General features: G+C 52.6%; 9 protein-coding genes, 2 long non-coding RNA genes and 1 pseudogene across 12 annotated transcripts; 9 read left to right on the top strand and 3 right to left on the bottom strand.

Moving 5' to 3' along the window:
* Nucleotides 1–14,408: 14,408 nt before the first annotated feature.
* HOXC13 (homeobox C13) lies at nt 14,409–21,722 on the top strand. The gene is made up of 2 exons (XM_087813901.1): nt 14,409–15,216; nt 20,605–21,722. Exons 1-2 carry the CDS (start codon nt 14,484–14,486, stop codon nt 20,859–20,861), a joined length of 990 nt encoding a protein of 329 aa, XP_087670027.1. The 5' UTR covers nt 14,409–14,483; the 3' UTR covers nt 20,862–21,722.
* Nucleotides 21,723–30,188: 8,466 nt separating this feature from the next.
* Nucleotides 30,189–32,591, top strand: HOXC12 (homeobox C12). The gene is made up of 2 exons (XM_087813900.1): nt 30,189–30,807; nt 31,527–32,591. Exons 1-2 carry the CDS (start codon nt 30,198–30,200, stop codon nt 31,763–31,765), a joined length of 849 nt encoding a protein of 282 aa, XP_087670026.1. The 5' UTR covers nt 30,189–30,197; the 3' UTR covers nt 31,766–32,591.
* Nucleotides 32,592–37,331: 4,740 nt separating this feature from the next.
* Nucleotides 37,332–41,307, bottom strand: LOC107528189 (uncharacterized). Its single transcript, XR_001602336.2, has 3 exons — nt 41,163–41,307; nt 39,125–39,319; nt 37,332–38,248 (listed from the first exon to the last, which is right to left on the bottom strand). It is a non-coding gene; the product is annotated as an uncharacterized LOC107528189 (long non-coding RNA).
* A 5,415-nt stretch (nt 41,308–46,722) lies between these two features.
* On the bottom strand, nt 46,723–48,728 carry LOC107528318 (uncharacterized). The gene is made up of 4 exons (XR_001602353.2): nt 48,188–48,728; nt 47,840–47,956; nt 47,666–47,734; nt 46,723–46,943 (listed from the first exon to the last, which is right to left on the bottom strand). It is a non-coding gene; the product is annotated as an uncharacterized LOC107528318 (long non-coding RNA).
* On the top strand, nt 48,065–51,249 carry HOXC11 (homeobox C11). Its single transcript, XM_016201377.2, has 2 exons — nt 48,065–49,054; nt 50,289–51,249. Exons 1-2 carry the CDS (start codon nt 48,373–48,375, stop codon nt 50,519–50,521), a joined length of 915 nt encoding a protein of 304 aa, XP_016056863.1. The 5' UTR covers nt 48,065–48,372; the 3' UTR covers nt 50,522–51,249.
* Nucleotides 51,250–59,483: 8,234 nt separating this feature from the next.
* Nucleotides 59,484–65,620, top strand: HOXC10 (homeobox C10). Its single transcript, XM_016201128.2, has 2 exons — nt 59,484–61,090; nt 64,207–65,620. The coding sequence occupies exons 1-2, from the start codon at nt 60,340–60,342 to the stop codon at nt 64,482–64,484; spliced, it is 1,029 nt and encodes a 342-aa protein (XP_016056614.1). The 5' UTR covers nt 59,484–60,339; the 3' UTR covers nt 64,485–65,620.
* A 3,522-nt stretch (nt 65,621–69,142) lies between these two features.
* On the bottom strand, nt 69,143–71,980 carry LOC148093847 (uncharacterized; annotated as a pseudogene).
* Nucleotides 71,981–75,151: 3,171 nt separating this feature from the next.
* HOXC9 (homeobox C9) lies at nt 75,152–78,538 on the top strand. The gene is made up of 2 exons (XM_016217991.2): nt 75,152–75,763; nt 77,497–78,538. The coding sequence occupies exons 1-2, from the start codon at nt 75,226–75,228 to the stop codon at nt 77,739–77,741; spliced, it is 783 nt and encodes a 260-aa protein (XP_016073477.1). The 5' UTR covers nt 75,152–75,225; the 3' UTR covers nt 77,742–78,538.
* A 5,691-nt stretch (nt 78,539–84,229) lies between these two features.
* On the top strand, nt 84,230–86,805 carry HOXC8 (homeobox C8). The gene is made up of 2 exons (XM_016217992.2): nt 84,230–84,665; nt 86,008–86,805. The coding sequence occupies exons 1-2, from the start codon at nt 84,230–84,232 to the stop codon at nt 86,298–86,300; spliced, it is 729 nt and encodes a 242-aa protein (XP_016073478.1). The 3' UTR covers nt 86,301–86,805.
* Nucleotides 86,806–91,344: 4,539 nt separating this feature from the next.
* Nucleotides 91,345–129,607, top strand: HOXC4 (homeobox C4). Of its 2 annotated transcripts, XM_087813899.1 has the most exons (3): nt 91,345–92,107; nt 126,678–127,895; nt 128,411–129,607. In XM_087813899.1, the coding sequence occupies exons 2-3, from the start codon at nt 127,457–127,459 to the stop codon at nt 128,764–128,766; spliced, it is 795 nt and encodes a 264-aa protein (XP_087670025.1). In that variant the 5' UTR covers nt 91,345–92,107; nt 126,678–127,456; the 3' UTR covers nt 128,767–129,607. The 2 variants fall into 2 exon arrangements, with proteins under 2 accessions (XP_087670025.1, XP_087670024.1); XM_087813898.1 differs by lacking the exon at nt 91,345–92,107 and having other exon boundaries at nt 126,634–127,895.
* HOXC6 (homeobox C6) lies at nt 102,806–105,298 on the top strand. Its single transcript, XM_016218004.2, has 2 exons — nt 102,806–103,407; nt 104,140–105,298. Exons 1-2 carry the CDS (start codon nt 103,008–103,010, stop codon nt 104,445–104,447), a joined length of 708 nt encoding a protein of 235 aa, XP_016073490.1. The 5' UTR covers nt 102,806–103,007; the 3' UTR covers nt 104,448–105,298.
* HOXC5 (homeobox C5) lies at nt 107,576–109,052 on the top strand. The gene is made up of 2 exons (XM_016218008.1): nt 107,576–108,123; nt 108,815–109,052. The coding sequence occupies exons 1-2, from the start codon at nt 107,670–107,672 to the stop codon at nt 109,027–109,029; spliced, it is 669 nt and encodes a 222-aa protein (XP_016073494.1). The 5' UTR covers nt 107,576–107,669; the 3' UTR covers nt 109,030–109,052.
* Nucleotides 129,608–136,974: the final 7,367 nt, after the last annotated feature.

Here is a 136,974-nt window from a genome sequence, read left to right as displayed (position 1 = left end):
CTAGTGGCTTGGCACTGATTATAAAAAGAGATGGCAGTGTCTCAAAAGTGCCAGAGTCTGGCAGGAGTCCTGACTATTAGACAGCTGCTGTATTTCCGTGACAGAAGAAGCAGAATATAAAACAGAACTGCAGGAATGAGCCAGCCCAGTTCCTAGTGTTGGAAGGTTCAAAAAAAGAGGAACTAATTTCCTGAAAGTGACTCTAGTCTGTATATCCAGGGAAGAGGATGGGGTGGGGGTGAGGTGGGGGAGAATTTGGATGAACTGATTCAAAACAATGTATCCTCACCATCTTTGGAGAAAATGCTGTCATACCAGCCACCTTTTGAAAGGACAGATTAGGGCTGTTTCTATACAGTCTAGTGAAATATACGGTGATTCTTTTCTTAGATCTAGAAATATATCAAACCAAATAATTCAGATAATCTACATAAAATCTTAAAATGCCCAGATCTACAGTCTCTTGTCTATGTATCAAATTAAGTAACTAATTGACAAAGTTCTGCTTCATTTGGTGATAGGTAGTTTCCACTACAATAGCCCTGATCTAGTATCTCCACAACTCAAAATCATTAAAACATTGTTCAAGCCAATCCCCACTCTCTCCATCTCTTAAATCACTAGCAGGACTGAAACAGCACTGAGGATAGTGGGAGGAAGAGAAACATAAGGTTAAGAAATAGAGAACCCCAAATTAGCTCCCTCTTTCCCTATATAGGCATCTAAGATGAAGCAATCCAGAGTTAGAGAAAAATTCATATAAAATCAAACTCAGTCTTGAAAATACATTGGGCTGGACATTCTAACTACAGATTTGAAATTGTGCATATGACTGGAAGCTGTTATAGGACTGTCTGTTACCTAAGAGTGGGCAGAAGAGTCTTAGGACTCTTTTTAATCCAAGGGCCAAGAAGGATTACCTAATATTCATTGACATTTGTAAGGAGTGATGGAAGACAAAAATTAAGCTGCATTTTGTCTTTTAAAGAAAGAATATCAGTAAGAATGGATTGGATGACAACAATAAATTCCAAAATGTGCAGAGGCTCAGACATACAGTGGTACCTCGGTTTTTTAATGTAATCCGTTCCTGAAGACCGTTCGAGATCTGAAACGTTTGAAAACCGAGGTATCAACAGCTGACAGTAGGCCTCAGGATCTTGCCCTCAGCGGAAGCCATGTGGCACGTTGGACTTCTGAGGCTTATTCAAAAAACAAAGCATTTACTTCTGGGTTTAGAGTTCGTAAAGCGAAATGTTCGTCAATGGAGATGTTCGAAAACCGAGGTACCACTGTAATAGAATGTTATTTCTCCCTCAGGTAAAGTCCTAGGCAAATGATTCTTGTCAGTGGACAGCTCTCCTCTAACATGTAATTCTGGGATCCAGGCTCTTCCCATTTGTGTCTCCAGTGTTCCCTAGGACCTCATAGTCAGCATCCAAACGCAGAAGGCATGGGAGAATGAGCATGAGGGCTTATCACTTGTTAAAGTCTTTGGCCAGGAAATGGCATGTACATTCCATTGACTAGAAAGCAGTCACATGGCCACATCAAACTGCAAAGGAAGCTGGGAAATGTAGTCCAGATGTGGGTCCAAGAGAAGAGCTACCAGATTTGGGGGGAAGAGTTGCTATAGAGGCCAACCTGGAAGATCCACATGGAGTTCCAGTGATTCAACCACTAGAGAGCATGCTTGTGATAGTACATTTTTATTCCCCCCCAAAAATATATATATATCATCACTCTCCAAAGAGACTGTTCTCCAGATGGTGTGTGTTGATGAATGGGGGAGAAAAGGAGAGGACTCCAGTGAATGAACAGGAGCAGAGGTGACAACAATCAGGTGGCCATGAAGATGAACATGTCTCCTATAACTTGACTACTCAGACCTTCCACTTGCAAGAGACTGATTTCCCCACCCCCACCCCCCACCCCATCCCCTTTCTCCAGCTTCTGGCCTCTTATGTAATGAAGATGTGCCTGGAACACCTAGGTCTTGGGAAGCCTAGAAGTGGATGCAACCCTAAAACAAAAACAAAACAAAACACTTTTTTGCTACTGAAAGAATCTGGTAAAAATTGCCGTGGACACAGAAGCCAGTAAAATCTAGTGAAGGAAGGAAGTGCCAGGTCCTTCAACCCTAAAAAAAAAATAATAATTTTACATTAGATGAATTCCCAAACTGGATTTAATTTTTTTTTAAGTGCCTCATTTTGGTAGGATCAGAAGACTCATCTGGTAGGGATGAGGTCATTACAAGAAGAATTTGAGTATTTACACACACCCAAAGCACACACCACTCTTTCTCTGAGAGTCTCACTCGTGGTGGAGCAAACAGCTTTGCAGGACCGGCACTGAAAGCAGTTTCCAGCAACTCGATCCCTTCTGTTACCTATATTCTGGGCCTTAACCTTGCTAATAAAAGGGAGTCTCCATTCCCCCCCAGAGGTACCGTTCTGCAGCACACTCACTACCGTATTCATGCATGTGTGCAGTGAGCATGTTCCTGGCCTACTTTCACTGGACTTTTATATTAAGCACCCTCCCTGCCTGGTTTCTTGAGATGAGCTGGAACACACGCTGGAAAAACCAAACGCGGCTGGGAGGTGGGGCGAGGAAGGGAGGGTCTATCAAACCCCAAAGCTATGAGTAACTAAGGCTTCCTAAGTAAATAAATGAAAAGGACTTTGGAAAAAAAGTCACCCGTTAGTGTAGACACTTAGGGGTTGAGATTACTCCCCTGTCCCTCCAATGCTACAATTAAGAAGGACCCTGTTGGCCCCTTTTGGCGTGAGCAGCTCTGAGGGTTAGAAAACTGCAAAGTGAGGTTTTGGAGACTTCGAAAGTCAGGACTCCCTCACTTCCCTCCCGCCTCTCCTCTCCCCGGCCACGCGAAAGCCGGGTGCGATAGCTTCAAAGATCTGGGGACCAGTGCTCGGCCGGGCTGCGGAGACCAGTGGCTTCGGCCGCGTCCCCTCGCCACCGCCCGCCGCTCCGACGCTGCCGGGAGAGGGGGCCGCCCCTCTGGTAAACCGGCTTTTGGGGGCGACCGGTCACGGGAGGGCGAATGCGGGGAAGTGACGTGGTCCCCTACGGTGGAGACCTTGCAGCAGGAGCCAGCTCCCGGGAAGGGCGCGGAGGCGCTGAGCCGCTGCCCGGCGCGAGTGCGGCGCCAACGCACTCGAGTCCCGCTAGGAAAGTTTGAAAATACAAATCTGCCCCATTCGGCCCCTCCCCCGCCCCCTTTAAATCTATTCCCTTAAAAAACAACACCAACAAAGACTTGACGGGCGGGCGCCACCGGGTCTGGGTCCTGAGGTCTTGACGGGGGCAGATTTCGTTTGGTTCAGGTTGAGAAAATAAGGGTGTCCCGGTCCCAGGCAGGAGCTGGGGACCCGGTCTCGGAACTGTGTAAACAGTCTGGAGGCCCCCGGAGAGGAGGGCTCTCCCCAGCTGCCCCAAGCCTGCGGGAGGTCCTGTGGAGGCCGCGTCCGCACCGCCCGACCCTGGACCACCGTGGGGGTGACCAGAGAGAAAGCTCTGAGCACACGGCCGCGCACCCCTCGAAGTCGCAGGCCCCAAAGCGCTGGCTGAACGCACGCGGCTGAGGCGCGGGAAGGAAAAGACCGGCGCCCGGCTCAGAGCGCGGCAGTTCCCTCCGCCCGATTTCCGCGGCAGGAGGCCGTCGGTTTTCGAAGGCAGAATACAAAGCCGCTGGAATCAGACAGAAAGGCAATATTCCTGGGCTCCCTGAACAGCCCTGGGAAAGAAAAATAATGTGACCGCTCTCTAGAGTAAAGACCTGAAGCGAGATTATGGCCCCACTGCCTTTTCCGATGAGCCCCCTTTCGCACACCACAGTCGTCGTCCCCCCCCCCACACACACCTGCAGGTTGAGCTGGCTCTGTCTCCGAGGGCACAAAAAGGTACCTTGGGAAAGGGGACCTTGCTCAGCAGCTTTCAGTACTTGAAACGGAAGCTATCAAGTAAAGGTTGAGGAAATGGTGGACGGGGGGTGCTTAGGGGGTTCTTCATTGTTCTGGGGGTTTGTGACCAAGGAAGACTCTGAAGTCACTACAGACATGCGCCCTGTTCAAGCAGCGTGGGCCTCCTTCTCCAGGTCCCGTGTGGGTGGGTCCCAGCTGCAAAGCTCTCCACGGAAGTGGGGGGACAATAGCACAGCGTTCTCAACAACATCATCACAGCGAGATCGTCTGAAAAAGTCGGACAGCTCTTCCTTTCACTTACCTTTTGATTATTTGAGTAATTGGGGAAAAGGTGAGTTCTGATTGCTTGTGGAGAGTCATCATGGCTGGAGAGGAAAAAGAGAAAAAAAAAGGGGAATTAATGGAGCCAGGTGCAGTGTGCTCTGCATGCGGGTGGACTGGGTCCTCTGTGCATTTTTTCCTGGTGGTACAAGGACAGCCTGCCTTTCTGGGCGCTCAGTTCCTCGAGGGATATTGTTTCTGTTATGATAAAAGGCATAAAGCTAGATAAGGTTATCAAAATGCAGAGAGAGAGAGAGAGGGAGAGAGAGAGAGAACAGGTTTTCTACTTATGTTGATAGAAAGTATGTATCTTGGTAGGAATATTTGGGCTCTAGTTTTTTTTCCAGGATGATCAAAGCTGGGTAGGACCAGCCCCCTCCACATAATCTTTAGGTTGAACATGCACTTGCAGAGTGAATTTGGGCATCACCCCACTCGACTCGAACTGGCAGCTTCAGATCCATATTCCAAGCCGGGCAGAGCATCTGAGAAATCCCTACTGGGTCAAGGCCCTAAGGAGTGAGCCCTGAGAGGCCAGTGTGGAGACGGAAGGGGTGTCCCTGGACCTAGCAAGGAGCGTTCCTCTAATGGCTGCACTCAAAGGGCCAGACCGCTGGACCCAGCGAGCAGTCATCTTGCAGGGAGGGTTCGGGATTGGGCTTTCTTCTTCCCAAGATAAATCACATTTGGGAAACTTTTTTTCAAGGGTAGGGCTAAACTTTGAAAGGTAATGAGCGGGAATTTCTTCCTGGCAACGTTTGAAAAGATAAATTCACCACTGTTTATGATCCTGTCCCTACTACTTAAAGTACAGTATTCTAAAGAAAAGATTTAATAAAAGTGTGGGGCAAAAGTAAGTTTACAGTTGTGCGTACTCAAAACACAGTTTATTCTTGTATTATTATTTATTAATTACTGCATTATTTTCCCTAGGAACAACTGTAAACCTACGTTTGCCCCATCCTGGAGAGGAAATCTGTAGACCCACAGGGCACCAAGGTTAAAGTACATTTGAAACATGTTTAACTGTATGGGGATACTGTCATGGAGCGTTTGCACATAAAACACGACCTGCCACTTCACATGTATTATATGCAGCAAATGGCAACAAATAAATAGGTACGCAGAACTTAATACTGAGATTCCTAGCATCTGAATGATTTGCTCTCCCCCTTTACCCTTATGCCAATTAAGACTTACCCAGCTTTGCAGAAGTCTTTTCTCATGGCTTCTCTGCCTCTGGCCTCCAACCCTTCCCATCCACCCATTCACTCTCTCCTCCCCCTTTTTTTAAACCAGGGATTCTCTCAACCTTTTTTTTTGAAAAACATTTGTAGGTGTATGATTTCTCTTTTACCACTTCCATATTTCAAGGCTAGACATTTTTTAAAAAGAAAATAAGGTGTGTGTTTTTTCCTCTTGGGAGGTGTCCTTTCCATAAGAGCGGGCAGAGAGAAGGAAGGGACAGCTGGCTGACTCTTGGTCTTGGCGGTGGTGATCGCTAACAGAAGTTCGCGGTTAAGAAGTGTCCCTGTAGGTAAGCGCAGGAACCCCGGAGGCACAGGGACCTAACTCCCCAAACCTCCAAATCGGTTCACACGAGCACGTCCCCGAAAGCCCAGCTCCAGTGAGCTTGAGCCTCCCCACACATCCAAGCTCTCAGGGATCTCATTAGAGTCAGCTCACCCCACAAACAAAAATACCCACCTGTGTGCTCAGCTATAGGCGCCCAGAGAGCGCACACAAGTGCGTCAGTCAGGACTGCAGGCAGGAGTGCGCCGGGCTCACGCGCCGGGCTCTGCGCGCCCGCAGTGGAGCGCGCGCTTCCCGGTGCGGGCACTGAGCCCGCCGTGCTCCGTGTCGGCCATTTATTGGCCTGTGTGAAGGCGGCTTTCACCAAACTTAAGCTCTGTGGGAGTTATTGAAATCAAATACTAAATCATTACTACACATTAAAAAAAAAACACTAAAAAATGTATCAGCCCATTAAAATAAATAACGAACTCTGGCAGTCTGGGGAGCAAACCGGAGAGAACAGAGAAAGGAGTCAGCTGCCGGCGCCTTGTTCCTCGCGGAGAAAGCCGTGGTGACTGCTGCAACTGAGGGGACTCATCATTCGGGCTCCGGAAGTGACCCAAATCTATTAAAATCCTTACAGAGAAAAAAAAAATGTGCTGGAAGAGCAGGCTCAAAGCAAAGATTCCGCCAGTTTGAGATGGCAACTTTGTTTCTGGCAGGCACGAATTTCCCCTAAGATGGCTGGGGAAATGGATCCGAAAATTACATACTGCAAAGTTGCTCCTGGATATCCTCAGACTTGGTGTTTTTATTGTCTCTTAAAAATAACATTTAAAAAAAGCATTTCTACCTTACATATGCCTGAATACCATTTCCGCTTAATTGCTAACTGCATCAGAGAAAACACTAGAGGAGGTCGATTTAAAAATATCTGTGCTCACATATATCCTTACTCACAAAGCTGTAGGTCCACCAACCTCTCCTCCCACATCTTAGCGTCAGTATAAAGACAATTAAATACTTAACAATTTTTAAATTCAACATGACTATGTTGTCATATTCAAGGGGAATGTTTTAAAATTTTTTACAAAGATTACCTAATTATATGGATATGGGCATCCATGGGCATATATCATATGTTGCTATTTATCTAAAGTTCCCTTAACACCTAACAAAGCATATATTATATACTTATTTGTCTAGAGATGATAGGTCTATAAGAGATGGAAGAAAAGTAAATCTCTATTATTTCTTTGGAGGGAAATTCAGTAATAAACCAAGCACTGAAAAAAGGAGTTACGTAGGAGTGCTTTAAATCACAAATGCAGGTTCTAGCAGAAAAGGGTTTTCCTAAAGCCTCGGAGTAGGAGAGGCAAGGTTCCCTTCCTCCCCATGCCTTAAGAACTGCATCTCTGAAAAACTGGAGGATGGCCTTTTCTCCCACCCATTTTCTTATATAGTAGCTCAGCCAAAGGAGAGGAGGCCATCTCCAGAGAGAGCTGGAGTTGGTGGATTCACGGGGGTCTTCTTCAAGTTCACATCCTGACTGTGCCCTTTCCTTTACCTCTGCCCTATCAGCCTGCCCCAACCAGCACACTTGCCACCATTGATTGACCTGGAAAATGTCTCCATGCTATACAAGTACAAGGTATATCCATTGCAACACATGTGCCCCGGCATGTGCAATACCCAGTAATGTCCAAACACCCTGACTCGACAATCATTCTCCCCAGAAATGGGGGGCTCTCTATTCCTTGAAAGATACTTCTTATCTGAGTTAAATTTTCTCTGACTTTGCAAGCAAGTGCAGTAATCTTTGGGAAGAGAGACCATGACTGTCCCCATCCTCCTTTCTAGTTCTTCAGATTTCATTGACTTTGCTGCATGTACAAGGCAACACCACAACTAAGAGAAAAAAGTTCCTGTAATCTTCCTTAGAGACAAGGAAGTTTGGGTGAGAGAGAGAAGGCAGTAAGGGAGGGAAAGTCTGACAGCCTTCTCCCCAAGGATAGCATAGGGATAATTTCCCTCCAGTCACTAACCTGCACGAAATATATTTTCTTAGGAAGATTGAATTAATCACCACCAGCAGGAATATTGTGCCAAGTACCCTCCTGCCTTTTGCTGCATAGACCCCAAGCAACGCTGGCCATTTTAGCAAAGAGGGATTTCTTTTCCCCACTCTAGTTGAGTCTTGGGTGTTCATGCCCCCCCCTTTTTGAAAATGATGAAATTAAATTTTGTTTCTTTTAATAATGCATCTTCTAAAGGCCCTTTAATTTCTTGTGTTCTGTGTAATGATTTTCACATTTGAGTGATTAGAATATATCTTCTGCTGTGACGTCTGAGGGTGTCTGGTCATGAGGAAAACTAGGCTGTGATCTATTTAGGGTACAACTTTCCCTCTTTCCCATGTTGAAATACACATACATACTCCAGCATCTGCCTCTTAGGACCTTACCAAACTCCAGTTCCCAGCATCATGGTGGAATTAACGGGGTCTCTCACCTAATTAGAGCTGAAATGTCCAGCCCTCAGCTATGCCTTTTATATTTGGTCATTCTTTGGGACAGGTTAAACAGTCCACTTTAAGCAGAAGAATGCTGTATTGGGGTCCATAGCCCCTCCTTGCCCTGAGGGGGGAGAGAGGAAATGTTATTTTTCCATATCCTCTTTTAAAATAACTGGAAATCTGAGAGAAAGAGAAAGAGAGAGAGAGAGAGAGAGAGAGAGAGAGAAAGAGAAGAGAAGAGAGAGAAGAGAAGAGAAGAGAAGAGAAGAGAAGAGAAGAGAAGAGAAGAGAAGAGAAGAGAAGAGAGAGAAGAGAAGAGAGAGAAGAGAAGAGAAGAGAAGAGAAGAGAAGAGAAGAGAAGAGAAGAGAAGAGAAGAGAAGAGAAGAGAAGAGAAGAGAAGAGAAGAGAAGAGAAGAGAAGAGAAGAGAAGAGAAGAGAAGAGAAGAGAGACTGGTCTACTTCCTTTCTTAGGAGCCCCAAATCTAAACTTTAAAAGATGGAGGAAATGATCGAAAGTGATAAATACCTTTTCCAAGCATTCAGTTTGTTGGCTTTCTGACCAAAAGGGGCCTTTGTTAGATCTCTGCAAGGAAGCCAAATCCAGCCCCCAGCCAACACTTCTCCACCTCTTCCCCAACCCCCCTCAGCTCTCCTGTCTAACTTGAAAATGAACTTGGACTTCCCTCTCAGACAGGCCCTAAAACCAGGAGAGATTTTATTTGTCTGTTTCTGAAGGGCTTCCTAAAAGGGGGAGGTGTTTGGGGGGGAGAGGAAGGGGACAGAGGGCTCTCTCTCCCACAGCAGAGGATGGGGTGGGGGTAGGAGCTCTGGGGAGATGAGAAGGGGGAGGAGATACTTTGTTAATTTCTTAACTCTGTGTTTATACCCTGAACTTCTTTTGTTAATAGGGGGTGAGGGGAGGCCTAGTGACTGGCTGAGATGCTGCGGAAAAAGAAAAGGGAGTGGGAGGGCTGAGGTTTACGAAAGAAGTGGGCTACGGACAGAGAGAATGAGGCGGGTTGGGAAGTGGCTCTGTGATGAGCTTGGCAGGGGCTGCGAAGCAGTGGAAGAAAGAGGGCTGGGGTGGGGACCATGGAGGCCAAGGGGGGGCATTCCTGAGGGTTCTCCATGGAAGGGGCCACCTGATCGCCCTACCCAAACCCAGTTCACCACCAGGCAGGGTCTGCTATTGGGGGCAGGTTGGAGAAGGATCCAAGAAAGGACGTGACAACAGCCTAAACCAGGACCCCTCTGAAGGTCCTTGCAGAACCAGAAAGGACAGTTTGGTGTGGCTCCCAAACTACAGGCCCTAAGTGGGTAGCAGAAGAGAGTGGATTTCTTTGATGCCTAAAAGAGGGAAGTGAATAGGGCCTGGAGGAAGGCAAGGTTGGGTTTGAGAGCAGAAAACACTGAAACTAGAAGGAAAGCTATGCCTCAGCTGTCCTGGTCCCATCTCACCTCAAATGGGGGGGGGGGAAGCAGGGGGAGACAGGAGGGGGAACAATAAATGGGGAAGATGCCATGATGGCAGCCACTGTTCAGGAGGTGAGTTCCCAGATCGGGAGGAGAGGGCTGGGTGGCTCTTTTCTGAGGCCAGGCTCTGGGGGTGGAGACTTAAAGTAGAGCAGGTTCCAGAGGGACCCAGGAACCTGGGAGGTGACACCTGCATCTGCATGTTCCTTGGGCTGCCCCCAACCTTCCAGAGTCCACAGAGGTGGAGGGAAAGAGGCCAGAAGGGGACTGGGCAGGGCCAGGGAGCCCCAGCCAGGATCAGCCACTTTTCTTTCCTTCTCCAACAATAACACCCTTTGCAAACCACCAGGAATTTTCTCTGATTATGTGGAAGGCTCTTCCCACTCAGACACACACTCAGGGGTGCTTTCCCTGGATCCCCAACCCATTCCTGTAAGTGGCCTCTCCATCTCAAACATTCTTTTCTTTCCTGGATAGTTCCAAGTCCATGGTCCTCTCTCCTCCACGAATTTCCTCTTCTATCATGTAGCCAGAACCCTGGACAGGAAAGGGACCCCTAAATCCTTGCCCGCCCACCAAAGCCCCAAGTCTGGGCCAGAATCCAGACCCCATGGTGGTGAAGCTCTTTGTTTTCCTGCAGCCTCAACCCACCTCCTCTTTTTAACTGGACTTTCTCCCATAAAGGGGGGGGGGGCAGGAGCTTCAGAGCTTCAAGCTCTTTTTTTCTCAGGAATATGGAGGAAACAGAAAGGGGTAAGAAATCAACTAATGCTTAATTTCTAGAGAGGGCAAACTGGGTATTGAATGAGGGGCACAGCAACCTTGTTTCTCTCATCCTTCCACCTAGCCTGGTATTGCCAGCTACACCAGCCCCCAAGCGCGCGCCTCAGCCGGCACCCTCTTGCTGCAAATGCTGTGAACTTACACCTCTGGCTCTGTCTTTAATACAGTGAGCCAGGAATTCCACCCCTCAGCTTCAGCAAGACTGGCATCTGCCTCTTCACTTGCCCTAGTATTTTCTTTTGGGACGTCTAAGCAGAGGGTGAGCATGTAAAGTAAGTGTGTATGCAGAGAGACAAACAGATCAGCAGAGATCTTTATTTGCAATAGAGGATTTCAGCGCAGGGGTGGGTATCTTTATAAACACATTTGGGCTGTGTCCACAGGGCATGTGCTGGAACAGTGCGTGCACCCTGCACAGCCTGAGACCCACAGCCAAAAGCGCTCACCTACGTGAGAAGGCACGGTGAGTATCTCCTTTATACGTGGGAACCTCTGAGAAAAAGAATTTCAGAGTCGAACCTAGCTGGGACCTCAGTCCGTAGAGGAAGCTGAGGGCAAAGTGGCTCGCGACGCCTTGCCCTTGCAAAAGTAAAAATAGCCTAGAGCAGAGCCCGGGCTTTCCTACTGGGCTGCTGGGCCATTTGCCATTTTCCTTTGGTATAATGAAATGCTGTCTTTCCCCCATGCGAGCAGCACGTCTAGAGACTGAGCAGCCACTTTCCTTTTCATTTGTCTTGATTTTCTGTAAACTCTATTGGTAGTCAAGCGCCGTCGCGCGGCCGGTGCACCCCGGTGGGGCGCGGTGTGGACGGGGGGCGGGGAGCGCGGAGCCGAGGGTTTGAGCACCGGCTTTCTAGGGCGGGATCGCCTCTGAGATGTAATTACTATGTTTCCAGTGGTGCCTATTCTCCTGGAGTGTTTAATTTGGTTTTATTTGTGTCTCAGCGAGATCCACATTTTTTTCGGAGGAGGAGGGAGAAGCGACCCCAGGCTTAAAGTTAATTAACCAACAACGCTTTACTTTCCGCCGCCCGCCGCGGGCTCTGGCACCGCCGCCTGCCTCCCTCCCGGCCCGGCGCGCCCCAGCCGCGGCGCTGGCAGTTTCAGGCGCGGAAGGTCTTGGGGAATCAAACGAAAGAGCGTGTGGACACTTCACCAGCCACGTTTAACGCCCTTAGCCCTGAACTTTCCCCTTCAGCCTTCTCCCCAAGTCTCTTGGGGGACCTACATCTTCTTAGACTGGTCTTCTTGACGAAGGGGACTGTGGTTCAAGCTCTTTCCTCCTGTCGCTAAATTTTTGCCGCATAGTGCCCCTAATAAATGGAATTGTAAAATTGCCGGGTTAATTAAATCTATATCTCATTGCAATAGGAATAGTTAATGTCCTTATATAAACTTGGAAAAGAACATACTATTAATTTTATTTATTGCTGGGCAGTCCTGCACCCAGTTCCTTCTCCGAGGTTCTGCCCCCTACTTCCAGAAGCTGGGGGTCGTGTATTTGGGTTCTGGTCGGAGAAATTCGCCTCTAGCATTGGGCTAGAGCATTCCTGTACCAGAGAGGGAGCCTCAGGATTGAAGTGGGCATTTCAGGCCCTTTGTTTCTCCTCCTGGCCCCACAGAGCCTGGTCCACGTTGCCCCGGTTCTCCACTCCGTAGGATCCTGCACATCACCAGAGGGGAAGCCAGGGCCTCTGCACCACTTCTCTCCTCTGGCTGGAAGCCCGCAGACCTCTCCACCCACCTACCCCCACCAGCCAGGCCGAAGGCAGACAAGGGGGCCAAGGTCACAAGACCCAGTCTAGACTGGCCAGACGGTGTTTGCTCTCCTCGTGTCCCCTTGACCTTGGACTCTGGAGGCAGGGAAGCCAGTTTCCCAGCCAAGAGCGGCTCCCAGCGAGACCCACCTTCCTCTCGGCTCATCTTCCGTCCTTCCACCATCATCCCCCATAACACACACTGGTGCTAGCCTGCTTCTGTTTCAAACCTTTCTGTTGTATTTTCTTCTTACTGCCAGCCCAGCCTGAAGCCCGATTTCTGAAACCTAAGGTGACCCTTTGGGATATCGGTCACACCGATAAGGATTAGTTTCTTATCCTAATTCACCCTTGCCAGGTCGCTCTCCATCCTCAAACACCACCCTCCCCCTACAGGAAGAATGGAGGCTGCGTGGGCTGGATCTCAGTATAGATCTGGCCATTTGCTCTGGGGGCTAGAGGGGTCCAGTGGGTCCTCCGGCTTAGCCCTAGGTTACTGTGTGGCCACTGCTCCAGTGCTGTATGGACAGGAGCACCCCAAAAAGGTGTAAACTATGTGGGAGAGGGAGAAAAGAGGGAGATGCTGCAGCCTCTCTCCCCTCTTTTTTCTCTCTTTACTACCTCTTCTTTTCAGGGAGGCCCTATGATGAAAGGGAATTTGGCTCAGTTCCACGGAGATGTGCCCTGGAAAGGGCTGACCCTTTTAAGGCACCAAATTGGGCATAGGAAACCCCACAAGTCGGGACATTGGGAGTGAAGAAGAGGGGGACTTGACCCGTACGTTGGTGTTAATTTGTCCTTTGAAATATGGGACAATTTTAAAGCATGAAAATAATTCACACTAAAAGGGAGTGACCCCAAGAAAGCCCTGGGAGCTAAAACTGGGGTTGTCCAAATGGAAACTGCATTAATTCCAGCTCTGCTCGGCCCCTTTGCCCTCATGGGCATAACGGCCCAGGGCCTACCATGGGGCTGAGGTCTGGCCTCTTGGGTCCTCCCAGACTTGCGCCTGGGAAAGATCCCTCCAAAGGGGTAGTGGGGACTCTCCCTCACTTCGCGTTTCCTTCAGTACACTGATATGAGAGCGCCAGTGTTCTTGTTCACAGCCAGGGCTTTTTTAGCTTTCCTAGACCGAATCCTCCCCTCCCCTGCCCCCGCCCCCTTTTCTTTGAAAAAGAAATTCTCACTCCGAGGCTTTTAATTTCTATTGTATATTGAAATATCAGCCTATTCTATTGCCCCCCACTTCCTATTTCCCTCCTTTTATTTCACTGAGTATCCCTCCTCTGTGCGATGATGTGAGTGGGGCTATCGCATCCTTCCAGCGCTCTCTGCTCCGCTTGAGAAAGATTTACGGGCGAGAAGTCCCTCTCAGGAAACTGGGGCTTTGGGGTAAGTGGCTGAAAGTAGAAAATGGAAACGCCATCCCGTCATCAAAGTCTCTCTTTCTGCGCGGCATCGGGGCCTTGCCAGCCTTGAGCTTCAGGGGAGTCAGCCTGGGCCACAGCGGGGCTCCCCACGCCCCGCTCGCGCGCGCTTCCGCCTGCTTTCTAGAAAAAAAATCCAGTTTCTCCCTCACCCTTAGCTCTAAGCCCCAATCCACTCACAGCTATCTTTTTTTTTGAGGGTGGGGGAGGTTTGGGATCTGTCTCCCCCATACACACTCTAAGCCTACGGGGACCCTCCCAGGAATAGCCCTAGTCTCTCCAGATCCCTTTACGTCGGCCAAATTCAGCCACCTCCTCCTCCCTCTCACTCCCCGGGGCCTGCCAGGGGGCGTTGCCCTGTCCCTTTAAATCTCCCAGCTCCCTCCTCTTTGCCCCTCCTGACAGCCAATCAACAGAGACCTTTTCCACTTTGCCCCGCCCCACCTGGAGGGGTGGGAACCCCTGGAGACTGGACCGGTTGTCAAAAGCTCACGCCGAGTCACGTGGGCGCGGGAGGGGTGCGGAGGGGAGGCGGGCGTCAGCGGGCGGATTTCTTAATGAAGTGTCCCCGCATGCGTAGAAGGAAGGGGGGGGGAGAAGGTGGAAACACCGCGAGGAGGAGGGGAGGGGAGGGGTGTGGAGGGAAAGGAGGAGGGATGGGGGAGGGGAAATGAGAGCGAGGTGTCTCCCTAGCTCGCTGCCTCTGGCAAGTGGAGTTTTTAAAAAGCTCGAGCAGATCATGTCATGACGACTTCGCTGCTCCTGCATCCGCGCTGGCCGGAGAGCCTTATGTACGTCTATGAGGACAGCGCGGCGGAGAGCGGCAGCGGCGGCGGCGGCGGGGGAGGCAGCAGCGCGGGTGGAGCGGGGGGCGGCTGCAGCGGAGCGAGCCCCGGCAAAGCCCCGAGCATGGACGGGCTGGGCAGCAGCTGCCCGGCCAGCCACTGCCGTGACCTGCTTCCACACCCCGTGCTGGGCCGCCCGCCGGCTCCCCTGGGCGCCCCTCAGGGCGCCGTCTACACGGACATCCCGGCCCCGGAGGCAGCGCGCCAGTGCGCCCCGCCGCCGGCGCCCCCCACCTCGTCCAGCGCCACCCTGGGCTACGGCTACCCGTTTGGTGGCAGCTACTACGGCTGCCGCCTGTCGCACAACGTGAACCTGCAGCAAAAGCCTTGCGCCTACCATCCGGGCGAGAAGTACCCGGAGCCGTCGGGCGCCCTGCCCGGTGACGACCTGTCCTCCAGAGCCAAGGAGTTCGCCTTCTATCCCAGCTTCGCCAGCTCCTACCAGGCGATGCCCAGCTACCTGGACGTGTCGGTGGTGCCTGGGATCAGCGGGCACCCGGAGCCGCGTCACGATGCGCTCATCCCCGTCGAAGGCTACCAGCACTGGGCTCTCTCCAACGGCTGGGACAGTCAGGTGTACTGCTCTAAGGAGCAGTCGCAGTCCGCCCACCTCTGGAAGTCTCCCTTTCCAGGTAAGGAAGGGGCCCGAGCGCCGCGGCAGCCACTAGGGACCCCTCCCCGCCCCGCCTGCCCCGGGGCTCCGCGCCCCAGCCACCCCCGCCGTCTGGCCCCAGCGCGCCGGCTTTGCTGTGCTGCCGATGGAGCTGGCCGGGCGAGCTGCGCTGAGGAATGCTCCGGGGAAGAAATCTGCTCCGACACGTTCCCCGAAGCTGCCTGGCTGAGAGTGAAGCAATCATAGGCGCCCGAGCGCCGGGCCGCCGGCTGGGCTTGAGTCGGTAGCTCGCCTCCTCCTCCCCCAGCCGGCTCCAGTCTCACGCGTGGCTCCCGGCGAAGCCCGCTTCCGGCTGGGAATGGGGGTGGGGTGGGCCTCGAGTGCCTTGGAATCCACAACCACCAGCCCCAAACCCTCAACCCACCGAATAACTGAGGGGAAAAATAAGAACCTCCAAACATTTTCTTTGCCAGAATTCCCAAGATCGTTCAGGCGCTAGACAGTTTATTTTTTTTAAATAGTAGTCTGATTTGCCAGGGTCTACAGAAATGTAGGATACTTCCTTTTTTCTTTTCTTTTTTCCTTGATGTATTTTTAAAATTTGGTCATGAATTTCCCGATTGTTAAAGGAGCAAAGAGCTAAAGTCTCTTTCGGGAGAGTGTGTAGAGAAGGGAGTTTGCATCCCTCTCCTGGAATATAAATTTTATTTTCCTCTCTGGTATACTGAGCTCAAATCCTGTGGATATTTCCACTGCTAATTCCCCCAAATGTGGGAGGAAAAGAGTTATCCACGCCTCAGACACAGGAAGAAGGGGGTAAGGATGAGAGATATGGGTGAGGAATACCTGTTTTGGAAGGATCTGGGTTCCAGGCCTAGGGTGGGAACCCCTCAGTTTTGTCTGGCTATGTGTGGGGGCTAAGGGATGGAATTCACTATTGTCCCATTCCTTCTCCAACTGAGGCTCTCTCTAAACAGGAGGGGATGTTGCAACCCACCCCAAGGGGGAAAGACTAGTCCCAGGTTCCTAAAAACCATACCAGGAGCTTTGAATTCAGCATTGCACTGAGAAATCAGGATTTGGGGTCTAATAAATCCAGAGCTTCAGTCTCCTCTGGCTGTAAGTAGAGCTCAGTGGGAGAGGGATGATTGGCTCTCTTCTGGTGTCCACAGGGGTCCTGTGGGGCCCAGAGCAGCCACAGATGTCTCCCCATACTGCCCGGAGGGTCCCCCAGCTCTGCATATGGACCCAAGGACATTTTCATTGGGAAGTATAGAACTGAAGACCTCTTAAGGGTGGGCCTGAAATTCCTCTGCATCCAGGACTGGGGCAAGGGCAGATAGTGAAAATATCACTGAATGATGTTAGAAAGTGTAGCAAATAACATTCTTGTAAATATTATGAGAATACTCAATATAACACAACTGAATATCAGGTGGGAGCCACCCTAGGCACCCCATTTCTGGCTGCAAGGAGATTTAAGGATGATATAACTTTAGTGCATGGTATCATGCATTACCTATTTGGCATTGCCTATGATATTTTTATATAATATGATTTCTGTTATTAACCACCTAATATAAAACACACAATAATACATTTCTAGAATATAGGTGATTCACATGTAGGGAGATGGCCCTGTAAGTCCCCATTTCACCCCAACAGAAAGCTACTTACAAGTTGAGTATTTAGCAGGAATTCTTGGAGCAGGGGGAGCCAATAGGCCATCCTAAAGGGCCAAAAGCAGAGGAGCATATGCCCACCAGGTCTACTGTGGGCAGAGATGCAGGTCCAGAGCAATGGGCGATGGATTTAATGTGAAGAAGTGAAAAGAGAAAGCTGCTCTGGCATCCCTGTGTATGCATGTGGAGTGGAGTAGGGGTGAAGGGTTAGCGAGAAGCTCAGAAACATCTTTAAACAAAATACACATTTTGAAGATTCCTAGGCGCACACACATGCGCGCGCACACACACACACACGCTAAAAATAATCACTTTGTAATCACAGCCTCCTAGAGAAAAATAGCTTTGAAATAAAAAAAATAGATAGCCCAGCTGAGATTTAACACACTTGCAAATTATGGCATGCAAATTACGGCATGGAAATGGATATAAAACCCAGTGTGTCTCAGCTCAAAACACTCCCTGTGTGGAAATAGAATCAGGCTGGTGTATCATAGTGAGTGCAGAAGTCCAGGCAAAAGGCAGATGAAAAAGAAATGATCTTCAGACACCCTCCATCTTTCTGCCCACACAGAGATCTTTTAGAAGTAGTGAGATTTCCAGATAACTCTGTCTATGCAATTGTGGTTTGTTCGGCAGCATCTAGGCATAAACACTACTGTCTCTCTTCAGCGCCTCTGGCTCTGACAAACCTCATCTATGGCAGTCTGGGCTGGTGTGGGAGACGGAGCAATTGTTCAGAAAGATCCAAATAATTAGGGCCAAGATGTGTTGTGGCTTCTTCCTTCCCCCAATTATACAGACCCTTGCCTCATTGCTCTTTTTTTTCTTCCAATGGTAAGTGTAGACTTTTTTTTTTTGACAGAGAGAGGCAGAAATTCCAAAAGAAAATCTGCAAAGAAAGGGGCGGGGAGAGACAGAGAGAGACAGAGACAAACAGACAGAAACAGATAGGATTAGGGGAGAGAGCCAAAGAGAAAAACATTTAGTGGGTCCTTTGGACCGTACTGAAAGTACCTACTGAGGAGCCTTTGGATTTTGGTTGAGGAGAGCAGCTAGGATTTCCAGCCGGGCAAGGTCCTCTTCAGAGCCCTGTTGTGGCAGTGGGTGGGCAAGAGCGAGGGAACAGAGGGAGCAGTAGGAACCTGTACACGGAGCCCCAAGAGAAAGCTATGGCTGAGCATTGATCTGATTTTTATTTGCTCCTCAAAGGTGTCTATTAGGTTCCCAGGTATGAAGTGGTTTGGGTGTGTGTATGCTCTGGAGGGAGATTAGGGAAGGGTTGATTGTAAAATTAATTAGCCAACTCCCCTACTTACTTTAGGCAGTATAGACACGACTGCAGGTCTAAGCTCCCAGATATTTCCACATCTGTAGATCCCACTTCCTTTTCAGACAAGACAACAGACAATGAAGTGGAGCGTCTGTTGGAAGGCAAGACTGAAGATATTTCCCCAGGAGGCCTTAAAAAAACACAGCAGTTTGGTCTGACCCATGAAAAACTTGGCCAAATCAATCCTTGGTACTCCACAAAGAAAAATAGTCAGTTTAGATCAATTGTGTTTTCAAAATGATATTTTTAGGGTTGCATTGATTAAACATCATTGGAAAATTAGAGTTGGGGCTTAGGGGACCCAAAATTGGGTAGGTAATTGTGAGCATTTACAGAAAGTGAGGCAAAAAACAAAGGACAATTATTTGGTTAATTCAGGAATCAAATCCCACTTTTATTCTATTTTGCTCTCCAGGGAAATGGAGGTATTTTAAAGCTGGATTGTGCCAGGTGGCCTATTTCCACTTGAGAACCTCCTGTGTTGTTATGTTGAGTCCAAAAACCTGGGTTTAAAATCTGGCTCTGCCACTTAAGTTATTTTACCCACTCAGAGCCTCAAATTCTCATCTTGTAAATGGGTTTAATAAAATAAGCCTGCAAAATGTTCTGAGGATTAAAACAAACAAAAAGAAAACTTCACTGTGTCTTCATATCATTACTTACCTTCTCTATTTTATTCTTGTCCCAGAATCATCACTTTCCTGAATCATAGTTACATCTGTAAGAGTAAAACAAATTTGAGAACTCAGAGGTTTTTGTTTTTTAATTATTTTTAACCTAAAATATCTGCTCTGTTAAAGTGAAGTTGTTTTGTTTTTCAGATTTTTATAAAACCTTGGCCTATTCATACATAGGCAGAGAAAAGTGACAAGTCCAACAATTTTCCTGAGAAATTGCCATCATGAAGACAGCCAAACCAGGCCATTGGAACCCCTCTCTCCCATATTCTTCCTGAGCACTTTATTTCCTCCCTGCATTGGATTGCAACCTCTTCTCCCCCCTTCCTGTATAGATAGGGTCTCCGAGAGAGCAGACCCAGCAGGAATGGGTGTAGGGAAGGTGTTTTATGAGGGCGGGGTGAGAACAGCATTTCAGGCAGAGCTTTGTGTCTTCATTCTGGACTGTGTCTACACTTTCAAAGGGCAGAGAATGAAGGGGAAACCCCAAATATTGTCTTCTTCATTAGCTTCTGCCTGAAGAAGTCTAATGATTACATTTTAAAAATCGAGGGATCACTTATTTTATATAATCTCCCTAGTTTCCCACTTCCCCTTGAAAGTGTGCTATGACCTTTTTATTGACAGAGACAAGGGTGGAGTGAAAGAGGGATATAAGTGACATTTATTGTTTTTAGTTTCTGTGAATTTTTCAGAATATAAAGAAATTGGACTACTAGTAGTTAGAATGAAAAAGTTAGAATGACAGTGTTCGTTGGCTTTGGAAGAATGGAGAGGAGAGGGGGTTGGAGCAGAGCAGAATTTGCTCTGTTTTTTGGGGGGAGGGGGCATTCAGCTCTTTTTATAGACTTATGTGAATAGCTAGTTTTACCCCCAAGAAGGGCTCTCCTGGTACCTTCTCTGGTGGACAGACCCTGGAGCACGGACCCTTTACTTCCAAGGACCAACTCTAGTCTCAGGGCCAGGGCCTCCTACCATGGATGTGGTTAAGCACCTCCCAACATTGGACTCCTAGAGTGATGGGCTCCCGCACAGGCTGGCTTCACTTGGACACTTTTCTTCTGTCTATTGGTGCAGGCCTCAGGGTCCTAGTACAGAGCTGGTGACCAAAGGCGTGAGCACCCACTTGGTGGTCTGTGCCCCCTGACGCTATCTCCCTGCATGCCATGTCCTCCCTCAAACCTACAGCAGAACACCTTCCTCTCATCCTGGAGCAGGGTATAATCTGCTGGCTGCCCGAATGATTTAACTGCAGGAAGGCCTGCAGACCAGAGTGAAATTTGAAGGGAGCCCTCTAAGGGCACAAGATTCTAGTGACGTGTTGTGCCGAGCCACAGTGAAGCCCAAGGCAAAAGGAAAAATCAGTAATACTGTCCCCGTGGTTATTTAAAAAATTGATATTTTGTTCATCGTGGATTTTTTGCATTCATTTTGATTTTTTAAAACATTATATTCAAGTATTATTTATCTGGATTACTGAGTTTTTGGCGTCCCCTCCTTTAAAGTTTGAACCAGAGGAAACACCCCAGTGGCTCACCTTAGTCGCGGCCTTGCTAATAATGGGGATGCAAAGGATTTGGCGGCCGCCGGCGGGGCCCCTTTGAGTCGCTGCGAGAACCTTGCGCCTCCGCCGCGGCGCAGCCTCGGTGCCCGCAGCGCGGTGCGGGGTCCCGCCGCGACTCACTTGCCGCCCACCTGCCCTCTCTCCCCCCCAGACGTGGTTCCCCTACAGCCCGAGGTGAGCAGCTACCGGCGCGGGCGCAAGAAACGCGTGCCCTACACCAAGGTGCAGCTGAAGGAGTTAGAGAAGGAGTACGCGGCCAGCAAGTTCATCACCAAAGAGAAGCGCCGGCGCATCTCCGCCACCACGAACCTCTCCGAGCGCCAGGTCACCATCTGGTTCCAGAACCGGCGAGTCAAAGAGAAGAAGGTGGTCAGCAAATCGAAAGCGCCTCATCTCCACTCCACCTGACCGCCTACCCGGCCACCTTCCCCCTCTATTTATGTCGCCGCTTTGTACCATAACCGAACCCACCGAAGGACCCTTCGCCGGTGCAGACGAATATTTAATGCTAACAAGAGAGAGGGACCGCGGCGGGGAGGCAGAGAGTGTCGGGGGCGGGGCGCTCTGCCGCCTCCTGCTCCCCACCCTATCCTCACCCCCCACCCCCATCCAGATGGGACCTGCTGGGTCTCAGCGGCTTTGGAGGTGGGTCCTGGAGGGCTGTGGGAAGCAAGCTGCTGGCCCCCCACTCCCCCTCATCCCTCTCCTTGCCAGAAAGCCCAGTGGCAGCGAAGAGCCCGGTCATTCCAACCAAAGCAGGGTTGGAGAACCCCCAGTAACCCCATTCTTGCCTCTTCCTTTGCCGAGCAGGTAGACGACCCCCCTGAGGGTGCGATCTCGGTACAGGACCTGGTGAGCTTATAATTTCCTCCCAGTTCCTCCCCCTACTCCCTGTCCCTACTACACTCCTTAGTTAGGTAAGAATTCCCATGTAAGATTTTCTGTGCACATTTTAAAAGTCGCGTTAATATTAACGATAATTATTAGGGATCTGGCACCGTGATTGGAATGCAGGCAGCGCATAGGTTTTCTTTCTTTTCTCTCTGTTTCAACCAAAGCTGGAATTGGCCTGAGAGACACCTACACGCGCCCCCCCCCCCCATCTCAACCAAGAAACTGAATTTCTCAGGAGCCGCCTTTGCCCCCCGCTGCTTCCTCTGTTCTGCTGTCCCAGTCATCACACAGGAATCCGAGGACGGAAACTCAGCCAGCCTTCTAAGTATTTTTCTTCTCTCCTCCTCTCCCTTCTCCTGCCCCCTCTCCCCTTCCCTCCCTCCCTCCCTCCCTCCCTCCCTCCCTCCCTCTCTCTCTCTCTCTCTCTCTCTCTCTCTCTCTCTCTCTCTCTCTCTCTCTCTCTCTCTCTCCTCCAGTCAGTTCTCCATCATGGCAATAGCAGAGGACAGAGGCCTCACACTCTCACCTTTACTGATTGTCCAGCGGAAAGCAGTTTCCTTCCAGGGCCCCCACGAAGCCAGCTAATGTAGACGTAGACGCTGCCTAACATTTCGCTGCCTAACATTTCCCTCGGGGGCCAGCTTGGTGCTGGGGGCCCCCACCTTCTCCCACTGGCGCGTTACGAAACAGTGTTCTTTTAAAATGTTCATCAGAAATAGGCTTTTAAAAAGTGTTGTGTATCTGTATATAGTGTTGTGAGGTCTGAATGACAATGTATTGAATTGAATGCAAAAAGAAAAACCCACAAACCTGTTTTTAAAATAAAATCTCTTTTTTTGGGGGGGCCTTGATTTTATTGCTCATAGTTTTTCTGAGGCCTCTTCTGTCAACTGGCTCTTCAGAGAAGTTCCTGCTGCCCTGACTCAGTCAGAATGGGCAGTGGAAGAGTGTAGCCATCACCACCAGCTGGGAAGATCTCTGACTCATATTTTGTTCCACTTAAGTTTTTTTTAAACTTTGAGTGGTTAAAATATTTAGGAGAAAAGCCCTTCCCATCCTGATGGAGAAAAGGAATGTAAATCAGCAACTGAAAAGGCCTGGGAGCAGGTGAGTGAAAACAGTACATTCACTTCAGTTAGTAGTTGGGGTTCAGAGCAGGATTTGGGTGCTGGAGTTGAATGCTGTAGTGTTAGTGGTGGTGGCAGTGGCAGGGAGCTAACACTAGGCTCCTGAGGCCCTACTGTCCGCAGAGGGTCCCAAATTCCTACAACCAGCTCAGGGTTGGGACTGGGGAGAGGTCCGCACTGCCACCCCTGCTCAGCATTCCCGGGCTGCACTCTTTCTTCCCCGATCAACCTTCGTATAGAGCTCAGGCTCTAGGATTCCTTTCACCCCCAGTACACTAAACCAACCCCACTTTTATTCTCCAGCATTCCTGGAAACCTCAGTCTTCCAAGCAATCTGGAGCCCTATAGACTCTGCCACTAATTTGTTTTTTCTGTTGAGTCAGTCCATGCCTATCTCCTTATCTGGCAAAGTTAATGAGATTGTTAAATTGTCAGGTTAGGAAACTTAAAAAGCAATATAGCCTAAAACAATGTTATCTTGGATTAAATCTTTACTGCAGCAATTTTTATTTATACATAATCTTTTTTCCTCTCCTGAGACACGGAAAGACTGGAGGCACTGGGTTGGAAATTAGAGTTCTCTGATCTCCCTTTACCTGTTGGCTGAAGTCTTTAATATTTTATTTAAATAAATAAATGCTTCTGAGGATGAAACACACACACATGCACATAGAGGGAGTCTGAGAGACAAAGAGCCTGAAGAAGTCACCGTCTGTTGAAGCCTTGCTACTGATGTGGCACCAGTCCTGTTCAACTCCATTTCAACTCTGGGTTAACTATCAAAGAATCATATGCTGGGAAGTAGAGATTTAGGGGGTTTAAGAGAATCTCCCAAGAATAAGGTTCATTCTTAATTCCATCTTCCCTTTCTCTTCCCACCGACCAACCCAACCTCTCCCCAAAACCAGTCTCCCTTGAGATGAAAAGAGTTGAAGATTAAATGTATGTTTGGTCAGAAAAAGGAACTGAATAGACAAGAGGTCTAGGGTTCCCCTGATATGGTCCGCCACCCCTCTTGACTTGAGAGTGCATCGGGTAGTCCCATGACACACAATTTAGACACAGTGGAAGTTGGAGACTTAGAGGGGAAAGAGAGTCTAGAGGGGCCCTCCACTTCTGCACACAAACCCACACATAGTCAAATGAGTGAGTCTTTCCCCACACGGAGGGGCCAGCACTTAAGGGCACAGAAGAGGGCGATGGAAAAGAGAAGGAAGAAGCCTGTGCAAGCTCACTGGGGTTGCATTGGGACCCCAGCAACCCAGGCAAAGACTGAAGACCCTCTGAGTCCCTGTGAGTCCCAGTGTGCCAGCGTGTTTAGGGCCCTCTCGTGCCCTGGATTAAATATGCTTGGATGGATTTTGAAGAATTGTCATGCCTGGATCCATTTTAAGATGCCTCTCCCATAAAAGGAAGTAAGCATGAGAATGGAAACTCCCACGTGAGACAGGTGTTGTGTGACCGTGTGTTCTGGGGAGGCAAAGTTGGGGAAATGTATTATTCTTTCCTGATCATGCTGGTCCCTTACCTTTCAGTCCTCTGAGAATTGGCATTGGGCATTCTTTAAGACATTCCTGTAAAGGGTGTGTGTGTGTGTGTGTGTGTGTGTGTGTGTGTGTGTGTGTAGAACCTTTGACCAGTGAATTTCCTCAGGCTTACTGCCTGTGTGTGCAGCTATGTGAGTAGGAGTGTTGTCAGCAGGCACTCAGGGTATAGAGTATGTTTTCTCTTCTTTATTTAAATCTATAAAAACCCTTCTTTCTACCGCCAGTCTCCTAGTGTTTGTGTGAGTCAGGCTGCAATAAATATGAGCGTGCAAGGGGGATAGAAGAGGTCTGAAGGGCTGTGAGCACAGAGGCTTCTGGAAACAGCTCTTCGTCTCTGGGACTGGGGATTCTGCTATCTTTCTCATAATCTGAGGTGGCACTCTCCGCTCCTCATGCCCCACCAGGTCAGGACTGGGCATCCCAGGTGGGATGAGCTGGAGCCTCACAAGACTCTCCATCTGGAGGTCACTCTACCAGGCTGCCAGGAGGGCTCAGTTATATCCTTTCCTGAGTTTGGGGGAAAAACCCTTCCCACCCACATCTTCATCCCCAGACCTAGGGCCCTTCAGCGGGTAGTCCCACAGCCAAGAACCCACCTGAGGGAGCAAGGCCAGCAGTTCTCTGGAGATTCCTCCACGGCTGTTTCTAGACCATCTGTTCCTGAGGCTGATCCACAGACGGCAGGGTCAGCAGTGAGGGAGTAAAGCAGGGACAGCCCCCCCATCCCACCCCACCCCGGAGATATTCTCCAACGCTCAGAGGATTGGAGCTGGGGACACTCCGTCAGCCCCCTCTGTTCAGAAGAGAACTCCCCACACTAGGATCCACCTGGGTCCGACTTAGATGGTGTCGGACCCACCCCTCAAAAAACTCCAACTGCTGGATCAGATGTGTATCCAGACCTGCCCTGGTGGAGGATTGAAGGGCCCTGGGGAGAGAGGAGCTTCTGGGAGGAGGAGGGGGCCAGAGCCTCTTCTCAACCAACCAGGCTCTTCCTCTTTTAGCCTTGACCGTGACTAGGTCTTTCTGACCTTGACTTCGCAAGGAGCACAGGGAAGGGGGGCGGGGGGGATGGAAAAGGCCTTGATCTTCCGGTGGCCAGAGAAGGGGAGGTCCTCTAGCCCACTTGACGCGCCATCCCCCTTTCCGCCAGAGCCCGCCGCCTCTGTTTACACACAGAGGAGGTGTCGTCTCCAGTCTAGACAGGGGCGCTAATAACGCCCATAAAAGGCAGCCTCTCCAGAGATGCTCTGCAACTCGGCTCCCGCGCGCCTACCGCTGGCCGCTCCCTCCGCCTCCTCCGCCCCGCCCTCCTCTGATACCTCCGCCCGGCCAGCCCGCGGCCTTGGGGAGGGGGGACCCAGAGGGTGTCTAGAGGCTGAGAACCCCCGCCCCGCACCCTTCTGAACCTCTTCTGTCTCCAAAGGTAAGTGGACCCTGCTCTTTCAGCCCAGCCATCCGCGGGATTAACAGCACATCCTCCCACCACCACCACCAGCCTCCTGGGCCGGTTGTCTCCATTCCATTCGGCCCGCGCTCCCCACCCCGCACTGGGGGCTTGGCTTTGGGAAACCTTTGCGTAGCTGGGCAGAGCCGACCCCAGGCAGATCTCAGCCGCTCACCAAAGCTAGGCCTGGCCAGAGGCCATGGTCACAGGAGCCCCCCACTGTGGGACAGGGGGCACTGGGGGTAGTCCTCACCCCATACGGAGCTTCGAGGTTCGCGGAGACCAGGCCCCCTGGCTCCCGCATATTTGCAGGCGGCTGTGGGTGTGGCGTTTGATGAGGGTGTTTTGGTGTGTTTTTTTTAAACTTGGTCCCCACACCTTTCTTGACACTCAATAATTCACTAGGCGGAGGAGATCCTCTGCTGGCGATGGTGGAAAATGTCAGAGCCGTGCAATTATTTAACTATTAGCGTGCCAAAAAGACAGAGAAAATGGGGCAAGATGGCCCATTTAGGGATGCTCAGGTGAGAGGTGGAGAGATGGCTTCCCAGATGTTCCCACCTGGGATTCCCCACCCCTTCCCCATTTCCTGAGTGGCAATCGGGCAGGGGTCTTGCGGTGGGAGGGAGCTCAAAGGAGCCCCAGGATTGGAAGAGGTAAGGACGCTACTGACCCCAGGCTGCTGGCATGAACCTAAAGCTTGACTGGGCCCCCACACCCAAGGTTTCTCTAAAGCCCCCACCTCCGGGCTGCAGGTTCTCAGAAGGCAACACCTAGAGAAGGGCTCTCCCCATTTCCCTTTTTAAGTCCCAGGCTCCTCGAGGGAGTTCTGGAAACCAGGTGGGCTACAACCTCTGGAGGAGCTAGTGAAGCAAAGACAGAGAGGAGACTGAGCCCTCTACCTTCATCTCTCAGCCTTGTCTGAATCCGCCAAAGACCGGGTCGCAAGCCTGAGCTGCCCTAAAGGGGCGGAACAGAGAAGACTGAGGGGTCAGGGCCCAAGCCCTCCACATTCGCCGCTTTTCACCTCCCCTCTCCCTGCCAGCCCAGTCCCTACTGAAATCCCTTCCAGGGCCCAAGCCCTGCATCATTTGCATATAAGGCAGAACCGCTTTCGGCAAACTAGACAGTGACCTTGAACCGGGCGGGCCACTGTGGTCTCTCCACTGACGGGAGGAGGCGGCACCGCGCGGAATAATTCCGACCTCGGGTTGGCGGGGAAGGCCAAACACAGCCACTCACGGCTGCTCGGTGGTAGCCTACGCAGCCTCTTTGCCCCTGCCACAGAGCCCGCACAGATTTTATATTTAACTACTTTCGCCTGGCTCAGAGGTGGTGGTAACTGGGACCCGCGAGGAGGCCGCCAAGGTGCAGAAGGATGGAGACTCAGACAGAGGAGGCTCAGGAGAGGAGGCAGGACATCCAGCTGGTGGATGTGCCAAAGCACGAGGGCTGCCACCCGTCTTTAAGGAAAGCCTTGGACCACATCCTGGCCTTCAGTTTTAATTAACCCCTGAATTAATGAGCGGGGTATGGTTGAGCTAGGCCAGCTGCAGCAGGAACCCGAGGCCCAGACGCCAGCAAGCAGGCCACCTCCTCCAGCCTTATGATTTGATGAATGTGCCCGAGAGTGGCCGCACAGATCGCTCCGCCGTTCGGGTCCCTTGCTGATTATAGGTTTGCATGAAGGCTGCGAGGTGCTGGCGGATTAAACCCACGGTCTAGACGCGGCTGTTCAGCGCTTTAGGCTGGGAGTCCTCCCCAGGCTTTGTACCCATCCCCAGTGGGCTGCGGGCGAGCAGCTCTTGCCGAGGCTGAATTTAGATTTGAAGCTTCGCGCCCGAGCCTCCCGCCGGCCCCGGGGACCCAGGCTGGTAGCGGCGTTCTGGGGACAGTTTGTCAGAGCCTGGTTAAGGAAGGGGCGCCTGAGCTGCGTGCAGCCGGTGCCTTACAGGAGAGCAGAACTGCGGTAGTGCAAGGGGAGGCTGGGCGCTTATGTTGCCTGGGTCCTCGCTGGGATTCTGAAAACCCCTAGGTTCACACCGAGCCCGAGAAACAGGCCACTGGGGATGCGAGTTTTTGTGACGATTCTTGGTACGCTCTCCCTGAGAGGACTCAGCGCCCGAAGCACGGAAGAAAGAGGCGCTTATGCATGTGCCAGTGCCCACAGGGTCCAAAACCTGGGGAAATGGCCTTTTTGGATGGGGCCAAATCAGACTGATAGAAACTGAGAGTGAAGGAAGCTTTCACTCCACCCTCACTTCCCCTTTCGCCTGGCTCAGAGGTGGTGGTAACTGGTGGTAACTGGCAGCGTTGCATCTGCCGCCCTGTGGCCGCTGCTCTGTGTGCTCGGCGGCTGGCCCGAGGGCAGCAAGCAGCGCTCTAGGCCTGATATTTTCAAGCTAGGGAAGGATAGCGAGAGGCTGAGACCTTCGTCCTGGGGGTCCCCCTTCCGGGAGATTGTAGTCATTTGGGAGGGAAAAAGAGAAAGCGGAGGAGTCTTCTGCCCACAGGAACTAACGATTATTCCGCAAAGCTCAGCTCGGCATTTCTCACACCAACAATAGCGGCGGTGAGCCGAGGCCTGGAGGCCTGCGAACCTCACCGCCGGCGCAGTGTTCTGATTGAAAACTGCGGCGATATTAAAATCACACCCTGTTTAGTTTTATGACCAAAATAACCCCCAAATAATTTTTTTTAAATTAAAATTTCAGTGGTGCTCAGTAATGCACCTTGAAAAGGAGGCATAAATAGTAAGTTGGAGGTGCTGCGACGTGGGATTTGCAGCTGAGGGATGCTCCTGTCTGCGGCCGCGCAGCCCTCCATCAGTCAGGCACAGAAAGGCCAGTCCCGGCGGCCTCCTGCCCGCTCTTTGGCGCCCGGCTCCCGCGGTTCTGCCTGGAGGTGACTGCGCGACGTTGGCATCCCACCGCTTGGTCTCGATTTGGCAAATTGGGCCCCCAAGGGCTTCCAGGGGCGGGAGGAACCTGGCCAGGCAGCCTGGCCGGCCAGGGCTGGGAAGGCGAAGCCGGGCGAAGGGTGGACACCGAACTGCGGCCGGGCTGGGCGACGCGTGCGCGGACACATTTCTGTCGTAGTGAGCAGCTATGGTTTGCGCTGTGAAACCGCCGGAGCTGTGGAATTCTGAGAATCCGCGTCTCTCTCGGAGGCGTCCTGCAGAGGAGAGAGGGAAAAAGAGGGAGAGAAGGATATTTTGCTTTGGTCTGCTCCGGCTGGTCCTCAGACATTTAACTTTCACCTACATGGGTTCCCCCTCCCATTCTCTCTGACCCTCCTAGTCTCTCTAATTTTCTCTAAATCTTCTGGTGTTTTTTCATATTTAGACGTTTCCTGAACTATTTCTCTCACCTTGTATTACTCAAAGCTGGGCGTTAGGAGCCGGAAATAATCACATTGTAACCCGACTATTTTGTCTGCGAGACTCACAGAATGCACCTAGTTTTGAAGGTTTTTCCCTTCTTCATTTTACTCCACTTGACTGTGTTCCGTGGACTTAGTTGAAAACGGTTTGTGGTTTCCTTCCAAATGGTGATGAGTCTGACCAACGGCCAGCATTGGGTTCTCAGCCTTTTCTGGAAGGAGCTGCTAAGGTTAGCACCATAAACATAATTTTAAGCGCTCACAACAAGGCAACTCTCTGGAGTTCTCTCCCTCACTCCCAACACACCTAGTGGCCTCGGCGCTGCTCTCTGATGGTCCTGGCGGCAGGTCGGGCCAGTTAGGGGGTGCTGATGTCTTCTCACAGTGGGAGTCAGGAGCTTCCCAGGCCAATGAAGCTCTGCTAGGGGCCCAGAGACTCTTGCTGCAAAGACTCTGGGAGACCCCCTCAGAAGTCCCTGTGACCCACAGAATCACAGTGAAGAGCAGTCCAAGCCCCCAGATTTTCAAGAGCAGGCAGGCAGTTCACGTGGAGCTGGGAGCACCCTTCTTCTGCCTCCCGCTGCATCCATTCTCTAGTGAGTGAGTGGAAGTGTGAGGCTGGGTAGCTCCCAGCTTGGGGGGGTGACCCCACATTAATAATTTTTCCTGAGTCCTTCCTGGAGGGAAGGGCCCCAAATGTCTCCCTAAATTCCCGAGGAGAAAGAGCTGAAGAAGAGGAGTGCAGCAGCCACTGGGCTGGGAGAGAAAGCGGCAGGAAAACCTGTCCTTACCCCCACTCGCCTCTACTGTAAATAAACCCGGAGCCAAAGGGCTCATCCGTCTCCTTAAACAGCCAGTAAACTTTATATGACACAATATCTAATAGTAATTTATTGGGGAGATATTGTAAATTCCAACGGTTTTAGTTAATAAATGAGCTAATTAAAGAGGGGCGGGCTGTGCTCGGCCAGCTGTTGGTGAGAAGATAATACATCTGGGGGGGGGTGCAGGGTGCAGGGTGCAGAAGGATGTATGTGCCGGTGTTTTTGGTGTGGCTTTTTTCCTCTTGCCCCTTGTCGGGCGATTGCCTCACTCTCTGCGTTAGGTTTTATATGATTTTTAAAAAGAGGAGAAGCCAGCGAATAAATCTGCCCCCCCCGTTTCTCCCCCCCCCCCCAGATTGGGGAAGTTGGGATTGGTGCAGGGTGGGGGGATTCGCAGTCCACACCCATCCCCCTGGCGGCCGTGCCCACGTGAGCGGGACGGCCAATGGGTGTCCGGCGCAGGTTTAACTATGTTTAATGTCAGATAGCAATAAAGTAGACGCTGCCGGTCGGGCCCCGCGGAAATGGGCGAGCATAATCTCCTGAATCCCGGGTTTGTGGGGCCGCTGGTGAACATCCACACGGGAGACACCTTCTATTTCCCCAACTTCCGTGCGTCTGGGGCGCAGCTGCCCGGGCTGCCTTCGCTGTCCTACCCGCGCCGCGACAACGTGTGCTCGCTGCCCTGGCCGTCGGCGGAGCCGTGCAATGGCTACCCGCAGCCCTATCTGGGCAGCCCAGTGTCGCTCAACCCGCCCTTCGGCCGCACGTGCGAGCTGGCCCGCGTCGAGGACAGCAAGGGTTACTACCGTGAGCCCTGCGCCGAGGGTGGCGGCGGGGGCCTGAAGCGGGAGGAGCGCGGGCGCGACGCCGGCCCGGGAGTCGGCCCGGGGACAGCGCTTCTGCCGCTCGAGCCGTCAGGGCCGCCCGCGCTCGGGTTCAAGTACGACTACGCGGCGGGCGGCGGCGGGGGCGACGGGGGCGCCGGACCCCCGCACGACCCGCCCTCGTGCCAGTCTCTAGAATCCGACTCCAGTTCGTCCCTGCTCAACGAGGGCAACAAGGGCGCCGGCGCGGGCGACCCCGGCAGCTTGGTCTCACCTTTAAACCCCGGTGGCGGGCTCTCGGCCAGCGGTAAGCTCCCCGGCCCCCTCCGGAGACGCACTCGGGGCGGGACGCCTGACGGGGCGGGCGGGGTCGGACGGAGCTAGGGCCGCCTGGGGTGACAGGATGCGTGGTGAGGAAGCACATATCTTTTAAAAAGAAGTGGGGGTTGGGGAGCCCTATAAACGTGTATATATCCCCGTAAAAGAACTGTAAATATTCCCAGTTCCATCAGCCTGCGGCTGGAGGGGGCAGGGAGCTCCGGAGGTGGGGGATTCCGACGGAGACTTCCCGAGGCCTGAGGGTGGGAAGGTGGACCGTCCCTGCTCTCCACGCTCCCACGGCCTCCATGACCGACATTTTTCCTTTTAAGAAACGCCAGGGGACACGGTTTACTCTCGCCACTTGCTCAGGTCTTTTCTAACTGATCAGGTACCCCTCCCGGAAGATGTGAGAGGAAGGGGCAGGGTATCCTGGGGAAGAGGTTTGGGGGGAAGTGAGAGTACAGGAGCTCAGACGGGTCGCGGATACTGCAGTGGGAGGTAGAGCTGGGAAGGCGAGGGAGAGAGGGAAGGGAGGGTGAAGGATGGGACTTGGTAGGGAGGGGGGTCTGTGTAGAAGAGGAGACAGGAGAGGAAGGGCTTGGGGTCGGGCTTAGGCCAAGGTGAAAGGGGCTAGGAAAGGACCAAGGGCTCTGAGCTCGTCACTTCTTGGTCGTCTGGCCAACCCTGCCGGTTGTCTCCACCCAGGCACGCCCTGGTACCCGATCCACAGCCGCTCGCGGAAGAAGCGCAAGCCCTATTCGAAGTTGCAGCTGGCCGAGCTGGAGGGCGAATTTCTCGTGAACGAGTTCATCACACGGCAGCGCCGGCGGGAACTCTCAGACCGCTTGAATCTTAGTGACCAGCAGGTCAAGATCTGGTTTCAGAACCGGAGAATGAAAAAGAAAAGACTTCTGTTGAGGGAACAAGCTCTCTCCTTCTTTTAGGGGACAGGACAAGGGAGCCAGCCCCAGACTGAGCCTGCCTCTGGCAGAGAGCAAGAGAGGGGGCACTGCCTGGGACGCAGGCTCACTGCTTAGAACACCTGACATCTCTTGCAGGCCCTCTCTGGACGTCCTCTTGTCTGTTTTGTTCATGGTTCCCGCTCACACACCCCCAGCAGGCCCTGCCAGGCCCCAGAGAGAAGGGAAGAACCCAGGCAGGGAGACAAGAAGCCCACAGCTGCAGGCCTGGGGTAGGGACAGGGAAGGCAGACGCACTGGGGAGGGGTTGCTTTGAAGTAGACTGAGGCATTGGACCTCTGACTGAGGACCCAGGTACCCACTCCCACCACTTTTCTTCTGTGATTTTAAATCTGTTTGCCTGCAAGAGTAGGCAAGGGTGGGGGCAGTGGAACCAAGTCTCTCAAAACTCTCTGTTGTTGGAGTTAGAAGCTGTTGAGAGGAGGGAGCAAGAGTGGAGGTCACCAGAGAGAGGAGGGGGACAGGGTAGCTCTGGGAAGGCGGGAAGAAATGGGGGAACCCCGGAAGAGGTGCGGTTTGGGAGAATACTATGATCAGCAATGCCCATGTCCGCGGGGCCTGGGTTCTCCGGGCCTGACCGGCAGAGCAGGCGGAAGCATGAACGTTTGGCAGACTCAGCTGCGGACAAGGCGATCACAGCCTTATGTCCCCTCTAGGGCAGGCCGCCCAAGTGTCTCCCGGCCCTCAGCCCCCTCCTGAGCCCTCTGCCAGCCCATTTGCCACAGGTGTGCTGCCATCCTCTCTTTCTGCTGCCCAGGCGGCTGCGGGCCAAAGCTGCCAGCGGGGAATTAAGAGCTAAGCAGACGCAGCCTCGTGTTCAATAGCCACCCGAGGGACCCCCACCTGGCCCTCCAGGAAACCCAAGATGCTGTGAAAGGGGCTGGGAAGCCGGCATTGATTGGCGGGAGAGTTTCTGGCAGCCACAGGCTGCCTACGCTGACTCTCCCTTCCCCGCTGGCGTTCACGGTCATGGCCGGGAGGGCGGAGGCTGGACCGGCATAATTTATGAGGCTGTAGGAGAATCCGCCCCTAAAGGGGCTACTGGCCACAGTTTCCCTGCTCAGCCCAGGTTTCCCAGGCTGGTGACAATGAAGGGGGAGGTGCTGCAGCCCCCACCCAACTCCTTTCTGTCTCCCACGCCACCCTCTCCCCAACTTGGCCCTTTGTCTCAGGACCTGCTGCCTCTGCCTCCAGCTTGGAGCCTCTGAGTACAAGGACCAGAGCAGAGGGAGGAGCACATCTCCAGAGCCGGTTGGAGGCTAGAGAGTGGCTTCTCCAGTGGAGGGCCTTTCACTGACAGCCCGGGTCAGGCCCCAGCCCCAGCCCAAGAGATCTTAGGCTGGCTTGGGAGAGAGAAGCAGTGAAGGAACTTGCCTGCCTTCCCATATTCTGTGTTTTTAATCCCTCTGAGAGTCCCTCACCCTCCCATCTGCTGACCCACCCTTGCCAGGAGCGAGGGACTGATGGGAGTTCAGCTCAGCTTGGGAAGTGTGAACTGGCCTGTTAGTGCGGAGTTCTTCCTGTCTGGGGCGGGTCTCCCCAAACACACCCTTGAAAGGCAATCCACATAGCTGCCCCTCCCCTTCCACCAGCACACAGCTTCAAGTCCTTGGACTGGACTGTGCAGAGGCACAGGCAAACTCACAGGGATAGCTGAGCCCAGCGCACTACTGGGCCCATCCCATTCTTCTGACTGTGTTTGCAAGAAGGCAGCCTCATATTCCCAAATACAACCCTGTAGAGTGGCCATATAATCACATGCTCCCATCCTCCACTGGGCACCTGACACACTTCTCCACCCACATAAACTTGCACTTAGGTGCAAGTTTGCAGAAATCACTGCCGTTCCAGCTGTCTGCACACTCCCCTGTGGGCTCGTCCTGGGTATGAGGCACACTCCCCTTTGCTTGGTCACCCAGGTACCTCTTCACGCAGCCTCTCCTGTGACCTCAAGGGCTCTGGGGTGCTGGATTCCAGCTCCACCACTCTAGCCTGACTCCCACAGCCTAATACAGAAGAGAGACCAGAACACTCTCAAATGGGGGCGAGGGACAAAGATATGCAATATTCTCTTCCTGTCTCTTTAAATTTGACTTTTGTGAGCTTCTCTGTCAATCTGTGTCCTGTTCTCTGTGTCTGTTGCTAGTACCTTGTGTAGTCCCTGTGGGTAGACCACTTCCCTTCTTTCCCTCCCCAGTTCTCTGTAGTATGCCCTCCTATTCAAACGGCTGTCTTTAGCACGTTTTCCCCTTTATATAGTCCTTGTACAGAGTTGCTTCATCATATTAATATTAATAATAATAATAATTAAAACATGACTGTATGATGATGTGATTTTTTTGAGAAAAAAATTTTAAACTGAGTCCCCACACATTGTCTCCTCTGCCCAGAAAGAATGAGGTCCTCAGCCTTCTAGCTGTTTCTCACTTTATTTTCTCCAGCTCAGGTGAATAATAAAAACAATAATGTATAATAATAAAGAAAGAGCAGTTTCAGGGGCAACAAAAATATATGAGCAATCAAGATCTGTTGATGAGCTGCCATCTCTAGTCCTAAGCAATTACTAGCAGAGAGAAAATTGGGGGATGGTAGATTGGGGGGGAGGAGAGGAATATCTGAGAAGTTGTGGGCTGTAAAAATAATGTGGATAGCTTGGAGGAGGCTGAGACTACCTTCAGGGCCAGGAAGAGGAAGTCTGAGCTGCAGGATCTCCACAAAGCAAAGCCTGGGTAAGGGTGCACGTAGGTTGGAGCTGGGATGATGAGAGTGCCCTGTGATATGGAGCAGGATTTAGTGGGTCCACACTTCAACCCCAAGGCCCTGACTCCATGGCTTTGCTCTGGAAGCACATTTTGTGCACTGGGCAGGGGACTAAAGACCTCTTGAAGCTGGTGAAATAGGCTCCATCTCTTTCAGCCAGTGACTCCCTCTGGGCCATGCCAGAGAGAGGCCCAGATCCAGACCAAAGTCTGGGTTCCAACTGAGCACATGAGCCCTCTGTACCTCCACCTCACCCCTTCTTTGTGGGTGGAACACCCTCCCTATGCCTCTACCCTTGCGCCTCTGGTCCCAAGTTTCTCTTTTTCACAGCCTGACTCCAATCAAAGAGTCTACTCCAAATTCCCCCTCCACCCTCTTGGGCCTGCTCAGGAATTGCAGGGGCCCCCACCCGAGTCCACCCTGTAAACCACGCCTCCTGCACGGAAAACTTTGTCTCCTCTCCTTTCCTTACTCTTGCAGCTAATAAAATGGGTAAATTTAAACCAAATACTATTTCCCTTTGCCCCTAATCCCCAGCTGTCTTGTATAGCTGAGGGGTTCAGGCAGGAAGAAGATGATCCCAAGCTTCAAGGGTACTCATACAAAGGCCTTACAGAGTGTGAGTTAAGGCTGGGAACCAGATAGCTTCTGGCAGCCACGACCTAGGGGAGGCCCTGGGTGGCTGTGCCTGGATCTGAATAAAGGGGGAGGGGGACCTGAAAAAAGGGGGAGGGGGATCTGAATCCCAATGAATCCAGGCAAGAGACTATCCTCCTCTTAAGACACATTTATACAGGAAGAGTTAACAGTGAAGACATTTCTGGCTAAAAAGGAAGAAAGGAATTGAGGGTGGTCAGGAATAACTGGCCCTTAATTTATTCCTTGCTTTATTCTGAGACACTGCAGATCTGAAAGAGAATGCACCTTGTTGGGTGGTGTCTACACAGGCCATGAGACTCAGTAACTGGGGTAGCTGTCAGAGAAGGAAGGACACTATAACCCTCTCCCAATGGCTGAAAAACAAGTCCTTGGGTCTCCTGGCCGAAGAGAAGGTCCTAGTTGAGCCACAACCCAAATACTTAGAGCATCTCTGAGCTTTTGATGTGGGCAAAGGTTGCATTTATTTTGCAACTATTTGTCTGGTTTAAGTCCTCAAACTACAATTTACTCCACTAAGACAAAGCATCCTGTGTCTCTACTGGGTCTTCAGGAGCAAGAAAGGGGGAGAATTATCTGGGTAAATCAGGTAGAAAATAATTCCTCTGTTGTGTGTTTGTAAGCTTATACCATCCAAATAAATTGTGTATTTGGCCCTGATCGTCCATCCAGTTCTACTACACTCTGATCTGCATGAGCGCAGCTAGAGTATTTAAAGCCACTATTCAGCGGGCGGAAGATGGTCCCGGCAGCCCGGGTTCCGCGGATGCTGATGCCGATGCCGCCGGAAACTCCGCGCGATCGATGGCCCCGATCCAGAGCAGGGACAGCCGGCCTCGCTCTGCGAACAAAGCAAACCCCCGGGACTTGGGTTCCGGACAGACACGAGCCCCTGCCCATCCTCTCCGCGGTAACCAAGAAAGTAGGAGCGGTTCTTAGGCCCCGGGAAACACTACGGAGCCCCCGGCCGTCTCCGCGCGGCGGGCACATGCAGGCGCCGGAGATTCCGGTGTAATCCGACTCGAGGTGGGTTGCAGGCCCCGGACCCCGCAGCCGCCTTGATCCCGAGTCGTAGGTCGGAGCGGCCGCCCTTCCGTGTCTGTCTCTGTCGAGACCGAGTTGCCGGGTTTTCTCCGTTAAGTGTGAGGCCAGCGCCCGCGGCCCCGGACGCCCCGCGCGCGGCTGGAGCCCGCGCCGCGCTCGCCGCCCAGGGAAGGCCCCCGAGACAAAGGCGCACGGGCCGTTGGGGCCTGACGCGGGCGACCGCGTGGGCCGCCCGCTCCCAACACTGCCCCGTGGCGAGGGCTGCGGTCCAATTCCCCGCCCGGCCCGGCCCCGGCTCCGATCTGCTCCCGTGTCCCGAGGCGAGGAAAGCCAGCGCGCCTCCCAGCCCCGGCTGAGCCGCGAAGCTCCCTCCGCACAGCGCCCGCAGCTCTGGTCGCCGCCCGAGGGCCGTGGGGCCCCGGGAGGGATGGGATGACCCCTGCTGGCCGGAGCCGCGGAGGCTGCCGAGACCCGGCCCCCCACCACACGTTTGTCCCTGAGCACCCAAGCCTTGAGGACGCCTGGTGAGTTTGTGGGAGACCTCGAAGAACAGCCTGAGTCTGAGGCGCTGCGGGGCTACGGGGAGCCAGGCCTTTTTCCTAAGTGCCCTCCCTCTGCTGGGCGCGCGGTGTCCCCACCGCGGCGGCCCGCCCTCCCGCCGCGCCTCCCCGCGCCCCTCACCGCCAGCGGCTCTGCCCAGAGGCTCCTAAAGCTTGTGCCGCCCCAAGGAGCCTGCGAGGGAGCCTAGGAACTGGGCTTGGACGAGACCAAACACAGCCAGATCTTTGGCCAGTGTTACCAACTGGTTGCTGTGAGCGACTTCTCCCCGAGTCCGAGCCACTTCCTGGGTACGTGTAGACAAGCCTCCACTTTACCAGTTTCCCTACCCAGAGTGGAGAACTACTTTCAAGGACAGATCTGTGTGGATGGAGCTCACTACCGACAATTGTTGTCAGGAAAGATACCTGTGAAAGATGGATGCACACTCCACATGTGAAGCAGGGAGAAGATGTTCCATAAAATGCACTCTTGGCCACGCTGCCGACATAATGAATATATTGAAACCGTCTAAAACGCACAGATATCTATATTACATATACATTCTGGGCATGGAAAATATATTTCTCTAGAAAATATACATACAAAAGCACTTCTAGCTATTGTACAGAAAAGCAACCTCCTGAGAAAAGATTACATAAAGCATGCATATCCACCACATGTAAAATTCGTTTACATATATAAACAGTTTCCATATATCCTACACAGGGAATGTACAGTCCTGCATCTATTTAGCTACATAGCTATAGACATATAAAATCAGTGCATAGAAAATGCATCCAGATATTAATATATCCACATAAAACTGCATTAAAATACACCATATTATTATATATACACAAAGTGCCTATCTACCCAGTATATGAAAAAACATATTCTATAAATTATGTTTGCATACATGGTGTGTACCAAATACAATTGAACATTCTTTGAGTTCACATATTATTTGCTGTATTTATAATACACATTTCTCAGGCAGTCTTTAAAACAGTAACGGGAGGAAGACTGGGCATTGGCAATGACAATTTCCATTGGCTAGCCTCTTTTCTGTCCTTTTGTATTTCTATTATTTCTGTCTTTTTAAAACTCCTTCTATATCTGCACGGATCATTTATATAAATGGTCTTCTATCTCTAGCTCCTGGCAGCATCTCTGATCTGAAGTCAGGGTTTGTAGTTAGAGTGCTAAGTCCTGTTTGCAGCAGGGTCTGACTGCATAATCACTAGTGAATGAATTACCATTATAGAATTAGGTTATCCCCTGTGTCTCAGGATGTGTTCTTCTAGACTTAATATAAATATACTATGAAATTACTCTGGGCTGCCAGTTAGGAAAGGGGGAAGAGGAAATGCAGTGCTGGGGAAGTGTGTAACAGGCAGGCTGAGCTAACAGGCAGGTTCCAGGTTTGTGCTGGGCACTCCAGGGCTCCTGAAAGTGAAGATTTATTTAAATTAAAAAAATGTTATCTTTAAATCTCGAGTCTAGGAAGCAGCATGAAGGCAAACGCTGAACCTCTTCTTCTATGCCCTTCTCAAACCCCAGAGCAGCCCCACTCCCTCCTAGCCAACCGGGGAGAACATTCTGGCCTACCCAGCTCCTCAGCCCCGGTTCTCATCCTTAACCTTGGCGGAGTCTACACAGGCAGCAGGGAAATTATATGCCATAATCCCACCTTTTTTCAACAAAACCCACTCCCAGTGCTTTTTGAGAGGCAGTAGTAACTAAAAGCATTCTCTGGCACTGAGCTAACTCTGTTTCAGCCCCCTAAAAATTAGTCCCACGTGGATCTTTCTTTAGCAGCTAAAGATCCAGGACAGCATGACACACGCCTATGGAAAATTCTTTGAAAGACAATGCACTCACACCCAGCAGAGATATTGTTTATGAGTCGATGGGTTCTGTGTAGACGCGGCCATATTTTACTGTCCAAAGGAATCAATTAATTAGTGAGTCGCCAGTCCCCCCACCGGATGCTGCTTGGCTGAGCGCGAGCGGCTAAGATAGATGTGCTCGGCCAGGCCAGCTTGCTGGTCTTGTTAACAAGCCTCGTCATAAAGATGAAGATGATAAGGAGAGCGAGGAAGCCCTGGTGGCCTGGGGGGGGGGGGGGGCGGCTTGGAGAGCCCAGCCCAGCAGTCTGGAGGGCAGCCGCTGACCGAAGCTGCTCGGTGCCGCGTTCTCCCCTTCTGGGGCGTTCACGCTGTGGCTCGGATAATTCCCTGTCCCCTCTCCTTCCCTGCATTTGCCCTTTTCTTAGTCAAGCCCCCAATTTTTAAAAAGTCATTTAAATAAAAATACATAAACCTCTGTCTATGAGTGCCTCTCTCGCCCTCTGCCGCGTTTGTTCAGAGACCTGCCACCGCCTCCTTTCTCTGTATTTCTCCGCGCGGTTCCCTTTCATCTCAGGCTGGTCTGATGCGCTCTTCTCTCCTGTGGCTCTCTCTCTGGCGTCATGGTTGCTTTTTCTACCAAGTTGGTGCTGAATCTGGAGCCAAGGAGCTTATAAAAAAATAATACAATTACCCCCCTGGTTATCTCACCGGAGAGTGAACACCCCTAGATAAGCCAGACCCAGTGTGTGTGTGTGTGGGGGGGTACCTTGGATCTAATTGCTGGTTTGGGTTGCAGCACTTAATTATGTTTATTCTCACCAATGTGCATAGTTAACAGAGAGATATTGATATTAAAGGGCAGGGGGGAATTAATTTTATTTTTATAGTCATGTATTAAAAGCAGAAGATGATCTGAGTCTCCTTTAAAGGGGCCAAAATGGGGGGGGGAGAGAAAAAGAAAAGGAGGGGGAAGGGAGAAATATGACTGAAGGGGAACAAAGATCTTTGCCTGAAGAAACAATGTAACACTAGACAGAACTATAAAGTCTGGGAATGTAAGAACCAGGGCTCTCCCAGCTTCCCCCATTTGGAATTCTGTCCCTGGCACTTCCTGCTGAAATCCCAACCCTGACTACACAACAGCATTCAAAGAAGAATTCATGCAATTATCCGGATAATTGTAGGGGGAGAGAGAGAAAGCATTTCTTTTTTTATTGTCTGATCCCCTCTGGTGTCTTTGCAGAAGAGGGGGGTGTATGGGGTATAGAGGAAAAGGAGGTGGTAAGGTCTCCTAATATCACCCTACCCCCTACAAGATGGCTACTCCTAAACCAAGGAGGTCTTAGGCAGGAGCTTACAACTTCTGGAACATAATGAAGAAGGGATAAGAGATTTTGAAGGCCTCAGTGATCCAGTTTCATTTTCCAGGATATTTGCTTGACTTTATCGGCATAGAACTGTATCATCTAGTATTGTAATTATCACAAGTAAGGGAATAATAGACAATTATAGGGGTGTCCATAATATCATTTATTTTATAGCCTCACAAGATATGATTAGAGTTAATGTCAGAGGCTCTACTGGAGCCTGGGAGGCAGCAAGAGGTGAGGTACAGAGGTCCCCATAGTCTTTCTCTTTCTTATTTTTATGCATGTGTGAATCTCTAGAAATTCCCAATTCTCTAAATTCCCTCCCCAGATGTCTTAAGAGAAATGTCTAGGATTTTAGGGGCTGAGAGCTCAGAGAAGGGCAAACAGCAATTTGGTATTTAAATCTCCCCTTTAGTCTCAGGAGCAGTGGTCTCTGCTCTCCCCATGCCCTCCACAATCAAGGCCTTCACTCTCAGTTCAAGACCAGTAGGGTCACAGAGACTTTGCAGGTGAGGCCAGTGAGAGGAAAACAGGATCTCACCAAAAACAAGTTCATTGTCATCCCCAAATGGGCACTGGGCCCAGAGTGAAGCCCCCTTTGACCCCAAATTGGCCTTCTTTCCTGGACCCTCCTCCCCAGGGACATGTTGGGGGGGGGGCGGGTAGAAGCCAGGCTATAGCTGTGCAGATCATTTGGAGTGGGGATGGGGAAAGAATTAAAAATATTTTTCTTGTTTCTGGGATTCAAAAGACCAGAACAGAAGGCTGTGGGAGAGAGAGGGAGAAGAGATTGCAGTAGGGAGCCAGGCAAGAGAGAGTCAAGGAAAACTATGAAACCAGCAGGCAAGAGTAAAATGAATGAGTGAAAGAAAGGGGGTAAAAGGGGAACAGTAGGAGGTGGGGGAGAGAAGGAAGGAAATAGGAAAAGGTAGAAAAAAGGAAGAAAATGACAGAAGGAAAGAAGAGGGGAATGAAAAAAGGAACGGGAACAGAGATATGAAAGAGAAAGAAAGGAAGGAGGGAGGCAGAAACCAGGATCCGCCAGGGATCCGCCAGGGCTCTGGCTCTGCCTGCAGCCGGCAGGAGTCTGGGTGGGCGGGGGGCGGCCAGGACAAAGTGAAGGTCAAGTTAGCATCGTACCTTATAAGGAAGGCCACGGTCCTCCATTTCAGCCTTTCTTTCTGCCAGGACGTGGCCGTGGCATTTCTGATCTTGTAAACACTGGACTCTTTGGGGCCTTAAGAAAAAGAGACCCCCCTTCTTCCTTTATTGGGGGTGAGCTCCGCTGGCTGGGGGAAGCAGCTCACAGAGGAGTCAACTAATGAAGACTACGGGAAACTTTTCTCTCTCTGGCTCCGCTCCTGCCAGCTGGGGCCCCCTCCCTCCCTCCCTCCTTCCTTCCCTCCCTCTCGCCCTCCTTTCCCCACCCCGACGCCTCTTTTTCTCTCTACCTCTCTCGCTCCACCGTGTCTCTCGCCACCGTCCGAGACTCGGCTCCGTCTCCCTCCACCTCCCCCTCGCCCCTGCTGCGGACTTCCCAACCCGCTCCAGTCCACCGAGCAGCCGAGCGGGACTCGAGAACTGGAGAGAAAATTAGCCGTCACAAAGAAAAGTTCATTTACAGCTTAAATGTCTATTAAGATTTCCTTCCGAAAACCAGGCGGTGCGCTCGGTAAGGAGAAGTGAGGCAGCACGGGGGCGGGGAGGTGGGGGGATCGTGAGGTAGGAGATTGGATTTATTTATTTCTCAGACCCAGAGGCGGAAAGAAAGGGCGAGACGCGGGAAAGCGAGAGAAAGGTTTTAACCCGACAACTAGCCGAGAGGGAGGCTGCCGCCCGCGGGTTGGGAGCAAAGCGCGCCCGCCGCCCCGGCGCTGAACCCGCTCCGTCTAGGCCTTGGGTGCGGAGAAAAAAAGGATATTAGATATTTGTTGGTTTAGAAGTGAGGGAGAGGCAGGGATGGGGAGCGACAGGGAGAGACAGAGCGAGGCGACGCTGCAGCTGGCCCGCCGGAGGGAAAGCGAGCTCCGGAGCCGCGGCGGTGCCGGGCTTCAGGCACCCGGCAGGCTCAACCGAGGGCGCTGGGAGAAGGGAACCCCAAGTGGAATCCTTGATCCTTTCCCTCCAGGGTAGTGCTAGGGGTGAGCCAGAGCCAGAGCCAGAGAGGTGGAGAATATGAATATGGCATGGGGGGGGGGGGTCAGTGAAGGGTTCACCTCCTGTTTCCTGGACCTCACAGCTTGTTTTCAGCCTGCTCTGCGCCCAAGGAGCCCCTTTTAGGCCTAGCCACTGCTTTTTAAATGGGAATTTTAATGGCAAGGCAAGGGAGGGATGCTTAGAAAGCAATGGTGGGGGCTTCTGGTTAAATTTGATGCTCCACAAACCCCTAACTGTTGCCTCCACCCTTCTCAACTGGAAAACCAGCCTCTGGGATCAGTCCCCTCCCGTTTACCTATCTAGTTGAGGGTGCCTAAGGGACCTGAAGTGGGGTCTGGGGCTCAAGTTGAGAACAGCCGGGAGCAGTGGGGGTGGTCAGTGGAGCTCCCTGACCTCAGTGCCTGGAGCCCTCCCACCCTGAGTTCTGATAATGAAAAACAAAGGGGGAGGATTCGATTATTTCTGCTGGTGTTAAAGGATCCTAGCTTTCAAAACCAGCATCTGACCCTGAGATGTAAGGTGATAATTGTCTCTCCCACAGACATATAATCCAGGCAACCGTCCTGCTGCCTGGGCTCCAGGGCTGACAGGGTGGCCATGGTGTGGACATTTGCTGTCAGGAAGCCCCAGGAAAGGAGCAGGAGGCCCTCTTTGGTATTATCTAGAATTCTGTGGAGAGTACTTTAAAGGGTCAAAATGGACTGAGCAGGCCCTTTCTGAGACACCCCTCAGCTTAGGGAAGGAGAGCTCCAGGAAATAAGGGCATTTAGGAGCTGGGACATTTCCCATAGTGTGGGAAAGACAGAGAGAGCCAGATTTTGTGCTGTAAAATGTGTTTCATATAAAAATGTGTTTTGTGCCTGTGACACAAAATTGGTAGCCACTTGGGAGATTTAGGGACTTGCAGGGAGTGGGGCAGAGTCAGACACTGGTGAAGGCATAGGCTGGAGTGTGATTGAGGATGGGTGGAGGAATCTGAGGCAGAAAAATTGGAAAAGTATCACCTAAGCCCATTTTCTAAGAGGCAAATACACACACGATGGGCCCCAATATTGAAAAACACCAGGCGATCTGTTTCTAAGGGACATAAACAGGCCAAGCGGATGCAGGTTAATAAAACCCGCAAAAGCCCAGACAGGAACACTTAAAATGCCCCAGAAACAAAACACACCGTGACAAATTCTCATCCAACACACAAGTACATGTACCAGAATGTTCCCAGGCACAAAGAGACCTTCCCCACGTTGGGTCTCCACGGTGGACACTCAGGTGTACCTGCCTAGCACACACAAATTTGTGCACCCTCTTAAACCTCCTCAAAGAAACCCTTGGTGGGGGGAACAAGTGCTCAGCTGCATACACACTCCACAGAGCCAGGCCCGTGTCTCCAGAGCCTCAATAATGCACGATCCATACCCAGAGATAAAAGTCTAGACAATAGATGGCTGTTTATGACAACAAGGCTTTCCAAGTTTGGGGCCAGCAATAAATCTCTGGCGATTCTTCCTGTAACTCAACTTCTGGCTGTAGTGCCCAGAGAACCACCGAGACCGCAGAGAGGAAAGCAGCAAAATGGGAGAGACTTTTAAATTATGAGCAGAAGGCAACTTCCCCACTGGGGCCAGGGAGTGCAGGCGGCCCCACTGGCCCCATGTGTGGTGTTGTGTCCATACTGTGGAAGCTTTCGAATCAAGCTTCAGAAAACAGGCGAGTTAGGCTTATTGTGCAGGCGGATGGGAAGAAGGCCTGGAGACTGGGATAGACCTACAAACCATTCTTGCTGCAGGCAGTCTTTTTTATTGGAGACTGGAATTTTCTTGCTATGTGTCACCTGAATTCATATTCTCTCTCTCTCTCTCTCTCTTTCTCTCTCTCCTTTTCCTTTTTGGATTGATGGGGTGTTCCCTTTTGCATTTTCGACCTAGGCATCTGATTACAAGTAAAGAGCCACTGAAGTTGATCTCATAAAAATGCCGAGAGCTCACTTTGATCTGCGAGGACTGGGTCCGGCCTAAGTAGGCGCTAAAGTCCCGGAATAGTGTCCCCTCCACCCGGGCCCGGGCCTCCGCTCCTCCGCTCCACTACTCCATCCAGAGCCCAGAGATCCAGGTGGCCTAACAGGGCAATCCTGCTCAGAAAAAAACCATTTTCTGTGCTGTTGCAACTGGGTTTGGAAAACCAAGGTCCAAAGTTAGTGGCTCCATTTCCAGACTGCTTTTAAGACATTTCCTTAATTTTAGAGCATTTGGTGAGGGGGCCAGTGAAACTGGCTCGTAAAATGGGACTTTTATGGGGAGAAATGGGGTCGCGTTGCTAGCCTCCTGGGACAATCCCTGGGCTGAGAAAGGTGGGTGGGGCTTCAGGGGCTGAGGAGCTGCCCTTCTCCCTCCCCCTATCCGGTCCAGGGGCCAGAGGAGCAGCATCTGTCTGGTGTGTTTAGGTGGTCTGACTTGGGACTTTGGGCTTGGGGTGATAGCCAGGGCTGAGGAGAGGTGGGGGCCAAGAACCGGCAGTCCTATCCCCTTCTAGCTCCCTAACTGGGGGCGGGAGGTGTCCCCAGTGCAGAATAAACCGCTGGTCTGAAAATCCCTAAGCACACTAAAGGGATTATTAAACAGCGGTACTGCTCTAAGAAAGAGAAATATGTGCAAAAAGATGCAACACGATTTCTAATGAGGGTGCATCCTTGGCAACCCAGCTTCCGAATTACTGAGGGTGTCCATGTGCTTATTGTTTATCTTTTTATTGATTCCACCTGGGACTGAATTTACAGTTCAAGCCCACAAGAGCTCCACTGGCCCCTTTCGCCTCCCTGGTTTCCTCCCAGTTCAGGGTCTGTGGGGTGGGCCCCTTTCCCTTCCACAACCTATTCTAGAGTCCAGAGCAGCAGGAGGAGGTGGTCAAGCTGCAAGGCAGCCAGGGCTGTGTGGAGGATGCTGCACTGGGGTCTCCCAGGCTGGAATTTGGAAGATACTGCCCCCTTCTGAAGTTGTCTCTGGTGTCCATGTGTGGAAAAGAAGCGTGCTGGAGTCTGTTCGTAGCCCTGGCCAGTGGCCAGAGTACCGTGGCAGCTGCCCAGACCACAGCTGCCTGCTAGCGGCCAGGCAGGCAGGCAGTGCTTACTTACTAAGGCCACCAAGAGCCACTGAGTGGGCAGGATGACCCTGCAGAGGAGGATTTCATGTGAAAGCTGGAATTCCAGGATGGTGGAGGGGCCGCAGGCACCCATGAGATGAGAGGGAAAAAGCCACCTCTACTCCGGGATTGGGGCTTGCCAGGCTTTTGGGAACAGATTTGGGGCCACAGATGGGTCTCATGTTGGGGAAGGCACTAATGCCTTGGGGTGCAGCCTGGGGCAGGCAGCTCAGTCTATGCTTAGGAGTGGGCTGGACCTAAGGCCAGGCAGGGAGGTGCACACTATGGGCATTTTTGCCAGTCAAATTCTTGCTGACCTCAGTGGCTAAGGCCTTCTCTCCTTGACCTCAGCAGCAACCTCCAGTTGCTGGGATTTTTTTTTTTTTTTTTAAGTTGTTGAAAATTTAAGTCAGACCAAAACTAGAAAAAAGTGGAACTTGGTGCCTTACTTTTAGGAGGAATAATATTAATTCTCAGAAGCCTCTGTTTGGAAGACCTTAGAGTTTCCTGACATCAACTCCTTGGACATTCTTTTTTGTTTCAAGGAAATAGAGCCGCCAGCAGCAACTTGCAGCTGCCTGGCTCACTTTTATGGTGGCCCTGGAATAAACTTTGGTGGTCAAATTCAAGTGCTCAGGCCCACAGCTGTCTCCTCACAGGAAGCGCACCCCCTCCCCACTGTCGGCCTTGGCGGTGCAGAATTTGCCTTGGGGGCTTGGGCCCCACGTTGCCCCGGAGGCCAGGATGGGGAAGAAAGCAGTGCCCTGGGGGAAGGTGGGAAATCGGAAGATGAGACTCTGAGCCCTCACGCACATCTCTGCAAGAAACAGTGGTACCTCTCACCAACCTCTCGCTTGTTCCTGTTACTGTTTGGGGAGCATTTTGCCTTCTATAAACTCAAGTTTAATGAGGTCAATATGAACCCCATAAAAGCCATAGTCCATATTTCCCCATCATTATAATTAAAAATGCTGGTCCCAGCTCACCCTGAAAAGGGGCTAGAAAAAGGAGGAAAAGCCACAGATTTTTCTTTTTGTAGCCCCTTACTGATGAAGCAGTTCAACGCTTTTGCAAAGCCCCAGTCTAGTTCCTCTTTGCCTTCAGTTGAGATCTTGTCAGGACTAAAGAAGGGCTTTTTAGTCAGCAATGGATAAGTGAGTAGAGGGGTGCCAGAGTCCTAGCCTGGGGTATTCCAGAACCACCCCAAGAATGAGACCCATGGTGGAGGAAGCTCCACCCCAGATGCTGCTCTAAAGATCGAACAAATTTGGGGAGGCAGGAGGGGTAAGAAGGAATAGACATTGGGGAGCTGTATTTGGGGACAGGGCACTATTTTTGTGTCTTCCACATCTGGTTTGGGGGTCTCGGTATCTCATCATGTTCAGCAAGCAAAATCAAATCCAAGTGATATTTTAAAAGTGGAAACAAATTTTAATCAAGAGTTGGGGTGTAAAGAGGATTTGGGCCATTTCTGGCTTTTTCTGAGAGCACAATGGGCTGAGTCTTTGGGGGGGGCTTCAGTTCCTCCCCTCTTCTCAGAACAAATCATGCCCTGGCAGCTCCTCCTTGGATCCAAGGTTGCTCTCTGCGTGTGACAGTTGCTCCGGCCGCTTGGACCCAGTCCAGAACCTTTCAATAAAGTAATTTTCAGCTGACCAAATGTGTCCTGTGGTGCCCAGAGGGATGGGAGTAAGGGAGGGCAGAACCACTGAGCCCACCCCTTGGGCCACAGCCATCCAGAAGGCTGGCAGACGTGGAGTAGAGGAAGACAGGGCAGGGAGGCACACCAAGGCCTGGCTGCAGCCTCTGGGAGCAGGGCCGGGGGCTCCCGCTAGGGAGTGGCCCCCGGCCCTGCCCTGTCTACCCAGGTTCCTCAGCTCCCTTCCACTGCCCTGCTGGTCTCTCTGAAGACCCACATCTGGCCACATCACAGAACTCACAGTCCCAAATCATGTAAGGGTAGGAGCCCCAAACCCAGTTTGGCCACCATATCCTTCCCAGACCCTGACATTGACCTTCTTTTCAGCCCCCAAGCTGAGGCTGAGAGGATGCAGGTCACTCATTCCAACCTTTTTCTTCGGGGTTTGAGATTTAAAAATCTACCGTGAATGTAGCTTTCTGTGCATTGATTGACAATAAAGGCAGGCATGAAATATTCACCCAGGGCCACTCTCTCATACTAAATATTTAACACAACATTAGAGAAGGTTTTTCCCAGACTTTGCCAGGCACCGGCTGGGCGGCTGGCGCACTGCTTTCCACTCCTTTATGACTAATCTGAGTCCCTAGCCGCCGGCAGCAGAACAAGCCAGACAAAGTTGGAACATTGGCTTGCTACTGGGCGGCCTCACCTTTGAGAAACTTCAGATACTCTTCTAAGGAGTCTCTCCAAAGGGGAAATGCAGTCTTGTCACCCAACCCTGGCGGCAAAAAGAATTAACTTATTCAAACTCTTCTAAACAGGCGCTGGCCCCTCTTTGGGCTGCCGGGTTAAGAGTCCCTGAGAGTTGGGGTGAAGGACTCACATCTCTGGCAGAATCAGACAGTGGGGAAAGGGGTCCTCATCCCCATCCTAGCCTCTGGCTGGTCACAGGAGGAGGCAAGAACCCCCATACGTGAGAGCCCTCCTCCTTCTCCCAATCCTGGGGAAAAAGAGAGCAGCAGCTAGAAAAAAAAATACATTTACCCTCTCCCAGCCACCGCCCCCGCCCATCCCACCGCCCACCCCACCCCAATCCTCTCTCTCCTCCTTTGCTGCTCTGTGGAATGGAGAGGAGGGGAGTGAGAGAGAAAAACGAATACAAATCTGCAATTGATTTTCATAATGTTTCTGCGGTGTTTGCAAACCAATCGCCTGAACGTCCCCATCTTACCTAAGAGAGAACCCCTCCTACGTCTGCGAAGTGCTCCGAACTGATATATGACAATATCTACTTTGGATCACGTGCTCGGGCAGAGAGACTAAGACGGATAACGCGTCATCTCGCCTTCCCAAAATTTCCCCCCTCGCTAGACCGGGTCCAAAACCTCCATCTGGAGCCGGCAGGAGAAGAGAACGATGTTTAACTCGGTCAACCTGGGCAACTTCTGCTCGCCGTCGCGCAAGGAGAGGGGCGCTGATTTCGGCGAGCGAGGGAGCTGCGCCTCCAACCTCTATCTGCCCAGTTGCACTTACTACGTGCCCGAGTTCTCCACGGTCTCCTCCTTCCTGCCCCAGGCCCCGTCGCGTCAGATCTCCTACCCCTACTCCGCCCAGGTGCCCCCGGTCCGGGAGGTCTCCTACGGCCTGGAGCCGTCCGGCAAGTGGCACCACCGGAACAGCTACTCCTCCTGCTATGCGGCGGCCGACGAGCTCATGCACCGGGAGTGCCTGCCTCCTTCCACCGTCACCGAGATCCTCATGAAAAACGAAGGCTCCTACGGCGGCCACCACCACCCCAGCGCCCCGCACGCGGCCCCCGCCGGCTTCTACCCCTCAGTCAACAAGAACAGCGTCCTGCCCCAAGCCTTCGACCGCTTCTTCGACAACGCCTACTGCGGCGGCGGCGACGCGCCGGCCGAGCCCCCCTGCCCCGGCAAGGGGGAGGCCAAGGGGGAGCCCGAGGCGCCCCCGGCCTCGGGACTAGCGTCCCGGGCTGAGGCGGGGGCCGAGGCCGAGGCCGAAGAGGAAAACACGAATCCCAGCTCGTCCGGTTCAGCCCACTCGGCGGCCAAGGAGCCGGCCAAGGGAGCCGCCCCCAGTAGGTAGCCGCGGCCGGGAAACAGGCGGGCAGCGGGGGAGGGAGCGAGAGAGGGAGGGCGAGGGTCGGGGGGAGGCGAGGGAACGGGGACAGCCTCGTGTTTTGGGTCAGTCTGATTTTATGTGGAGTTTTATAAGCATTCAAAGGATTTTATTATAACCTACAAAGCCCTCTCTCCCAACGACTCGACTTTTTACGATGGAGAAGGGGTGGGGAGGGAGGGAAAAGGGCTCTTTGGAAAAGCCGGGTGAACCCCCCCTCCCTGTTATCTCCCTCTGTCTGTGAAATTTTTAAAAGCGCCACCATCGCGGGCGATATTAACTTTGATCGTGAACTTAGAGGAGCATTTAAGGAAGGACTGGGAGCCGGGCCGCCGAGGGGTGGGAGGGAGGGGAGGGGTGGAGGGGGAGGAAGGGGAGGGCGAGGGAAAGACGGAGAAACTCAGAGAGGGGGAGTGGTGGGAGAGAGAGGCAATGGAGCAGAACCTGGGACCCGAGAGGTCAGCCAGAGCTGCTCTGCTTCTTTTAAAAACTATTTTTGAAAGGTTCTAACTGTTTTCGCGGGTCCTTGAGCAGAACCCGGAGCCACCCGGGGTCAGCGGCGACAGAGGGTTGGGGAGAGGCGGGTCCCGGCGCCACGCTGCTCCAGGCCTGGGTCTCAGCGCTCGTCTGCGCCCCGCGGCCTCAGGCCCGCCCGGCCCGGCGATGGGAAGGCGCGGCCGGCCGGGGCCCCCGGGCGCGGCTCTCGGGCGTCTTTGGCGACCGCTCGCTCGCCTCCTCCCCGCCTCCCCGCTGCTCTCTCCCACTCGCACTTCTGCGCGCCTGTTCTCCGCTGCTCCCCACCCCTCTATTTCTGGGGAAGGGGTCGGTGGGCTTCCAGAGTCCCTGGGAGGACCGCGGGGAAGGGCGGAGGCTGGCGGCTGAGCAGGCGGGGGCCCGGGGACGCGCTGGGCCCCGGCTGGCTTCCTTCTCCCCCTAGACTCCGCCAGCCAAGGCGCTCGCCCGAGGGGAGGGGGTCCCGCGGCGGCCCGGGATTGCGACCAGCTAGACCTGGCGGGGGGTTCGTGGCCGCTCCGCGCCGCGGCCCGCGTGGAGAGAGCAGGCCGGCCGGCGGGAGGGCTGCCTGGCGGCGGGGCCGGGAGAAGGGCCGCGGAGCGCTCAGCGGTCTGGGGTCCTCCGGGTCTCACGTGTCTCTCTCCCCCTCCTCTCCTCGCACTTGCCCCCCTCCCCTCCAGACGCCCCCCGCACCCGCAAGAAGCGCTGCCCTTATTCGAAATTCCAGATCCGGGAACTGGAGCGAGAGTTTTTCTTCAACGTGTATATCAACAAAGAGAAGCGGCTGCAGCTGTCCCGGATGCTGAACCTGACAGACCGACAAGTGAAAATTTGGTTTCAGAACAGAAGGATGAAAGAAAAAAAACTAAGCAGAGACCGGCTGCAATATTTCTCGGGAAATCCTCTGCTGTAACCGCAGACCAGGCCCTTTGCGGGGTGGGGGGAGGGGGGTATTTTATTTTATTTTTATTTTTTATTTTCTAACTCGCCTTCTTTCCGCGGGTGGAAAACTGGACTGTGGCCAGGGCTGGTCCCCACTGCCGTTGCCCGCACTTCCTTCCGGAACCTCCTTCACCTTCAGTCTGACTCTCGCTGCGGGACGGGCACCGGGCCTGGAAGGGGGTGAAGGAAAGTGTCTGACCCACGGCGAGTGGACTACGTTGGCGCCGAGGCCAAGACTTTATTTAAAAGAAAACACACCTTGCTACAATGTCTTGCTGCTCGGATTGGGTGGGGGAAGGGCAAGAGTCCTGGGCGCCTGAGCCGAACAATCCTTGGACTAAAAGCTTTCCCTTGCACAAGTGAAAAAATCTGCTAAAACACCGTGTCTGCGAGGGAAGACTTCTCGGGCTACCCGCCCCTACCCCGCCTGCCCCACTGCTAGGGGGCAGCTAAATGTGATCCTGCCTTGCTGTGAAATTTCTATACCTTCGACCTGGTGTTAGGTGTGCAAAGTCCGTGTCCTACCTCCGTCTGCGCCCAGGCCCCGCCCGAGCCTAGCTGTTCGCCCTGTGAATGTGTAGAGCCCTCCTTTGAAATTTCTTAACTGGTGCATTGAGGATTCCCAACCTTTTTCCAAGTCGTGCCCCACTCCATGGATTTATAGCTATAGTTTATGCAGTTGTTACCTCCTTTTTTTTTTTTTTTTTTTTTTTAAGGAAACAAAAAAAAGATTGGCGTGGGCTTAGCATTAGGGAGATAGCATTGGGCACCTCCCCCATGCTGGGGCCTGAATTTTTGTAAATAAGTTTCACAAGCGTTTCTTTCTACCCTGAGGGGGTGGGGGGAACACTCGCCTGGAATGAGATTCACATCACCCACCTCTCTCCTTGTGTGTGAGTGCGTGTACATGTGCAATCCCCCACCCTGCTCCTGTCCCGGAGGGATTGCTGTGAAATTCTTTTGGTGGCAAATAAAGATATTTCATTCTGTTCAATATTATGATTTTATTTGACCCTTTTATTAGCCTCTCTCCTCTTAAAACCCTCAATGCTCTCAAGGTGGAGGAGGAGGCAGACGGGGAGAGCGCTGGTGGTGAGGACAGGCATGGGAAGGTGAGGTAGGCCAAGGCTGGTGGGCCTGCACCCCACCCCTCTCCAGTGGCAGAGTGTGGCTGTAGCTTCTTCCCGCTCTCAAGCGGAGAATATTCCATGGCTCCTCTTAAAGCTCTCCTTTCTCATGTGCAGCCCAAGCTGTGTCCAAATGCCCAGCAATGTTTTCCGTTTTAAGTACACGTTTGTTGTGGAGTTAATTGTAACCATCATCGAATTTAAATTTATAGGAATTTTCTTGGCTCCACCGTCCTCCTGCCAGATGTCTCCGTCTGTTGAAGTTAAATGTGTAGGGTTGAGGATAAGGCTTTCATTTTTTTTTCTCTATGAGAAGACTGTATTGGAATTTTTATACACAATTTTGAAGGAGGGAGGGGAGAGGAGGAGAAACCAGCCCCCTTCCTTTCCTCACATTGGCTGCCCCTGAGGGTGGGAAGGTGGGACTGGGCCCTTTCTCCTCAAGCACAAATGGCCAGACTCCTTCAGACACAACAATACCTTAGTCTGGGGTCACCCTAATGTTTATACACTGGGTGTCCCAGAGGAGAAAGCCCCAGAGATTTGTTTTCTAAGAGGTTGGCATGGGGTGGGACACTGGGGAAGATGACCTGTGGGAACAGTCGACCACACCCATCTATATTTGCTGCATGTTTCTTCTATGTAAAGATAACCATAGACCTTTCAGAACTTTCAGTGAGGGCATTCTGGAAGTCTCTGATCCGAATTCGTTATTTGGGGTCAGAGATTTGAGACCAATTCTCTTATCTTCCCCCCTCTTTGGAACTGTTCTTATGTAATTCAAAGAAAATGTTTTTGTCAATACAGTTCTGCTGAACTAAAGATAAAAGTGCCAGAACTATGGATTATTGCTTCTAGGCTCCGCTGTCCTTTTTTGATGACGGAGATCCCTGCAGCTTAGGTTTCTGAATCTCTAACTTGTAAATGTGGTTTTGAGACAAAATTTGCAAACTAAGCTGTATATGCAATGCAGCCCCACAGGTCCCCAATGTGACCACACACAAATATTTTTATTTAAATCAGTGTGCCTATGTGTACACATGAGAAGGAATATTATTTGCACGCGTTTCCTATAGTATGAAGTAAACCTGACCACGTGCACATCTAGGGCCTGTGTCCTCTGTGGTGTGTAACTACTGGCAGTGTGTTTAGTGAGTGTCAGCAGGAATGCAACTGAGGGTCCTCTATGTATATGTGTGCATGTGTGTGTGCATGAGACTTCTCTAGGTATGTGGTGTTTATCTACTGGTCAAATCAAGGAATATTGGCCTGCTGGCCATGTTTCCAATAAAATAACATGAAGATAACTCTGTAGAATAAATCTGTTATAAAGCAAAATATTAATCTCCAATGACTCCTGATTTTGGAGAAAAATATTTTAAATCTGCAACTACCACTTTCCCTGCAATGTGCAGCCCAGAAAAGATCTCCAGCTTTAGAAGGGATTTCTGAAGGTTGATGGGGGGAGTCATAGTGAAAGAAAAACAAAGCTTTTGTGACCCAGGCCCAGGAACCTGCCAGTCCTTGGGGACCCTCTAAAAATAAGAAAAAAGGGTTCTCTGTCTCCCAAACAAACCCACCTTCATACTCTGGGGATGTCCAACCCTCCTGGTCAGGGGCACTCTGGGCTAAACTCAGGGTAATCCCCTCCAGCCATGGTGCTGCCCTGGAACAAAAGATCCTCGTCTAGACGCAGCCATAAAGCGCCCCCCCTCCCCGCGCCTCTAAACCCAGTTTCATTTCGCCCTTAACGACCCAGTCTGGCCTGTGTTAGAAAACGCTTCCGCCCTAAATAGTAAACAAACCGGCAGCGGACGGTCTTGGCACCCCCAACACTCCCCAGACCCCCACTCCATTACCCCCTTGCCTGGCATTTTCCCCTTCTCTAGTTTTCCTCAGCTCCAAGCTCCCCAACCCCCTTTCCCTGCCACCCCCCCCCCCCAGTAAATAAACCCGAGGCCGAGTTCAAAGTTTCCTGGAGCTAAGGAGGAATGTTGGTTGTAAAAATCCAAGTTTATAGCGCACGTGGGAGTTTACAAGGGTATTAAGTGGTGTGGGCTGAGAGAGAGCACTCTGAGTCCCTCCCCCTCCCACTATGGGCTTTGGGGGTGCGGGAGGAACCTGGGGGGACTTGAAAAGAGAAATGGGTTGAGGCCAGCCTTGGGTTTGGGGTTTCTTTGTCACTCAGACCCATAAGTTGTTGGGAAACGATGATGCCAGGGCCCCTTGGAAGATGGTTCACACAAGCCCCACCAAGAGCCTCTGAGAGAAAGCCCATGGATGCTAAATGTCCCAGATAGAGAGGATGGGGAGATCTGCTTTGAGATAACAGGAAAGTTGCAGACTAGATATCTGAAAGGTGAACAGGCTTGGGGATAGCCAGTTCTCAACCAGAGGGGGAGAGACTACCTGGGGCTAATTTCTTGAGTGGGCTGAAGGCAGAGAGGGCTTTTCTCACCAGAGCAAAGAAGAACTTTGAACTTCAAGGGAGTCAAGGGCACCACCCCTTCCTTCTCCCCGCCTCTCTCTGGAATCTGTAGGGCAATTCGTTTCTGAGCCAAAATTCCCTCAAGGGGGCAGTCCCAGGGGTTTTCTGGTGCCCCAGGGCTGGATAATGCTGTTAGCTGAACCCTCCCTTCTCACAGCCCGCCAGAACCCCGTGCACGCGACTGCACTCTTTATTATTCATATAAACCTTTGGAAAAGGCATCGCCCGGGAAGTTTTTATAACTTTGTTTGGCATAAAAGTTTTACAAGATTCCTCCTCCCATTTTTTTAAAACTTAAAGTTTTAGTCTTGCTATGGAATGAAATTTCAAGATTTGGGGGAGGTTGGGGAGACAGAGGCTCTGGGATCCCAGTAGGGGGTGGTGTCTGGAGCTGCCTCCCTCCGCCTAAGGCAAAACAAGCCTTAAAGACTGAGGTCAATCTTTTTTGAGGCCCACATTGGACCCAGCTTTGGGGGCTGCCAATGTAAGCAGGACCAGACCTCCCCCACCACGCCCTCTTGACTGCAGGCATCATTCTCTCCCCCCTCTCTTTCTCAATCTCTCTCTCTCTCCCCCTCTCTCTCTGTCTCTGTCTCTCTGTCTCTGTCTCTCTCTCTCTCTCTCTCTCTCACACACACACACACACACACATCCCTGCACAGACCCTCAACCCACTGCATAAAGTAGAAACCCGTAACCTTGATTCAGACCGCATATTTGGGATTTGGGAGGGTCTCTGTACACAGAGCCCTGCCTCCTGCTAACTCCACAATGAGTTTGAAGAAAGGCGGAAATCAAAGCGCCAAGAAATTCCTGCCCAGAGGTTGCAGTGGCTGCCGGACAGGAGGAGAAGGTCGGCCAGCAGGGCTGCAGTCTGGGAGCTCAGAGGACAAAAGTGCCCAAGTGGACATGGCCTTGGGCTACTAAGCCCACCGGTGACCCTTGGATCTGCTCCCTACCTGGGACTGACAGAACCCCACTCCAGCATTTCCCCTGACTCCAGCCTTAGGGATATCAATTGGGCTCAAACTGAGGTTATTTTAATGTTCAGCTCTGGAAGTCAACACAAAGATGGAGCTAAATTTTCCAAAGATAGGCCTGGTGGACAAGGCTCCTTTGGGGAGATGGAAATGAAGATACCTGAGAGCCCTGGAACCAGCGCCGCAGGGAGCCGTCGGAGTCAGCTTCTCATTCTCTAATGGCGACTGTTGAGGCCTGGCCTCTGGCTGCTGGCAGCCCTGCACTTCCCCTTGTGAGAAGCCGAGTTAAGACTGGAGGCAGGAGAAGGTCAATTCCAAGCCTGAGCAGCCGGCCGGGAGGGATGCGACCGAGCCTGATGCTCTCCCCTCGCGGAGCCCATCGCAACAGAGACAAACAAGAAAGGCTAGGAAAGAAAGTCAAGGGGAAGGAAAGCACTGAGAAGGAAAGAAAAGAGCAAAGAATAAATTGTACAAAAGGAAAAAAAGAAGGAAAAAGGGAAAATAAGAAAGACAATGAATTAAGGAAGAAAGAGAAGGGATCAGAAACAGAGAAGGGAAAAAAATGAACTGCAGTAAAAAGAGAAGGAAAGAAAAAATTGCAGAGAAAGGAGGAAGAGAAAAAAAGAATAATTAAATAAAAAGAAAGAAAAAGGTAAATGATGGAAAACAGATCTTGGAAAAGGAACCTAGCCGGTAAGGAAGGAGCGGGGGTTTCGCCGGAGTAAACCGGCTCAGCCACAGCCCTGGCTCTGGCTGGAAACCCGACCTACTGGGGCAACTTGGAAGCAAACCATTTAAGTGGGGAGCAAGGCCTTCCCCCCTCAAGACATCCTCCCATCGGTCCCCACCTCCCTAAGCTTCTCTTCGACGTGTTTGCTATCTGGTTTCGATTCAGGAGGCAAAGTTAAAACACTGGTCGGCTTCGGAAAGGCAAGAAAGCAGTGGTGCTGGCTCAGGTTATCAGACTTCAGGACTCGGGATTTCAGGAAGCACATTTTTGGGTAAAAGTGAATATTTGTGGCTCTGTACACAAAACTAAGCACAATTTAGACACTTGTGTGAACGGTAAACTCCATAGCATCTGGGTGCAAGTGTGTGTACAAGGTCCAGATGTGAGAGCGACTCTGGTGGCTGGGCTGCCGGGATGAAGTGGCTGCGAGAGGAGATTGAGACCAGAACCAGAGGCCCCTCCAAGCTTCCTCGGCCTCCCATCTCCCTCTCTGTACCTGTTTGAAAAGCTCTTTTCTGGGCTTCTGAGCATTCTGCATTTTGTCTGGGATTTCCCTTCTCCCAGTTAAGCTGAGGCAGAGCCTGGTGTTAGGGAAAAAGAAAAGCAAATCTTTCCTTCAAGTTTTGGAAGGAGGCTTATTTATCTGGGACTCCAAAACAAGAGGGAAAACCCCCTGCAATTTTCACCACTGGTGCAATTTTTGTTTTCTATTTTGCTTGATGAGATTTCAATACACACAATTTTTTTATTTTATTTTACCCCAAAGGAAGAGACACTTTTTCTTTTTCTCTTCATCTTTGGAATTCCCCAGATAACTTCCCTAATTTTCCCTGGTGAAATCAGGGTGTTTCGGGGGACGCTCTGAGGGCTAGAGCCAAGAAAACAGCTGAGGCTCCTTTCTGTTTGTTGAGCACTCCATTTTCCTTCTTCTGTTTTCACATGGGGACCCCTAGTGCCCCAGCCCTCAGCCTGCCCTCTGGAGCCCACCGACCATCCTGGAGTGTGCAGGGAGCCCCTTCCTCCTCTCCCTCGCCCACAGTCCCACAGGCTGCCGGAGGCCCAGCCCTCCCCAGCCTGCTTTCCTTCCAGGGTCTGGGCACTGGGAGAAGGGCACAAGGGGCCAGGACTCTTGGTAGGTGGGATTTGTCCAGCTGTGGGTGCAGCCTGCACCCCTCTCTGGCCAGCAGCCCCTGGATTGTCACATCCCTAAGTTGAGGCAGGAAGAGGAGCCCAAGAGTCACAGGTCTCTTGGTACTCCTGCGAAGTTGGGGAAGTGGCTCAACACGGCAGTTTCTCCTGGACCCCAACCCAGTCCCCCAGGGCGCAGGCCTGAGGGCCTTGGCCCCGCGGAGCAGGGTCGGCGGCGACTGGCGGCAGCAGCAGGCAGGACGGGCGGTGGCAGCTCGGGTGCCTTTGAACGCCAGGCCCGGACAATAGGACTGAAACGGCCCTTTGCTCGTGGCCTCGGGAAAGACCGAGCTCAAGGGGGCAGGGCTGGAACCCACGGCCGACCGTCCTCCTCCCGGACCCGCACCAGCGCTCGCCTCGCCCGGCCCTCGCCCCGGCGTCTCCCTCCCCGCCGCCCCCGCCGCGCGCAACCCCAGAGTCCGCAAAGCCCCGCGAGCTGTTCGAGTCCGCGCCCGCGCCCGCTCCGGTTTAACAGCTCCGGGTTCGCGTTTATCCTGCGTAATTAAAGGCAAACATTTGTCCCACCGGGGGTCCCACTTAGGCTGATGAATTTGATTTCTTTTTTCATTAATGGGCCATGTTTATCATACTTCTAATTATTTCAACTTTAAACACTATTCGTTCTTGTGAGGAGGTGGGAGTCGAGGCGGGAGGTTCCTTCTCCCGCGGGGATTACTCGCATTATTAATGGCAAGGATTCTGAAGCAACTCCAGCCCCTCTCTCGGGTGAGGTAAGGAGAGAGTTTGGATTGGGGGTCGGGCTGGTAGGGGGAGACAGGTCCTAAGGCCGAGAGACTCCACTGCTCTCCGGCCGGCTCCCCAGGTTAAGCGGAGGGGCTCCTGGGTTTGAGAGGTAATCTGGAGTTTGTCTCCTTCACCCTCCTCCCCTGCCTCCCTCACCCCCTCCCAGGCCGGGCTCAGACTCTTTCTCTCTGAGACTCTTCGAAAACTTCCACTTCCCGCTGCCCCAGCCGGACCCCAGCCAGGCCAGGCAGAGGCTTCTGCAGCTCCGTCCCAGCCCCCAGCTACCAACACTGAGAGAAAAACCAGGAAAGGCTGAGGTGGCCAAGTGGCACCTGAGCGTGAGCTAGAGGGCCCAGCAGAACCCCAAACAGGAGGCAAGGGCAGGGGACTGGAAGCCAAACTCCAGGGACAGGCACACCAGGCAGGAAAATAAAGGCAATGTGAAAGAGGGGGGGAGGGAACCCCCCAAAGCCATATAATTTTCAATTGCTTTGGTCTTTAATTTCATCGCCCCATAAATGAGGAAATATCAGTTCCCATACTAAATTTTTATCCCCAGCTGATAAATATGACGGGGAATTTTCGTTGGGTCCTCGTAAAAGCGAACAGTTTCGATCAAACTGGTGGGGAAAGACTTATGCAGATAATACAAACAGAGTGGCCATAAAGTCTCTGCCGTTTCCCTTGGGGTGGGACAAAAGGCTCCCTGGATTGAGTGCTACCGGGCTGTCCCAAGTCTCCTTTGGGGCCTAAACAGGCTAACCTTGCCCGGGCCAACCCCTCTGCCGAGCCCACTGCGACCCCTGCAAATGAAAACAAAACCGTTTCAAATCTCCACTAGCTAGCCCCGCAAGCAAGTCACACATTATAGATGTTCTTCCAGCTTTTCCTGGGTTCAGGGACCCCAGCGCCTTCTGTCTGGCCCGATGGATGAGAGAATCCGGATTTATTCCTGAAGTCCCCTTCTTGTTGCCGCGGGCTTGGGCCTCCCTGAAGCGAGGCAGCCTCCTCTCCCCTCCGTGCCAGGGCGCTCAGGGCTCCAGTCCTTTCTTTCCCCGCCAGGCTCCTGCCCTTGGGGAATGGAAACCAGAGGCTTGTCCAGGGGAAAATGTGGGGCGACCGGAAAAACAAGTTATTCTCCCGATTCCGTTTCTTGAGGAAGGCGTGGAGAGTTTGGTTCGCTTGGGGAGAAAGGCGATGGAGAAACGGAAGGAACTATTTCAGACATACTTGTCCCTTATTTCTCGCTGCCCTTTACTGAAAAATAACCACAATAATGGGCTCATACCTTCGAGCCTTTCAAAAATACCCACAACTCATTCGCTTTGTAAAGGACAATTCTCTGGGTAGGATTTTGTCGCGCCTGGTGTCCTGGTTTTCCGTGTGGTACGAGACTCCCCCAGATGGGCTGAGGCCCCGCGGGTTCCCTCTTTCTCTTAGGGAATATTCCCTGTTTAAGTGGGAGCAAGGTCACTTGGAAAGCGAGGGCCCCTGGGGCCTGGAGCAAAGTAGCGAAACCCACCCCAAGGCCAAAGCCTTCCCGCCTCTGAGATGGTAACCCAGGAGCCACCCACCCAGCCAGGCCCAGGCGGCACTCCTGGGACGCCAGCTTCCTCCTCCCCGCACCCCTGGGCCCCCTCGGAACCTCCTTTCTCCAAGCAGCCTTGAAGTGATGTGACCCCCCTCCCTGGTCCACCCCCCACACTGGAGATTCCCTGTCAACTCCCACAGGGAACTCGCAACTCAACCAACTTCTGTGACTGGTGGTCCCGAGCTTTCAGCCCCAAAGGCCAAGCCCAACCGAACTAGGACACAGGAGAGCAGAAACTTTAGTTCTGTTTGGGATTCTTTAAGTTTTTCTCCATTTCTCTGCCCACTAGAGTCCTCCCCCCACCAAACCTTACCCTAGTCCCACCGCGAGGAAAGAAGCGGAGGCAAGGGTCCAAGGAGAGAAAAGGGGAAGTGAGGAGAGGGGAGGAAGTACCTGAACGGTGTCTTGACCTTTTAATTTGAATTTGACTGTTTTGAGCCCCCGAGTTGCCTCGCTCTCTCCCTCTCTCGTGCATTCCCCCCTTTCCGCCCCTCTCCCCGGGAGTTACAGGCTGGTTCCAGAGTAAACAAACCCCATTCTCCATAGAAACCCCCCCACCCCAGCCAATCTCCCTCCACCTTCCTCCTGCCCCTGCAGCCCTGGGGGCGCTTCCTTTGTTCGCGGGGAAGTGCTCAAGCGCCCCTACCCCGAGGTGGCTGCTAGGTGGCGCTGTTACTCCACGCTGCGCGCTCCGCCTGCCGACAACTTGACCCCGCTGACGTCACGGCCGTCTGAATCATCAAGGCCATTTTCAAATCCCATTGGTCTAGCCGTCACATGGTGAGGACCGAATGTGCGGATAATTATGGAGCTGATATTTCCCCCCCTCCCTTCTTTTCCCTCCCGCCCCTCCAACCGCCCCCCCCTCCCGGATGGGGGAAAAAAAAAGATGTCAGCTCCTCCGCTGTAGTATTGCTCCTTAAAAACCCCTCTCTCTGAAAATGACATGCCCTCGCAATGTAACTCCGAACTCGTACGCGGAGCCCTTGGCTGCGCCGGGCGGAGGAGAGCGCTATAGCCGGAGCGCAGGCATGTATATGCAATCTGGGAGTGACTTCAACTGCGGGGTGATGAGGGGCTGCGGGCTCACGCCCTCGCTCTCCAAAAGGGACGAGGGCAGCAGCCCCAACCTCGCCCTCAACACCTACCCGTCCTACCTCTCGCAGCTGGACTCCTGGGGCGACCCCAAAGCCGCCTACCGCCTGGAACAACCTGTTGGCAGGCCGCTGTCCTCCTGCTCCTACCCACCTAGTGTCAAGGAGGAGAATGTCTGCTGCATGTATAGCGCAGAGAAGCGGGCGAAAAGTGGCCCCGAGGCAGCTCTCTACTCTCACCCCCTGCAAGAGTCCTGCCTCGGGGAGCACGAGGTGCCCGTGCCCAGCTATTACCGGGCCAGCCCGAGCTACTCCGCCCTGGACAAGCCGCCCCACTGTGCCGGGACCAACGACTTCGAAGCCCCTTTTGAGCAGCGGGCCAGTCTCAACCCGCGCGCCGAACATCTGGAGTCGCCCCAGCTCGGGGGCAAAGTGAGTTTCCCTGAAACCCCCAAGTCCGACAGCCAGACCCCCAGCCCCAATGAGATCAAGACCGAGCAGAGCCTGGTGGGCCCCAAAGGCAGCCCCTTGGAGAGCGAAAAGGAGCTGGCCAAAGCCGGCGACTCCAGCCCAGACACCTCGGAAAACGAAGCAAAAGGTAAGGCCGCCTGGGCAGGGGCCCGGGTGGGACGCTAGGTTATTTGGTCTTCCTGCCAGGGGCGGGGGAAGGGAGAGGGCTGGGCCGAGGAGGCCCTGGACGGTGCTGGGAATGCGACCCGGGCTCGCGACTCCTGTCTGCTGAGCGCCGGGCCGGTGGCGCGTCCTGGGGCTGGGAAGGTAGGCAGCGAGGTGGAGGTGCCGGCCGGCGGCGGCCGCGGGCGCCCGGCCCCGGGAGTGCGCGCCCCGCCGGCAGCCTGCGGGCGAGGTCAGCCACCCGGCGCGGCGGCTCCCAGGCCCGTCCTAGCTTTGGTTTGCTTGCTCTGCGCTATTGTCCTGGGGGGGGCTGATGTTCCCCGCTCCGGTCAGAAGCTGGCAAAACGCTTAAAATGGCGATCTTGGGTCAGGGACTAGGGAAAGCTGGGGAGAAAGGAGATTTCGCTTTACTGCGTGTTTTCCCAGTTGAAAAAATTGTTTTCTGCGAAGCACGATTTGTTGTTTGTGGGTCTCATTTGTGCGTGTGGTTTGAGGTCCTGCAGTTTTTGGCCAACCCGGGGACCTTGGGCAGCGGGGCTGGGGCCGGAAGAGGTAGAGGTGAAGGGCTGCCGGGCAGGTCTTGCCTCCCCCAGACGCCTAGCTTGGGTATGGCCTTGGAAAGGGGCATTTGGACTGCTCTAAGTTTTTTGTCTCCCTGTTAAATTATTTTCTTTGCTTTTTCTCTAGTTAAATTAAATTGTTTTTCGTTGGTTTCCAATAGCAGCTTACAAATGAGTGGTTGGGAAATTTCTGTGTCAATGGCAAGGAAGTGTGGCTTTAGTTGGTTTTCATTGTAATTTTGGTTTGAGAGAGAAAGCCTCGCCAGAGTTCAAGCTCAGGGTTCAAGATTCATTTTTGCTGCAAGAACTGGAGGCCTTCAGGACCTTCTCTGACACCAGGAGAAAGAATGTGGAAGAAATGGGCGCAGTGGAGTGAGGCTGAGGAGACCTACTCTCCTTGAAAACTTGGAGCCAAAAGCATTAGCAAAGGCCCAACTGGGAGGGGAGGAATAAACCTGCTCCTCAAGGCACTGGCTACTGGAGGCTGTATATAAGAAGGACTCAGTGGGTGTAGAGGCAGATGGACTAGTGAGAGTTGGTGGCCTGGGGGCGACTTGGATCTTGTGGTGCTTTGTATATGGATGCGGCGCACACGCATGCCTGGCAGCGACCTGTGTCACACTCACACACCTCCCTCTCACATGCTTCGCACACACTCACGCATGCCCGCTCACACTCACATACTCATATGCACTCTTTTGGCGGGCAAGGGCAGAACCTCATCCTCTAGGGTCTCCTCTGCAAAGGTGGCCTTGGCAAATTACCTCATGGAGACCCTGGCCAAAAGATGAGGTGTGTTCATGAGCGTGAGGGAGAGAGTGAGGCACACACTCTCACAAAGCCATCATTGTGGCCTGTGTACAACATGAAAGTTTAATTTTTATACCCTTTCCTCAGACCCTGAGCTTGATTGGGGTGTAGATTTAGGGTAGGAAAAGCTGCGTTCTAGCCCCACCAAAAGCAAAGTCAAGGTTAACAAGTCCACCTCCTAACTCAAACTGCCCCCCTTCTGGTAGGCTCCCCTTTCTCTCCTGCCCTACCCCCAACACCAACCTCAGCCCTCCCACCCCAGCTAATCCCTCTCAGGCGTCCTTTGCCTGTTCCCTTCTTGCCTCCCCTCTCCCATTCTGATGTCTCCACCTGGCCAGAGGCAAGAGGGCTTCCGGCTAGACTACACCATTTGCAATTTCTCCCCTTCCCCCAAAACCCCAAAACCCCAATAAGAAAACAAAACAGAGTTAGACTTGGCGAACCTGTAAACAATTTGGCAGGAAGCTTCAGGTGCAGAGGTGGCAGCAGAATTAAGGACATTTGGATGTTTTAAACCACAGCTTCAAGTCTGCATTTTTCTAGTGCTTCCTGGTTCCCCTGGGCCCCCCACCCCACTCCCCATCAAGATAAGGTCCAGGAACCTGGCAGTTTCATTTGGCACATGGGAGAGATAGAATGCAGAGCCATCAGCAGAGTCTTTTGCTGGGTGCCCCTCTTGGGTCTCTGGACTCTGGGTTTTTCCCTGGAAAAGATGGCCCAGGTATTTTCTGCTGCTTGAAGAGCAAGGCCAGTCCATTTCAGCAAAAATGTGGTCTAGGGAGAGAGGCTATCAATAAGGTAATGGGAAATACACATTATATACTTCTAGTATCTCCTTATATAAATAACATGTGTGTGCATATGTGTAGGAGTGTGTGTCTTTGCAGGAATATATGCATACATGTCTACGCAGATCAGGCAGAAGACTTCCAACAGGCTGCATTTCCTCAGGATATCTCTCTCCCTTGACCTTAGAGCCTGTGGCCAGGGCTGTTGTCTGAGGACCACTAAGTATGCCCCAGAGCTGTTGCCCCTGACCTCTGCTGCCTGTATAAGTCACCCTGCCTCAGCTATTCACACCTGGGGGAAATGGCCAGGAGAGGAAGAGCTGGCAATGGGAGATTGATCAAATGGGACAGTTTCTCTCCGTGACACTTTAGGTGGGAGCAAAGACTGGAGGTCTGGCATGGGACATCTGCAATGGCCGCTGGCTGCAGAGAACGGGGCAATATCCCTCCACTGAGTTGAAAGGGGTCGAAACTCTCTGGGAATTGTTCAATGGGGTGGACTCTGCCACCCGGCCTGGGGGCCTGGAAAATGCTTCCCCTTCTGGATGGATTTTCCCAGAGCTGGAATGGAACAGAGAGGAGGGAGGGCCTGGTGAGGTTTCAAGCTCCCAGCAGGGTCAGCAAGCTGAGGGGTGAGGGTGGGAGTACTCAGAATCTGCTAGGTAAAGGTGGATTAAAGTTCATTTAAATTTAATAAATGCTTTGGATGCAAGAACCTCCTGTCTCTCTCCCTTGTAAACCTAGACCCCAAAGGTATTCTAAGGGCACTGAGCCCAAGAGGACTCCACCAGCCAGGCCTGTGGGGGTGAGAGCAGCTACCCTGTGCTCCATCAGCCTCCCCACAGCAGGCTGGCAAAGGCTGCAGCATTCTGGAGGGGTTGCCTCTTCAGGGATACTTATGTAAATAATGTTATTTTTAACAGAGGAGATAAAGGCAGAAAACACCACAGGAAATTGGCTGACAGCAAAGAGCGGAAGGAAGAAGAGGTGCCCCTATACTAAACACCAGACGCTGGAATTGGAGAAAGAATTTCTATTCAATATGTATTTGACGCGAGAGCGCCGCCTGGAGATTAGCAAGACCATTAACCTTACAGACAGACAAGTCAAAATCTGGTTTCAAAATCGCAGAATGAAACTCAAGAAAATGAACCGAGAGAATCGGATCCGGGAACTTACTTCCAATTTTAATTTCACCTGAGCCCTTGGCCTCCCCTCCTCCTCCCTCCTCACCCCCTTCCTTCCTCTCCCGCCCCTCCTCCCTTTGTGCCTGGTGGTATATTTTTTTCCCTCCCTGAGTATAAATGCAACGCGCCTGCAAAAAGGCAAAGACCTCAGACTCTCCTTCCGAGGGACCAATGGTTCGTGCTGTGAAGATGCGTCCACCTAAAGCATGAGAAATGGGGTGCCGGGGTTTGGGGTGTGGTGTGCCTGCATAGATAAGGGTGGGAGTGTGACTGGTGTGTGTGTCAACCCCTCACTCACCCACGCACTCGCACACAGCACCCTGTTCTCTATGCCAAGTTAAGGTTGAATCCACCCGATGGGGGGGGGGAGGACAAAAATCAACCAGAGAAGGTCTGTAATCTCGCAGAGCACAGTCAGAATCGCTCCTTTCTTGCTGCATTTCCTCCTTAGAATAATAGACGTTTTTGGAAAGTTCGGTTAGTGTTTGTGTGTTTGTCGTAGCGCCCAGCACCTCCACCAAACCCTCTCGGTGTCTTTACCTCCCAGTCGCTCTAATAATCTGCTTGAAGTCTCGTATTTGTACTGCTTTCTGCATTTCTCCCATCCTCCTAGCACCCCACATCCCCCATTCACTGACATCTGAAAAATTCCATCCAGAGGAACAAAAAAATTAAAAATAGAACATAGTGAAGCAAAGACAGAATGCCCCCCCCCCCCAGCAATATCACCCTGTCCCTGTCTGGCAGTTGTGTTATTTAAAGATATTCTGTATGTTGTATCTTTTGCATGTAGCTTCCTTAATGGAGAAAAAAATCCTAATAAATTTCCAAAATCATAATCCTCAAATGGGTGGTTTTTGTTTTTAGTGTTTTTTAGCGACACCCCCCTCCCTAAAGAGGCTGAGTGTGTGGATGTGTGTGTTTTGTGTTTGACTCATCTCCTAGAGCCTTTCTAGAACGTCTCTTGGCGGGTTTAATGTAAGTGAGAGACCATAACGTTGATTTAAATATTATCCAGGTGACCACAATAAGTCAAGGTCATAAAACAGTAATGTCAGGACGGTCTTGGTGCGCGCGAGAGGTGGATTTTATGATCTGCAAATATAATGTGGTGCTGCAGTAAAAGATGCATTTAAAGGTGACTGGAGGAGGGAAAGAGGCAGAGAGCAAACTGCAATCTTGAGGAGCAGACGGATCTGATTGCCTGGGGTGCTGGGCCAGGCGCACCCCACCGCCACCGGGGTAACCCCCCAAGAGCTCCCCACCTATCCAAAGAGAGGAATAAACTTAACCGCTGGAGGGGGACACAAGGAGCTCAGCTACCCCCCCTCCCCTCGACAGCAGCAGCAGAAGCCCGGCAGCAGCAGGAGGCGGCGACGACAAGGTAAGAGAAGCGGTTTCTTGTTCTTCTCTTGGCGGCAGAGTGGTGCCTAGCGGCGTCCCCAGGTGCCCGGTGCACGGCGGGCAGAACAGGGAGGAAGGTGTTTTGGGCATCCGAGCTTTCTGAGAGCCCAGGCTTGCTTGTGGACTTGTGGACGCCGGCAGCGGAGGGCAGTGGCCGTGAGCTCCCTTTCCTCCCCTCCTCGGCCTGTTGCTGTGGGGTTCGGCGGTTAAACGGGTAAATTGGTAGGTTTTGGCTTCTTTCTCTTCACTGGCACTTAGGGTTGCCTCGAGGTTGACACATGGGTCTAGATGTCGCTCAGTCTGGTTGTCTGCGGGGGGAGCAGAGGGAGGGTGGGCTAGAGAGGGCTGGAGCTTGAAGCTTAGGCTTTTCTGCTTTCTGCTGGTTTGGATGTGAGCCTTATCCAGGCTCGCAGTCCCCACAGTCCCTAACCGTGGGGCTTTGCCAGGCAAGTGGCCTGATTGGAAGAGGCTCTGGAGCAGAGGCTCTGTGGTTCGGCTACCCATAAATGCGGGGAAGCCAGAGTTGAGCTGAGAGGCAGAGGATCAGAGGGAATCTAGGAGGAGAGTGCAGAAGAACCAGATGGATGGGACAGGCGACCCCGCTCAAGAGTGGAAGGCCACTCTAGCTTCCCCCAGGGCCAGGGCCAGAGGCTGGGGAATAGGTCCACTGCGGTGCTGGGGGTGGGGCGGGGATTTGGTGGCTGGAGGTCCCATTTCATCAAAGTTTCCCTAAGCATACTGCTTAGACCAGCAGCTGATGAGGCAGTCAGACCCCCTACCCACCCAGCCACCCAAAGTCTACTCTCTAGTCTTTAAGGAGGTTGTGGGGGCGGAAAGGGGGACGGGGCTGAATTTCTTCCTTCCCCAACCCCCTTCCCTTTTCCTCCCGATAGATGCAAAGCTGAATCTCCCGCCCTGCTCGCTCAGCTGATCTGTGGCTTAGGTAGTTTCATGTTGTTGGGATTGAGTTTTGAACTCGGCAACAAGAAACTGCCTGAGTTACATCAGTCGGTTTTCGTCGAGGGCCCCAACCCACCTACCCAGCTCCATCCCTCCCCAGTGGGACTGCCCCACAGCCCCTTCCAGGTAGGGCATAGAGAATACAGACTGAGGGCAAGCTGAGAGTGGGGCCGGACAAGCCTGAAAACCCCACTTTCTACTGTCTACTCCTCAGCCTGTCCCAATCCCTGTGGCTAAGGGAGAGGAGTTTCTCCTGCAGCTATTGTTTCCTGGACTCAGCTGATGGAGACAGACAAAGAAGGTCTGGCCAATTCCAAGGAAATTCAGGAATTTGAGTAAGAGGTGGCCTGGCGGGCCAGCCAGGGTAGGGCAGGGTCATTAGGAGAAGAGCACAGAAAGAGAAGGGAGTCTCTGAAAGGGTTAGTTTCTCCACCTGCTACCTCCAGATGGCTGAGGCTGAAGCTTCCTCTTAGAAAAGCGGGGTGCCTGAGGGTCCCAAGAGTTGGGAACCTCTGAGCGCCAGCTCAGCCACCTCCCTTTCCCCTCTATAGCTCCATCCCCAGGAGAAGGGCATATTTAGGGTGTTAGTAGGTTAGAGGAAAGCATCAAGTCCAAGTAGAAACATGCCCCCCCCCCACACACACACACTCACACACATACTGGGAAACATTAGGGCAAGAACCCAGCTCTGGTGACTGTCTAGCTGTCTGTGGCCCATAGGCCTTGGTCTGTTGTGTTTGTGGCTGCCAGGCAGCTGCTTGTCTTTGCATTGTGTGGAAATGTCTGGGTGAACGGGGGCTGCCAGCGCCCACCTTTACCATATTGTTGGGAAGGTTGTTGGCTGATGCCAGGGGGAGGAGGGGAGAAGATGGAGTGAGGGGAAATCTGAGCAATGTGAAACTTTGCAAAGCTTCTTCCCCTCCTTTCCCACCACCCCCTCTGCCCTTGGTTCCTCAATTCTGGACCTTGTTTCTAGAGCGAAGCCCTCAAAAGGGGTTTCTCTGTCTATGGAGAAAAATGGGGGCTCAAGGAGAGTGGGGAGATATACCCCAGTTCTCAGGGAGACTGGGAAAGAGAAAGCCAAAAGGAGGACAGGTTCTCCGTTCTCTTACTTTGGAATTATTATGATTATTAAAACATTATAAACTTTCAGACGGGGAAATAAAAGTCATGTCCCTGTGACAAAATATATACATGGAGTTCCAAATCCTTGCAATTGTCTGCTGGGGGATACTGTGACCTTGTATGAGTGTGGGTCTCTGTTTCTACATCTCTGTCTCCTCTAGGCTCTCTCAAACCCCCTGTATACATTTACGTGCATGCTCATTTATTTTTCTCTCTTGTACAAAGAGATTTCTTTTCGCCCTGAGGAGGCTAGAGGAGAAAATGGGAATAGAGCCTCTCTTCTCTCCAGTTGAATTTGTCAGTTTGTCTTTCCATCTGTCCCTTAGCCATTTGTAAGGGGAAAAATATATCCCCTTGGATGGAAGTGCTCAAACCTCTCTATGGCTCTGTGGGAAATAGGGAGGTTTTCAGAGAGGAAGGCCAGCTGGTGCGAGGCAGGCGGGGGGCATCCTCGGTTTGGGAGCCCCTAGCAGTCTCTGAATTTTCGGGCTGTCAGAAGCATGGGGCCAGTTGGAGTGAAGGGTGTCCCAAGTAGAGGCAGGGTGCTCAGGAGTGCCTGTGTTGGAGACAGGGTCCCTGATGGGCCGAAATTCACCAGTGGAGGACTTCTGCTCTTTGGGTCTCTCTGCCTCCATTTCCGTTTCAGAGTCCAAGAGCTTATGGGGGATGGTCACAGAGCTATGGGTCTGGGTGTCCACCCCAAAAGAATCCTGGTGAATGGGGTGAGTTCTCATAGGGCCAAGGTGAGGGCCAGTCTGGTGGCCAGCGTCTGCCCGGAGGGCCCTGGGGCCATGGATCATGGCTAAGGTGGTGGTGATTATTTATTCGCTTCGCTGGAAGGGAGTCTTCAGAAGAAACAGCGTGAAGAGGAGGGAAAAAATTATCTCTCTCGTCTGCGGATATTAAGATGGATTTTTATTTCTTAAAGGACCCTCCCCGCCGAGAGCGCATAAGCGTAAACTTAATATATGCTCCGCAGCCCAACTCCAGAAATCGCAATAAAAGTTAAAACCTCCCCTACTGGTTTTTTTTAATTATGATATGGGAAAGAGGAGCAGGATTTATAGAGCTGAACTCTCGGCATGTGAGTGTTTAAGGCTTGTGGGAGAAAGAGGAAAAGGCAAGAGCTCGCCAAGGAGAGCCTCGGGCTCTGAGATATCTCGCCGGCTGCGGGGGCTCTGGCTCAGCCCGGCCGATCCTCGGTGGCTTCCCTGGGACCTCGGCTCCCCGGCACCCTCCGCTCCGGCCCAAAGCCTGGCTCCACGCGGAGATGCAGCCCTTTTCGGAAACAGGTGAAGGGCATCGGGCGGCGGAGACTGGGGGCTTCGAATGGAAGCGCCAGGGCGCGGGGCTTTGTGTGGGTCCGGTGCGGGGGAGGAGGTTTGCAGCCCGGGGCACGCCCGCAGCCCGAGTGTGCCCCCGGGGGCGCCTCGGCTGGGGCCGGCGTCCGGGCCGGGCGTGAGAGGACAGACAAGGTGGACTGAGTGTGTACTTTGGCCGCAGACTGAGCGGAGCGGGCTCCCCCGGCGGAGGCCCGCGGCGAGGCGGGCAACCGGATATTGAGTCTGTAGGAAGGACCTTGAGGTCTGAGTGGTGTTTGGGTTGCCGCGAGCGCAGGTCCACAGGATGTGCAGCACGCAGTGCGTGGGGCGCGGCGGTCCGCGTGGGCGAGGCGGCAGGCCCCGCACACCTCCGCAGGGGCAGGGCCGTGGCCAGGACTGGGGAACTGAGGCCAACCCAGGCTCAGAGCGTGAAAAATAAATGCAGTTAAGGGTCTTTCTTTCTTTTGCACATAAGAGGTCTTTTCTTTTTTCTCTCTTTCGGAGATACCTGGATTTGGTCCAGAACAGGTTGCCCACGGGAGGGCCCCGTGAGCGGCAGCGCGCGAGGGAGGGAGAGAGGGAGGGAGGGCGAGACGGAGGGAGGGAGGGAAGGAGGGCGGGCAGCGGCGGCTGCGGTGGCCCGGGCTTCCCTCCCCGGCGGGAGGCGGCTGCCCTGCATCTGTGGCCGTGGGGAGCCGAGGAGCAGGTAACGAAGGCGCTTCCCGAGGTGGGACTGGACCACGCCAGAGGGACCAAGTCTTCCAGGTCTCTGTCCAACGCCAAGGAGGGGAGAGAAGGTAGGAGATCGGCGCCCACCGGCCTGGCAGAGAGGCCTCGGGGAATGTTGAACCTGTCTTTGATTTTAGGCTCACACTCATGTTGTGAGTCAGTATGCCTTCGGAGATGCGGTTTGCCTGTCTGTCTGTCTGTCTGTCTGAGACGTCCCAAACCCTAGGCTCTCCTTCCAAAGGCTGAAAAAATTGGGAAAATTCGTCGGAATGTGCACTTTCATTCATTGGCTTTTCTGCAATTCTGTGGGGCTGATTGCTGCACCCCCAAGTTGGAAGGGAGCTTGACTCCAGCCTCCTGGAAACCAGATCCTCTGGCTCCCTCCACCACGGGCTGAGTTCCGGCTCCAGGTTCGCGGGCTGCCCTGAGGTTGGAGGCCAGACAGCTGCCAGTCGCGCAGGGAGGGCGGGGGAGAGACTAGCGGCTCTGGCCCCTTAATTGTACCCGTATTGTCTCTCCTTTCGGCACCTCCGCTTCCTTAGTCTGGGCTCCAAAGTCACTGCAAATTTCCTTGCGACACACACGACACATAAAGATCAGGTAACGAGGCGCCCAGGGCCATGGGGGCTCCAGGCAGGGAGCACCCCTAGCTCTGGGGCCCTCCCCCTCCAGCCACTCCCCAGGCTAGGGAGCTGGACCGGTTGGGGGAGCCGGAAATAGCCCCGTTTGCTGCCGGGCGGCAGGGTAGGGGGCCGGCGGGAATGCAGGCCGTGGCGTTGAGAGGGCCAGGTTCACAGGCCCCAGGGGTTTCACTCCTGCTGGGTTTAGGGGCCGGACTCCTGGTGTGCGGGGATCCCGGATACCCACCTGGGGTGGGGGCCGGACGCGGGGCTCCTCGCCGCAGGCCAGGAGAGTTCAGTTTCTGCTTCCAGCGCAGGCCTTAGCCAGGAGGAGTTGTGTGTGGGTGTGTTTTTCCCAACAAAGAGGGATCAGGAGAGAGAAGGGGGGAAGGTAGAGGGGAACCGGGGAGGGGCGGGGAGGGGAGAGGGCAGCGAAGAGGTGAAATGAGCCCATTTCAGGGGGAGACGGAAAATGAAAGCAAATGGAGCACAGCCTCCTCCGCGCGGGCGGGTGCTGACGAACCGGGAGCGGGCTCCCTGCCTGCGGCGGCTGGGATAGCCCACTGGGGGCACCGGGAAAGCCTGTTTTAAATTTAATCCGAACTTGACGGTGTGGATTGAACCGGAGGGAATTTAAATCACTAAAAAGGAGGCGCAGGGCAAGGGGAGAGGATGACTGGAACCTGTCTGCCTTTCTGTCTGTCCTTCCCACGGTGGTGCTAGCTTGGTTGTAGTCGCAGCTGCCCAGGTTTGAGGTGATGGCTGCCCCTCCCCCTTAGGGGGCTCTCCTGTGCCCAGTGAAATATTTGGGGGTTAGAGGAGAGTTCTCAGAACCAGAGTAAATGCAGAGCTGCTAGCTGAAGCTGGGGTTACCCCCTCCCCAACAGGAATTCCCACTGGCCTCCAGTCTCTTGGGTTTTCCCCATTTGCGCTGAGGAAAACTGAAGGGAGTGGTGGGGGTGAAAGGGAGTCTTGGAATCTGTCAGGAGATTAAACAGGAATAACTGAACCTGGGAAGACAAGACCCTCCTTCTTGGTGCCCCCACAACCTTGTGCCCTCATAGGTACAGACCTGGGTTTGGGGGGAGCCTGAATGTCTGCTTCAGAGCCCTGACCTGCCAACTCACCTCTGAATGCAGAGAATGGGGGTACAATCCACATGTAGTTGTGGAAGCACAGGGACCTGTGCTTGGTGAACTCTGGGGCTCCCAGCCTCTTCCAGGCCCCCTCTCCAAAGCTGCCTCTTTCAGCAAGGCCTAGGTAAAATGGGGCATTGGTGGGGCTGTGGGCGAGGCCTACTTCCTGATCCACAGCTATGTCTACGCCTGAGTGGGGAGGGTCTGAGTTCATGCTCTAAAACTAAGGTGACAGTCTCCCCTCACGGGGGAGAATTTCACGGGGAATTTGACAGCAGCTGGGAGTATGGGCCGGGTGATTTCAGTTGCCCCACTGCTGCTGCTCCTGCCGGGTGGGCAGACAGGGTGGGCAGGCTGCTTAAGAGTTGAAAAGAAGGCAGTGGCCAAAGAGAGCAGGGGAGAAAGGGGCATCTGTTTGCAGCTACTCTGTCTGAGGGGCTCTCTCAAATAGTAGAGGCCCAATAGAAGAGGATCTTCAGGGGCATCTTTCTTCTAGGAAAACTGAGGTTGGGGCAGATGGGCCCTGTGGCCTGTCGAAGATGCAGAATAGGAGCAGGGCGTGCAACCTCCTCCTTCATCATGTCTTCCTTGCTCCTTGACTAGAGCATGGCTCAGCCCCAGCTGCCTGCGAGACCGCCTGGGCTGAAATGGGGTTCTACATCTCAGGGGCCTAGTGTACCCACAGGAGCAGGACGCGGGGAAGGGCAGGGGAGGAGGCCTCTTCCTCCTTTGTGTCCGGACAGAAGTGGCCGCTGCGCCTGGAGCCTGTCCCCGGCAAAGGCCCGGCAAGCAAGCGGACTGCACAATGCCATGGCTGCTCCGCCAGCTCCCTCTACCCCGTCCTGCCTGCCTATCACCGCTCTTCCTCTGTCTCGCTCTCTGCACGCCTCCTTTCCCTGCTCTCCTGTCTCTTTTCATCTTGCCTCCCCTCTTTTCTTGAATTCTCCCCTCTCTCCTTTTTATCCTAACCCTCCGTTTTCTTCTTTCCTTCCCTTCTTCCTTCCTTCCTCTCAATGGGCCTGGCGCCCTGTGTTTCAGTTGTTCTGTCTCAGGCTGTCTCTCCAGCTCAGTCTCTCCTCAGGCTCTGTCCCGATGTCCTCTTGGTCACAGCCTGGCCCCAGGGCCCGCCAAAGGCTACATATTTGCCTGCAGCCGCCCAAGAGCTGGTCAGGGTCCCCAGCCGCCAGGGCTGGGGGAGGTGCTGACGGCGCTAGGGATTTGGAGAAAGCCTCGGCAGGGGGACAGGAATCTTCTGTCTTTTCCTTGAACTAGTGAGGGAGAATTTTTGATTGACAGCTAACCCAACTCCATCAAGGCCAAAGAGATACTCTGTTTCTTGCGGTTATTTGGATTTTCCAAACCAGTCCAGTCTGGGGGAGGGGAAGATCATCTAATCTGAGCCGAGGGTGAGGAGGCTGAGGCCCCGGGTCTGCTCTCCCAGCCAGGCACTTCTCACATCCCCCATGCATAGAAATCCCAGCCCTGATTGACCGAAAGGGAAAGAACTAGAGAGGGGAGGAACAGGGACTGGGGAGGGGGCCTAGAAAGCTGGGGTCAGTTCTTTGGACTTCAGATCTATCCTTCCCCCCTCAACTTTCCTCCCTCCCCCTGAACATACATACTACACTCTCTGGGACACCTCTCTCTAGCCCTTCTCTGCCCCAGAGGAGACAGGTTGACGTAGGTGCAGGAGAAAACCAGCCTGGGCCCCCACCCTTGGCGTTTGGTCCCCTCCTGGGGACAGGAGTGGGAAGGAAGGGCAGGCATCTCGAATCTGGGAAGCCTTGTCCTTCTTTGCTGCTCCAGAGCCTTCCTCTCAGCCTCAGCTCTTGCCAGTTTATTCTAGCGCAAACTGGGACTCTTTCCTTCTGACCCTGAAATTGCACGCCTCCTTCAAACTCGCCCTGCCATGCATGCCTAGGGTGCATCTGCCTCTAGGGACATCACCTGCTCTTCTCCCCCACCAGCCAACCTTCCTGCCCCCTCTTTTGTACCCACACAGAATTTCCTGCTTGCCTAAAGCCCACCTTTACTAAACCACCAAGGGACAGTCTGATGGAAAACAGAGGGCTGGCCATCAAACCTCAAATTCAAACAGGAGGATAGCAACCAACTTATTGGGGGGAGGAATCCTAGCTGTCTGATCTTCCCTACAATCACACTGCTCCTCCAGAATTCCTGTGTCCGACCCCAAAGAAACTGCTTTCTCCCATCCCTCCGTTGCTTTTTTCCCGTTCCAAAAACAGCCTACAATTTTATTTAATGAAAGACACATTTATGAACAATCAAATGATCCTCATAAAATTTTTATTGAAGGACGTAAAAACAAGCTACTTGCCCACGACTGAGGTCGCTCTCTCGCCTTGCCCGCTCTCACCCTGGCTCTCTGCAGACAGAACCTGGGAGGCGACTTCTTTTTTGGGGGGCAGGGTGTCGCAGAGATGGAATTGGGGGCAAAGGTGGGTGAGCAGGAAGATGGGATGGGGTCGCCCCACTTAAGTTGTGTAGATCTCTCCTCCACTTCTTCAAGCTGGCAAAAAAAAGATAGATATAGACAATAAATTTAAAATAAAGGTGCTTGCATATCTGTACCAAAGCAAAGAGAGGACTTTTGATGATAAAGGTGTATGAGATCCAGAGGTCGTACCCCTCCCACCCGCGGACCACCTTCCCTAACCTTCCCCTACCCCAGATTTGGGGGGCTGAGTTGGCCAGTGGCAGAGGGACTCTCCTCTTTCCCTCCTTCCCTCCCTCCACCCCAGCTTCTCCAGTCCCCTCCCACCCTCCCTCCCTCCCTCGCCGCCGCCGCTCCTGAAAGAAATACATACATACACACTATTTAAAAACGCATTTTTAAAAGCCACGTTCCGAACTGACAATCGCTGATCTCGGCTCGCGCAGAGACTGCGGGAGCGTCGGGGCGACAGAGACAGATTACGTCAAGAAATAGTTCCTCCACCTACCTCTGCGGCCTCTGCGGCCCTGGGCTCCAGCGCCCAGCTCGGCCCCGGGGGTCCGGCAACCCTGGCTTCGGGGACTGGCATTTTCACCCCATTGAGAAATCCTCCTGGGGGTGGAGGCGGGAGGCCGTCTGCTTATGGGTGGACATGGGCAAGGGGGTTCTCTGATGAGATACGAGTTGTCCTGAGGGGGTGGCCGACGCCTTGGGTCCAGAGTTCCGGACCCCCAGGAAAACGCAGGTCGCGGGGATCAGCAGAGAAGGGGGTGGGAGAAGGTAAAAAAAAAAAAAAAAAAAAAAAGGCAAGGAAAAAAAAAAAGCCCCTGCGCATTGATCCGCGCCGTATTTTTGGGTAAATACGATCACGTGGGGGCCGGAGAGCCAATGAGCTGCGGGGAAAAGGCTGGAAAAATAATTACCTGCCTTGATTGTTCTGTGAGCAGATAAAAAGTACATATACAGTTCATACAATAATCTTATGTATGTAAAACCCCGTTACGATGTCGGCGACGGGGCCCATCAGTAACTATTACGTGGACTCGCTCATCTCTCACGACAATGAAGACCTCCTAGCGTCCAGGTTTCCGGCCACCGGGGCTCACCCCGCCGCCGCCAGACCCAGCGGCTTGGTGCCGGACTGTAGCGATTTTCCGTCCTGTAGCTTCGCGCCCAAGCCGGCCGTGTTCAGCACGTCGTGGGCGCCCGTGCCCTCGCAGTCGTCCGTGGTGTACCACCCCTACGGCCCCCAGCCCCACCTCGGCGCCGACACGCGCTACATGCGGACTTGGCTCGAGCCGCTGTCCGGCGCCGTCTCCTTCCCCAGCTTCCCGGCCGGGGGCCGTCACTACGCCCTCAAGCCGGACGCCTACCCCGGGCGCCGCGCCGACTGCGGCCCGGGCGACGGCCGCAGCTACCCGGACTACATGTACGGCTCGCCCGGGGAGCTGCGCGACCGCGCCCCGCAGACCCTGCCCTCGCCCGAGGCGGACGCCCTCGCCGGCAGCAAGCACAAAGAGGAGAAGGCCGACCTGGACCCCAGTAAGTTGGGAGCAATTTTCCTTTACAACCAGCGCGGGAGGGGAGGAGAGGCCAGGCGGGGGGAGCCAGATTACAACCCCTCGGAGCGGCGCAGGGAGCGCGGGAGAGGGGTGAGGGCAAGGGGGCGAGCACTCAATAAAAGCGAATTACCTTGGGGAGCTTTCAGGGGCAGGAAGGTCTGAGAAGGGGGCCCACGGAGCCAGGTTGGGAGAGGGCTGAGGGGGGCTCCTCTCCCAGGAGCTGCCTTTGATGAGAGACCCCCGCCCCCCACACCCCCAGCCCAGGATTTTTGGCTCAGTCGCTACTTTCGAAGAAATGCAGATAGAGCCAGGGGATGGGGTGGGGGCGAGGTTCATTTTATGGTTTGAGGTGGGATGGGGCAGAGATGAGGAGGACACTGGAGACAGGGAGGAAATACCCCAGGGAGAAAATTCACCCCTACCTCCCAGCCAGCATGGGGGGTCCTCATCCCACTAGAGATGAATAAAACCCAGGGTCTATGGGTTTCTCTCCCAGGAGCACTGAGTGAGGGGTCTGGGGGATTTCACAGCCTAGGAACTTGGAGAGACAGGACTTCCAGAGTTGGGGGAGAGAAGTGGGGTCCCAGTCTCAACTTGAAAGCCTTCTTCTGAGGGTCTGCAGGAGAGAAGGTAGAGAATGGGGGTGTCAGGGATGAGGAGTGGGGAGAGACATCTTCTCAGATTAGAGTATCATACACACACACACATATATGTACACACTCACACACACATACACACACTCCAATCAGGGAGACAGGAGCCTCCTGAGTGTTGCAAAGAAGGGCAGGGGTAGGTGGGGAGGGGCAGGTGGGAGCTGCAGGGGCAGAGAAAGGAGAAAGAAGGGAAACAGCAGAGGAGGGGTGCAGCCCCCTGGGTGTGAGGAAGTGTCTTGGGGAGTCCCAGGAGGGGGCTCCAGGAAATCCTTTCCTCCAGCCCCATAAGGGGCCAGGGCCTAATTATACCCCTCTGAGCCTTCCCTCCTTGCCCTCAGCTACTCCCATAAACCTGAAATTGGAGGCTTGGCTCCTGCAGAGACTGTCCTGGGGCTGGCAGAAGCGCGGGGGGGTGGGGGGCACTGGGAGCCAAACAGGGAAGCTAAAATATAGGGGAGCCTGCTTCCAAGGCCAGCAGCTCTCTGGGGAAGAGAAGGAAGGCTTTTCCTAGCCCAGCATCACCCTGAGAATTCGCCTCAGCAGGGTTGAACTCAGAGAGCAGAGATGAGCAAATGAGCGCTAGAGAGGGTAGTGAGGGGCTTCAGGACTCTCAGGGTCAGGAAGCAAAACTGCTGAAATTTCAGGACTTGGTCGTGGGCTGGGTGAATGGGAGGGGGCGAAGGAGGAGGGAAGTGGGGAGGAGAGAGACCTCACTATAAAAATAAAAAACAAGAGAGAGAAGCGTTTATGGGCCTATGAAACGGTTGGGAATTTGGACTTTTTATGAGGATATTCTCGAGTTACTACTCTTGAAGCTGAGGACCAGACTGCAGGGGCTTTGATAGCTTTGATTTCCTATAGTTTTAGGAAACTGAAGAGGGGGGAGATGGAGAGGAAGAAGAATGCAAAAGGAGTGAGGGGAAATTCCTAAAGCAAAACGTGTCCAAATTCAGGTTCAATTATTGGGTTTTGGTAGCCTGGCTAAGACTGGGGGTGGAGTGGCAGGGATCCTGGGCTGGAAAGGGTCTCCACTGACCCCTGCCTGTGTTTGGCCCTCCAGGCAACCCCGTGGCCAACTGGATCCACGCCCGCTCCACGAGGAAGAAGCGCTGCCCCTACACCAAGTACCAGACGCTGGAACTGGAGAAGGAGTTTCTCTTCAATATGTATTTAACCAGGGACCGTCGGTACGAGGTGGCCCGGGTTCTCAACCTCACCGAGCGGCAGGTCAAAATCTGGTTTCAAAACCGGAGGATGAAGATGAAAAAGATGAATAAAGAGAAAACCGACAAGGAGCAATCCTAAGCCCTGCCCCGGCCTGCTGCCTCGGCACAGCCAAGGGAAAAACAAAAAACCCACAAAAACCCCAGCCCAGGCGGCAGAGAGCACGAAAAAGAAAAGGAAAGAGCAAGATAGAGAAAAGCCAATCAGCTTAAAAAGAAAAAAAAAGGAAAGGGAAAAGGAAAACTCTTGCGATTTGGGAGGGTTCAGTGTTGAGAAATTGGTGTTTTAGAGTTAGTTCTACCCAGCGAGGATCAGGAGGCGGGGAGAGAAACCGCATTCTCTTCTCCCAGCGCAACTGAAATAAATGACACACACAAATGTGATTTTTTTTTCTCCTTTCTTCAGAGAAGCCAGTACTTGAATCGCTATATTTCTAATTTTTTTCCTCTATCTTATTTGGTCCGGGCCATCTCTCCCCAGGCCTGGGGTGCTCTGCGTGCAGATTTTGTACAAAAAAGATACACATACATACACAACAATGATTCCCAGCCCAGGAGCTGAGGCGCGAGGGCCGGGATGGTGCCGCAGGCTGGGTCCAGCGGCGCAGGCCGATGCCTCGGGCATGTACATAGCAGTGTTTCCTATCATCCCCAGCGTCCGTCCTGTAATGTGCTTCTGTTTGTTATGGTAGAACAGCTCTGTGTTAATATATCGAAGTCACTTAAAAAACCAGAAACCCAACTGCATCCAGTTCTCATTATTTCTCCTCCCTGTGGCTCCCAGGCTGCTGTCGTGGAGGAGGCAAGTGCTCAGATTCTTTGGGGGAGGCTGGAGCCAGGAAGGGGCTCTCTCGCACTCGGAAGGGCAAGTGCCTGCTGCTTCTCTCCAGGCAGGGTGGGGTGGGGGTGAAGACTCCAGGGGTGGGGTGGAGGCTGCTTAGGCCTGGGTACAGTTTATGCCTGCTCCAATAGCTGGCTAGGAGTTTCCTGGTAGCTCAGTGGAGTCCAGGGGGTGGGGGCATGGCATGAATGGTTTTCCCTGGCTGTAATTAATTGTAATAATTTATGAGTACAGGAGATTGGAGGGAAGAGATAGGTGAACATGAAAGTTGGGTGCTGGGTGAGGGCCCGGGCTGGATCCTTGCCTGGCTGCATCGGTGCTTCGAGGGATGACTGGGGGTTGAGTAGGAAGGGTGTGCGGTGAGGAGGAGGAAGGCCCGCAGGCCTCAGGGAGAACAGGCACTGAGGACTTCGTTGAGAGTAAAAGGAGGAAGGTGCTGGGGGGGGGGGGGGAGCGGGAGGAAAGAAGGAGAAGGATGCTAAAGCCAATACAGTCAGAATTAGATTTAGTTTCTACTTCTCGTTGCATTCTCAGCTTCTCTGTCTCTCTAATGTTCGGTTTGAGTGTTGGTCTGGGGGTGCAGGGGTTATGCTGTGCAGCTGCAGCATTTCTGGGGGATGGTGTGGCCAGGGGCCCAAGGAAGCTACTCAGGGATTAGGCAGGCGTGGAATGTTCTCTGGTGGTTGTGGGACCCCAGGCATAAGGATGCAGAGATGTGTGTGTAACAGCCTGGTGGGGCTGGTCAGCTGCACTGTACCCCAGAGTGCCTTCCCCAGAGCTGGCAGTTTCCATCTGCTAATCAGAAGCAGACACAAGCTGCCGGGTATGCCTCTGCCTAGGCGCCCCCTTTCTCGGAAATCCCCCAATCTGGAAACTATTAAACTCAGACTGCCTGAAATATAGCCCTTTAATATCTAAGCTGCCCATTCTGGAGAGGGCGCATGCAGGGTGCTGCTGTGAATACTTGGGGTATATCATAAAAGAAAATAATTGGGGACCCCAGCCCTAGTGCAGCTCCCTGGGCCATTGCATCACCTTATAGGATTGGTGAGGCACTTGTAGGGACCAGCCCCTCCCCATCATTTGAATGTCCTACTCCCTCCTTCCATTAAACACTGCAATGTTGGGGGCTGGAGGAAGGTGAGAAGGGGCGAACATTTTGTTTTAATAATATTTTAAGGTGGGCAATCAAAAGTCGACAACAACGGTGTGGTTTTCCCTGTCGCCGAAGCACTGTCTCCTCTTTCCCGGCTTAAGAGACATCCTCCCCAATTCCAGAAGCGATTGTTTCCTTGGTCCTTTTGAAAGGTGCTTTGCCTGTAGATTTCTCGCTTTCCCCGCGTCCTCTCTCCTTCCCTTGGCCATTTTCCTGTTCTGCTACCCTGGCCTCGGTTCCGCACCCATTGGAGAACAAGGCACCCATCTGCCTCAGTCCTGACCACGGGGACCCAGGCTTCTCTCACAGTCCTGAGCTTGGCGGCCTTTCTGGGCTTCCACCCCGCCCCTGCTCCAAGGCCCTGTCGCCTCCCCTTGTCTGTCAGAGGGGCCTGCTTCCTGCAGCCTGCGGGAGCCGGCTAAGTCCGGGCAGGAAGGAGGGCTGCAGGGCTCCGGCCGGAGGGCCCTGAGGAGAGCGTGGGATCCCGGGCAGACCCACCCCGCCCGGCCCACTGTTCAGTATCAGCTCAGTCGCCTGCAGGTCAGGATTGGATTCAATTTTTATTTATTATAATTTGTGAGTTAAAACCACCCTAACACAACACACATCTGGGGAAAGAAACGAAAGCTGGGGGTAAAGGGGGGCTAGCAAACGCCCTCCTGCCCTAAGCTTCCCCTCCCACCTCTCCTCTGCTCCTTTGTCAGAATCACAAAACCCTAAAGGTTGTTCCACTTGGAAAGGCAGAGGATAGGTACATTTCCGCAGCCCCGAAATGCCACTTTTATGGCGCTGTTTGTCTCCCTGCGCTGGATTCTGAATGGGGCCGAACAAAACAGCAGCGCGGAGCTGGCTAGACGTCTGGGCTTAATTGTTTTATGGTTTAAATAAGGTGGACACTCTTTCCTTTGAAATCAGATTATAGGAATGTTTTGTCTATGGCCCACGGAGAACAGGACCTCACTGGCTGGGAAGGAGAGGTGGAGAGAGCGCGCGCGAGAGAGGGATGGGCTACAAACCAGGGGGCAAACAGCCGGGAGAAGTCAGAGTCCCACCCCAAAGTCCGGCGGGCAGCGGCGGAAAAGGCGGTGCGGAACCAGCAGCAGGGTAAGAAGATCGAGGAGTTCAGGGTGCGCGCCTTGGTCAGGCGGTCGCGGGAGCTTCAGAGCGCGTATCTGCGTTCGTGGAGGTGTTCCCAGCCCAGAAATGCGCCTGAAGGGGGGAGGAGGAAAGATGCGGCTGTTCCTTTGCACAGTGTCTCAATGCGGGAAGAGGTGACAAAAAGAGAGAATAGTGTGAAACCTTTGACGAGGTTTATCTTGAGAACTTATAAAAACAAACGCACAGAGGTCCCGAGGGGAACTCCCTTCCAGGGACACCCCCCCCCCCCCCCGCGCCCCTCGCACCCTTTTGGAAACTCCTTCCTTCCCCTTTCCACCTTTGGGCCGAGCCTGAGACCTGCTTGCTCTATCCGTTGGCTTTTTTTCCCCGGCTGGACTGCATTGGAGCAAGTGGACGCGAGGTGGCGCTGTTGCTCAATATTAGATGCGGCGGCGGTTCCCCGGCCGGCCTGGCCGCACTGACGTTTGAGGCCCCGCGCCTCCGAGCAGCGGCGAGAAGGCCCCGCGCCCCGGTCCAGCCCGGCCCTGCGGGCTCTGAGCAAATCAATCCTCTCACCTGCGAAGTGTAAATAAATCGCGAGCGGCGGCGGGAGATGTGCCCTAGCTCTGGCAGCAGGTTCTGGAGGGAGGCTCAGGAGGTGGGCGTCGAAAATAATCGCTTTGCGAAGGAGATAAGAAGGAAGCAGGCAGCGCATAATTAACACAAAAACGCAGAATGACCGAGACCAACGAACATAAATCCGTGGTACCTAGAAGGGCGGTGCAGGCCTCGAGGCAGGGACAGAGACTCCCCAGCGAGGACGATTCTTTATTTCCAGGCTCCCGAAGCGAAATCAACCAGTTATGTGTCAAAGAAAAAGCAACCAAATAAGAGAAACAAAGAAAAGGCGAAGGACCTCCCAAAGGGGAAACCAAGTCCAGCCGGGGACCTCAGGACTAGTGGGCTCTATCTCGGAGCAGGCGGTGGGGGCAGCACCCTCGGGACAGTCGCATTCCAAGACACAAAGACCCGGAAGAATAGCTGTGTGGCAGGGATTTCGCTAGACCATAAATGGTAGAGATATCCCCCCACCCTCTAAAAGATAAGGTGCAGGCCCCAGAGCAGATCCGGCCTGCTAGCCTCCTCTTTCCAGGCAGGGGAGGGAAAGTATTTATGACAGTCCCCAGCGACCCAGATGCTGGGAGCCTAGAGTCCATCTCGTTCAGCTCAGTACTGCAGAGCAAGCTCAGAGAAGGCAGGGCTGGAACCAAGGCCGGATCGGGCTCTGGTCGTGGAGGAGACCCCCGTGGTGCCCTCCACTGTCCTGGGCCCTAAGGCGACCTGCGGCCCTGGCACACAGCCTTCCTCTGACCTTCCCCTCCTGCTGCTCCAGGGTCCATGTTCTGGGTTTCAGAGAGTCTGGGGGTGGGTTTCTGTAAATTCAGGGGATAGTGGAAGTGTCTCTTGCTGAGGGATCAGTGACTCTTCTTTGGGAATTTGGCTGAGGGTGGCCATTTCCCCAGCAATTATTTGGATAATAGAGGGATGGGGTGGGGAGGCTCATTCTCTTAACATCACCCTTCCCTGCACTGCCATCCCTCCCTCCATCCCCAGAGTTGAGCTCTGGGTGGGGAAGAAAAATATCTGGCTTCCTAATTGCCCCCTTCCTCACCCAACCCTGAAACCCCAGGATGTGAAAGGAAAATAGGTAGCAAATTTGTTCATGAGGCAAAGAGCTAAAGCTGTGTGTGTGTTTGTCAGGTATTATTTTCCTGTGTTCCTGGGTGTGCATGTGTGTGCACATATCTGTGAAGTGACAGGGGTGCTTCTAGGCATGATCGTTTCCTGAGCATGCATCTGATGTTTTTCAGGGTGGGAGGTGGCACATAAGTATGTGTTTACCCCGCGTGCGCCTCAGTGTCGCCCTGTGTGTAACAACCCCACATACTATCGGGGGAGGACTGGAAAAATCATTCTTCCTCTTCTTCATTCACACGCACACAGTGCACATTTCCACGGCTCTCTCACTTTCTCCCTTTTCTCTCTGTGTTCAGCCTACAAAACTGCACACACACATGGCCAAAGAAGGGTGCTGATGGACTAAGGTTCTTTTATTCATTAGAATTAACTTGAATTTACCCTGCCTTGGGGATGAGGGAAACCGCCCAGAGAAAGTGTGGGTAAATATTTAAAGAGTGTCTGTTAACAGTTCTCATCCGCATCCTGGCCTGGGCAGCCTGCCTGGGGAAGTGGGAGGTGAGGCGAAGCCAGGGGGCTGCCCAGGGTGAGCTGGCATTTCTCATGGGGTTAGAATATGTGGGGACAAGTGAGAGGCCTGCTCCAGTCTCCTCCAACCTTGATACAAGTAGTCTCCTAAGAAGAAACATCTTGAATCAGCCCAGCCAGAAGCCAGAGACCCACCAGCTGCCCTCTCCTCTGTCCCTACAAGCAGCTTTGCTCTTAGAGCCCCCAGTCAAGCTCCTGGCCATCGCCTGGGCTTCATGCCTCAGGCAGGAGCTGGTCTGAAGGGGCAGTGCAGTGCCCCCACCTCTAGCCCTCTTCTCTGCCCACAGCAGGCAGGCAAAAGGGCCTCAAGGACCTAGGGAAGACCGGGCAGCTTCCCACCCTGGGGAGGGGCGAGAGGCATGGAGAGTTCTGATGCCTGAAGTATTTGGGGGATCTGATGTGCTTGTTCCTCTTCAAAGTCTCCAGACTTAAGGACCCCCTGGGATCCCATCTTTTTGGGTTAGGGAACCTGCTCTCCCTTGCTGGCATTCAACCCCCTGGGGGTCTTATACCTGTTGAGGTAACCTGAGTTGACCTGCTGGCTCAGGTATCTCTCTGAGAGGAAGGAAAAGAGAAGGGGTGGGGGGAGAGGCACCTTCAGATCTGAATGCGCACCTTGGAAAAACTGGCCCCAGCCATTAGCTGGGGCTGGCTCACCCCTACACACACACATATATACCACACCCCCCCATCCCTCCCCCGTTCTCCCCTCCCTCAGGTCCCCCCCAGCCCTGAACCCCTCAACCCCCACCATCTCTTCCTCCTCCTCCTCTCTCTCTCTCTCTCTCTCTCTCTCTCTCTCTCTCTCTCTCTCTCTCTCTCTCTCTCTCTCGCCTGTCTTCATGTCGTGGATTGATGAACGCGAATCGCGTGTAAGCGCCGCCACCGCCGGGAGTCTGAGGAATTCGCCTGGGCTGTTAAAGGAAAGAGCTAAGTGAGGGAGCGCGAGCTCTACCTACCGACAGTGAAGAGAGCCGCCGCCGCCGCGCCCGCCGCCGCCGCCGCCCAGCCGGGAGCTGCGTGAGCCGGCCGGCCGGCCCCGGCGCCCCCACCCGCCAGCCCGGCCCAGCCCAGCCCCGGGGAGCCAGCCGGCCGGGGGTTCGCTCCCGGGGGAGGGGAGTTTCGGGGGTACCGGGCGGGGGAGTCGCGAGCCAGAGGGGAGGGGGCGGCGGGTTTTCATGTGCCCAGCATGAGCTCCTACTTCGTCAACCCCCTGTTCTCCAAATACAAAGGCGGCGAGTCCCTGGAACCGGCCTATTACGACTGCCGGTTCCCCCAGAGCGTGGGCAGGAGCCATGCGCTGGTGTACGGGCCCGGCGGCTCGGCGCCCGGCTTCCAGCACGCCTCGCACCACGTCCAGGACTTCTTCCACCACGGCACCTCGGGCATCTCCAACTCGGGCTACCAGCAGAACCCCTGCTCGCTGAGCTGCCACGGAGACGCCTCCAAATTCTATGGCTACGAGGCGCTCCCCAGACAGTCCCTTTATGGGGCTCAGCAAGAGGCGAGCGTGGTGCAATATCCCGACTGTAAATCCTCCGCCAACACTAACAGTAGCGAAGGACAAGGCCACTTAAATCAAAACTCGTCTCCCAGCCTCATGTTTCCATGGATGAGACCCCACGGTGAGAAGCCTTTTCTCTTTCCCCCTTGGTCTCCCGCGCTCCGGGGTCTCCCCCCCTCCCTTGCCTTTTTGTCTGCCCTGCCTTTCCCTCCTGGTTTGGGGGTCTCCCCGGCCCCACCTGCGGGCCTGAGTGGGTTTCTTGAGGTGGGGAGGTTCAGCTGGGGGTGAGACCCGGGGGCTTGCCTGGGATATTTTGGGGACTGGGGTTAAGATAAGGGAAAAGGTGTTGTCTTGGTGCAAAGGGTTAAAAGTCGTTGTCTCCACCTCTGTCTGTCTGTCTGTCTCTCCCTCTTACCATCCCTAAAATCAAAGTTGGTGAGGTGACTGGGAAGGGGCCTGAGGACCCTGAGGTTATCAGACTCCAGAGCAAACCAGTGTCTCCATAAGGCACAGAGCCTTAGTCCAGGAGTGTCCAGGCTGTCTTGGGGTGAAGGGGGACCCCTGTTTCCCTCCCCTCGCTGGGTCAGAGGGTGGTGAGACCCCAAGAACAGGTGCTCTGGCTCTCTGGGGCACCCACTGGCTTCTCTGAGAGACTAGCCTTAGGGCCCTACCCCAACTTTGCTGTACTTCCCTCAGTTGGAGAGAAGAGAGGGAGCCAGAGAGGAGGAGGGAAGAGCCCTGTGAAGGAGAGGCGCCCAGATTGGGGGCTCTGAGGCCCTGGGGACCCTAGCCGACCTGCCCCAACCAAAGGCCAGTGGGCAACCCTAAGAGTAGCTCAGGTCATGAGCCCCTCAAAGGGTGGCCCCTCCTGGCCCAATTTCGAAGTAAAAGGGGAAGCGAGAAAGCGACAAGTTCCAGCGGGGATGGCCCGTGATTTATTTGCTGGTCTCCAGTTAGCAATCAGGCCAAACAGTGATACATTCCAGGAGATCAATGATTTTTCTTCTTGGCAAAGCATCAGGCAGAAAGATCTGATGAGGGGGCAGTGAGCAAAGCCCCTCTTCTTTACCCCCAGACCTTTTTCCTATTTTTTTTATTTTTATTTTTTGGAAACAGACCGACTGTCCCCAGCCCTGCTCACCAAATGCCACTCTGCACTTGTAAACAAAGCTGCAAGGGCCCGGTTTCCTGGGGCTGCAGGCCCGGGAGTGCTCTGCAGCGTTGCCCCCAGGTTCCAGGGAGACTCCCGCGCCTGCCCCCACCCCACCCTGTCTCCCCAGGTGGGGCAAAGCAAAACCAGCTCCCAAACTTCCCTGCCCTCGCCAGCCGGGCCAGGGCCGCAGGGAGGGAGGGAGAGGAACCGGGAGATCGACTGGTGGGAGGGCTGTCGGGGAGAACAGAGCGGCGGGGGAAAGTGGGGCCCCCACCCGAACGTAACGAGCCTGGGGTTCTGTTCTGTCCAGCTCCCGGGCGACGCAGCGGAAGGCAAACTTACAGCCGGTATCAGACCTTGGAACTAGAAAAGGAGTTTCTCTTTAATCCTTATTTGACACGGAAGCGCCGGATCGAAGTCTCTCACGCCCTGGGACTGACCGAGAGACAAGTGAAGATCTGGTTCCAGAACCGAAGGATGAAGTGGAAAAAGGAGAACAACAAGGATAAGCTGCCCGGGGCCCGAGACGAGGAGAAGGCGGAGGAGGAAGGGAACGAGGAAGAGGAGAAGGAAGAGGAGGAGAAGGAAGAAAGCAAGGACTAGGCAGAAAGGGCCCCCCCAACTCCCTTGAAGTTTCGTTTTATGGTAGCGGATAAATTGAGAAGTTTACGACTGTCATTTGCTTTTATAGAGAATAGAATGACACTCACAACTCTAACTACCTGTCAGATACTTGCCGTTCTGGTTTTATTACCTTTGGACTTCCCCCCGATCTTTATTTGTTCGGAGGGCTGGAGGGGGGAGACTGAGACACAGCGAGAAAAGTTCGGAGTCTCTGTCTCTGTCGTCGCCCCAACACACACACACACTTGTCCCTACCCCCACCCTTCGGAGACCAGCCTGGGTTTTAAGGTCTGAGACCTGGCCTCTTTGCCCCCCTCTCTTAGCCCCTTCTAGCCACACTCCCACCTCCCTGCTCCTTTGGTATTTATTTTAGAGGGGAGTCCCCCCCTCAAAATGAAGAAAACTCATGGCTTTGTGTGTATGCTAGGATTAGTGTATTAGGTTTACTTCCTTTCAGAGGAAAGGAAAGAAAAAATGAAGGAAGGAAAGCAAAGGGAAAAATGTTTAAAGAAATTTTTAAAAAATGATAGTAAGGAATATCCCATCTCCCTTTCTGGGGCTCCCCCCTTAGAAAGACCCCTTGACTTTCTCTAGGAGCCTGAAGAAAACCTGAAGGAGATGTGGATCTCTGCCATCCCTCCCCTTTCCAGAGGGTAGATAGGAGCCTGCAGTCACCGAAAGTCCTACCTAGCCATCCCATGGTCACTAGGGCCCATGCCTCCCTCCCCCTCGCCGTCTGATTTCTGTTGTTGGGCCTAGCTTCCTCTGAGCTGCATTTGTGTTAGCGCTCAGAAATCACAATAATCATGAGAGTAATAATGCTGATAATAATACTGATAAATCTTTCACATACTACCTAAAGGGAACCTGCAATAATCTTGAAAAATAAAAAAAAGAGAAACTTTTAGAAATCCTAATATGGGAGAAAAAAAAGAGAAAAAATTTAAAATGAAAAAAAAAAAAAAAAAACTTCCAGCGTATTCTATCACTACCTATAGAAAGAAATCCTGCTTTGAGAGTATTCGTAATGCGGTTTTGTTGTCGTTTGTTGCTGCTTATTTCACTAAGAAAACCCAACAACTGAGACTGCCTAGCTCGCCGGTCCTGTGCGCTTTTATTGTGCTTCTAACCCCAGTAGAGTAGAACTAAATTGCACTGAATGTATAGTTAACTCTGTCTTGAATTCTCTGTTTATGCAATGTGCTCGAAAGAAAAAAAAAACGTTAAAAATATATCTATAATAATAATTTTTGGTCATTTGTCTTTACGTCCAGCTATGAATGTAGAGTTTGTGTCCCGGCAGCCCTGTTCCTGGTCCAAGTACTTTGTATTGTATACGTGAGTCATAATTAAAAAAAAAAAAAAAAGGAGAAAAATATTTGAATCTGGAATGACTTGGTTTTTTCCTCCAAAACCCCCTCCCAGTTCTCTGCCCCCTCTCTCTTCCTTATTCTTCTTTCCCAACATTCTGGTAAAGGTCTCCTCCACTGACCTGACTGGGGGGGGGGGCTCGTGGAGTTGAGAGGGTGGGCTGGGCTGGGAGGACAGGTGAAGGAAGGAGGTGAAGAGGGGGAAGAAGAGCAGTGTGCTCTTTGGAGAACCTTGACTCCAAACAAAATGGGTGTCTGGATGCCAGGATCCCAATGGGGAGAAAGCACCTTCCCACTTGCCCACCTTCCTCCCCCTTTGGCTGGACCCAGACAAAGAATCTGCCCCCATGCCCTTCCTAAAACCAGGCCTTTTATTTCCAGGGGCTGGGGCTGAGGATGAGGCAGTGGGGTTCTTTCTGATCTCCACATGCCCCTCATGGCCAACCCTGGGCACCCAGCACCCAGCACTAGAACAGTGAGCAGGATGGGGAAAATATGAGGCTCAAGGCAGCCTGGAGGACTTGGCTGGAAGATGCCTAAAGATGAGGGAGCTTAAGCCTGGGGGAAAGGAGAGGAGAAGGGGAAGGTGAGTGAGCTGGTACACCAAGCACTGTGGGTCCACATTCTGAAATTCAAATTCAGCCAGCACAGAGCAATCACTGTCACCTAACCCATTTGCATCTACTCCAACCTCTGTTCTAGTTGCTTCAAGCCCAGTCCCAGCTTCACCTTGGCATTTGGGCAGCCTGCCCTGCACTCATAATGAAGGCTATTGGCCTGGGGAGAAGGGACAGGCCTGCTGAGTGGACAGTCCCTCCACCCCAGCCACAGTAGGGTAAGAAGAGTCTTCATTGGACTCCTCATTCCCCAAAATAAAGGGTTGAAGGCTAAGGGACTCAGGGGTCTCCCACTCCTCCCTGGAGGGTCCTAGACAGAGAAATCTGTTTATGCCAGTAAGATTCTGGTCAAATAATACCAAATTCCAGAGATACAAGTCATCTGGCTCAGTCAGGAGAGGGGGAAATGGGAGGGGATGAGATCTTCTGGTCTTAAAAACCAGATCCCCAAAGACTGAAATATTTTTTAGTCCAGACACCCCCCCCCCCCATGATTTTCCCAGACTTAGGCCCAGGCTGAATCTTGTTTTGTGTAATTTCACCCGCGTCTGGGTCCTGGCTCCCACGCAAAGTGGTCCTGAAAACAGGATTGAGTAGGGCACCGCGGATAGGGGAGTACTGCAGCCGGAGAGAGGGTGCCGGTTGGAAGCACAGGCTGTGGGCAGCCGGGAACAGCTCTGAGCAGCTCTGGGGAAAATCTTTTGGAACCGGGGGTCCCTACGGAGGGCCGCGGAGACAGCCAGGTAACCCTGTTTGCTCCGGGAGACACCGGCTACCCGCCGGGAAGGTCTTAAAAGACAGCATTTAGCTCCCACCTCAGGCCTTCCCACGCGCGGCACATCCTCTCCAGACCCCGAGGGCTGGCGGAGGGCCGTTTCATTTTGAAATGTGGAATTATGGATGCTATTAATAAAAATCGCTGGCCCAGTAGCCGAGTGGGTTACACCCTACGCTAAATGGCTCCGAAGGACCTGGCTGAATTTTACCCAGCAAATACCCCTGGCCCTGCTCAGCGATGCCCGTGGCCCCAAGCGCGGCGTCGGAGGGCGGGGTACATCTGGCGCCGGGTATCGCTCGAGACGTGAGCCAGACCTAGAGAGCTCCAGCCGCCCCCTCTTACAGCACCCACTCCCCCACCCCTTCTGCCCACCGCCTCCGTTTTCTCGTTTGGAGAGAAAAGGAGGTAAAAACCCGTTTTATGGGCGAACTTAATTGCGAGCGGGATGCGCTCTTTTTAGAAACGCGTCTCCCAAATGCTCCCGCCGTCCCATTACGGGAATGGGGACCATTCGGCTGCAGCAGATAGAACTCTCTCCCATTCTTTACTTTTTTATTAGCCAATCAAAGTGGCTTCCGAAAGCTATTTGTGATTTGTGAAAAATAGTATCTTTCAAAATGCTGAGTTGAAGCATCTCTCTCATTTCGCCTTGAATTTATTATTCTAATCTCAACCATAGAGACGGGATAATGCAGCTATTAAGTTGGGGGGCAAATTCGTTTCTCTGGATTTTAAAAAATTCTCGGCATTTCGTCTCTCTCTCTCACTTCATTGCTGAAGCCTGGGGAGGTGCGGGCCTACGGGGAAAGTGGTGGTGGTGGTGGGGGGAGATGAAGGAGGTAGTGCGCGTCCTAAAAGGCTCCTTGGAGGACCCTAGGATGGGAGTGTGGATTGGCCTCCCCAGCCTCATCTTCTCCAAATGAGATGCCCCAGCGACTGGGAGCGGGCTGGAGAAAGTTACCCTGCCCCAATTAGAGCGAACTCCGGACAGGTTGTGCCACAGACAAGAAGTAAAATTTCCGGCGAGCTGCCCGCAGTGCTGTCCCATTCTCCCCGCGGCCCATTGTGAAAAGCTGGGCCAGCGCTTCCTCGTCGTAATTTTTAACTACCTGTTATAAAATTTATGGGTGGGTTTGTAAAAGAAACGAGGTCCCTGCATCCGGTTGAGGGAACTGCTTCACTTATGTGGAGGAAGTTTGGGGAGGAGATGAGGGACCCCTGTTGGTTAGGGTAGAGCACCCAGGCCTGGACGTGTGTGCCAGCTTCGTGTGGGACCGAGGGGAGAGCTTTGGGCCTTCAAATCTCCAGCTGGTGGGAAGAGCGACTGGTCTACGACTGGTTGGCAAATAGTCTCTATGGGGACTTTATTCTGGGCTCCCCCACACTGGACACATTGCCAAAATTTGGGGTCTGGAGAAGGGTGGGGGTGACTTGGGTGCTCAGAATTTAGTGTAGAAGGTGGAATTTAGGGAGGGATAAGGTTCTTTTTTTCAATGCCTCCAAGGTGTGTCTCAGCTGTCTGGACACTGGAATTTTTCTAAAAAAGGCAGGCGGGTGTGGGCCACCCGACAAGACAGAAGAGGCTCAAACTGCCTTTCCCCTAAAGGAAAAAGAAGTGGGAACCAAAATCTTGGGCCTTAATTTTATTTTTAATTCTAAGAAGATTGGGAGTAAGCTGCCATCTCAACCTTGGAATTGAGGAGACTGGACAATAGGGGTGGTCTTGAGGGGGAAATGTAATTTTCTCTGAAAAAGGAACCTGGGGATGAGGGGTGCTTTGGGTGTTCTGGAGGCTGCCCCCAGTTCTCGCCCCTCCTGCTGTCTCTGCTGGACTGCCCAGGGCCACTCTGCGCCCTCTCTGCTCTGCAGACCACGGTCAGGTCTGGCTTGCTGATGAGGCTTCCAGCGGCCTGCCCCTCCCGTTCCTGTCTGGGGTGCAGTGGGGGTCTGCCCAGACACCCCATTGGGGAGGATGTTGTTCACTTACCAGAAAAAAAGGGCAGGGGTAAGGAGCGCATCCCTTCTCAGTCCCTTCACCCTGCCAGCCCTCACTGCCCCAATGCCACAAACCTTTGCAAAGCTTCGACTCCCCCAGATCCAACCTTAATAACCCATTTATAAAGGAAAATATTTAAAATTCGGCATGGCAAAGGGAGGCAGCCGACTCAGAGCCAGAATCCGCCCTTCGCTCTTCTCGCATCCCCCTTTGCCCTTTCCACGCTAGCCCGCAGCAGCCGGGCCCTTGGGGAGTGGGCGGTGGGTGGGGGTGCGCTGGGAGTCGGGGGATGCTCCCTCTCGGAGAGAATTGGGTAAACATGGCGACCGCGGCGCCCATTTGCACACGCTACACAAATGCATCGCATTCCCGGTTGTTTGCAGAAAATTTACAGCTGAGTAATAAAAGTTTACGATCGACTCACAAGTTGGATTGGCCACAAGAAGTCATGTGGATTCCATCCATGAACGTGAACTTTTTATTGTGGTTTGTCCGTTCGGAGCGCTCCGCAGAACAGTCCTCCCTGTAAGAGCCTAACCATTGCCAGGGAAACCTGCGCTGGGCGCTCCCTTCGTTACCAGTATTTTTTTTATTAATCTGATTAATAATTATTTCCCCCCCCCATTTAATTTTTTTCCTCCCAGGTGGAGTTGCCGGAAGCTGGGGGCACCTGGGGAGGGGGGAGGGGGAGAGGCAGGAGTTGAGGGCACCTCTCTCTCCCTCCCGGACCCTCTAGCCCCCCAAGGGGAGAAGGAATGCGGGAGCAGGAGTTGAGATTGGGAGCTGCAGATGCCTCCCCCCTCCCCTCTCCCAGGCTCTCCCTCCTGCCCCCTTCTTGCAACTCTCCTCAATTTTATTTGGATTTTTTATTATTGGGACTATTTTATTTTTAAATTTATGTAAAGTATATAAGTATGTGTGGAGCTGAGACAGGCTCGGCAGCGGCACAGAATGAGGGAAGACGAGAAAGAGGGAGAGTGGGAGAGAGGCAGAGAGAGGGAGAGGGAGAGTGACAGCAGCGCCCGGTAAGTGTTTCCTTATTGGTTCAAATATGTAACTAATGGTCCGTAGCTGGGTGGCGGTTTCAAGATAAGGACAGCAGCGGCTGGTCTTGGTTAGAGAGGAGAGGGGGCTGCGAGAGGGTGGGCGCGTGGGCAATTATGGGTAGGAAATGTGGAGGGGGGAGAAATTGGGTTAAACTGGAATATTAGGTAGTGGGGGAAGGGTGTTGTCCTGATGTCACTGTGCGCCGAAGTTGGGGGACGGGGGGGGGGGGGCGGCCGCCAGAGAGCTGCGCCTGTGGGGCTCAAGGCCGGGGTCTAGTGCGCTGACCGGCTGCCTGGTGCTCACTGTGTCCTTACCTGTTATTTAGATTTGCGGCCTCTTGGCTAATGGGACTGGAACTGAGGGGGCCCAGAAGCTCAAACTCTGGGTGGAAGAGAGGACCTGTAGGCTGTAACCCTTAGCCCCGGAGCAAAGTCGGCCCCCCAACCCCCAAACAAACTTTCCAGTGCCCCCGCCTTGCTCCGCAGCCCCCTCCCTCCCGAGAGCGCGACCGCTAGAGCTCGCACATGCGCAGTGCGGGCCCAGGGCCGGGCGGCCGAGCAGGAAGAGAACCGGGCTTGGCGGGCCACAGGGCCTGTTAATTGGCAATTAGGGGGGAGGCTGGTGGCTGGTGCGCGTCAGCGGAGGGGAGAGCGTCTGCCCACCCCTTGCTCCGGCTCTCATTCGAGCCGACGGAAAGATGGGAGGTGCCCTGCACTGCGGGTGGATGGGTGGGGGTGGGGACTCCGTACTCGCCGAGTGCTTGGAGGAACCGGGCCTATCTGCCTTCTCTCCCCCGAGTGGCGTCCCCCAGCCCAACAGCGGCCACCCCACCCAGGATACACACTGGACTGCTTAACCCACCTCGGCCTGCCTGCTCTGGGCTAGGATCAGCCCTGTCTGGGGCGGAGGTGGAAATTGGGGAGGCCCCAGCCTGGGTGGAGACAGGCCCAGGCCTCGCCGGCTGGCGGGGCCCCCAGGGTGAGTGGAGGCAGTGAGAACTCCAGGCGTGGCTGCTCGTGGGGTAGGGACGTCAGAGCTGCGCGGCCCGGAGGGTTTGGGGCGCCCGCGCTCTTCCTAATAATTGGTGCTAATGGCGTGTTGTATAGCCTTAACCCGACACATATGGTTTCATAACACAGTGGCTTAATTTCTTCCAAATGTACGTGGCCCTGAATGTGTTGCAATTTGATATATGACCCCGCCCTGCGCCCTGGCCTGGGTCCGAGGCGGCCCTATATGTGCGAGCTTCTGTTTATAAAGGGCGACGCACACTCAAACTCTTACACACCCAGGCAGACACACCCCAGAGCTGGGAGAGGGGGCGCATGTTCCTTGAGAGGGCCGTGAGTCTGGGGGCCAGACTCACCTTCAGCCCGAGTCAGGAGCCGCCCCCCATCCTCTCCCAGAGGCGCGACTGGGCTGCTCCGCCAAGCCCGAGTGGGGGAGGGGATCGCTCCTCGATTTCCTGTTTAAACCCTGACCCGTCGCCTGGTGGGGGAGTAGGGGGGAGAGAGAACCTGTTTTTATCAGATTCTTAAAAATATAGTTCGACTGCATTCAAATCAAACCCCTTGGGCTCGAGTTGACGGTGAATCTTCCCTCCCCTCCCCCCACAATCCCCTTCCCTTCCTCTTCTGCCCCCCCAAAATTTCCCTTTCGCAGACGACATAAAGACCTCTGAGGTATTCTCCCGGGGGAAGAAATGGCATTTTCTCTCCCCCTCCCCCCCACCCCCCCAATAGGACTTGTGTGTCGGCAGAGGCATCTGCCGAGGGGCTAATTTCGCGTTCCTTGTTTACGATCGAGAAAAGCGCTTGGCTCTCCCCAAATGGGCCCAGCCCGCCGCCTGCTCCGGCTGCCGCGCGCTCTCCGCCGCTCCTGCGCGGCCCAGGGGCTGCCGCCCCGGAGCCAGGCCGTGGCCACCGAGATCCTGAGTCTGTGGGACCTGAAAAGGGCAAGGGGAGGACAGTGGGCCAGTGGAGGGGCCCCGGAGGCCCGAAAATGGGAGCCTTTCTCCTGGCGTAATGTGGGAACCGCTGACCGGTGAGGCCTCTATTTCTCTTTCGCCTGTATTTTGTCTGCCCCCGCCCCTGCAGATGGCCATACTTGGGGGGGGGGGGGGGACAAGTCTCCTTTGTTTGCCCCGGGTAAACAGTTTCTGAAGAAGGCCACTTGGCCCGTGGGGATTCACCTGGGGTATTAAAGGTCCCCCTCCCTTCGTAGGGGTGGGCCTGGGCAAGGCGGAGGTATTTCTCTAGGACTACAGGGGGATCTAACCGAAAGTGCTGTTGGCAAGATTTCAGGGTGTTAGGGTTCGTGGTTGACCAGTTAACAGAACCATCCAGAGATGTCCTTGTATAATATTTTTATCAATTGATTTTCTGTCTCTTCCTGGCTAGGGTCCTGTAGGCACCCAAGCCCTTCACCCCTAGACTCTCATGAGACAGAAGGATGCAGAGAAAGTATAGCAGCAGTGACTGGTCCTGGTTTTCCAGTTTTCTGGTGTGGCCAGGGGATAAACCCAGCCTCAAACGCCAGCCGCCTCCTTCCCTTCTTACTTTCGATTTTTATTCCCTTCCTTCTTTCCTTCCCTGGCACTCAAACAGAAGCACAAGAGGGGCTACCAGTGGCAACTCTCAGCCACCTTGCTGCCAAATCCCCTGTAGACATGGTCCTTAGTGCAGGAGAGCACTGCAGTGATTCTCTAATAATAGTCAGGGCTGCTGAGAATAGAGTCTGGCTCAAGGACTCTACACACCAAGGGCTAGGGGATGAGCAGAGGCACTGAACCTGTGGGTCAGTGTATGGCAATGCTTCCTGGAACCCAAGCCCCCAGTGTTCAGCTCTGAGCCCACTCTTTAGGTACCTCGGGCCTGCCCCTTACAGGCTTTGTAAGCCCTGGCATGGGCTGTATTTCATGCACCAGTTCCTAGCTAGAAAGAAATGGGCAGAGCAAACCCTTTTCTCCCTGGTTTGACAGTTGTGATCCTCATGAAGAATGCGACCTTGTTTGGAGAAGGTGGCCTTGTTGGGTTGGCTCTTGTGTTTTAAAACCAGGCTTGGTAGCTTTATACACATTATATACAGGCTCAAATGTACAGGCTTAGACTTTTGCATGAATATATACAGACTCACATCTCCTCATTGGTTAATTGTATATTACCATGCCTATATTCCCTCAAACACCTTTTTGTGTGCATGCAAAATTTTGTTAGCCCTTACTAGATGGGCATGGGCTCACGGAGGCACTGGGTGCACCAAGAAGGCTCTCTGTGCATGCTCTACTGAAATGTGGCGTGGTGGAATCGGAATATGCGGGTTTCAGTAAACAACGGGTACTACAAAGGCTTTCTCAGACCTTAATACCTTTTCTGTCCCAGCAGCTGGGCTGGGGAAATACTGATCTCTTCTGCTTTCTCTCCACACCTCCCCCCAAACTTCCCCAACTCAGAGACTTTTACCAGGGGAACCCAGCTGTGTTGAAAGTGAGTTCTGTGGGAAATTCTTCTGTGGGTTATGTGGGCCTTGGAGCAGTGGCCTGGGCCCTGATGTTTAAAGCCTTGCTGGGACCGTGAAGTTGATACGGTGGTCTTTGGGTAGTGGTCTGGGGCAGTTGTGGGCTAGGGTACTAAGAGAGGTCTGTGGAGAAGGTGCCAGAATGGATAAGGGTGCTATGAATGTCTATCCTCCAGCCTTGCTCAGTCTGTCGGTTTACGGGGCCCAAGATTTGCCCAAGTCGTCGTTGTCTGTGGGACAGATTAGGGGTTCTCTAAGTTCCCCAAATACTCAGATATGGTTGCTAATGGGACTTTGTTTTAATCCTGTCTGCTACCTAAGCCGGGAGAAGGCTGATGGGGCAGTGCCAGAGGGTCTGACAGCCTGTGGGCCTGGAGCATTGAGTGTGATCCAGGGCAGGCAATTTACCAGCCTCCTTTTCTAGCCTTTCGCCCTTCTGGAGCCACGAAAAGACAGAACAAGGGGGAAATATAAATGTCCTTGAAAAAACGGATAAAAGAAAGTAAGGACAGGAGAGGGGCTGTCGGCATTTTCCTCTACTCCTAGGCGATCAGGTTCCTCCTAAGGCTCTCCTGTCCAGACATGCTATGGGTACCGAGGCATGCAGCTTTCTTCCACCTTCTCTCTGCTGGCACCAAGAGCGCCCTTGGGCTTTCAGGCCTCAGGCACCCCTGGGTGCTGGTGTGATGTTACCCCCAATTGTGCCCCTCCCCTGGCCCATGGCCTCTGCCACAGCGGTGCAGCTGCCCCTGTTTATTGTGTCTGTGAAGAGTTGTTTACTTGTTTTGTCTGCTGCCACCCTGCGTCTGAAACCCGCCAAACCAGCAAACTCACCCAGGAGAACAAAGTGCAGCGCTACCCTGGACTCCCTCTCTTTCCGGCACCCTGCTCCAGTCCTTACCTCCTCCCTCACTCTCTTTCTGAAGGGAGGAAGCAGAAATTGTTCTAAAATAGGGCAGCTGTTTATAGGGTTGGGGGAATTATGGGGACACCATAAACCTCCGGTGTCCTGGTGGTGGAGAGACTTTGAGCAGCCCTCCCTTTGCCTCCAGCTTTTTTTCCTTCCCCCTGGCAACTGCTTGGTTAAGGGGGCCACAGTCATTGAGAAAGTTGAACCCCCCTCATCCCTTTCCCCCACTCCTTTCTGCAGGAGTTTTCCCTGAGACACAGGTTGTTGGGTTTTAAATCAGAGTAATGTTGGCAGATTCATAAAGCTAGATAAAGCATGTCGCTCACCCTCCCTTCTCTTCAGCCCCCCAAAATAGCAGTGAATTTAAGCAAATCCTACAAAATTAAATTGCCCCTTCACTAAAGATCCTATAAATTTCCAATCCCGCCAGGTGTAGAGTCGGAGAGGCCACTGTTTGCCTCTAATTTTGCTCCTGGCTATCAAATCTAAAAGAGTATCATTGAAGTAAGTAATATTCTCCTTTCTGAAATTAATTCCCCCCTCCCCATCTCTCTCCCTCTTTTCACCAGCACAGATTAAATGGTTCTTTCAGATCTGCAAACAATAAAGGATAAAATTATTTATAGGGAAATGAGGTCTATGTTTCATTGTTGGCTTATTGTTCCAGAACATAATAACATTTTATTTTCAAGTGGGAGAACTTAGACCAGGAGAAGAAGGGGGGAAAGAAAAAACAAGTGAGGGGAGACAGGGCACCCACACACAAAACTCCTGCTGTATATAACTTCTATGACATTTACAATTTCCTTATGACAACTCACTGTGACGTCATAAATGCCACGTTCTCGAATTTTATAATTCTCATAAACCTCTAAAATCGGTCGCAGCAGTGCTTGCTCAGTGTGGAGGGATAAAAGAGAAGCCAGGAGGTTGGGAATCCTACGGCCTCATTCTGGGGACCAAAAATATTCTGAATATTCTGGATTTTAATTTTTCCTTCTGGACCATGCCAAACCACTTGCTTTGCCTCCCTGAAATGTCATGGGGGATCTGAGTTCCATCCCCATTCCTGAAGGCTCTCTGTATGCCCCCTCCTCAGCTGATAATCAGCTGCTTGGGATAGAGGTGGAAGGCTTGGGGGCCAGGCCCCAAAAGCCAGAAATGATTTCTTCCAGAAGGAACTAACAGGGCCTCAAGACCGCGTATGATGGGACAGAGATTCTTGGGACCTATTTTATTTTTTAACCTTTAGCCAGAAAAGTGAATTGAGAAGCCAAACAAACGCCGATGTGGGAGTTGATGTCTGCTGATGGTAGCAGCATTAAGTGGAGTGGTAGTAATGAAAGGTCAGGCAGAAATCTGGAAAGAGAGCCGGAGGAGAGAAAATATGATGTGAGTTAGCAGAGCCCCTCCATGTATGTTTCTTCTCTGTTTAATGGCAAATAAAACAAAAGCAGCTTGGGCAGCCTCTAAACCTCTTAGCTCAAAAGAGGAGTCACCAGCCCAGGCCTCCGAGGTGTTTGAGGCAGTTCTCAGGCACTTGACATGCCCCATCTGGCCTCTTCCTTCTTCCCCCCTCCCTGTGGACCCCCAGTTTTATTCATCTGGCCAGCTTGGGCCCTGTCCCCATAATACTAGCACCCCCAAATGGAATCCATTTCCCGGTTGGGTGTGTCAAATTTCACTTTTCTCCAAGTGCCTCCGTGCCTGAACTTTGAAAGAAGGATCATTTTGGGGAATGCAATGTGTATATGGGGAGGTATGTGCTCAGACAACCTCTCCCACGTTTCTATGAGAAACTGGGGGCTCCTAGAGTGAGCTATTCTTTGATGTCCCCAAGCAGACTCAGCTCCTGCGTACAGGTTCTCTGGTGGACTGAGAGACTCTTTGCAATCCTTTTACTCTGGATTCTGTGGGGATCAAAGGAGCTCATGCACAAAAACTAGGCATTTGGAGTAGGATTTTTAAAAATTTTTAAATAAAAAATCTAATCATAAGCTAGTCCGGGCCAACCGAACAGTCGCTTTAGAACAGCAAAGCCTTAATCAAACAGTGCAATTGTGAAGTGAGCTGAACAACTATTGAAACTCAGCTTTCTCTGCAAGAGGGATTTCAGCACTTGCCCAGTGGCACAAAAGGGGCCTGTGGGGCAACAGCTCCTCTCCAGCTCTGGAAATTAAGAATTGGCGGGGTGGGTCAGGCAGCTGCAGTGGCTTCCAGGCAGCCAAACGCCCGCCGCCGCGGCGGAGGCCGAGCGCTGAGTCCTGCGGCTCGAGTGTCCGGGTCCCTGAGCAGCCTCCGGAGGCGCCGAGCTGTAGCTGGTGGTGCGGGCAGCCGGGAATGGAGTGTGTGTGTCTGTGTGCGAGGCCGGGTGGGTCACAGACATCGGAGCGCAGAGTTGGGGGATCTAGGGACAGAGAGAAAAGACTAGCAGAACACAAACTCTAGAAAAGATTGCTCCCAAATAAAAATTCCAGATCTCATCCCTCTCACTTCAGATACCCTTCCCTAAGAAATTAATATATTTTCCCGAGCAGAATGGAAAGCAAAGGCATGCAAGGTGAGGCCTGCCTACGAACCCCTTCTGGGCCAGAGCCCCGATCCACTCACCCTCTTCCCTGTTCAGAGGTACACAGGCTCCCAGGCCCTGGCCTGGAGCGGGTAAGGCCAGAGTAGGAGCACTTGATTCGCCCTGGGAAACCCTCAAGTGCCCAGCCTCCGATTGGACCCTTAGCCTTGGGGACTCCAGGCGAGTGACTGCCCCCCACTCAGGCCCCTGGCATGCCTGCAGTAAGTTTCTCTCCTCTAATTAGTGCTTGAGAAAAGCATGTGTTTTGGATGGGGGGGGGGACTGGAGCAGCAAAAGGCAACTTTCCCCCTTTATTCCTGTTCTGTTTTTTGAATTCTGTTTTTGAATCCACTAATTACAGCTCCCAAAGCAAAAATCTGCTTTCGCTGCCAAACCCCCTCGGAATGCCTGATTTCCGAGGCCGAAAGGGCAGAGCAACTCCGAGACCTGCGGGCCTGATGGGGGGTGTTCTCTGATTCTCTAGGCTTGTTTTATGGAAACAAAGAACAAGTTCTCCCCCCTTCCCAGGACTTGTGCATATTTACAGAGCTCAACTGCAGTTTTAATAAAACATCTGTTCTTGCTTCTGTTGATGAGTTTCCATAATTGTTTTCAGACAAATTTAACAGGAAAATATAAATATATTTAGAAAAACCCAAATCCCAGCTTTCTCCCCATAGACAGTTGTTCTTTTGCCAAAAAAAGAGAGAAAGAAATTAACATAAAATGAGAAAAGGAAAATTTAATCCAATGGAGAGAAGATCGGGCTCATCTGACCTGCTCTCCCCCTTGGAGCGAATCCTTCCAGCAAATTTCAGCTGCATAATTAAAGATCTAACTGAAAGAAGGAAGCTTCTTTCCTCAGAAACGGAAGGTGATGGGGGAGAGTGTGTTGGAAATTAATTTTGCTTAAAGTCTTTAAGCTTTGGGGGAAATTATTTGTGTTTCTGCTTCCCCTTCGCTCCCCCTTCCAACATTTCTGCCTTTTTCCCCCAGCAGCTGGTTTCTGTTCATTATAAATCGGCGAGACCTTTCAGTCTCTGCCCTCTGTTTAGGGACGTAATAAAACACTTAACTTTCCGGGGCTGAGACTTACATTCTGCTCCTCAGGTCGCCCACCCCTGTGCCCACCACCTTTAGGCCCCAAAGGAGGCTCTCCCCAACTTTGAGGCCCCTTTCCCCTCTAGACTTGTTTTAGGAGGGGCTCAAAGAAACTCAGGCATCCTTGCTGGGGAGCTGCAGCACGTGTTTCCCCAGAAGCCCCTTCTTTTTTCCAAGGTCCTTCCTTCCCCCACCTACCCATAAAAGAGATTTAAAAATACATAGAAAATCAACACTCATTGAAAGCAAAACTTCATTAAGACATCCTATCTCCCATCATTCAATTTGTTGTACATTGCAACAATTTAATATCTTGAAGGAAATATCACTGACATGATTTATCCCTCTAGCAATCTCTTTCTGAAATGGGGTGTGTGTGTGTGGAATTTACTCTTTTTTTGGCCTGTTCTACATGTTACACTTCTACCCTTAGGGCAGAAATGGGGCTGGGAACTCTGAGAGCGGCTACTTGTGTCCAGGGGTGCACTGACTTGTTCCTTAGCTCAGCCCCCTGGGTCTCCCCGCCCCTAGTTCTCTCTCTCTCTCTCTCTCTTTCTCTCTCTCTCTCTCCCTCTCTCCCCCCTCCCTCCCTCCATCCCTCCCTCTCTCTCCCCCTTTTGCCCTCCAGGGGGCCTGGAGCCCCAGCCAGCTGTTGGAAACCTCTGTCCAGGCATGCCATGAATTGGAGGACAACTGGATTCTAGAGCGGAAAGCAATTCACACTAGTGTCTGTGTTTGTATACCAGCCATGTCACCCCAAAATGAGACAATTCATCTCAAAATTTCGTTCTTAATTTAAGAACCCTCCTCTACCCTTTTACCTTCCTCTCCTTGGGGAGAGGAAGGTATGGTCCAAGAGGAGGAACCTTTGTAATTACAGGGGTCTTTCCCCTACCCTTCTAAATACCAACGAATTTTCTTCTCTGAAGGACTGAACCTGTATTTTTAAAAGCCAATACAGATTGTCTGGCAGGAAGACTCTTCAACCCAGTAAGGAGCTAACATGTATTAACTAACATGTTGTCGCCTCCAGCTCCTGCACACTGTCTGCTTTTGGGTTTGAAACTTTATTTTTCCCCCCTAGCGACACTCCAGGGAAACCTTAACGTTACAGAAGATGAATAAACGAGTTTTTTCCCAGCATAGTCCCGTTTATGGCTTTATTGCTACCCATTGATTACTCCGCTTTGTTACACAGAAGGAAAAGATCATAAAATCCGGCGACATCCGGGTCCTTGTTATAGCCAGTCCTCCCCCCCCAAAAAAATGATGAAGGGAAAATATGAGCTTCCACTGCTCCCTTCACTTGCCCTACCACCCCTTCTTTGTCAACTCAAAGCATTTTTAGCCTATGTCACGATAGCAAATTAAGTTTGGTTTAATCAGGAGTAAAACCCCATCTGCACACCTTCCGCTGCTTCAGTTCATCCACTGCGGCTCCCTCAGAAACCTCGGACTCAGCTGCCTTTTCCTAACCTCTTCCTTTTTCTCAGCCTCAAGGTGGAAATAGAAGGGGGTGGGGGCTGCTGAGAGGCTGGGCCCCACCAGGTGTGGCTGGCCCTTGGGTGAGAGCTCCCTGGGAGCACTTTGCTGGAATCTCCAAGCTCCAGAGCTCAGGTCCAGGGGTCCCTCCCTTAGCAGGGCAGAGAGTCCAGAGGGGGCAGGGGGCTTCTGACATGTGCAGGGGCTTGAGCTTGCAAGATGCTAAGTGTCCATCAGAGCTCCACCAGCCTTCTCTTTCTGGCTGGACCTTATGTGAATTACCCCACTGGCCCTCGCTGGCTCCAAATCATAAATTCTCACCAATATAAACAGGAGTTGATGTGTCTAGAAAGACTCTGAGTTCTTTCTTCTTCCTTCCTTTCTCTTTCTCTCCCACCTTTTACTTCTTTTTCTCCCTTTTCTATTGTATTTTTATACAATCTCCCTTTTAGGCAAAAATGCTGCCAGAGTTTCCCCCAAAAGGGGGTCCAGAAGAAGAGGCAGAAGGGAGCTAGGAGGAAGGGGAAAGCAGTTGCCTGGCCCCTTTGCCCACCTCAGCTCTGCCACTCTACCTTCAAGTCTCACCCTTACCCCTTGAGACCTACTTGCTCCCCACATGCCCCCTACATCCAAGGCTCTCAGCCACACCCTCCTTCCTCTGAGCACCACGTTTATGAATTTCTTCCTACTCTTGATTTTAAAAATGTTATTGGGGAAAAATATACTGGTTTGGTGGTGAGGACTCACTTCATGGAGAATAAAACCAGGATTTCCTATAGGATTTCTGGGGATCCCCCCCCCCCCAGCTGGGAGGGATCTCCTCCGTGGAGAAATCAGGATGTAATTTTAGAAGGGAGCAGATATAAAAGATGAAATCAGGTTGAAAATACAGGGATTCTCCAGCCCTGGCTCTGGCCACTGCACAGCAAAGTTAGCTGGGTCTGAGAGATTTCCTGGGAGTGCAGCTCTCCTTCCCTGGGCCCCAAGGCCCTGCTCACGGAAATTCACCCTTCCTTCACCTCCAAATCAGTTCCCTTACGTGTATATATTTTTTAAAAAATCCAAGTCTTACTTTCAAAGCACACACTTAGTCTCAACTAGGGAATCAACAGAAGCAGAAGCGATTTTTTTCCCCCTTCTTGACATCTGGCTTGCGATTGGCTGGAAGGGGGTCAGCTGACTTTGTCATTTTGTCTGTCCTGGATTGGAGCCGTCCCTATAACCATCTAGTTCCGAGTACAAACTGGAGACAGAAATAAATATTAAAGAAATCATAGCCCGACCAGGTAAAGGCAAAGGGATGAATTCCTACTTCACTAACCCTTCCTTATCCTGCCACCTCGCCGGGGGCCAGGACGTCCTCCCCAACGTCGCCCTCAATTCCACCGCCTATGATCCAGTGAGGCATTTCTCGACCTATGGAGCGGCTGTTGCCCAGAACCGGATCTACTCGACTCCCTTTTACTCGCCACAGGAGAATGTCGTGTTCAGTTCCAGCCGGGGGCCGTATGACTATGGATCTAATTCCTTTTACCAGGAGAAAGACATGCTCTCAAACTGCAGACAAAACACCTTAGGACATAACACACAGACCTCAATCGCTCAGGATTTTAGTTCTGAGCAGGGCAGGACTGCGCCCCAGGACCAGAAAGCCAGTATCCAGATTTACCCCTGGATGCAGCGAATGAATTCGCACAGTGGTGAGTTTTACAGCTCCGAGATATAAATTAAATAAACTGAACTGGCTTTATGACCGGCTTCCCTAGAAGAACGGGCGGAGAGAGTTTTTTATGGCCCCATAAAAACAATCACGCTCGTCTCCTCGCCGACGCCGAGACAGGGCCCCCTCTTCTGCCCCCTCTGCTCGCCTCCCGCTCGCTCGCAGGGGCCTGGCCCCCTCGGCCCCTGACGGATTGGAGGGCTCCAAGGCGAGCTGAAGGGGCAGAAGCAGGGCAGGGGAGGAGGGGAGGAGGCAGGGGGTGGGGGAACCCCCAAAGTCGAGTCAGTCTAAGGAGAAGGGAGGGGTAGAGGAGGGGGCAGAAAAGTGGGGGAGAAGTTTCCTAGGAGCTAGGGTGCTTGGGGAGGTGGGGGAGTCCAGCCGTTGAGAAATGGGGCCCTCATCCCCAGTGTTTGGGATTTTTTTCAAAAACCAGCTTTTAGATTTACAGCTTTCTGCCTGGTTCTTGCCCCCACCCCCGCACCCCCATTCTTTGGGACACACACCTACCAACCTATGGGGGGAAAAGGAGTGAAGTTGGGCTCCTGGCTGTACCCCTCGTGGGGGTGGGGCAGGGCAAAAGCGAGAAGGCTGGAGCCCGAGGGGGCCCTGAGCTGCTGGTTAAGTTGGAAGAGTCAGGACCTGGCTGGGCTACGCCGCCTGCGGAGGAAGCCCTGCTGATTGTTTTTAGTGTGTTTTGTGCCCGGATCTCTAGGGGTCGGCTACGGAGCGGACCGGAGGCGCGGTCGCCAGATCTACTCGCGGTACCAGACCCTGGAACTGGAGAAGGAATTTCACTTCAACCGCTACCTAACTCGGCGCCGGCGCATCGAGATCGCCAACGCGCTCTGCCTGACCGAGCGACAGATCAAAATCTGGTTCCAGAACCGCCGGATGAAATGGAAAAAGGAATCTAATCTCACGTCCACGCTCTCAGGGGGCGGCGGAGGGGCCGCGGCTGACAGCCTGGGCGGAAAAGAGGAAAAGCGGGAAGAGACAGAAGAGGAGAAGCAGAAGGAGTGACCTGGACTGTCCCTGCCGCCCCCTCTCCTCCTCCTTCCCCCCTGCTCCCTCCTGATCACACTCTCTGTATTTATCACTGGCACAATTGGTGTGTTTTGACTCCCTCAGACAAAATTAGGGAGTCAGATATGGACCTGAAAGTAAACTCTGGACCCCCTCCCTCGCCGCACAAACTCTCACGACTCGCCTCCTCCTCGCTCCCTCGCTAGCTCGCTCTCGGCTTGTCTGCAGGCCCCTTCCCCGCCCAGGCCTTGGGGGCTCTGCCCCTGAACCTCACTTCAGACTCCACTGTTCTCCCTCAAATGAGGACTTGGCCTCCCACCCCTAGGTGCCCCCGCCCCCCGCGCAGAGAGCCGGCTCCCGGGCCCGGGGCCTCCACTCCGGGGCCTTAGGGCTCGGCCTGCGGCCGGGCAGGGTGGGAGGCCCGAGGAGGTCGAGTCTCGGCCCCACAGCAACCCCCAGGGCCTCCCCGCAGCCCCCGCCCGGCCCCTCTGCCCCAGCAAATGCCCAGCCCAGGCGAATTGTATTTAAAGAATCCTGGGGGTCATTATGGCATATTACAAACTGTGACCGTTTCTGTGTGAATATTTTTAGCTGTATTTGTGGTCTCTGTATTTATATTTATGTTTAGCACCGTCCGTGTTCCAATCCCATCTTAAAAGGGGAAAGAAAAAAAAAAAGAGAGGGAAATTACAAAAAGAGAGAAAAAAAGTGAATGACGTTTGTTTAGCCAGTAGGAGAAAAAAAATAAATTAAAAAAAAAATCCCCTCGTGTTACCCTCCTGTATAAATCCGACCTCTGGATCCGTTCTCGAATATTTAATAAAACTGATATTATTTTTAAAAGTTTATATCGGGATTTCTGTGAATTCGCTCGTGCGTCTGCCTCGGGGTGAAAGTTGGAGCAGGGCGCCCAGAGCTCCGCGCCCGCCTGCCGCCTGCAAGCCCCCAGCCCCTCTGCTCGCCTTTCCGGAGCCGGGCGCCAGCCCTGGCCTCCCCCTCTTGGTGATCGCGCAGGGGGCTGGGAGGTCTCTCTGGGCTCCCTACACGGAGCAACACACTCACCCCGCAAAAAAGGCCGCTTGGGATTTCGATGGGGGGGGGGGGAGCCGGAGTTAGTCGGATTGGTCTCCAGCCCCACACAGGCCTTTCTTCTGCCTGTGGTAGTCTGGGGTCCGTCTTCTGAACCCCGAGCCCCCAAAGTCCAGAAAAACAGCATTATCCAGGGCACCAGGGCACCCCTGCCCACTCTCCAAGTGAGGAGGGGGCGCCCTGTGACCAGCCCCCTGCCTGCGCCAGGCAGACAGTTGCGAAACGTGGCGGAGGCGGAGAGCAAAGGGGGAAAAGAAGACGGCGGGATTCGAGCCTTTCGCCGGGACTGAGCGATTCAAGGACATATGGAAAAAGAAAGCCTGGAAACCGAGCTCTCGCCTGCTCTGGGACTCCTGACCTGGCCGGGACAAAATTTCTTCTCCCTTACAGCCTCAGCCTCAGCCTCAGTCTGGTCCCTCACTCTTTCTTCTCCCCTCAAACTCGGCAGTGAGGAGCGCAGCCAGGCCTTAACCTTTCCCCAGCTCAGGCCTTCTCTCCCTAAGCCCAGCCAGAGAAACCTGAGTGGACCTAGAGGGTGAGGTAGTAAGGGGGTCTCCCAGAGAGAGAAAAAACCCCGTCAGTTTTCCAGACCTTCTAGATCCCAGCCAGCGCCCCCTCCAGCGCCTCCGCCTGCGGGGGGGCGGGGGGGAGGCTTCTCCTGGCAGGGGCGGAGATTTCCTGGGGAGAGGCAGGCCGGAAAGAATAAGACTTGGGGATTGGGGAGGGGGTAGGAAAGGGGCTGAATGGCTGTATAGCCCCTGACCATGGACTGTGAAGGTTGCCCAGGCGCCTGCTCTGCCCACCCCCTTCCCCCCACTCCCAGTCAGGTTGGTTCTGCGCTTCCATATAGCTCAGAAATTGCTCTCCTGTAGTGGACGTTATGGATCCAAGTCCTGTGGAGAGCCTGGTCCACAGGCCTTTCCCCCATAGGGCACAAAATAGGCCTTGTCCTCTTCCCTGCTCTTATAATATTTGTGGAGGCTTGAATCTTGCTTTTCCACGCCCTCAATTAACATCTATTTTCTATCCAAAATATCTGACATAGGTATCACATGAGGGTCATACACAGGGATGTAGAGCAGTCTTCCAGGCCATTGTGTCTGGTTCTACACACACACACACACACACACACACACACACACAGGCGCACACAGGCACACACATGCACATAGGTTGAAAATTGCCTTGTTGCCACTCTGGGGTCTCTGGCATGGTGAGGAGGTATACTCAGCTACCCTGGCTCCTCACCTCCAGGCTCATCCCAGAGTCCGCAGTACTCTCAGCCTCATGACCCTCAACTCCCATCTAGTCCTGCCCACCCAGGATACCTTCTCCTGGGCATCCTGTCTACCTCTCCAGAGGCTTGGTTCACTTTTCCCTGCCCTGACAGGCACCTTCTCATCAATAGCAGCGCCTTGAGACATTCAAGGAGAGGGACCTCCAAGGAGAGAGACCTCCAACCTGAGATAAGCCCCCTCGGAAGTCCAACCTGGGCAGCCCCCCCCCCCCCCAGGTCCCCTTCCCTCAGCCATTTTTGAAGATTGGAAGGCCCTGAGGGTAAGGAGGACAGGTCTATCAGTAACAAAAAAAAACCATCAGTGCATCCTAAAGGAGGCCTCATCCTTCCTTAAAATTAAATACAATTTAAAAGGCCATTTCAGGGGTTTATTGCAGTAACAACCAGCTTCTCTACAGGGTAGAAAATCCAGCGGTCTGGAAGGCGAGCCGGCGCGCCAGGCTGCAATTTCTCCAAGTCGGCACCAGGTGTCGCTGTGGGCTCGTTGTCCCGGCTACCCCCAATTCCAAGAACCATTTTTTCCTCCCCCTTCTCTCTCTTTCTCTCATTCCCTCTCCCCCTTGGTTAGGCTTTGCCAACATATCAAGATGCGTTTCGCCGGCTTCCATCACTAACCTCCTGGAGGTCATCAAGCCAAATTTATGAGTGGCCGCTGGAGTCACGTGACTCTATTTAAGGCTCCCTTATTTGGGAAGAGCGCATAGGATAAAGAAAGAGATATCTCCACCTATAAATTGTGCACTTTGGAGAACAAAAAACCCCTCAACTTCAAAGAGTCACAAATCACCCTTAATCAAAAAGGGTGCAGAAATTTTTTTTGGGCCCTCCCCGCCATGAGCTCCTACGTAGCCAATTCATTCTATAAGCAGAGCCCCAATATCCCTGCCTATAACATGCAAACTTGTGGGAACTATGGATCGGCCTCAGAGGTGCAGGCATCCAGGTACTGCTACGGCGGATTGGACTTAAGCATCACTTTCCCACCGCCTGCGCCTTCCAACTCTCTCCACGGGGTAGACATGGCTGCCAACCCCCGGGCTCACCCCGACCGCCCCGCCTGCAGCGCCGCGGCCGCTCCGGGACACGCTCTGGGCAGAGACGAAGCGGCTCCTCTGAACCCCGGGATGTACAGTCAGAAGGCGGCTCGCCCGGCGCTGGAAGAGCGAGCTAAGAGCAGTGGGGAGATCAAAGAGGAGCAGGCGCAGACAGGGCAGCCTGCCGGACTGAGCCAGCCACCGGCCCCGCCACAGATTTACCCGTGGATGACCAAACTGCACATGAGCCACGGTAAACTTTAGGACTTCATTTTGCGCGCTCGGGTCCGCCTGGGTTTTATAGGCCATGCGGGGCAAATAAAGAAAAAAAACCTGCGGCCATAAATTTTACGATCCAGGCATCAATGGCTCGTAAAACTGTCCACTAAAAGGCTTAGAGGCTGTGTGCGCCCAAATTTACGACGACATAATTGGATCATAGGAACAAAACGTGTATAAAAGGCAATATTCAATTTTTGGGGGAGAGGGAGGGAGTTAAAAAAATAGAGGGATCTGAAGGGTGAGGAGCGCGGGGCTCCAGAGCGGGGATCCCCCCGCGGCTCCCTCCCTCCCCTGTGGAGCCGGCTCGGCCTGCGCTCGCCGCTCCGGAGGACTCCAGCGACTTGGGAGGGGCGGGAGGGGGGTCCCCGGTGCTCGGATCTCGAGGGTGCTTATTGTTCGGTCCGAGCCTGGGTCTCCCTCTCCCCCCACCCCTCAGCCCCTCCGGCTGCTGAGTGAAGGCTGCGGCGGAAAGTTTCCTGCCTGGGCGGAGGCGCCTCTCCCGGGGCTGGCGGGGCCGGGCCCGCCTGCGGCCCGCCGGGCCTGTCTAGCCTCGCTCGCCTCACGTCCCTCCGGCCGCGGGTAGGGGCCTGGGGCTCGGGTGGGGACGCTGAGGCGCTGCACGCTATTCACCCCTTCCTGGCTTGGGGGGGCTTATATTCCAGAGACAGACGGCAAGCGGTCCCGAACCAGTTACACGCGCTACCAGACTCTGGAACTGGAAAAAGAATTCCACTTTAACCGCTACCTCACTCGCCGCAGGCGTATAGAGATCGCCAACAACTTGTGTCTCAACGAGAGACAGATCAAGATCTGGTTCCAGAACCGCAGGATGAAGTGGAAGAAAGATTCCAAAATGAAAAGCAAAGAGGCTCTTTAGAGGCAGCGGGGAGGCCCGCCAAAAGCACCCCGAGCTCGTTTCACTCCCCTCGCCTTTCCTTTTCGGTTTTCCTCTCTGTATGTTGGGGCAAGGGCGGTGGCGAACACCCGCTCCCCGGCCTCAGAGACAAAAGCGCTTTCCCTTGGCATTCCGCACCCCCACCGACCCCGGGTTCCCCCGGGGCTGCCCGCGCTGTCTTGACTCCCCTCAGTTCTGCTCAGCTCTTGGGCCCCAGGGCAAGCTCCGCAAGGTCCCAGGGCTGTGGTCTGTGGGCTGGCGCTGACCGGGCTGGCGCTCACCATGCCCGCCTGGGTCGCCTCTCAGGCGTCCAGCCCCAGCTTGACCTGCCCGAGTCAGGTGGGCCCTGAGGTTGCTGCAGGCCGGGAGCCCCGACCCTCCAGCCTCGCCCTCTCCTTTGTTCCTGGTTTAGGCTGGCCGGGCGGCTGCGGGCTGGCGAGAGAGTGGTTTTGCCACCGGCAGTCCGGCGCCAGACTCGGGGTGCTTCGTTATAGCGACTAAACTCAAATTGTTCATTTTTAAATGATTTGCATAATAAAAGGGGGAGATGACTGAAGTCCGCCTAGGGCCCCTTTGGTTGTCCTAAGCTCTCCAAACCTTTTCCCCAACCCCAAAGCCCGGGAACCTCTCCAGCCTGCTCCCTCTGCATGCCCTCTCAGGCCCCAGCCTCAGACCACTAGCTAGCTCAGCTATTGAGGTTCCCTGCCACCGGACCCCAGCAAGCAGTCCTAGAGGTTCCTGACTGCCAGTAGTCCCTGCCACGACTTTTTGTGCCCTCCTGCCCCATTGCTGTTGTACAACTATTTATTGACTCCAGGTCTTTCCTGAAACTATATTTTGTCATATCAAATAAAGACAAAGAGAGAACAGGACTAAAAATGCAGTGGCTCCTCTCTGTTTGGGGCATGTATTGGGCAAAAGTGTTCAAATAGGCTGTGAGGTGTAGGGGGAGGCCCACAGCCTTTAAGCCTCTCCTTTAAAGGAATTTTTAGAAGCTTCTTGGGGTATTGAGACAAGGGAGGTGAAACTGAGCTCCTGTCCTGATCCCTGGCTCCAAGAAGGGCCTCCGTGGGAAGGGGAGGACACCCAGTGCCTGTACTGGCCTGTTCCATGCTGTGACGGTCCAAGGCATTCAGGCCTCTGCACCCCATTCCCACCTTGGCTGGGTGGATCTGGGGCCTCTAGACTGACAGCGGCCCTCTCTGCATGCCAGAACAAATCTGCAGGGACTGGTGGCTCTGCAGTACTCAGACTCAGGCCCTTCTGGAGATCTCTCCCAGGGCTAAGTGGTCCCTGAGGGACCTTGATGGACATAGAGGGCTGAGCCCTCAGCCTAGGGTCTCATTTGGTTTCAGAAGGATCTCAGAAAGAGTTGGTGTTGCTTGGTAAAGGGGTGCTGGGGAAGTTGGAGGAGGTGTGCCTCAGCTTTCTGATACTGGCAGAGGGTGAGTAGGGAGGGCAATCTGCAGGGTGTATCTGCCTGGCAGGAATCATCAGACTGTCTCCCCACTTTCTAAGGCCTAGGGCTATGCAGAACAATTAACTGGGAAAGGAGCTGCATAGACCAGTGCCTGAGTTGCTTCTGTTTGCCATCATTTATCTCAGTCTCTGGGATTTTTGTGTAGGGGGAGGGTGGGCGAAAGGGAAGGGGAAAAGGCAGATAATTCAGGTGGTGCCTGAGGCTGGCTTAGGCCCATGCTCTGCTCTGATTCAGGCTCTTGGGATGAGATGGGGGAGGAAGTACTTTATAGGAGAAACAAATGTGGGAAGGGTCCATAAAACTTTACTGCATTTCCTCTCCCACCTCCCACAATGGGGTAATTTCCTGGAGCCAAGCCTAGGCCCCCCACACTGGGGTGGGGGGAAAGGTTCAAGAGCTGGGCTAGATGGCTTCTCCAGCAGCCAAGAGGGAAAGGGAGCATAGAGGCTCTGGGGAGGGGTAAGGGGAATATTTATGATTATTAATGCTGATGCTCCTTGGATTTATTATAAGGACTGACTTCTCTGCATCCTATTGCCTAAGCCACCTGCCATTTTTTAAAAGACCCAAGAGCCTTTCCTCACCCCATGTTAGCACGTAGGAGGCCTCACCAAATGTTTATAGAGCTGCACCCATTGCTACACCCTGCTTCACACTGCACTCACTCAAACCAGATTAGGGCTCCCGAAATGTCTCTCCTCCACTAGCACACAGCACACAGCACACAGCCCAGCACCGACTCACCTCCTCTCTCTCCCTCCCTATCTCTCTCTCTTTCTCTCTCTCTCTCTCAAATAAAATGTGTAATTTTCATCAGGGAGTTATTTTAATTTTTTCTCCATGCTGAGTAAAACTATTGGGCAAGCGGTGAAGCGTGGAGAAGCACTGGCGTCTCCAATGGGTAACAGTTAACTAAGAAAGAGGCCCTGGTGTCCGCCATCACCTGCCCCAGCCTCCCTGGCTGCCAAGGCCCTGAGTTTCCTCCCCAGGGGATACGCCACCCCAGGGAGAGAACCAAGGGCTTTGCCAGGGGTGTGGGCAATGCTCCTCAGACCCCATGGGCAAGGTGCACCAGCCCCACCCTGCACTGACTGCCTTCTTCCCGAAGGGTTTGGGCCAGACTTTCGCTGGAAGAACTGGAGGACTGACTTGAGTTGGGCAGGTTTGGGTAGATGGAGCCATGCCTGCCCATTTCCCCCCACTCCTGTCACAGTCTGCACGTCTGCACCCAGGTCCCAGATTCTGTTTCAGCAGCATCAGCGGCCACAACCCTGCACCGGGAGTGGGTACAGCCCAGACCCTTGCTTTCTTCCTGAGCAGAGGCTTCTATTTTGGAGTCTGAGGTGCTTCCCCCACCAGCCAGCCTCCTGGAGCAATCTGCACGTACCAGGGTTTAGCATTACTCTGGGCGAGTTAGTGGAGGAGCTTCTGGGTCCCAAACAGAGACCATGAAGCCTGCCTCTTCACTTTGCCCTGAAACCCACCCCCTCTGTCATTGAGAAAGAAGGGGAAGAAGCGTGACTTACCTTCCTGGGGGAGTGGGAAGAGAGGGACACGGCCCACTCTGAGCAATTAGAGGAGAGAGGAGGAAAAAAAATAGGAGGAAAAAATATCAACACGACCTCGGAGGCGACAGGTCCTTATGGAAATAAGTAAGTAAATAAATAAGGATCCACCCTCTCCCCCCTCCCCACCCTGCAAGGGGGGTATGGGGGTGGGGCAAAGGAGCAGCACGAGGGCTTTTTAGTGTAACTGAGCATTAGAGAAATACGCACGGCTTCTATGTGAATTTAGGAGTTTGAAACTTTTGGAGGTTATTTATGTGAATGGCCCGAAGGCAAGCCCGTGAGTGGCTCTTGGGGGACCACGTGATGTCATTAAACCAAGTTTTATGGTGTAGGGAGAGCTGACAAACCCACAATATATTTACATCATATATAATCTTAACTGTCCAGCCACGCAGCTGCTGGTGAGGTTTAATGCTAGGACAGAGGGCCTGGCAGTTAGAGGGGATTACGGCGCTGGGGATGATGGTGAGAGAGGTTACATCTTCGCAAATGAATCCCAGGCGAATGCTGTAAGTTAATTTTCTCTCTCTCTGACCCTTTCTCCCGTTTACCTAATCTTCCCCCTTCATGAGAGAAGGCAGTTCCTACTCATTAAGGGGAGGGGAAGAAGGCATCCCCAGGCGCCGCCGTCAGGCTGCCGTAGAAGAGAAGAAGCCGCTGGGAGGTAGGAGGATGGGGGAGCTTGTCTCTCCAGACCAGCCCTCTCCTCTCTGCCCCTTATTCCCTCCAGCTGTGAGTCAACTGGGGTAAAGCGAGGCCTGGGTTCTTTAGAGCTTTGCCAGGTCTCCCTGACCCCCTCTCCCTCCTCAGTTGCCAAGAAAGCAGAAAGCAGCAGACGTATGGGTGTTTGGTGTTTGCAGGAGTGTGTAAACTCTAGGCGCAAGCGCAAAATGCCTCTGGGGCCTCCTGGTCCAGGGAAGGGCCAATTTGGCCCTTGGCCAGTGACCCAGAGTCCAGGCAGGGTGGGTAGCTGGGGAAGGAGGCCGGGGAAGAAGGGCTTTGGGACTTCTGAACCCACAGGCTTTGAGCTGAAATGGCAGAAGCATCTTAAAGGTGGCCAGTTGAACCCCAGGAGTCCCAAAGCATCCTCTCCTTCCCCACTGGGCCTGGGTGGATATCTGTCTCAGCCTCAGTGGTCCAAGGTTCTCATCTGTCTGGGGCCAGTGTGGTTTCGTGCCTCCTCCTCCCTCTAGCTGTTGGGGTCTTTCCTGGAATCCCTAGCCCTTGCCTAAGGTAAAACTAGGCCTGGGAGGCCTAGAGGCTACTGCTGTGAGTGGAGTGTAAGTGGGTGGGGGAATGGAGGCAACTGTCTTTATTAGGGGAGCCAGGAAAGCCCTCCAGCTCTGAGGAGGGAGTGGATTCTGGGGGATAGAATCATCAGCGCCCAACATGGGCATGGCACCCTGGGGCCAATCTCAGGCGGGGGTCCCTTCAGGTATCTAGGAAGCAGCAGCAGGCACATGTCCTCCACATCTGTGAGTGCAGTACCCCTCCGAGCGTCACCCAGAGCTAAGCCAGGAAAACAACAACATATGAACTCAGGGTCCTTGAAGGGACCCACCGGAATACGAAGGATTCCAAAGCAGGGTGGAAGGCAGTCCCATGGAAGGCAACTCGGGAAAGAGGAGGGGAGGGGGGGAGGCGAGCCAGGTCTGTGCCTTCCTAGAGTAGTGGGGGTCCCGCCTTAGAGCGGGAGGGGGTCTAGGCACCCACTTTGTGGAGAGGTGCATTTGGGGAATGGTACTGTTATCATGCCCCTGCCGCCCAAGAGACTGAGGAAGAAGCAGGGATCAAGCACAGATGGAGAGCCCAGGCAGACTTTGGGAGGCTAAAGGGGGACAGAGACCCAAAGACACCGTGTCTGGGCTGGAGCCCCAGCCCTCGACCTAGTAGTCTGTTGTCTGCGTGAGGACCTTGAGCGCCTGACTCCGATGCCTTCCTTCGCGGCCTGGTTCCTCGAAAAGACTCAGCCTCCCCACCCTCCTCCCTACTCCTTTATTTCTCAGGGTAGGGGAGAGCATTAGGGTCCCATTGGATTCTCCTCAGCAGCCCATTTGGAAAGTTAGCTCTCAGGTTCTCCCTTCCTAGTTTCCAGCCCTCCTCCACTCTCCCCTCCCCACTAGTCGGTGATTTGGGGGTTCTCTGGAAACTTTTCATCCAAGCAGCTGGGAGATGGGAGTTTCCCTTGGTCTATAATTCTTCCCTACTCCTGGTCAAATCTCAGTCCCATTCCCTTCCACTGTGTGGAGCGGTGTATGTGTTTCTGGCTTACAGATTTACACAATGTCTCTTGGGGGCCTATGACTTCCTTGTCCCATTTTCTGTTTCTTAGGCTCAAAAATATCACCCCCCTCTTACTACCTCAGTAATAATAGATTGTCCTTCCTCTCAAATAATTTACCTCAGCCAGTTTTTTGCTGTTTTGTAGGACAAATACAAATGAAAGTAGGACGAATACAAACTAGACATGTGGCTCTTGGTTTTCCCACCCCCCACTCTGCGCTCGAATTGGAGGGGGCGGTCCAGTGGAGGGGGGAGGGGCAGTCAGTCAGGTGCCAAGGTGCCCCAGCCAACCCGGAAAGCTTTAAATTTTGGTTCCTAGGTCTTTAACCCTAGAAGGGTCAAGCAACCAGTCAAGAATGCTCTAAGCAGGGTCACGTGGTCCCCACCAACCAATCAGCCCAAGAGTACTTGGGTTTCTGTCTCACCCTACCCCTCCACCCCCACTTCCTCCCTCCCCACCACTCCCTATAGCTCCTGGGTCCGTGATGTCTCAGATGCCCAGGGGAGTAATGCTGAGAATAGCCTAGCCTCCTCCCTCTGTCCCTGAACCAGCTGTGGAAAGCCTTTGGCTTGTGTCCTCTGGTTATTACAAAGTTGTACCTTGAGGTCAACCTCAATTGTATAGGATCTGAAGTTGTGAAGGTGTCCTCTGGATTACTCCCATCTTAGCCTGTGTGATCCCACCCAATTCTCTGGGCTTTATAGATGTGGACTCTAGATTAGGCTGTGCAGCAGGTGTGGATATGAACTTGAGCCCTGAATTCAAATTCTGACTGTGATTATTCCCTATACACTCACCCTGTACAAGTTTTCATTCTCTTCTGATCTTGGGGGCAGGTGAAATGATTAGAAGAGGCCTCTTTTGATTTGTGTTTCTGGAAATCCTCCAGGAGTCATTAGCTTTATCTGTGTGATGATTCTGTGTCCTGGCCAGTAGCTATCCAAGGACACAGTCACTGAAGGTGTGGATTTCAGTGTTTATGTTTACATGGGTCAGGTCAGAACAAGCAATGGGTGGAGAAACTATTTCTGAGCAAAAGCATTTGATGGCACAGAGAGTGTGCATGTATGAGAGAAGCGTGCATTTCCTGAACATTTTGGGCTGGGCCCTGAGCCAGCCCACTCATGGGTCCAGACCAGGTATTTCTCTCCTCACCCTGCAGTCTCCAGGACTTTGTTTCAGGGATAATTTTCTGGTTGAGTTCCCCTTGCCTTTCTCTGATCTCCTGTCCTCCTTGAGCTGACTGGAGGGGTAGGAGTTCTTTCTGACAAGCTGTGCCACCAGGATTTCTAAGCCCTCCTCTGGGGGCATCAAGGGTACAGTAGTGGGAGGGGTAGCCCAGTTTGAGCAGGGCTTTGTCAGCACCTTCCTGCTTGTTTGTCTTCTGGGTAGGGCTGATTTAAGGACTATGCCACAGGTGGGAAGGATTAGAATGAGAAGCCAGAGGGAGCGCAGCTCTTCTCAGAAATCATTGAGCCCCCATTGTCCATGTCACCTTCAACCACACTGCTCCACTGACTCTTTCATGAGTTAGAATGAAAGCGCACACACATCTTTTCCCTGGTAGATGTTGTGGTAGTCTTGTCTGATACCAACCCTCACCTCCTGTGTGAATTTCTCACACTGGAGTTTCCAGATTCCATGAAGCTGGGGAAAGAAAGACAGTAGGCATTGGTTGTCTAAGCAGGCACTGGGAAGAGAGATTTTATTGCTTCAGCCCCTTCTAATATCCATATAAACTTTATCTGTCTCTTTGAGTCTCCCTCTCTGTGTGTAGTTGCTTGGGCTGAGTTTCTGACCTGAAACATCATCGTCCTGGGCTTCAATTCTGTGTTTTCTTTTGCTGAGGAGACAAGCACCACTCTGAACCTCTTCCTCAGTGGGCCTGGAGACCTAGGAGCCCTTTGAGGTGGAGAGGGGAGAGAATCAGGACCCCAAGCTAGGGCTCTTTGGGTTAGAGTTTCAATTTAAGGAAGAAACTAAGCTGCTAGAGGGCCAAGAAAATCACATCCCCTTTTAATGGTTCCTTGTAACCCAGAATGGTGTGTCTGTTCTGATAAAATCTCCTTCACAGGCTTTGATGGGGCCCCAGGAGCCAAAGGAGTTTATACTGAAGAACTGGGGTGATAAAGATCTCTTGGTCCTTGAGTCCTACAGAACCCTGGGATTCATTTCCCTCTCCCATTCCTAAGCTCACTGAGGGGCAAAAGGAAACAGTGACACCTGGGAGAAATCAGTGTGTGTGGGGGGGGGGGGTTGGGGGGGGTGAAATTTGGTACTTAGGAAAGTTATACTAGGTAATCCAGCACCTTGTTCAGTCTCTGATGACCAGGCTTAGAAGCTGCAATGAGAGGTTGAATAGAAGGCTCTGGGCATACTGGAGAGCCAGTGCAGGTAGGAGGCTACTTCTTCATACCTGACACAAATACAGAGAAATTTCTCCCATGACCTGCAGCCCTGTATGGGCTGGATGGAATGTGTCATCTCAGTTCCCTGGGATCCTTCAGTACTGCACATGCTACAGCTCTGAGAGAGGTAGAGTAGGCTGGGTCTGCCCTAGAGAGATCTCTATTTCTCCCAGCCCCTAGCCCCAAGCACCACACCTGAACACACAGAAGTATATGTATGTGCTCAAGTGTGGCATGAAACAGGCCTGAAGCCCAGGCTGCACACACTAAACCATCTCGAAACAACTTCCCAGTCCTTGTCAAGTTCCATTCTTCCCATCCACCCAGCCTGGAGACCATTTGTCCTGCCCTCCCCACCTCTGCTCTCACCCTCTGGGCAACTGCCAGTTTCCTCCCTCTGCCTCTCTAGAAAACCAAAACCCTGGAGTACCCCCCAGAGATGGTGGCAGACAGGCTCTTAGAGACCTTTAGTGTCTTGCTGGCCTATTAGGTTGTGGGTGGTTGGAAGATAATAAAGGACTATGAAGCCAAGCCCTCATCTGATCAAATCCCCCTTTACCCTCTGTTCCAGGCTCAAATTCCAAATCTCTCACTGCTGATTCTTTGCTTAGGCAGTGGAGAAAAATCTTGTCTAGTAAATACTTCTTTAAAAAGTCAACTTTCTGGCTAGAAAACCCAGTGTGTGTGTGGGAGGGTGTGTGTGTGTGTGTGTGTGTGTGTGTGTGTGTGTGTGTGTGTGTGAAGTAAGTAAGGGTCAGGTCTCTCATTTTAGATTGTATCTCTCCCCCTCCTCTGGATAGAGGATGGGGGCGTGGGCCAAGGTTTTATTGAGGGTGCTTTTCCTGTTGGGAGTAGAGACTGGGTCATAAAAGCCTAGAGGAGGCTGTTTTGATCTGGTAACTTCTCAGGAAGTAGCATCTGAGGTTTTGCTTTGTAAATCACTCTCCTCCAGTCTGGCCAGCTAGATTGGATTGCACTTCCTCAAGCCCACCTGGGGCCCCTCTGTACCTCCCTTTCCCCAGTAAACCAAAGAAAAATAAAAGGAAATCCAGGGTTCCCAAAATTTTCTACCTCCAATAAGAAAAGAGCTCATTGGTGATTTTTTCCCCCTTAAAGTTCTAAATTTAAAAATCAATCCAGCAACCTTTCATTTTCTTATGCCCACAACAGATCTTGATCTTCCAACCCCTCAATTAAAAAGGAACCAACATCCAAGGCAATCAGCTTCTGAGCCTGGTGGTAGATACCGTGACTCCTGGGGGCCCTTCTCTCTTCTGGGTTACTGTCTTCCTGTGACCCCTTTCCTGGGCCCCAAGTCCCTTCTTGACAAGGTAGAACAAGGTGTATAAGAGAGAGTTCATGAAGAGGGGGTGGGAGTGAGGCATATAGAAGATCCCATCTAGCACCATATGAATGGAGGAAATTCTGCAGTCCTGTGACTGGTTTCATGTAATTAAGATGGGTACATGGGTGTGTGTGAAAGCCCACAGCCTTCTCACATCTCTCTCTAATGCAGCCCTCTTCAAAAAAAAAATCATATTTTACCTACATGGCTCCATTTTGTAAGGTTAATGAGCCTTCCCCTCCTAAAGACACCCCAATTTCCCATGGGTCTCCCCTGAGCCTGGGGCTAAGAAGCTAAAGGGGAAAGAAGTAAAGAACCTTCTACCTCCATCTCAGTTTGGGCTCGTAAATCGGGACATTTCAGGCCCATGCACCAGGGCTCCTATCCACCAAAAGAGAAATGTCTCCACATGCTGAAAATGTGGCCATAGATTATGTGAGTTCCTGGGCCCTCTTAGCATTCACACAGGCTCTAGTGTACCCTTGTTTATTTCACAGAGAAATCTGGGCTAGGGCATCCCAAACCCACAAGGACTAGAGAATCACCCTCATTCCTAGGACTCCACACAAATACACGTGTCTTTATAGAGAGCTGAACAATCCTGTAGCTGTACACATGAAAATGTATTTATAGATCGCTCTATGTCTCTATAACAGGATGTATGTTTTACATCTCTCTCTATTCCACATTTAAATGCAGATTTATAGATCTCTAGATTTATAGATCCACAGTGAACATAACAGTCCTCTGCCGAATTCCTGCGTACACATTACCAATCTTTCTATAGTGTTGGATGCATATTCTAGGATGTATTGGTACAGCTCTCTCTCTCTCTCTAAACATCCAGATGAATATTTGGTGGGGTTTTTTCTCACTTGGAAAAAACTGTGCATGTGTTGCTAAATCTCTATTTTGAAAAATTTATCTAGACTTATGCAAGGGTCCCAACTCATAAAATAGCTACATATTGAAGCAGAATATTTGGAGATCTTTATAGTCTTGGCAGTTTTTCTGGAAACTCAAATATGAAAACATACATTTAGAAATGGTTCCACAGTGCATATATCTATATGTAGGGGGATAGATCTCTCTCTGGAAGGATTTAAACTCAGTGCATCTCTCTGTCTATCTCTGTGATCAATAAAGACAGGTGATGGGCATAGGGAACAAACATCTTTTGGATGTTTTGCTTATTAAAACGAGTGATTCTGTTGCTATCTCCAAGGCTGTCTTCAAATCTAGTCCAACTGAGTTATCTGCTCCCTGAAAACCAACTCCAGGGATCACAGCCTCTCTCCGGGCTGTCCCTGTGATCTGAAATCCCAGCCCAGGCTCCCCAACCTGCAGTACCTCCTAAGAGAGCCCCTAAGGAGAAGGGGACAGAAAAAAGGGAAGAGTCCTTCAGCCCAGCTACTCTTGGCTCCCAGGGTGAAGCTGACAGAGGCATGAGAGTCCCCCCACCTCCCAGCTGGGCCTTGGACATTTCGGGGAAAGGGTGTTCAAGTCCCCGACTATTTTTGTAGCGTACCCAAATGGTGCCAGGGTAACTGCCCAACCCATAGGTGCCCCATCCCCAATTGTTCTTGGTGCCCAGGGCCCAATTAAGCAGCCGCCTCTCTCCCGGCAGCCGCACTCTTATCGGCGGGATTGATGCCTCCGCGGCTCCTGTATATCATTTCCAAGATTTTTTCTGTCCAACTCCTCGGCTCCTTTGGCTTCCGAGGCTTTGACTAATGATTGCTACAGATGCCAACGTCTCCAGAATCCTAATAGCCAGGCAGGCGGACTCTTATTTACCCAGCAACATTGCTGCAGGGGAAGGGGGTTGGGGGAGCAGGGGTTGGGGTGTTGTAGGTCGAGGGACAGGGAGAAGGTTGCGACCAACTCAAGTTTCTCTGAACTTCTTCCCCAGTGAGAACGACATTCCCAACTCCCTCCTCTGCCCAGGGGAAAAAATAATCATCAAATACTGCTAATAGCAACTCATTGCTCTGCCCCCTTGGAAAGGATCAAAGAATGAACAGGCCGTGGGAGAATCATCAGAGAAGTGTTTATTAGTTGTAAATAGATGAGAGATTAAGCGGAACACCAGCGGTTTGGGGAGGGAAAAAGAGGGTTTTTTTGGTCTGGAGGCGAGAAAGGGAAAGTCAGCTCCAGCGGCAGAAGGGGCTCCTTTCCTTTATTTCGAGTCTTCGCCTTCCACTCCCCACCCCAAATCTCTTCTACTCATAAATTAAAATCCCCCCTCGCTCCCTTCCTGCGCCTCACCTTCAGCCCCTCGGGTGCAGGGGCTGCCCGGTGCTCCTGGGCAGAGGCGCGGGCGGCCGGCGCTGGTGCCGGCGGGGCCTCTGGCTGGCTGGGGAGCAACGTGAGACCAAACGGCCAAGTGCGGGCTGGGGGCTGAGCCGCCAGCCGAGGTCCCGCTCCGGCGCGTAGTGGTGGAAAGTTGTGGCCATATTTGCTTCTCTGGGCGCTTCTGGGCCGCGGGCGCGGGGCCGGCTCTCGGGGGGCGCGGCTGGAGCTCCCCGCCGCGCCCAGGGCCGGGGGTCGCGCTCCCGCGGGTCCCACGCGGACCTCCGGACACAGCCCGCGTCCGGGCGAGGAGGCGGCCCCGCGGGCAGCCCGGCCCAGCCCCGGGCGCGCAGCGATCCTTCAAACACGGACCGTTTCTCTATCCGAGAATAATGGAGCACGAAATAATTCAGCAAGGAGAACGGGCAGGACCGCGGTCTCGGCCCCGCGTGGCCGGCCGGCTGCAGACCCGGCCGCGCCGAGCCCGCGGGGGACCATTTCGTTGGCGTGTAGGGCGAGGCAGCGGCGAGCCGGGCCGCGGCCGGCCCAGCGGCGGTCTCTAAATTACAGCCCGTCGGGAGGACTCGGAAAGACAAAAAGGGAACCGAAAGATACACGCCAGTCGGAGGCAGAGGCGTCCCGATGCGGCCAAAGCGAAAATCAATCACGTAATTAAAACGGGGAGAGGGCGAGGCCCGAGGCCGGGGGCCCGGGGCTCGGAGGTTGCAGCCGACGTGCGGGCCGAGGCGGGCGAGCGTCCCGGGAAGGGACTCGCCCGCCCGGGCCGAGCGCGGAGCGGCTGCGGGCAAGTTTAGAAACAGATCGCTATTGATTCCCGCATGGCTGGGAAGAGCGGGCTGGGTGGCCTCTCCCAGGCCGGGTCCTGAAGCCGCCGATGCCCTCTTCTCTGACTCTCCCATTTTTATGGGATTCTGGCGCGCGTTTAAGGGCCGCTCCCCATCCCGGTGGTGCCAGGGGTCTGCCTAGGAAAGTTTGCCTGAGAGCGCAGGTGGCACTGAGAGTACTTACTGCCTCCGGGTTTGAGGGGATAGAGGGAAGTGGCACCTTAGTTTCAGGCACTTACATGTTGGCCTCGGCCTTGATTCCCCCAGCCTAGAAATCAGTGCTTGCCTTTGGAATGACTCCCATCTATGGGCCCGGGTTCGGAAGGGGGATAGGAAGTGGGTGGGCTTATTAAAGGGGAAACTTGGGGCTGAGCAAACTGGACCCCTTTGGGTAGGGGAAGGGAAGGAATAGTTCCTGGAAGAAGGAAACCAGGCACGCGGGCAACTCTGTTTTATGAGGGAATGATGTTCTTGTTATTATTGAGGTTAATAATGGTAATGATCTGGAATGGCTGGGTCAGCCTGGAGAGACGATTTTTGCACAATCCTTTCCCATAGAGGCTTCTCTGGAGAAGTCAAGGGTTCCCCAACTTGTCTGTGATTGGGGAGAATAAAATAAAGACCTTCTTCTCTTCCCCTGCCCTTTCCTCTCCCACTCCTGGAGAATTCCAGCAAAAAGAGAATCTTATAAAATCTCCATGCCCCCCATTATTTTCTTCTGCTCTCTTTGGTTCACTAAAATGCACTGTCTTTGGCATTGGGCTTTTGCGGGGTTCCCTTCTTATGAAGTTCGGTAGGCAGTTACCAGACCAAGTCTCCATGAATCCCATCTCTGACCCTGGAGGAGACCCAGGACTACCTTGTCTGCTCCATGGAATTCTCCCTCTATCCTTAGCCCGTTCCAGTCTCTCACCCTTCCATGGTTCCGGGTGCCTGATCCCATGGGTCTCTGGCACCTCGGAGGCCATGAACAGATGGGGGCAAAGGGATCGCAGCTTCCTATCATCACCTTAATAATGAGAGCACCAGGCCGGCGAGCCTTCCATAAACTACCCTTAAGCCAGCCTAACTCCTGAATCTTTCAAAACTGCATTTAGGCTCCTTTAAAAGTAAAGGTCCTTTCCCCCCCTAACAAGAAAGTTCAGGTCACAAATCTCCAGCAGCGCAAGTTTCCTGCACCCTTAGTCAAATTTTGAACAACAATATTCATAATAATAAGAATTAATGCTTGCATCAAAGGGAGAAAGGGACACCCCAGCCCAAGTTTTACAGGGGTTATAATCCAGCAGACTTAGATGGGAGTGGGGGGGTCAGTGAGGCCAGGATGAGCAAAGAAGGGGGTGGGGAACACAACCTCTTCTAACTAACAATTTCTCCAGCATAAAAATGAAACATCAAATTCGTTAGCCCAGGGCCTTCATTTTTCCCCTTCCACATTATAACTAGTTATTGAACTCGCTGGAAGATCTAAAGGCCATTTGCGAAGAGACAAATTTCAATGGAGTTTCCCCATCAATAACCCCATGGCAGTGACCTATTGGAACAAGTCAAACACCCGAGGTGAAATGCAGGTCACTCTGTCTAACCAATATTAAAATGCGGCCACTTTTTAAAAAGCCACTTTAAACGAGATTTGAGGAAAATTGAATTCCAAAGAAGGCAAGGCAAGGAGGGGGAAATCCATGAGAGGACCTTGCCTATGGTCTTGGAACAAACAAGGGAAATTTATCTTTAATATTTTAAAGGGGGGCAAATTAACATTCCATGATTGCTTTTTTTTTTCCCCCCAGACTATAAGCGATTCCAGGAGAGAAAAAAAGGTTGAGTATTTTCTGGTGACACGTCCGGGTTATTAAAATCATTTTAGACCAATTCATTACTTTTACTGACAAGAGATTTAAGAAAAAATCAATTAAGCATTTGCATATTCTTTTGCATACATTAGCCCTGCCTGCTGGCGTTAGAAAGGGACCAAACACACGTATATACATGCACACACACAAAGGGGGAAATATGGGATAAGAGTCTTGCTTTAGCTTGGAGTTTTCAAGTTGCCTGGAGAAAAAATAAAAATGAAATGAGTTATTTGATTGCATACCATCTAAAAGTCAATTTATTTCAGGAAGGAGAAAGAGACGTTGCAATTTCTAATCTCTAAAGTAACAAAAACCACATACACCTAAAAAAAAAAAAAAAAATCCTGCACTTCTGAGGATGGGAAAGGAATGACTCTCATTTTCCTTCTCTTTGCCTTCCAAATCCTACATTGGTTCTCCCATTTATTTTTCTCCCTAGGAAAATTCAGGGAGTCTGAGAAGTGGATTTTAATGCAGCACAGAATCTGTGGAGCCGCTGAGGTCTCTCAGCCGGCAGCTTGTTACTGGGGAGGGGAGGAATATGGGTTATCCAACGGTCAGTATGGTAATCCGGGCACAATAAGGCCTCGCACACAATGGACACATATTTTTCTTCAGCGGTGTCAGAAGGGAAGCGCTTTGTACTAAAACATGTTTCCAAAAGAGAAACCAGATCGAGATTTAGAAAGGAGATGGGGTAGCGGGCATTCGTAGAGCGTTTGGAAGCTGGCAAAAGGTAGTCAGAAAAAAATAAAAGATAAAATTGGGAAAGAGAGAGGTGGAGGGCAGAGCCCGGGTGGAAAGATCCTTGGGTTGGCAAGGCCGGAGGCAGGAGAGCAATGCACAAAAGGAGGCAGGACCAGATACTAGGCTTCATCATAGGCGAGAGCCGCTTTAGTGCCTCCCCCACCCCAATTAAGCCAATGCTAAGCGCAGGAGTCTTCCAAAAGGGTTTGATTTCTGTATGGTAGTAAGTGAAAACGTTTGTATTGTATGTGTGTGGTGCAGTCTGGCTTGCTATTTTCCCCATGTGATAGGCAACTTCCTTGCTGTTAAGCTATGGGAGACCAAAGAGAGATTTTTTGGTAAATGATGTAGATGAGTGTGGGCATATTGGGGGGAATCTCCCAGATTTCACTTTATACTTTATGGATGTGCATGCTGAATTAGCTGTGCAAACCTGGAATGAGAACCCCACATATATTTGTGGCTGCATAAGGATGCATTTAATATATTAATAAATATTAATAGTATGTATGTATATTTATTTGTTAGCTGTAATAACCAAAGGCAGACTTGACATTTAGTTGGAGGCATCCGAACTCTCTGTATCTACTTACACATAATGCTCCAAAGTGGGTTTCCTGCTCCGGCTCCCTCTTGCCACCTGCAGGAGCTCAGAATCCTGGGGAGTAATCGCATAGGATGGGCAATGCCTTGGGGAGGACTCCCTAACAAGCCCAAGAGGGTGAAGAGATTAAAGAAATGAGGGTTGAGGTGGAGGCAGGGCTGTTAGAAGGTGAGTGTGAGGGCTGGGAGGAGGGGAGCCAGGCCAAGACCTCACCAAATCAGGTGGGGAAAAGAATATCTAGGCCAGGTTGGGGTGGGGCAGCCTGATCCAGGTGCTGGCCTGGAAGGGAGATTGGGGGTGGGGCTGGAAGGCTTTCTGTTCCTTCAGCCGCCTTCTCCCAACCCTACCTAAGATTCCCGGGTGCTCTGGCTCTCCCCTTGGGGCAGTCTGGGGCAGTGGTTCAGACTTTTTATGTAGGTCAGCATTCAGTGTTGGCTTCCCTTTGCCCTCTTCTTGCTCCCACCCCTACCACCAATAATTGCAAAAAATAAAACCCTCACACGTTCCAAGCCACTATCAACCAAGCAACAGCCTTCCCCTCAAAGTCTCAAGTTCCTCTTCCAACCAAATCAGCCAGTCCTCACACGAAGAGGGTCCCGGACAGGAGTGGGCAGGGAATCTCAACCAACTATGAAAATTTGGGAATCTCCTCCAAGAGATGGTACACCTCCAGGGAATTCCTGTTCCTTCACCCACCTGATGGCAGGAGAACAGGGCACTGCCTTTTTGGGGAGAGGGTATCCAGGGACCCCTTCCCAGGCACCTGGGGTGAGGGTGGGAAGCCTGAGCATTGAGGAGGGAAGGCATCCAGGGGCCCAGGCAGAGAATCAGCCCCTTTGGGCATCAGCTGTGGCCCAGTGTCTCTTTCATTCCTGCCCTCAGGGTGAGCCCTAATTTAGAAGTGGGGACCCTTTCTTGCATCCCAAAGGTGGTGAGAAACAGGTTGAGAATCTCCAGCCTTCAGTCTCCCTCTCACAAGGGCTTTATATTTTCTCTTTCCTCTCCTCATTCCCTTAATTGCAGATGTTCTAATTAAACCCTCAAATAGTTGTTATGCCGTTTTAAAAGGTACTTATTCAAGTGTCAACCAGGCTGGGCTGGGAGGAGGCAGCGTAGGGCTGCGAATTAAAGGTAGATTGACTAATCACGGCGGCGATCATAATAATAAAATCAGAGGGGAAAAAAATCACATTACGACTTTTCGTGGAAAGGAGGGAGCAGGCAGCCAGCGGCCGCCAGCTCTGCGCCGCCGCCGACACAAAGAGTGCGGGCGATTCCGCGAGACTGATTTATGACGTTTTACAGCCCTATAAAAGCTGTAGCGACGAGGCAAGCGCTCCTACCACCGCTGGCAGATTTAGTCTAATAAATAAAACATAAACAGTTAACTTTATGTGTCACTTTTATTGTTATCAAGTAAAATATAGCTGAGCCCCGGCAAGCTATGATTTTAAACTATAATTGTTATCAAGTACAACAAGGGGACCCGGCTCCCTCCCTGGGCTCTCCCTTCTGCCAACCCCCCCCAACTCTGAGTTATGGGATCAGTTAATTGGAATTGGTGGCATGATGCGGCCACCCTATCTGGGAGGGGGGGTGTGTGTGTGTGAAAAGCAGCCCTTCTGGCCCCCTCCCCCTTCCATGGCCCTGCCACCCAGACACAAGGGTATTCCTGTGGGTTGGTGGCAGAGAGAGGGGAGGAGGCAGGAAGGGACTGGAGACACCCCCCCCCCCTGAGGTGTACCCAGCCTTCCCAGCTTGGTGAGTGAGCTCACCCCTCAGCTTTTGGAAGGCAGCCTGGAGCTGGCCTTTGGGAATGTCTGTTTACATGTAAACACATGTGTTACATGGATACAATCCCTGGCCCCAAGCAGGCTCTACCCACACAGGCCTCCCCCTTAGCTAGGTCTGCCCTCTGTGGGGACGGAGAAGGAAGAGCTCCCAGGGCCTTGGCTGGACACCATCGTGGGGCACTGACTCCTGGCAGATCCCTCTCCTCCTCGCCCCAGCTCCTGGGGAAGCAGCCTTGGAGGTAGTTGTCAGAAAGCAGCAGGCCAGGCAGCGTGGAGAGTGGGAACAGCAACCAGCAGTAGAAGAGATCCTCTTGCTTCTGGGCTGGGACAGGGAGGGTCAGCGGGTACTAGGGGAGGGCAAGGCTTCTGAAACTCTGCTTTTGCCAACCACTTCCTGTCTCTCTTCAGCGGGGTCTCAACCCCCAGACCTCCAGAAATGACGTCAGAATCACTTGCATCCCGCTGCCTCCACCTGCCTGGCCCAGCTGGGACCCTGCCTCGCCGGCCCCTTGGCCAGAGGGTTGGGTGAGTGTGTACCCACCGGGAAGGGCGCTGGACTCTAATGTCCTTGGATGGGGGGCACCCCTGGCTCTTCAGCCTCCTGGGCTCAGCCTGGGCTCCTCCCCATCCAACCTCCACTCCAGTCCTCATTCAACTTCCTCTTCCTGCGAAAGAGGGGCGCTGCCCGGTGACCTACACAGACTGAGACAGGATCGCCATGAACGGAAACCTTTGGAGAAGCTCAGGAGCTGAGGCCCAAGGGGCCCGTTGGACGCCCAAGGGGAGACTTTACGAGGGGGCTGGATCACAGCCTCCCGACAGCCCCTCAATGCCCAGGCTTTGGAGGAAAGCTGGGGGCTTCACCTCCTTTTACAGGGGAGGGCTGTCAGTCTGCGGGGTGTGCACTGGGACACCCCAGCCCCTGCCAGCTAACCCCACATCACCACCACCACCACCACCCCAGCACCAGCACCAGCACCACCACCACCACCACCACACACAAAAAAAATTGGATACATTTTGAATAAAGCGATTCGGTTCCTTATCCGGGGACTGGGTTGCTCCGTGTGATTGGCCGGCGGAGTCACATGGTGAAAGTAACTTTACAGGGTCGCTAGCTAGTAGGAGGGCTTTATGGAGCAGAAAAACGACAAAGCGAGAAAAATTATTTTCCACTCCAGAAATTAATGATCATGAGCTCGTATTTGATGGACTCTAACTACATCGATCCGAAATTTCCTCCATGCGAAGAATATTCGCAAAATAGCTACATCCCTGAACACAGTCCGGAATATTACGGCCGGACCAGGGAATCGGGATTCCAGCATCACCACCAGGAGCTGTACCCACCACCGCCTCCGCGCCCTAGCTACCCCGAGCGCCAGTATAGCTGCACCAGTCTCCAGGGGCCAGGCAATTCGCGAGGCCACGGGCCGGCCCAGGCGGGCCACCACCACCCAGAGAAATCACAGCCGCTCTGCGAGCCGGCGCCTCTCTCAGGCGCCTCCGCCTCCCCGTCCCCAGCCCCGCCAGCCTGCAGCCAGCCAGCCCCTGACCATCCCTCCAGCGCCGCCAGCAAGCAACCCATAGTCTACCCATGGATGAAAAAAATCCACGTTAGCACGGGTAGGCAACTTTGCTTTTTGCTCTCCCCCTCCCTCCCCTCTTCCCCAGCGCTCCCCACCCTCCTCGGCCCCCTCCGGCCCCCGTCCTCCTTTCTCTCCTTCCCCCTCTCTCTCCAGGAGCGACTCTGGGTTAGCACAATTGAACTGGATTTACGAGCGAGAATGGGTAATTACATCCCCCATAAATTTTATGGCTTAGCTACTCTGGGCAGTCCGAGCCATGTGCTACGATCTGTTATGTATGTGTGAAAACTATGCTCGCTTTCTAAGGGCGCATAAATAATTCAGTGTCGTTACAATGAGGATTCCCCTCTTATTACACTACAAAGTCTCCAGCTTCCTTCAACTTCTTTATAACCCATTTAGCTTGATGACTTTATTTCCACCACCCCCTCCTCCTGTTCCACAGAGCTGAGGTTGGGGTGAGGGTGGTGGTGGTGGTGGTGTGGTGGGGGGGGGCGGGGAGCCTACTGCCTCTGAACCCCACTATTTGCTTTCCCCCTCCCCATCCCCCAGTGAACCCCAATTATAACGGAGGGGAACCCAAGCGCTCGAGGACAGCCTACACCCGGCAGCAAGTCCTGGAATTAGAGAAAGAGTTTCATTACAATCGCTACCTGACCCGAAGGAGAAGGATCGAGATCGCCCACTCGCTGTGCCTCTCTGAGAGGCAGATCAAAATCTGGTTCCAAAACCGTCGCATGAAATGGAAGAAGGACCACCGACTCCCCAACACCAAAGTCAGGTCAGCGCCCCCGGCCGGCGCCGCGCCCAGCACCCTCTCGGCAGCCACCCCGGGCACTTCTGAAGACCACTCCCAGAGCGCCACGCCGCAGGAGCAGCCGCGGGCAGAGGACATCACCAGGTTATAAGACATAACTCACACCCTGCCCCCACCCCAGCCCCGTCCTCCCCTCACATACAGATTGACTCTTATTTATAGAATTTAATATATATATATTTTGGTTCTTTTCTCTCTTCTTCCCACCTGATCCCCTGTCAATTCTAAACAGACAAAACAGATAAACAAACAAGCCCCCTGCCCTTCTCTCCCTTCCACTATTAAGGACCCTTTTAAGCATGTGATGTTGTCTTAGCATGGTACCTGCTGGGTGTTTTTTTTGTTGTTTTTTTTTGTTGGTTTGTTTTTTTAAGGCCATTTTGGGGGGTTATTTATTTTTTAAGAAAAAAAAACTGCAAAAATTATATATTGCAAGGTGTGATGGTCTGGTTTGGGTGAATTTCAGGGGAAATGAGGAAAAGAAAAAGGAAAGAGATTTTTAAAGCCAATTCTTCTCCTCCTCCTCCTCCTCCTTCCACCCCTCTTTCCTTAGGCCTTTTGCATTGAAAATGCACCAGGGGAGGTTAGTGAGAGGGAAGTCATTTTAAGGAGAACAAAGCTATGAAGTTCTTTTGTATTATTGTTGTGGGGGGAGGCTGGGAGGAGATGGGGGAAGACAGCAGACAAAGCTAAATGCATCTGGAGAGCCTCTCAGAGCTGTTCAGTTTGAGGAGCCAAAAGAAAATAAAAATGAACTTTCAGTTCAGAGAGGCAGTCTATAGGTAATCTCTTCCCCCCCACACCTCCCATCGTGGTTATTGTGTTTTTGGACGAATTTACTTGATTATTGTAAAACTTGCAATAAAGAATTTTAGTGTCGATGTGAAATGCCCCGTGATCAATAATAAACCAGTGGATGTGAATTAGTTTTACGTCAATGTCTGATGGTTTCTTTTTATCTCCCTCCTCCTTCTGGTCTGGTAACATCCCACCTTCTCTATAGTTGCCTAAGTTTACTCAAAGCAAACACACAAATCTTAACTCTCAACTCTAGTTTTACAATGTCCTTAAAAGAACTAGTAAGGGGGTTGGGACAGGGTACCCTCAGTAGAGGGGATGTGGAAGATGAGGGCTGGTTTCTCCTGTCCCTTCCCTCTGAGTCTGCAAAGAGGTCAGACTCTCCTGGGGCTACTTACAGTGGAGCTGGGGGGATAGGGGTTTCACTTTTCTATAGTTAGGCACAGTGCCTTCTTTTTTCTATTTCCCTCTCCTACCTTCTCCCTTCTCTCTGCTGAGCAGGCCTGCCTAATTTGCAGACAAGAAGGCAAGTTTAAGGAGTGGGGAGAAGAGTTTTTATCTTTTAGGGCTCTTTTGGGATGAGGGATTAAGAAAGATGCCCCTTCAACATGTGCGTTCTCCTTAAAAGAAGAAAGATTTTGAGCTGGTGATTCTGAAGCAGCAGAGTGACCTGTCAGGATGGCTTCTCTGTTTGTTTAGACTTGGAAAGAAGGGTGAAGTGGAGGCCAGAGGCCTGGGAGGCCCCCTTGCATGGGTAGGCCTCAAAGCCTGATGACTGGAGATAATGAAGAACTTTTATTTTTCCCCCTAACTTTTATCATGGACCTGCCAGGTGTTGAGAAAAGATCCAGGGAGAGGCAGGGACCACCCCTGTTCCTGTAACCTCCCAGGTCCCGGCAAGGCTGAGGGAAGGCTGAAACAAGGCTCTCTGACTGTAAAATTTTTGTTTTAAAATTACTTCTTCAGGGCTAAAAAACAAAAACAAAAAGAAGCAAAATAGGAAAACTGGTCTGGGTTACCTGAATAGTTAATTTAAGCAAAGGTTCCCAAATAATTCTGGTCCTGAAGACCAAGCTCTAAACAAGACCTGCTCAAATTTTTGCTTATTTGTTGGGAGAAGGTGGGGGAGGTAGTTGGCGAGCTTCTCAGGCAATTTATCCAAATTTTAGGATGGAAGACTATCAGAAGAGAGAGGAGAGAGAGATCTGGGGTGTGTAGGGGATCCAGGGATACTTCTTTCCTCTCTCCCCAAATTCTGGAGTGAAAGGCAACAAGAGGACCAAGTTGTGAAAATCAGTTTGGTGTGATCTGGATTTGTTTCCTCTTGTACCACTTGCTGGCTGGTTCTTGGAGTGGAGTGTGTGTGTGTGTGTGTGTGTGTGTGTGTGTGTGTGTGTGTGTGTGTTGAGGGGAATCACTTGGTCCTGTAGGTCTACTTTCTCCTTCCTCAATGGTGCCCTGGAGACAGCAAAACATGCTGCCTACAGTGCGAGGAAGCAGGGCCAACAATTACCTAGAGTTATTTTATGCAATCAAGTGAATTAGGGGCCAAATCTGACTGTAGCTGCTGTCACCTTGAGGGAGTTGACTTTGGGGCAGGAAGAGAGGGTCTAGCTGTGCTTGGGAAAAGGGAAGGAAGGTCTGAGGGGTGGACCTGGGTGTCTTTCCAAGCCTGTAAGGAAGCTAAGGTGAAAAGAGAGGGATGAAAAAAGAAAATTAAGATTCAAAGTCCTTTCCTAACTTTGCCCATTTGGTTTTAGAGGAATTCATTCTCTCTCCTTCTGAAAATAGAAGAGATGAAAGCAAAGAGGGGAAAAATGACTGTTTTATTTCTCCAGCTTCTCCCTGAAGTTGCTGAAGGAAAAGCAGCTTAAAAGAATTGGGACAGTCTTTTATTTTCCCTCTTTAGGGGCTCCAGTTTCTCCTTCCTCTTCTCACACATAAACACATAGTCATTCTCTCTGTGTCTCTATCCCCCCATTGGTCTGAAACATCTGAAATCCATAATTCTTGACCAATAAAACAAAACTAGATCTCTTTACATTTGAGTTTTTGAAAATTTCAGCCTCCCTCCAGTGGACTCCATTCTCTCCTCTTTCCCCAAACTCTCCTTTGCTTGGACCTGACCATGCAGAATGGGACCAGGCTGCTGGGGAGGATTGGGGAGAGAAGCGTGTGGGGCAGCCTGGGCCAGGCCCCTGAGCTCTGGCAGGCTTGCTGCTGCTCCACCCGATGCTGCTCCAGACTCACTGGGAAGCCCAGGGCAGAGGGCTGGGGCTTTTTATTGAAGTTGGGTTGAGTAGTGGGGAAAGGCTGGCGGTGGGGGTGGGGGGAGGACGCAGCCCAGGTTCACGGGGAGGGCACAGCATTTTCTCTCCCATCGCCTTTATATTCGGCAGCGCCTCTGACCTCTCCCCCACCCCCATCTCCGACCCTCCCAAGCCAGCCCTGGCTCAGCCCCTGGTCTCCAGATAGTATGCCACTGCTTTTGTGGGGCTGGCGATTTCTTGCCTAGAGTAATGGGAGAGGCAAGGCGCATGAACGCCTGCCAGCACATTGTATCTCTCTCTCCAATGGCCAAGTAAAAAGAAGACGGGGTGAAACGACAACACCAATTTTCCAAGGTCCTTCTCTCCAAGCACCAGGAGATCCCCACAGGTCAAAAATCCCCTTGACATGTAAGTAGTTAGCACGCGATCTGCTCTGGGGGCAAGGAGCTTAGCAGTTTCAATTCTATCTCTGTTTGCCATTCAATTTTTATCTCAATTCTGGTCTTGGGGAGGGAAGGCGGGAAATCTAATCCTGAACGAAGGGCTTCTGCTAGGGGAAAATGGAGTTTCTGCGCCGACTGGTGTACTAGAGGAGTGAAACAACTTGGCTCAAAAAGGGGAAAGAGCTGAGAAAGTGAGCCTGGGTGAAAGGACAGGGCAACTTTGTTTCTCTGAGGGGCTTCTCATTGCTGTTTGTACGAACTTTCCTACAAAAGTTTTTTCTGCAATCTGTGCCTCAGCTTTTTTCATACGTGGACTTGGTGGATTGTAATCCAGAATGTATGTGTGTATTTAAGGAAGATACAACAATTAAAGGGTTCTCCAGCTTGCAGCCAGGGTAGCCCGTGCTGGGCACAGTTTGTCTGCTTTTCTAAGATTATGGAACAGTGATTGCCAAGGGAGTCCTTGAGACTGAGGTTGCTATGACCGCGAGGAGCATCGGGCTGGGGCAATTTCACCATCCTTTTCTCTGCTTTTTGCCCAGTCCTGGGAGAGTATGCCCTCACAAAGCCATTTCTCATGGTTTCCACAGTTCCTATCTGGCACCCCATCTTTGTAGAGCTAATTCTAATGGAAGTATTCCCCTTTCAGGAAACCAGTCTCAAGCTTGGAAAAAAAGATGAGGGATCCCCCAACTCCAGCGGTGATCAGAGCAGAGGGAATATTTATTACCTCTCTGGATATCATTACCTAAGAATACAATTTTATGAACTTCCTAATCTGTTAGCTTGATTTATCTGGATGGGCAGGAGCCCAAAATAAACATTCGGGGGATTTGGTAGAAATGGAAATCTTTGCCTCTGACCAATCTTTCTATTACAACTGACCGCCCCTGTTGGCCTGTTTTTTTCTGCACCCCGGATCACTAGCCTCATTTTAATTTTTCTCCTGCACCGTGTACTGAGTTTTAGCTGCCTCTTGAGAATGAAAAATTGTAGGTGCATTGTTTGAACCAGGCAGAGACTTGAAGGGGTCCCTCAGCCACCTTAAAACCTGTGCAGCTGAAGGAGCTCACATCCCTTTTGGATTTGGGGACAGAGAAGAAACCAAGGTTTGCTCACTGCCCTCCAGATCCAGGAGCCTCTTCTCAGAACTTGCTCTCCCTCCATTCCTCGGGATTTTTCTGCTCTTCTCTCTGGTGTCAGCTCTGTAGCTTCTTTGAACACAGGGTCCATCCAGAAGCTGAGCCCACATCCATGCAAGCAGGGGTAAGGGCCTCTGCAGCTCCACCTTCCTGCTTTGAGTTCCTGCAGGCCCAGCCAGCTGATAAATCAGGAGGCCTGGAAAACAAGGATGGGTAGGGAGGGTCTTGGAGAGCGTGTGAGGGTGAACAGGGTTACAGAGTCTAATAATGGGAAGGGACGATTTTAAATTTCCAGTCCCGGTCAGCAATTCTCAGATTCCGGAAGAGGAGGGTTCTCTGGGGTCTGCTCTGTTGGTCCCGATGGTGTATGGTCAAGCCCAAAGAAGTATCACCTCTACTCACTCCTCCTTTCTGACCCCCCTTCCTAGCCTCAGAGATTATGAGAGCAAAGCGTATTTGAACTTCTGGGCAGAGAAGCCCTAAAACGGAGCGTGTAGGGAGGCACTGCCAAATAACCCAACCCTACGTTCCCGCTCTGACCTCTGGCTTCCCGGAAGCCGAGCAAGAGAATGGGTTCAAAGTGGCTTGCTTTCATGGGGGGGGGGTCCCCAGCTTCGGGGATATTGAGGATGGAGAAATAGGACAAGATCGGCAAAGGCGAGATGCAAGAGGCCAGTAGCAGCTCGGCTCCTCCTCTGGGTTCCATGCCATGTCTGCCGGGGCCTCAGTGTCGCCTTCAGCTGGGTCACGACCTCAGGCTCCATTCGAGGACAATAGGGCACTGGGCTGGGTGGGGGACTGGGGAGGAGGAGCGAGGGGGGGTGCTGGGGCCGCGTGGCCACTGAGCTGGTTCACTGTGCTATGAACTCCGCCCCACATCCTTGGGGTCTCGCTCTTTAGAGCCCAAGCTCCCTTTTCTTTCCCCTATTCCACCTTCCATTTTTTCATAGAAAATTGAGTGGACTCTCAATTAATTGCTTTTCAACTCACCAATACCCCAATGTTACCGTCAGCAGATAAGATTTCATTTTCTTTAGAAATAAAAGGATAGTTTTCTGAATTACAAGAGCAGGGAATGGGACCCTTTCAAGATTTGGGGTGTGTGTGTGTGGGGAGGTGGAGATGGGAGATCTAGTTAGTGGTGGAAGCATTCCCTAACAGGGACTTGGCAGGACTGAAGAATCCCAGGCCATCAAACCGGCAGTCTCTTCCATCAGAGCAATTCCAGGCCAAGAATGGGTCCTCCCTCCACCTCCACCCCAAATCCTAGGAAGGATTGCCTCCCTCTTCTTCTGGCCCTTGTCTCTGGAGGCCATGTTAGTATCAGGACTCTTATAAAAGGGGAAACACATTCTCAAGTCTGATGGGCAGGGACAAAGATGGGCTATCCATGGGGATTTGGGGGTCGGGGGGGTCGGGTAAGTCATTTGGAAAATTTCCCCCAACCAGTTTGTTCTTGTTGGGGAGAGCTCTACTCATCCCACGGCTCTTATTTGTGACACTGTTCCTTTGGGCGGTAGCACAGTATTTGTAACTTTGCACATGTGGAATCTTCCCATTCAGCTGGAACAGACTTTGGAAAATAAGGTTACAGAATAGGGATTGAGTTCTTGCTGGAGGGGAAAAAAAGGCAAACCATTTGGGGAGAGGAGAAAATGGAGGAGGTATGGAATATTCCTCTTGTATATTTGCTCATATGTCTTTAGCCACCTTCCTCCAGCTCCTCGCCTCACTAACCTGACTGGGGACTCCAGGTGAGATGGGGAGATGTGGGTCTCCCAGCAAGAATCCTTTCTTCTTGGACTCAAGTCTCCGGTGATTTTGAGCTGTTTTAGAATGTGACTGCCTCCAGCTCTGCCTGTCAGTCTTTTTTGGCTGCTTGAAGGTCTCTGCCCAACATTCCTGCTGCTTCCTGTGTTCTGTAGGTCCTCACATCCTTGCTGCTCAGCCCCTCGTCCTGCAGTAATCCTCCAGGACAATCTCCAGCCCTAGTGCTCCTCCTGGAACTCCCCTCCATCTGAGAAAGCAGAGGAAGAGGAACCAAAAGGTGGCAGGGGCAATCTGGGAAGGATAGCTGAGGTTCAAAGGTCCCTTGATGAGCTCCCAGTCCAGGCCACCTCAGGGGCTGAGCTGACAGCTCCAGAGTGGCCCCTGGGCCAGGAGCAAATCGAACAGGTTTTATAGCCTGGGGCAGATGTTGGTTTAGCCGGCTCACCCGTATTCCCCTTTATCTCTTCTCCACCAAAGAGGCTCCAATCCCCACTATACCTTTGTTCTCTTTCCTTTTTTCCCTCCTCCCCCTCCCTTCCCCGTTTGATCCTTCCTGCTTTCCCCCTCAAATTATTTCTTTAGATCTGGAAGCATCTGTTCCTGCCTGCCCCTCCCCCCAACACCCTCCTTCCCTCCTTCTCCCCCCTCCCTTCACCTCTAACAGTCAAAGAAGTCCCCAAATGGAGGCCCTCTGTCCTCTAGCCTGTTCTGTTACCTCAGGGCCCAGAGACCTTTGAGCCCAAACCTTGAGACCCCTCCCCAACCCCCAGTCACTTTCATTTTTTCTCCTAGCTGGAGAGGGTCCTGGAATTTCACAATTTGAGTCTTGGACTGTCTCTTCTCTCTCAGGGACAATTATTCATTAAATTCAGGTAAAAGCAAGGAATCTCAAGTCAGAGGGTTTGGTGCTGAATTATTTAGATAATTGCTCTTGCTCTCTGCTGGGCTCTTTTGGACTCCAGATTTTGAAAATAGCTTCAGTTCTTACCATAGAGGGGAGATGGCCTTTTCTAACCTCTTTATCTGGTCATTCATTATCACCCTTTTCATCATTTTCTGAGCAATGAAAACACCCCTCAGTCCCTCCCAGAATTCTGTAATGTAAACTGAGGAGACCAAGGCAGTGCACATTGGAGGGTCTTTCTTCTCATCTTCTAAAAAATAAAAAGAAAACAAAAAAATGACTCCCTCACAATCTCCTTCCCCCACTCATATCTGGGAATATGTGTTCTCCAAAGATTGAAGGAGTGGGTTGTAAACCAAATCAGGGCAGACAATAGCCTGTCTTTTCCTCTCTCAGTCAATCCAGTTGTATCTGAGTCCAGTTAATTCAGGCCCAAGACTCTTCAACTCTGGTTGGTAGACCTTTTTCTAGCAATAACTCACCTTATATCCCAGAGCACCAGACTGGAATATCCCAGGGTTCTTGTCCCAGTGCCCACAGTTGAAAACTGCTAGAAAAAGTAAGTCCTCCTCCCACTCTTCCTTCCAGCCCTACCTGGGATCCTGGCCCCTCTTCTCTCCTTGAAGACTGGTGGTTGGCCAAGAGCCCCAGATTTGTGCTCCCCTTGGCTCTGCCATTCAGTTCCCATGGTGATGAGAGGCAACTGAACTACCTCATCTCCTTCCCTACCCCACTGGTTGGATAGACCTAGACCAACCACCATGTCCTCTGGGGGAACCTGACCTAAGAAAGATACAGGAGGCTAGAGCATATATTTTGTTAATAGCATCATTGGTAATTAATCAGAATAGAAGGGAAGATTGGGGAAAGAGTCCTTCTCTCTAGTTTATAATTTCACAGAGGCCTTTCTCTCTGCAAATATGTTTACCTAGAGGCACACCCTCAAAACACCAATGACAGGCACATGCAAGG

Source organism: Miniopterus natalensis, chromosome 2 (genome assembly GCF_054644295.1).
Source record: "Miniopterus natalensis isolate mMinNat1 chromosome 2, mMinNat1.hap1, whole genome shotgun sequence".
Taxonomy (NCBI): domain Eukaryota; kingdom Metazoa; phylum Chordata; class Mammalia; order Chiroptera; family Miniopteridae; genus Miniopterus; species Miniopterus natalensis.
Note: the sequence above shows the minus strand (reverse complement) of the source record. Positions and strands in the feature narration are given on the sequence as shown.

Coding starts and splice junctions, on each gene's coding strand:
- HOXC13 (XM_087813901.1), top strand. CDS start 14,484: ATGACGACTTCGCTGCTCCTGCATCCGCGCTGGCCGGAGAGCCTTATG. Junction 15,217..20,604: donor CTGGAAGTCTCCCTTTCCAG/GTAAGGAAGGGG, acceptor TCTCCCCCCCAG/ACGTGGTTCCCCTACAGCCC.
- HOXC12 (XM_087813900.1), top strand. CDS start 30,198: ATGGGCGAGCATAATCTCCTGAATCCCGGGTTTGTGGGGCCGCTGGTG. Junction 30,808..31,526: donor TGGCGGGCTCTCGGCCAGCG/GTAAGCTCCCCG, acceptor GTCTCCACCCAG/GCACGCCCTGGTACCCGATC.
- HOXC11 (XM_016201377.2), top strand. CDS start 48,373: ATGTTTAACTCGGTCAACCTGGGCAACTTCTGCTCGCCGTCGCGCAAG. Junction 49,055..50,288: donor GGCCAAGGGAGCCGCCCCCA/GTAGGTAGCCGC, acceptor CCTCCCCTCCAG/ACGCCCCCCGCACCCGCAAG.
- HOXC10 (XM_016201128.2), top strand. CDS start 60,340: ATGACATGCCCTCGCAATGTAACTCCGAACTCGTACGCGGAGCCCTTG. Junction 61,091..64,206: donor CTCGGAAAACGAAGCAAAAG/GTAAGGCCGCCT, acceptor TATTTTTAACAG/AGGAGATAAAGGCAGAAAAC.
- HOXC9 (XM_016217991.2), top strand. CDS start 75,226: ATGTCGGCGACGGGGCCCATCAGTAACTATTACGTGGACTCGCTCATC. Junction 75,764..77,496: donor GAAGGCCGACCTGGACCCCA/GTAAGTTGGGAG, acceptor TTGGCCCTCCAG/GCAACCCCGTGGCCAACTGG.
- HOXC8 (XM_016217992.2), top strand. CDS start 84,230: ATGAGCTCCTACTTCGTCAACCCCCTGTTCTCCAAATACAAAGGCGGC. Junction 84,666..86,007: donor TCCATGGATGAGACCCCACG/GTGAGAAGCCTT, acceptor TGTTCTGTCCAG/CTCCCGGGCGACGCAGCGGA.
- HOXC6 (XM_016218004.2), top strand. CDS start 103,008: ATGAATTCCTACTTCACTAACCCTTCCTTATCCTGCCACCTCGCCGGG. Junction 103,408..104,139: donor GCGAATGAATTCGCACAGTG/GTGAGTTTTACA, acceptor CCGGATCTCTAG/GGGTCGGCTACGGAGCGGAC.
- HOXC5 (XM_016218008.1), top strand. CDS start 107,670: ATGAGCTCCTACGTAGCCAATTCATTCTATAAGCAGAGCCCCAATATC. Junction 108,124..108,814: donor CAAACTGCACATGAGCCACG/GTAAACTTTAGG, acceptor CTTATATTCCAG/AGACAGACGGCAAGCGGTCC.
- HOXC4 (XM_087813899.1), top strand. CDS start 127,457: ATGATCATGAGCTCGTATTTGATGGACTCTAACTACATCGATCCGAAA. Junction 127,896..128,410: donor AAAAATCCACGTTAGCACGG/GTAGGCAACTTT, acceptor CCCATCCCCCAG/TGAACCCCAATTATAACGGA.